The sequence below is a fragment of the Staurois parvus genome, unplaced genomic scaffold (assembly GCF_062004578.1).
Source record: "Staurois parvus isolate SC_StPar_1 unplaced genomic scaffold, SC_StPar_1.0 ptg001200l, whole genome shotgun sequence".
In the NCBI taxonomy this organism is placed as follows: Eukaryota; Metazoa; Chordata; class Amphibia; order Anura; family Ranidae; genus Staurois; species Staurois parvus.
In genome coordinates, this window is record NW_028318996.1 from 1 (window position 1) to 144179 (window position 144179).

Consider the following 144179-nt stretch of genomic DNA (forward strand, 5'->3'; position numbering starts at 1 on the left):
AAGGAGGGGGGGAGGGGAGAGGGGGGGAAGGAGAGAGGAAAATAAGGAAGAGAGGGGAGAAGAATGAGAGGGGAGTGAGAAAGAGAAAAGGGGAAGGTGATCCCCTCACCCCACTACTCAGCACCCCTAGTGGTGGAGGAGGGTGGAACCCGACACTCAAGTCCAGTCTCTCCAGCCTTGCTAACCAGAGATAGCCTATCAGGAGGCTGCAAAGTAGAATCCCCGCCCATGGTCTCTCCCAGGTGCAGCAATTCTCCCTACAGCGCCCCATCCTGCTTCTCTCAATGTAGCACACAAACCCCGCCCACCACTTCTAGAACTAGAGCACCGCCCCAAAGGAGTTTTAACTAATCAGAAATCGGCAAGGGGTATCCACCCAGATATATATATACAGAGCCGTCTACTGTGGATCGCTCATCAGAGGGTCAGCACTGGTGTAAATGAGCCCTACTTCCAAACTTGCAGAAAACAAGTTGACCCATATGATCCTACAAAATGCTCAGCTAGCCAGTGCATGCTGTGACTTGTAGTTCCACAGCACCAGATGGCGATACAACAGCCACAGTTCGGAGTCCTATGTGCACTAATGCTTCCTCTACAGCACTGGTCATGTGATAACCACGTGATAGACTCCACACGTCCTCTCAAGAGAAGCCATTTTTCATACTGGCGTATTGAATATTATTTCACCAACCAGCCAGGGTTTTGTTATGAAAGCCATAGTCTGAGGAGCTCTGCTGCTGATATTTAGACATAGAACGCTGAAGCCAATAGAAAGCAACAGTGATAATAAGCGGAGGGTACATGGAAACTTTTCCCCCAAACAAAGATGGCCGCCGTGGTTTCAGTGCTGTTTTGTAACCTGTCTGCACGCGTGTGGAGTACAAGGTGTAGAAGGTTCGGATCATGGAGAAGAGCCCCCAAGAACACGTTACTACAGGTGAACTATGGATGTCTGTTATCTGTAATACACAGAGCAGAGTGCACAACGTGCTTTATTGGCTGGACTGCAGTAAAGTGAGGTCTGGTTTCTAGGGGCAACTGCATGTCACGCCTTAGAGCCCAGTAACAGGTCCCAGTCCGCTGTGTTGCATGTACCGCACACTGGCTAACATGCATGGTGTTACGGCAGCTCATCCATGTGAATGGGGCACATACACAAAGTGCGTTGGTGTGTCGTCACAAGTCAGTGCACCGCATCACACCAACGCAGTAAAGCACCGTGCGCAGTGAAGCGTGTCTTAGGCCTCATACACACTGCCACCCCTACATTCAGGACAGCTAGACCTAGGAGTGCCAGGCCTTTGAAAGTATTGGCAACATCGCTGCTCCCCACATTTCTTGTCCTGAATTTAGATGTTCATGTTTAGTGTTCCTAAACCCCGGACCCTGCATTCACTATTTCTGATCTCCCACAGTACACACAACATGGAAATGCAATTATTGCAGTAAATATAAACTGCTAAATACTTTTTCTCATCAGCAATTAGAGCAGTCTTGTGACTTCAGCAGAGCACTGGTTAAAGCTTGTAGGAGGAGTTTTCTTTCTGCTCTAGGAGGCTGCAGAACCCCTGACCTCTCTCTGGACAGTGCTGATTGGCCCTGTGCTGATCACATGCACTCTCCCAAGAAAATAAAAAACCTCTAGCAATTCATACTAAACTGAGCATGTGCATGTGGCTATGGGTTTAGTCTGTCTTATCAGGTGGACATTTGAACAAGAGGAGGGGCAGAGAAAACAGGATCAAATGGCCTTTTTACACAATGCAGAGATTTAACCTTTTAGTTTCCACAGTGAGTATAACAAGCATGCTTTACTGCATATACAGACTGATTTTACTGTTGTGGGTTTAGTAACACTTTAAAGTGGTTGTAAACCTCAGACATGAAATATTAACAAAGCATATCCCTCTATAGTGTGTGCTTGTCTCAATCCAGAGCACTGGCCCCATGTACACGGGACACTTCTGAACGATGGAAACTAACTGCTGGAAAACGTAGGTTAAAAAAAGTCTGTTTAGCCACATTTATGTGCGTTTGCATTTAGAAGCGTTTTTTTAAAGTTGAGCACAGGAGTACCTCCCAAATGCACTGAAAAGTGGTAACTTATTAACTATTTCAGACTGTTTCAGAGAAATACAGAGAGTAGAAGCAGAGACAGCAGTATGTGTTGAGATAATTAGGTGGGAGTTTTTCATTAACATTTCCTTTGTTTCCATGGGTGGGAAAGGTGTCTGGTGGAGAGAGTCATTAAGTTCACCTGGCAGGGGGTCTGCATGAGAAATTTGAGGTGTGAATGGTCATTAACATATTTTTGTTTCCAAGGGTGGGAGAGGTCTGAGGTGTGAATTGGTCATTACAATGTGTGACAAGCTTGGTAGGAACATCCTGTGTTCAGTGTTTTGTCCAGCTGAGTACCTTGAAAATGCTTTGTATGCATTTTTCATGATGAAAAAAGGCTCTGAACAGCATTGGGAACTGGAAGAGTTAAAAAAAAAAAAATTTCAGATGCAAACAGTTATAAATACGATTTGCCGCGTTTAGCATTTGAAATGCTGATAGAAGTTTGCTGCTCAAAAAAATGACTGTAAACTCAATGCCTGTAAACAAAGATGTGTACATGAACACATAGGAAAACATTAGGGGGAGTTCAGGGGCTGCTGAAAAAAAACCGCTGAACAGCTCCTAAACGTGCGTTTATCAGCTGCAGTGTACGTGAACCCTTATTAGTGTCATTTCTGTCTGATGCTTTGTTCCTCTGCTATCAGCATGAATCACTTCTGACAAGTTTTCCTGACACCAAGAAAAAAGTGGTGACAGGGGAGGGAGCTCCAGCTGATTGACAGCCTCAGCTCTGTTCCTGAGATCTGTGTGGAGAGAGGTGTGTCCCTTCCCTCCAATCAGCTCTCAGAGGTCTCCTAACTGAGCCCTGCAGAGTGTAGCTTCAGCTCTCCACCCCCTTTTTTTGACAGCTCTCCAAGCTTTAGGCTCCATGCACTCTGATCGATTTAATAACGCTGGCAGCGTTCGCTGTGTAAGGCCACATTAAAAACATGCATTTTTCAGCTTTTTTGCATTAGCGTTTAGCCGTGTTTTCATTTGTTAGCGTTTTGTTTAGCAAAAAAATTTTTTTTTGCTAAAAATAAATTCCAAAAACACTGGTTTGCCACGTTTTACCATGTTTTTCAGCATTAGAGTGTTTTTACAGTTAAAAAACTCTGGAAACCCACTAGTTTAGGGTTTTTTTCTGGCCAAAAAACGCTGATTACAGCCTATGTGTGCATGGACACATAGGATAACATTCTGGGGAGTTTACTGGCTGTAGAAAAAAAAAAAGCAAAAGCCAAAAACAGCCGCTGTAAAAACATCCAGTGTGTATGAGGACTTATAAATTCAGCACTTTCAATGGATGTAGAAAATACAGATAAACAGGTACAACTTATGTAGGAGGATTTGTTTAAACTCTGTGTATCACCTGAAATCAGTCACTTCACTAGGTATATGTAAAGGTTTACAACCACTTTAACGATAGGTCACACTTGGGCGTGTGCATTTGCACATGCACACCACAGATACAGCAGGGGAAAGAAGTCACTGCCCATTTTTTAAAAACATACCGCTTGCAAAAATGCAGATGCTTTGCCAATGCATGGGGGTGTCATTAACCACTTTCCACCTGCCCACAGTACTTTTACTGGTACGTCACACCTGGCACATGCGTACTAGCGCGCCCCCTGGGCTGCGAAGCAGCATGATCTTGTTTCTGGTGGGCACAGAAAGAAAGAACACTATTTGTGTGAAAAAATTATATATATATATATATATATATATATATATATATATATATATATTAGGTACAGTGTTGCATGACCAAGTAATTGCCAGTTAAAGTAGCACATTGCTGAATAGCAATAAATGCCCTAGTTATGAAGGGGGTAAAACCTTCTGGAAGGCAAGTGGCTAAATGATTATAAAGAATCACTTTTTAGGGGGGCAGAGAAGAGCAGAGAGCGATGACTGACAATCACTGCTCTCTGCTCAGAGCGGCTGTGAGAACTTAGAGGTCAACGGTCATGTGATCGCTGAGTTCTCACACTTAGAGCCGGCTGGACATATGCAGCAGTGGACCCATATTAAGTATAATTGGGGGGGGGGGGCTCTTTTACCTGCTCTGTGTAATGGTTTTGCACGAAGAAGCATCAATCCTCCTCTTCTGAGGTCCCCTGCTACTGGCTCCACTACTGGTTACTTCCCCCCTTAGCGAGCTGCTTGCTATGGGAGGCATTGTGCTCACTCCCAAGCCAGCTCTGTGTGTCCATAAACACAAAGAGCGTGGCTCAGCCCCACTCCCTCCTCACTAGCTGTGATTGACGACAGCAGGAGCCAATGGCTCCTGCTGCTGCTTTTGAGCCAATGGGGAAGGAGAGAGCTGATGCTCTTGTGCAGATCACTGAACCGAGATCAGGCTCAGGTAAATATGATGGGGGCTGCAAGCAGAAGGTTTTGTTTTTTTTTTAACCTTAAAGTGGTAATAAATTCCAGCAAAAAAAAAAAAACTGGGCCCCCGGGTGGTTTAAAGTTATTTATATATATATAATTTTTTTTTTTTTAACTAACATGTTATACTTACCTTGATCCTCCTGTTCTCGGGTCCCTTGCTGGTGCTCCTCGCCCCTCCTTCTGAGTGCCCCCAGAGCATGTAACTTTCTCTGGGGGCACCCAAGCAGGAATGCTCCTGAGCCACGGCTCTGCAGCCGTGACTTGGCCCCCTCCCGCTCCTGATTGGCTAACTGACTGTGATTGAGCCAATGGCACTCGCAGCTGCCTCAGCCAATCGGGAGTGAGAGTCCCCGTAGAGCTAAGGCTCTTGTGGACATCTCTGGTGGAATGAACCCATATAGGTCCTCTGCTTTTAAGGCCCCCTGCACGTGGAGATATCTAGCTACTGTGTGCGCATTTTGATGATTTAGTGTGCTTGGGAGGCACAGATGCAGCGTCCAGCCCAAGATGGCGGTGCCAATTGAGGGGCTCTTTAGCCGCTAGGATTGCTTTCACAAAGGAGAACATCGCCGGCTGAAAAACAATACCGGGATGATGCCTGCAGCTGCATGCATGATCCTGGTGTAGCCACTGAAAATATGGGTATGTCATGGGGCATCAGGTGGTTAAGGCCACACATGTGCATTGTGCCTGCTTGAGTTCTGGGTCTAAAATGGGCCATACGCAGTCCGCTAATTTCATTCTAAAGCCCTTAAAATTTTGTCCACACCTGCCACATGAATGGAATCTTAAATAGGTTTCATTACAATATGTACATCTTTTTCTGAATGAAAACCACATATTCCATTATGCTCCTAAGATTTTCATCATTATGGTCAAAAACGAACCAATTTGTTCCCACTAACCATTAAAAAAAAAAAAATCAATGATTCTTCTGAAAACATTTTTGAACAAAATTCCACTGGTGTATGGCTAGAATTAGGACCGCACATGCGCAATGTGGCTGGGTTGGCAAGGAATCATGGGATATTTAATTCTAAAGCCATATACCATAACAACTACAGTTGTGACATCATCCATCTGCGACAGCCAATCAGAGAAAGTAATGGGACAGCAAGTTCCAGTCCCACTGCCTGAACACAGCGCTATATCCTGTGTGTATCTGAGACTACGTACAGGATATCGTATGTACTCTCCAGCGCCTCAGGATATGCACAGCCAAAAGGGAAGCCAAGGGTACCAGGACAGCGACAACCAAAGGAAATGCTTCAGGGGTGCAGCCCTCCTCAGACGGGGAAATCAGCCACTGGATAGAGAGAAAACAGGTGGCGCACACACCTAGTGCATTATCCAAGGTTTATTTTAGGAATTAAATCATAAAAACATACTCACAGACGAAGCATGTATCTAAAAAGCATAGAAAAATGACAATGGCCACAACGGCGGGCAAGGTGTTCTCACTGTCAGTGCGGTCAAATGGCTGACGCGTTTCGGGGACGAATCCCTTTCATCAGAGCTGATGACCAACCTCTGATGTATGATGAATGGAAAGTAAGAGCCTTGCAGTTGAGGCATCAACAGCAAGGCTCTTACTTTCCATTCATCATACATCAGCATCAGAGGTTGGTCATCAGCTCTGAGGAAAGGGATTCGTCCCCGAAACGCGTCAGCCATTTGACCGCACTGACGGTGAGAACACCTTGCCTGCCGTTGTGGCCATTGTCATTTTTCTATGCTTTTTAGATACATGCTTCGTCTGTGAGTATGTTTTTATGATTCTTTCATTCCTACAATAAACCTTGGATAATGCACTAGGTGTGTGCGCCACCTGTTTTCTCTCTATCCTGAGACTACGTACAGTTAATAGAGCGTGTTCAGCAAGTGCATCTGTTAATGTTTTTGGGCCAGCTTGGCTGAAAGGAACTATTTGAAGGGACATGAAACATGGAGTTAGGCTTTAAAGTGAAACTAGAATTCCTATACTTTCTTCCCCTTTATCAGTGTTCACTCCCCCACTTGCCGTTCCATCTTTGCCCTAGTTTGAAATCTTCGGGCATGTTTATTGGCCAGCCTTGGATGACATAACTCTTGTTCATGCACAAGGGAGCCGATTCATCCTAGTACCATGGCATGCCAAGAATTAGCTATGCATGCTGTAATTGGTTCCCTTTAACGTGTACTAATTTTGTTTAACTTATTACTGTAAATGTATGTGATCTTTTATGTTTCAGTGACCTTGGTAGAAAGCAGTTCGAACCCTTCAGGGCTCCAGCTGGTCAGCACCTATCATACCAATCGTGTAGGAGACCCTTCCAACCTTGTGGAATTGGCCCAGCAGGTGCAGAAGGTCAGAACGCACCTTGGTTTTTTTAATGCTAGTATTAGAATAGGTTCCAGGATGTCGGTGTGTAAATGGGAGTAATCAAATCCTAAATAGCGACTGTAGATGGTACTACAACCACTAGAGGATAAAGTACAAGTCACAAGGATTGAGCTCTGCTAAGAACTTAGGGGCCTATTTAGAAAGTCAATTGTTTATTTTGCCTTAATCCTCCATATTTTATGGTTTCTCTTAGTGATTTTCTTTCCTTCCACTTGTGGTTGAAGCAAAGAAAAACCATTTCCCTATCAACTCAGTCAGTGTTGATGGGGGGGGGGGGAATCCCTCTCTCAGCGTTATTGTGTACTGCTGGCAGTGAGGCTTCCCGGCCAGCAGAACACAATGATTACTGCTTGCTTCTATAGCCAACGGCAGCAATCTCATGTAAAAAATCCGACAGGCTGGTTATACCCAAGTCAGTCAATGGATCTACTTGGCTACAATTAGCCTACCAATAGATAGATCAAGATTTGGCTGATTCCTGCTGAACCGGTCGAGATTTGATCCATCTATGGCCATCTTAAAAAGCAACTTGAAATGCCTTGTAAAAAAAGATGAAAAGGAAGATTTTCAAGTTGAGGTTTTTGTACAATACAACTTGAACATAACATTGTAAAACCCTTTGGAATGTGTGTGACTGGCTTTAAGGCCTCAGATTAACCATTTGACAACTGGGCTATAGCTGAATGACGGCTACAGCGCAGTTGTCCAGTTCTGGGAGGGCGTCACATGACGTCCTCCCAGAACGCGCCCTCCCGCGCACCCCCAGCGGCGTGCACCTGGCGATCTCCGTGATCGCTGGGTCCTATGGACGGAGCTGATCTCATGATGTGGTAAAAGGCCAATCACAGCGGTCTTTTACCACATGATCAGCTGTGTCCAATGACACAGCAGATCATCAGGTAAATGCAGTTGCTGGTTGTAGGCTGCACTTTCCTCACGCTGTCACAGTACTGTCGATTTTATTTATTTATTTCAGGTACTTACATAGCGCAGTCAATTTACGCAGCACTTTACAAACACATCAGTCCCTAACCCGCAAGGGGGGCGTACAATCTAAAGTCCCTAACTTACATTCATACATACACATACTAGGGCCAATTTAGACAGGATCCAATTAACCTACCAGCATGTCTTTGGAGTGTGGAAGGAAACCCACGCAGTCACAGGGAGAACATGCAAACTCCAGGCAGGTGGTGCCGGGGTTTGGATTTGAACCAACGTCCCTAGTACTGCCAGGCAGAAGTGCCAACCATTTAGCCACTGTGCAACCGGCAATTGTCAGAAAAGAAATCGGCTCTGATGATCAGTGCCCAGCAGTGCCACCCACCTGTACCCTTCAGTACCACCCAGCAGTGCAGCATCATCAGCACCGCCTATCAGTGCTGCCTATTCATGCCACCTCATCAGTGCTGCTTATCAGTGCAGCCTCATCAATGCACATCAGTGAAAGAGAAAAATTACCTGTTTGCAAAATTTTATAATAGAAACAAAGAAAAAAATAAAACACCCAATGGTGATTAAATACCACCAAAAGAAAGCTCTATTTGTGTGAAAAAAAGATAGAAGTTTCATATTGGTATAGTGTTGCATTTGTCATTGTCATTCAAAGTGTGACAGCGCTGAAAGCTGAAAATTGGCCTGGGCAGGAAGGAGCTATAAGTCCCCGGTAGGCAAGTGGTTACAAAAGGCATATCCTTTCTGCAGTCTTTTTTTTCTTCTTTTCTTTCTTTTTTTAAGAAAGCAGTCATATCCTGAGTAGAAAAGTCTGTCCCCTGTCAGCATGCTCTCTGAGGAAGCCGTGTTCTCTCTGCAAAGGTCTTACATATCTGCAGCCAGAGCTCTCCAACAGCAGAGAACATGAGCTTTGCTGATTGCAGAGCTGTAGGTGTGACTCGGTAGGGGGGTGTATCAGTCCTCTGCAGAGAGACCACTATTTCCACACAAATTGCTGGCAGGGGACAGGCCTTTCTAATTAGGCTGTAGCTGTTTTGTAGGGGATACATACCATAAGACTTTGCATACTTTGTTTGGATGCACCTGAAATATGTTTAGCTACTTTAAACTGAAAACTGCACACTGATAAATAAAGTGCCTATTTCTGCTCTTCATATTTGAAGCCTCTACCACTCTCATACACACATAAGGCCACATTTTGGAAGTAAGACTAGTAATCTAAAGCATGTTTATACCATAGGCTGGTACTGCTAGAGTAAGAGTTTAGATTACATTCAGATGAGCTTCTAATACAGTGCTCTGTGCAGACATTGTTCCATCTATGGCGGAACCCTTCTGGAGAGGCCATAGCAAGAGTAGGCAGCCGTCACTCAAAGACTAGGTCCTTAATCCCCAAACGTGAAATGTGAACTGAGTCACACACACTATTAGACCAGTCGGGTTATGAGCGCTTGGCAGGAATAACAACTACCTGAAGATGATCATTATCCAATGGGAGAAAAGTACAAACCATCTGACATTTTCAGCAAAGGCCTTTAGCAGCTACTGATATCATCATTGCACATAATGTATTGTGATAGAAATGTATTCATGATAAAGTCATTATTTATCACCTCCAGGCTGATGATTTCATAAGAGCAAATGCCTGCAACAAGCTGACGGTGATAGCGGAGCAGATCCGGGTGTTACAGGAGCAGGCGAGGAGGGTAAGTACAGAGGTGTGATGTAGACAGTTTGTAGAAATGTGTGTCTTCCCTGAATTTAAGAGGCAACTCTAGATTAAGGTGGTACAAATAATCCACAGCTAGAGTGGGGGGTGTAAGTGATGCAGCTCGTCTACAAAGCTCGAATGCCTATAGCAGGGGTCCTCAAACTACGGCCCGCGGGCCACATGCGGCCCGCCGAGGCCATTTATCCGGGCCGCCGGCAGGGGCGTATTTTTCACAAGGCTCCGGTCCCAGTCCCACGATGATCCAGTCCAGGAAGCGCTGCTCCTTCATTCACTCCGGCCACTCCCTCACTCCTGCCGCTCAGCTCCGCCTCCTCACCGGTGTTTGGGCGCCAGAACTGTAGCTCAGGAAAGGCATACAGGCGGCCAATCACCTGCGAGGAGGCGGAGCCGAGAGGCCCAGCGAACATCGAGTGAGGGAGAGGCCAGAGTGAAGAAGGACAGCTAACAGGTAAGTGTGCCGTGCTGATGGTGCTCCTGACACCATCACTGACACCAACGATGGGGCACTATTCCCCCACCCCCCCCCGCTGACACCAACGATGGGGCACTATTCCTCCCCCCCCCGCTGACACCAACGATGGGGCACTATTCCTCCCCCCCCCCGCTGACACCAACGATGGGGCAGTATTCCTCCCCCTACTGACACCAACGATGGGGCAGTATTCCTCCCCCTACTGACACCAACGATGGGGCAGTATTCCTCCCCCTACTGACACCAACGATGGGGCAGTATTCCTCCCCCTACTGACACCAACGATGGGGCAGTATTCCTCCCCCTACTGACACCAACGATGGGGCAGTATTCCTCCCCCTACTGACACCAACGATGGGGCAGTATTCCTCCCCCTACTGACACCAACGATGCGGCAGTATTCCTCCCCCTACTGACACCAACGATGGGGCAGTATTCCTCCCCCTACTGACACCAACGATGGGGCAGTATTCCTCCCCCTACTGACACCAACGATGGGGCAGTATTCCTCCCCCTACTGACACCAACGATGGGGCAGTATTCCTCCCCCTACTGACACCAACGATGGGGCAGTATTCCTCCCCCTACTGACACCAACGATGGGGCAGTATTCCTCCCCCTACTGACACCAACGATGGGGCAGTATTCCTCCCCCTACTGACACCAACGATGGGGCAGTATTCCTCCCCCTACTGACACCAACGATGGGGCAGTATTCCTCCCCCTACTGACACCAACGATGGGGCAGTATTCCTCCCCCTACTGACACCAACGATGGGGCACTATTCCTCCCCCTACTGACACCAACGATGGGGCACTATTCCTCCCCCTACTGACACCAACGATGGGGCACTATTCCTCCCCCTACTGACACCAACGATGGGGCACTATTCCTCCCCCTACTGACACCAACGATGGGGCACTATTCCTCCCCCTACTGACACCAACGATGGGGCACTATTCCTCCCCCTACTGACACCAACGATGGGGCACTATTCCTCCCCCTACTGACACCAACGATGGGGCACTATTCCTCCCCCTACTGACACCAACGATGGGGCACTATTTCGCTCCATAAGACACACTTGGGGGGGAAATGTCTGTGCGTCTTATGGAGCGGCCGGCCCAGTATTCCTGCCGCCGTTGTATGTCCGCAGTCTCTGGTCATCTCCTGTACTGTGTCCGCATTTGTTCATAGGTTTTTTTTTTAAACTATAGTCCAGCCCCACAACGGTCTGAAGGACAGTGAACTGGCCCAGTTTAAAAAGTTTGAGGACCCCTTGCCTATAGTCTACACAGTCTTCTGATGCACCCATGGAAGTAAACTTCAGAGATTTGTAATAGATTTTAGATTTCTCCAATAAGTTGGATCTGACAACCAGGGCACTTACGTAGGCCATAGATTATGACATTTTCTTTCCTTCCACTATGGGTTGTGGCAGAATTGGTTTATAACAGATTTTAGATTTCTCCAATAAGTTGGATCTGACAACCAGGGCACTTAAGCAGGCCATAGATTATGAGTTTCTTTCCTTCCACCATGGGTCGTTGTGGCTGAATTGGTTTTCCTTTTTTGATACTTTTTTTTCCTTCTATTTTCACCTGGTAATCCTGCCATTAACTCACTTCCTGTCCTAGGGTGACAACTGTAGTGAGCAGAACTGTCACCTTAGGACAGGTAGGGTGATAGCACCACATAGCACCTCCTACCCTTCCCTATAACAGGGGGAGGTGTTTTGCTGTCCATGGAGAGAATGGAACAATGCTAACTGATAACAGTCCAGAGGCAGAGAGCACATGAAGTTATCTGCTCACAAAATTTCTGTCTGGATGAATAGCTAATATTTTTTGCACTTGTTGAACAGATGCAAGAAAATGCTTCCAATGCATATGTAACGGACCAAAAAAAGAGGAATTTATTTGTAGAGTTTACCATCTTTGGTAAGGTTATACTAGGTTCTCGAGGCAGGTACATCCAGGTGCCCATTAGATTGCTCAGTTTATCCTAGGAACACCCAGGGGCCCAAGTGCTCTACTAGGCAAATTTCAAACACACAGTTGATTCCTTCCTATTGGTCAGTGAGAGACCTACCATTGTTTTAGGCAGCGCCACAGGATGACATGCAGAGAGTATGAGGTATTTAGCTGTGAGAATAACACTTTCCTTAAAACCTTGTGGGGGGGCCGGCACAAAACTAGCTGGCAAGGGGATTGTGTAGTTGGAGCCTCTGGTAGCCTAAACTGAGAAGCAAGTTTTGCAGGGAGATGGTCTCCAGTGGACCACTTCACAGTTAAGCTGGCCATAGATGGATCAAATCTTGGCCAGTTCAGCAGGGCCTGGATCCATCTGTTGGTAGGCTGACTGTGCTAAAGTTGATTTTGGTTAGTGTTGATGGGGGGGTCGGTCAAATGATTTGCTGGAAGAAAAGAAAATCAAGTCATCCAAGGCTCGCCTTATACTGTGCTTTTTCACTGGTCAGTTAGAATTTGTGGGTCTTATTAGGAATTAAAAAAAATGATTATATATAAAAAAATCTCCTGACAGGTTTTTTTGCCATGTCCCATTGTAGAGATTTCCCTTTACTTCCTTTCCCAGTCGCAACAGGAAGTTGTCTCCAAAGTGAGGGACATCCCCTTTTATGCAGTTGTCGCCAGAACTAGTGTTCTAATTGGAAGATCTCTCCTGTTCTGGTGACAACTGAAACTAAGTTTTCCTTTCACTTTTATTCTCAGTGATAAGGGTCACAGAATTATTAGAGAGGGTGAATCTTTACACACACACACACACGTTATACTTACCTGCTCTGTGCAGGGGTTTTGCACAGAGCAGCCCCCTCTTCTCGGATGTCCTGTCAGCATTCCTGGCCTCCTCCCCCTTGCCAAGTGCCTCCAAAACAGGCTCGCTCCAGAACCACAGCTCTGCTTGTTTATTCACACTCAGAGCCGTGGCTCAGCCCTGCCACCTTCTCTCTCCTCATTGTCTCATTTCTTCTTCTTGACAGCAGTGGGAGCCAATGGCTTTTGCTGCTGTCGCAGCCAATGAGGAGGGAGAGTTCCCAAAGAGCCGAGGCTCTTGTGCACAAGGCTGGAGCGCGATGGAACTCAGGCAAGTATTAGGGGGGCTGCTGCACACAGAAGGTTTTTCACCTTCATGCACAGTATGCATGAAGAAAAAAAATTTTTTTGCGCCTTTACAAGCACTTTAATTCCAAAGTCAGGATCAGAAAGGCAACACAAAATAGTATTTTCTGTATATCAAAGGTAAGTAGGCATTATCTGGTGCTTCTCACATGCAGAAATACACTGTATTGCCAAAAGTATTGCGCCAGCACTCCAACATCATTGGATTCAGGTGTTCCAATCACCTCCATGGCCACAGGTGGTATTATAACAAAGTGGAAGCAACTGGGAACAACAGCAACTCAGCCACAAAGTGGTAGGCCATGTAAAACGATAGAGCGGGGTCAGTGCATGCTGAAGCGCACAGTGTGCAGAAGTCGGCAATTGTCTGCAGATTCAACAGCTAAAGACCTCCAAACTTCATGTGAACATCAGATTAGCACAACAGTGCGTAGAGATCTTCATGGAATGGGTTCCCATGGCCGAGCAGCTGCATCCAAGCTTTATATCACCAAGTGCAATGCAAACGTCGGATGCCGTGGTATAACGCATGCTGCCACTGGACTGTAGAGCAGTGGAGACGTGTTCTCTGGAGTGATGAATTACGCTTCTCTGTCTGGCAATCCGATGGACGTGTCTGGGTTTGGCGGTTACCAGAACAGTACTTGCCTGACTGCATTGTGCCAAGTGTAAAGTTTGGTGGAGGGGGGATTATAGTGTTGGGTTGTTTTTCAGGGGTTGGGCTTGGCCCCTTAGTTCTAGGGAAGGGAACTCTTATGAAGTCAGCATATCAAGATATTTTGGACAATTTCAGGCTCCCACTTTGTGGGAATAGTTTTGGGATGGCCCCTTCCTGTTCCAACATGACTGCGCACCAGTACACAAAGCAAGGTCCATAAAGACATGGATGAGCGATTTTGTGGTGGTGGAACTTGACTGGCCTGCACAGAGTCCTGACCTCAACCTGATAGAACACCTTTGGGACAAATTAGAGTGAAGACTGTGAGCCCGGCCATCTCCGGCATCAGTGCCTGACCTCACAAATGTGCTTCTGGAAGAATGGTCAAACATTCCCATAGACACCCTCCTAAAGCTTTTGAACAGCCTTCCCAGAAGAGTTGCAGCTGTTATAGCTGCAAAGGGTGGGCCAACTCAATATTGAACCCTACGGACTAAAACTGGGATGCCATTAAAGTTAATTTGCGTAAAAAGGCAGGCATCCCAATACTTGGCAATATAGTGTATATATTAGGGAGGACAGATCATGTTCTAGGGTCGAATCCCAATCACGGCACTACCTGCATAGAGTCTGAATGCTCTCCCTGTGCCTGCGTGGGTTTCCTCTCACACTCCAAAGACATGCTGGTAGGTGAATTGGCTCCTGTCTAAATTGGCCCTAGTATGTGTATGTATGAATATGTTAGGGACCTTAGATTGTACGTTCCTTGAAGGTTAGGGACTGATGTGAATGTACAATATATGTAAAGCGCTGCCTAAATTGATGGCGCTATACAAGTACCTGTAATAAATATGTAGTGTGTTAAGATGTGCATTACAACTTGGTTTCACTGGTTCACATTTATATATAGATTCCAGAATATTTTGCCTTGTATGCTCTATGAACTGACCACAGGAAGTATATTAAAATCGATCTTACCCAATTAATTGTCTCCATTGTACACAGGTATTGGAAGATGCCAAGAGAGATGCTGATTTACACCATGCAGCTTGTAATGTGGTAAAGAAACCTGGAAATATCTATTACTTGTATAAACGAGAAAGTGGGCAGAGGTACTTTTCCATTCTCTCACCAAAGGTAAGACCAATGGGCTTTCACCGTTTATTCAAAATCCACTCCTAGACCATGAGGAGTGGTCAGATCATTCTCTGGCAATGGGTTCACAAACACTGGGCTTGGCTGAGTGTCATGTATACTTCTATTTGCAGGGGATGAATGAGGCTGACAGGTGTTTGTCCTGTTGCTTGTCTGCTTCTCAGTGGGATTAAGGCTTCCTGAAAAGAGGAGATTGTGGCCTAATTTGTCCAGATCGGGAGATTGTCACCTAGTGGTGCTCAAAAACTAAATTCACATAGCATAATCTACTCTCATCCACACACACTGACAAAAAAAAGAAACAAGGTAAAAAAGAGCATTCATAGATAGTCACTGACCTGACGCAAACATAGATGGCAGATCAGACATGACCTGCTGGATTCCTTTTCCAAGTCAATCATTCACTAGGTAGTGAAACCAACATCAGGATGAGAGCATCGTACCTGCACCTTTTAAAAACAATTTAGCCAAGGTACCTCCCATTTTTCTACCTTCACGTTTCCCTTTAGTCTGATATTAAAGCAATCTATATCATTCCTTCTGCTATCCCATTTAACAGTACTTGTTCTTAAAGTGTTACTAGACCCACAACAGCAAAATCAGTCTGTATATGTAGTAAAGCATGCTTGTTATACTCACTGTGGAAACTGTTTAAAAATTCTGTTTCATCCTGACTTCTTTGATCCTCCCCTTCCAGTGTCTCCCTCTTATCTCCTGATAAGACATCACTCTGCCCATGCTCAGTTTAGTGTGTATTGCTAGAGAGGTTTCTTTTTTTTTTTTTCTTGGAAGAGTGCATGTCAACAGCACAGGGCCAATCAGCACTATCCAGAGGTCAGGGGTTTTGCATCTTCCTAGAGTAGAAAGAAAACTCCTCCTACAAGCTTTAAACTATGCTCTGCTGGACAGTAATAGAAGTTACGAGACTGATCTAACTGCTGATGAGAAAAGGTATTTAGCAGTTTTTATTTACTAAAATAATTGCACTTCCATGTTGTGTGTACTGTGGGGGACCAGATATAGTGAATGCAGGGTCCGGGGTTTAGTAACACTTTAAAAGATGTTGTAATCTCTGTATTGCTTCCACTCTTTTGTCACATCTCTCTAGCAGTCCCTATGTAGCAGCTGTGAAAATTGAGGCTAGTAGGGTAAACTCAGACCTTTATGGGTTAAGTTGGTTCTTACACAGTCTGCCTTGATACAATAATATTACCCTACCTTTGTCAGTTGACTGGAACTATACATTTTTTTTTCTATTGGCCAAGATTGGCTAGTAGAAAAAATAATTTGAGACTATAAGGAAAAGAATTATAGATGCTAAAAGTAAATAATGATAAAGTGGATTTTTACATTACATTTTCAAGCTGCTCTCTAGGTATTGCTAGAGAGTCATGACATGAGAAAGGGAGTAAAAAGCAGCTTTATGCACAGGTACTCTTAGATGGAATAACAAAAGAAATAGTATGTCACTTGAGGACAGGTCCAAAAATTAGTGCTGCTTGTATGCCAAGCCTCTTTATTTTAGAATAGACTGGTGGGGTGCTAGAACCCTTGTTTACTGCTGCAGAGATGTGTGTCCTAGTGACCATTGTGTATGGTAAAGAAAGATAGCAAATCCAAAGTTGTCATAGGAATAGAGGGTGAGGAGGAAGCCCCCAGAGCAGACCAAGGCAGTAAAATATAGATGGGTTTTTAACCATTCCATACTCTTGTTAAAATTATACAATTTTTGACTGAATATACAACTAAATAATTTTTTAGTACCTGCTTAGAATAAAAGCTGAATTCCATGAGTCTGTGAGAGAGGAGAGAAGCACAGAAAGCAGCTATGCCATTCCCTCCCCTGTGCTGCCCATTCACAGAAGCCTTTGTATTTTGTGAATGAGTTCACACAATAGAAAGGCTTCTGTGACTGGACGGGCATAGTAGCTGCATGGACTCTTTAAGGGGCTGTGACCAGCAGAGTCCAGCATGGGAGCTCTGGAAGCTATGCTTCTGGAGCACAAATAACCTGTCAGAAATAATAGACAAGCCCAGGAGGTAGCAGGCACCTGGTTGAACTTAAAGCAGAGGTCCAGTCAAAATAAAAAAATAAATAGAAGTCAGCAGCTACAAAGACTGTAGTTGCTGACTTTTAAAAACCAGACACTCTCCTGTGCCACGATGCCTTAGTGTGCACACCTGTCCTGTGTCCCTGGTGCTGGCATCTTCATTGTGGGCACCTGGCTGTGACAGCTCGCAGCTTCACAGGCAGGTGCCCACTACGCATGCGTGAGTGGCGCTGCATTTTGTGAATGGTCCCGTAGTCTTCTGGGACCTGTCACCTGTCCCAGAAGACTGCGGGGAGGACAACTTCCACTTCTGTTCACCTATGTGATCACAGTGGAAGTGGGAGCGGAACAGGTACCTGTCAAATTTGGGTAACCCCCTTTCCCCAGCTCCCCAAAGGTGCCATTCCTTAACGGGGAGCAAGCCTTAAAGTGGAACTTCCCCTTTTGGGTGGAGCTCCGCTTTAACTCATGAGTGCCTTCACTTTTGAAAACGTTGCTGAAATCCTGGAATTGAGCTTCAATGCTGATAAATTCTAAAACCTGATACAAGTTGCAGCTTAGCAACCTAGTTAAGCACAACTCCAGCTGAAACTTTTTATTTATGTTTGGCCAGAGTAGGAAGTCTTTTTGTTGCTTCCAATTTTCCCTCACGGTCTGTGTTTTAAAAAAAAACAAAAAACAGAATTTTGCTTAAAGCAGAGCTCCACCCAAATGGGAAGTTCCACTTCAAGTACAGGTCCCCGTGAGGAATTGGCACCTTTGGGGAGCTAGTACCTGATTTTGATAGATTTCCACTTCCACTGCGACCACCTGAGCAATCAAAAGCAGAAGTTGTCTCTCTTCCCCTCACTCTTCTGGGACATGAGACAGGATCACAAAGTGCAGCGCTACTCCAGTTTGGTAGCTGCTGACGTATTTTTTCAGCTTTGACTGGAGATCCACTTTAAAGTAGAATTTTAGGCAAAACTTTTTTTTTTTTTCCATTTTGGATAAAGCAAGGGAGGGTTATAATCCCTGTCAGATTTTTTTTTTTTTTCATTGCAGAGATTTCCCTTCATGGTCTGTCCCATAGCCAGACAGAACGTGAGGGGAAATCCATGCAAATTAAGGGATTTCCTTGGGAAAGATTTCCCTTCTAAAAGAAAATCACAAATTTTGGGTTGTCTTCAGAAAAGTAATACTTTCACCACCAGTGATAATGGTTAGGCTTAGAATGGGGTGGGAGTAGGTTTAGCCTTAGTTAGATTTTGACTGAATTTCCACTTTAAGCTTTTCTTTTTTTTAAACGCAATAACATTTTTCCTTCTTCACACAGGAATGGGGAAAGAGCTGTCCACATGAATTCATTGCTGCATACAAGCTTCAGCATGACATGTCCTGGACGCCCTTTGAGGAAATCGGAAAGCGGGATGTAGAAATTAATATAATTGATAAACTATTAAATGATCAGATTGCACTTCCATCATCAGCAGAACCCAACTTTAGAGGACTCACTAATTAATGTTTGGCAAATGCTTTGCGTCCCAGTGTGCTCAGTGGACATTCTGTCATCCTGCTGTATGAACAGTTCTAATCAGCAAGGAAATTGCATTCTCTTAATTTACAATAATTGGCTGTATGTAATTAAATTTGGTGTCAGTTGCTCATGCACTTGTATCATTTAAGCAGTTGTGCCTTTTATCCTTCCAATTATAAATAATGTTCTGTGATTATTTTTACTCTTCACAAAGTAGCTTGACTGTTGCAGTTTGTTTTATAATATTCAAAAGAAAATACAGTGGGGGAATTTACTATGACTGAAATGGACAGAATTTGGAGCTGCTGTTCATGGTAACCAATTAATGTCTGTCTTCAGCTTGTTCGGTAAAACTTTGAAAATGAAAGATATAAGCTGATTGGCTGTCATACACAGCTGCTCCACTCTTAGGCTGGCCATACACTATACAATTTTCTTTAGATTTACCAAATACCATATAATAGGAGGTCAAGTCCAAACAACACTTTCAGTTGTATCCAATTAGGCAGGCCCTTGCACTACACAGTTGAAGGTAAATCTAAAGGAAATTGGACAGAAAATTGTATAGTGTATGGCCAGCCTTAGTAAATTCTTCTCAATGCATTCTTAGAAGGAAGGTACACATTTTGATCTGATTACCTGACATCCTACATCTTCCACATGTCAAAGTTTAAATAAAGGCTAATATAATATAAGCCGGCCATAGATGGATCAAATCTTAGCCAGTTCAGCAGGGACCAGCAGAGATTCTATCTATCTATGGGCAGGCTGGTTGCACTGAAGTTGATCCATTGATCGACTTGGTTACAACCAGGTTTAAAACAGTGCTTTCCCTCTCCTCATACCCATGCTGCATACTCTTTTTAAAATAGAGCTGCATACCTGTATGTGATTGCATACAACATTTTAACCACTGCCCGCCCTATAGTAATATGAGGGATGCAAGGTGGGTCTCTCGTTCTGGAAAGACGTCATATGACGTCCTCCCATTCTAACCATGCATGCGTGGCTCCTGGAGCGTGCAAGTGCTGCGATCGGCGGTGTGCTGTGTCCCTCGGACGCAGCGGATCACTGATCCACGGAAAGAGCCAAAGATGCCGGCTCGGTCATGTGATCAGCTTTGTCCAATCACAGCTGATCACATGTAAACAGGGAAATGCCGGTTAGCAGCATTTCTCTCCTCTCGAGCTGTCTGCTGACAGCTCGAGAGGAGAGCCGGTAATCGGCATTTGGCGGAGGGGACATGTACACTGACCATCAGAGCACTGATGATCAGTGTGCCCTGATGATCAGTGTAGTCCCAGCAGTGCCACCTGTCAGTGTCCATCAGTGCATATCAATGCCACATAGTACCCATCTGAGCTGCCTTTCAGTGTCACCCATTAGTGCCACCTATCAGTGTCATATCAGTGCAGCCTTTCAGTGCCCATCACTGCATCCTCAGCGCACATCACTGAAGGAGAAAAAGCACTTATTTACAAAATTTTATAACAAAAACTAAGAAAAAAATTGTTTTTCAAAATTTTCAGTGGTTTTTGGTTTAAGAAAAAAAACTCATAGTTGATTAAATACCACCAAAATAAAGCTCTGTCACAAAAAAATGATAAAAATGTCATATGGTTACGGTGTTGCATGACCGCGCAATTGTCATTCAAAGTGCAACAGCGCTGGAAATTGGCCTGGGCAGGAAGGGGGTATAAGTTCCCTGTAGGCTTCAGGTTAAACATAAATTCTATTAGCTTTCACTTCCACTTTAACTTCTTGTTCCATGCTTTGCTTATCTTATATACAGAATTAAAAATGATCTCCGTAGTTGCCATTGATATGTTGATAAATGCGGTTAACATCCTTGACTAAGGTTTTGCAAGCACCTCTCATGCCAGCAAAAAGAATCTGCTGATCTTTGCTGCTGGAATCCAGTGCATGCAGGTAAACGCCTGTGTGAACGAAGCCTAATACATGCACATTTTTTATGTTTAGTTTTTTCTCAATTGCTGAAACTATGACCATAATAACTGATGATCATGACAAAAATCCAGTGAGCACCAAATTTCCTGTTTGAACGACACAGTGCCTCTGCTGTAATGAAATTCTAAAGTGACGTCTGATTTTTCCACTGCTGGATTACAGAGCACCTCACCTTATCCTCATAATATACAGAAAAGGTGCATGCATTGCAGAGGTGGTTTTTTTTTTTTCACCTAGACATACACTTTTAGGACTGCCGAAATAAGCTCAATTAATCTTCTAGAGGATCTGCTGTATTCACATATATAGACCAGACCTGACAGTTGCACTAAGCAATAGAAACAGCTAAGACCTCATTCACACTGGCACATTGAAGTGATCTGGGAACTATAAACAACTTTCATGCCTCCCAGATAGTTTTTTTTCCCGTGTTTAAATGTTCTTGCTTTTTTTTTACTTCACTAACAGATGCAGCGGCTGTTAGCATTGTATAAACTGTATGTAGCCTCAGCTATATACGGTGCTGTATTCTGACAGCAGGACAAGAACTGCCTATCCTGCTCCCGGAGCAAAATCAAGTGTTGCTCAGCCATTCACAGGAAGCTCTGTATTCTATGAAAGAGTCTGTCTCCAATGGACACACAGAGCTGGACCTGGGAGCGAGCATACACTAGTGCCCCCATAGCAAGCGGCTTGCTATGGGGACACAGGGGGGGGGGGAGCCAGCAGGGGCATCAAGAGGAGCCTCAGGGTTGCTCTTTCCAAAACCATTGCAGAGCAGGTAAGTAGAACATGTTTATTTAAAAAAAAAAAAAAAAAAACCTTTACTATCGCTTTAACTGCTGATGTATACCAATCAGCCATACTTTACTACCTACCTGATATTTAGTAGGTACCACTTTTGCCACAACAGCCCTGACCCATCAAGGCATAAACACCAGTAGACCTCTGAAGGGTAAGCTCTGGTATCTGCCCCCAAGCTGTCAGTAGCAGATTCTTTAATTCTTGTAGGTTGTGATATGGGACCTCCATACAGCAGACTTGCTTTTCTAGCACATCCCACAGAAGCTCAATGGATTGAGATCTGAAGAATTTGGAGGCCAAGCGAACACCTCAAACTTGTTATTATGCTCCTCAAATTATTTTTGCATTGTGGCATAGCACATTAGCCTGCTAAAAAAAGCAACTGCCATCAGGAAATACATTTTCCAAAAAGGAGTGTACTTTACCCGCAACAATGTTTAGGTAGCACATATCAAGTAACATCCACATGAATGGCAGGACCAAGGTCTCCCAGCAGGACCAAGGTCTCCCAGCAGAACACTGCCCAAAGCATCACATTGCCTCCGCTGGCTTGTCTTCTTCCCATATTGCATCCTGACGCCATCTCTTCCCCAGTTAAGTGAGGCACACACACAGAATCATCCACATGATGTTAAAGAGAACACGACAGTCACCACACTCTGCTCAGAGGGGAGAATTAGGTGATTAGTGGTGTTTAATTGCTCCCTAGGTGATTGTAAATTATTTTTTTTTTAAACCATTCTTTTTTAAAGTGATTCTAACAAAAATAATGGTTTTTGGGTCCCCTGCTGAGTGCCCCCAATAGCAAGCTGCTTGTTATGGCAGCACTTGAGGCTCGCTCCCGAGTCGTGCTCTATGGCCATTCACATGCAGAATGCTACTTGGCCCCCCCCAACTCTCTCATTGGCCCTTCTGGCTGTGATATACAGCAGCAGGAGGCAATGCGTATAGGTAGACCCAGGAGAACCGTTGCTCTCATGCACCTCACTGGATTGAGATGGTGCTCAGGTAAGTATAAAGGGGGGTGGGGAGGGAGCTGCCCCAAAAAGGTTTTTTACCATTACGGTAAAAAAAAAAAAACTTTGTGCCTCTAGAACCACTTTAAAGCACTGCTAAATCCCAAACATGACATCCATACTAGCATTCATGCAGTACCTCTTTTATAGTTCTCAGAACTACTGACTTTACCTTCTTCTGAACAGGATGCTTGCCATCGCTTTGACACATTGTGGAATCCAGGTTTCTCAGTGGAGGATCTGATTCCCCGCTAAGCAAAGTGGTCAGATGACAGGTTTATGTCTGCTCCATTTACACCCAACTGCCCTTCGTCCGATCCTCCTAGATGGAGGGGAAAGGATCCCCTTCTGGGTTTTTTTTTTAGCGATAGGATTGGAGGTTGGTGGGTGTAAACGGAGTTGTGGGTGCTAGACCACAGGAAAACATGGACCATCTGATCAGGTCTGCCTGAAACACTAACGGGTAGACATGATTGCTTGTGTGAAGGGGCCTTAAACAATTGTTCCGTAATTATTTCTGCTTTTGTAAAAATGTATCAAAACAGTTCCCACGAAGTTCAAACAAAGGCCCTTATTTTCTTCTATTAAGCGGACCACTAAAACAGCTCAGCTCTATCTCCCACCGTCAAAATCTCACACTCCAGTTATCCCCATGTGAGAGAACTAGTAATTGAGAGATAGTTGAACTGAAATGCCCAACAAGTCTTCTCAGATGTAATAAGAAGAAACGACCGTAATTTTAGGGATCCAAGTGTACTCACAATCTTATGTCCGGCTTATAACAATGACCAGGGTATTGTAAAGTCCATGATACACTGTACCAGTGTCTGGGACTATCACACTCTCCAGCTCCTTCACCTTCCAAGCCTCACAATGGGAACCCTCCGACTGGCCTGCATAGTCCGTACCATGGGAGGTTCTCCAGCGCTGCTCACTCCTCTAGGCCAATCATGCAGTTGTAGTACTCCAATTCTAATACGGTATTCTACAACTCACCTGACCATAGTTTTGGTGGCTGCAATTATATTCTTTTATCAGGCATTTTCCCCTTTATTTCCACCTGGTATTTATGCAAACACCATACTTCTTGTATCCCCACTCACTTTCACTGTAACTATAAAGGTAGTCACGATTGCCAGCCTGGTTGGACTAAATGGGGTTTATTTACTAAAGCTGGAGAGTCCAAAATCAGACTCCCTTCTGCATAGAAACCAATCAGCTTCCAGGTTTCATTGCCAAAGCTTCATTGACAAGCTGAGGTTAGAAGCTGATTGGTTTCTATGCAGAAGGGAGTCTGATTTTGGACTCTCCAGCTTTAGTAAATAAACCCCAATATGTCTGCTATTCTTCATCTCCATTATATAGGGGTAATGGAACTAGCAGTCTACACAAGAAAGAAAACTTTATAATTAAAGTGGGGTTTACACTAATGGTGAAGATCCTTTTTTAGGGATATCAGCCCATCTACCACAGCCTGACAGATTAAAGTCACCACCAACATAGGATATAGATCAGAACCAGCCAGTTCAAAGTCACACTAAACAATATTCTTATTAAAAAAAAAATAAAATCCATACACATCCATGACTTAATGGCCCTGTAATCTTGTTCATGAAAATGTTTTATTGTATTTTTTTCTGGCTCCTTGTAACATCCTCTGTGAGCTCCCAAAGCTCTCCTTTCCCACTCACTGCTGTTTGTTTGAAACTCACAGTGCACATAAGATGTGGTCATGTGCACTGCTCTATGCACACTACATAGCCCATAGTCTCTAGTCTATCTCAGGAATGAGAGCGTGGGGGCCACACTGCTACTTACAGTGGGCCCATGGATACGAACATAGCCAAGGAAGTCAGATCACAGCAGCAGAAAAAAATGGAGATTTGGTGGATGCTAAAGAAGATACTTTTTTTGAGTTAAGAATACATACTGAATAGAAGATATTTTTAAAACAGAATTTAGTTTGAGGAATTCTACTTGTCACTGATCCTCCAAATGCAGGGTAGTATCCAATGCATCAATAAGGTATGCAATGGCCCCTTGTAATTCTAAGGTGCTGGCCGGAAACTGCGATACCTCAAGGACACCATCTTCAGACTCCGAATCAGGAGCGACTTGGCCTCTTCGAAGGCCTCGGGAGGGTCAGAGATAGACTCAGCAGGAATGGTACTGAAGCTTGCTTTGGGAACGTGTGGTTAGTGTCCAAGGAATTCAGAGAATGTGGCCACAAAGTCCTGAAGTCCATGAAGATAAACGGGACTAGGCCTCACCTGATGGGGCTGAACTGGACTCCCATTATGAAAACGAACTATAGCGTTACCAGATTCTGGATTGAAGGCATTAGTTCTCTGAGACAATGCCAAATAGAAACCCCCAGAACAACTAGGGGAATATAGACTGAGGTCACCCGACTAGGCCCAAAGTATGAAGCAAGGCCCGAGGTGACCAGGTGGGCAGTGGTAACAGACTGGGGAGTGGAGTTCCAAGTGGTGCTGTAAAGCAGGAGCAGTAAATGGGATGGTGCTTCCTCTACCCTGAACGTCAGGAAAAAAAAGTGCAGAGCGACTTCAACACTCCACCCAGCTGGCATCATCATCAACAGCCATTCCGTCAACCTTAACCCCTGCTTAAAAAAAAACAAACAAAACAACAATGGTAGTGGGAAATTCAAGAAGTGCCCAGCTGTGCAATACAAAAGGTAGTTCCCAGTCCTACAGCCTTACTTACAAAGTGACGCTCTAAAGACAGGGCAAAGTTTTGTCAGTGCTGTGATAGTTTGACAATTGCTCCGTCATGCTGCACTGTACCCAAATTAGTTTTATAGAAGTTTTTTTTTTAACAGACAGGGTTTAATGGCATTTAAAAAGCACTGGGTTTTTGCTTCAAGCAAGAAAGTCTCCAAAATTGTTTCATTTAGGACCTAGTCTATACTGTGCAGCAGAGTGCAGGTGTCAGGACCATTTAATGCACAGAACTGGCAGATTTTTGTGGCCAGGAGTTGGCACCCTCCCTTCCTATGGTGGTCGTTGGTGGTGAGTGTCCCATAACATTGGTGGTCTGTGGTGTTTTCCCCTGGAACACTGGTGGTCAGTGTGCCACTAAGGTCCATATACCCCTTGTAACCCCTTGCTGTGCTTAGCGGTGATTACAGTGCCCCTTTGCTGATCAGTGTGAGCAGTGCTCACAGGACCATGCAGGAGAAGCACTGGCTGTGGAAGAATGAAGAGGATTGGCGGGTTCAGTGGCAGAAGAGGAAAGCGCAGGCTCTCAGGTGTACAGAAACAGACGACCACCTCTCTGATTTATTTATTTTTTTACAATAGGTCAGGGGAGTGGTTATAGAAGACGTGTTGAAGAAAATACAGGGGCTGTCATTGCTTATCTTTGAATTTGAAGTGATTCTAAAAGGTTGTAAATGTTTATAAAAAAACAACAAGCATGTATACCTGCTCTGTGCAATGGTTTTGCACAGAGCAGCCCGCTCTTCTTTTTGGGTCCCCTGCTGGTGGTCCTGGCTCCTCCCTCCACCAAGTGCCCCAATAGCAAGCCTCTTCCTATGGGGGTACTCGAGCAGGCTCACTCTCAGGCCATGCTCTTGTGAATGGACATTGTCCATTCACATAGAATGCATCTTGTCCCCCACCCCCTGCGCTCCTGATTGGCTCACTGGCTGTGATTGACAACAAGGAGAGGGAAAGCTGCTGCTCTCCTGCACATTGCTGGATGGAGTTGGTGCTCAGGTGGGCTGAGGAGGGAGCTACACGCAGAAGTAAACTTAGTGGGAAAGTCTGCCTGCTGTAATTAAAATGTACATCTAGAGATCCTGCACCTTGACAATCCTTCAGATATACTGATATACTCTTAGTAAGTGTTGAATCAAAACTCAAACACTCACTACAATAAACCTACAGCTAGTCTAATGCTACCTCAATCTGTGCAAAATCTTAAGTGGTGTGTAAACTAGACAGGAAAAGGTTTTTTGGGGTTTTTTTGCCACGCAGCTCAGAATAAAAATGGTGATTAACCTGTAAGTTAAAACATCTTCTGTTTTGTGCCACACATACATAACAAATGGACTTCTAAAAAAAGTAAAAATCTATATATTATACTTGATACAGTTTCTATGGTCTTGATTAAAACATTTTTTACAAAATATAGATTTTTTTTCCCTTAGAATCTGAATGCAAGATTAAAACACTTAAATGTAGAAACTAACATCTGTATTTTAACACTGGAGCTGATAAGGCAGTCCTGGCTCATCAGTAAATAAACACATTAAACAATTAACAGGCAAACATCCCTTTTTGGCTCATGAATGCTGCAATGAGCACTGCGTTGCTTCCTGTGGTGGACTTGCGGTTTGCTTTTTTTTTCACATTTCAGGGGAACAAACTGCAACATATCCATACATGTAAAAGGAGGTCTTTGTTGCCTGTACTGATTGCCTATTCTGTAGATGTGGACATTCAACAAAATCAAGATAACATTGCAATGCTGCCCAGATGGGGAAAAAATAGTGCAAACAACATCTGTGCTCCATTGTGATTGTACCCTATGTTACTGTCAGATGACGATTGAGCTCAGAATATACATTACACTCTGACTGTACAGTCTTTGTAAAATCTCCTTTTAAAACAAACCAAAACTATGTAATAGGATGCCCTACCTAAATTATTTAATCAATTTGCATCCAATCAGACAAGCCTTTGGCCTATATAATTGTTGGTAGATGTAAGGGAGATTGTACAGTCAGACTGTAATATGTAGGGTAATCCCTAAACTGCAACATAATGCAAAACCTTTTTTTTTTCATTTTGGATAGAGTAAGATGGTTATAACCCGTCAGATGTTTTTTGGCCATTTGTGCCCCATTGCAGAGATTTCCCTTCACTTCCTGTCCCATAGCCAAAACATAAAGTGAGTGAAATCCCTGCAAATTATGGGAACTCCTTGGGGACCCCCAGGTCACCAAAACTAGTGTCTCCATTGGAAGATTACCCATTTATTAATTTTCTAGAGACAACCCAAAATTATGGACTTTTACTTTCAATGAGAACGGTAACAGGACAAATAAAGATGGGGTGCAGACAACAATAAAACATGACAGGCACTCTGCACTCTATCCAAAAAAAAAAGATTTGCCTTTAGTTGTACTTCAACTTAAAGTATAGATATAGGTCATATACCTATAAGCAGGCAGTATTTAAGATTATCTAAAACGAAAACGATTTTTAGATTGGATAGAGTGGCAAAGTGCTGGAATCCCTTGCCAGGTTGTTAATGCTGTCTGTGTTTCCATTAGAGGGATTTACCCTCTCCTAGAGAGCACCGTCTCTGGGTCTGAAAAGGAGAGAAAATCCAAAATATGTCATATGGGGAAAATATATTTCAAATGGGACATGATTTCGAGCGACGGTCTTTGAGGGCATTTTATCCACTCTGAAGAGATCTCCTGCCATCCCTTAATTCCTGTTCTGTCAAAAGAAATAAAGGAAAATCAACTAAGGGAGCAAAACATAGATTAAAAAAAAAAATTAATAAAAAGTGTTTTAAACGTTTCATACTCTATCCAAAATGAAAAGAAAATCATCAGCTTTAGAAATACATTAAAGGGATAGAAATATGAGCTGCAATTGCTAGTTTTTTCTGGCTCCAGAACAGCAACTTGATCCTTCTTCAATTTGAAGATTTACTGACTGGAAACCAATATATGTCCCGTCACCTAACTGGCTGCATACCTACTCCGAGTCTTGGTTGGACTCTCTAAATAGGGAAGTAGGTCGGTCCTGGAGTTTGTACATTCCAAGAAAGTCAGCGCTGCATTTAGCCATATTTCTATCCTGATGAACTCCCTTTATCACATATAAGTTCTGTACTCGGTACAGAAGTAGATTTTTTTTTAGGTTAAACCATTATTCACAGGCATGACACTTATTTAATCACATGCTACAGCCCTGAGGGATAAGACCAAGTGGACCTTGCCCCGCTGTACTCACTGGTAACTTCTAAACTGTCAAACTGAAACAGATTCAGCACTCAAAATGATGGATTACTTTTGTGACACCACGGGAACATTCATAAACATTTTTCACGTGTTCTTTGACAGATCACGTAGATGGGAATTCAAGTATGGCAGTATTTTCCAATTATTAGTTCTAATGTCAAAACAAGCCATGTCCCCTTGAAAGCGAGCATGAATTAAGATGTGGAATCTGGGTGGTAGCAGTATGGCAATTTTGTATTCGTGATCATGATAAGACACCACAAATTTGGAGAAATGGGACTGCACAAAGACTCGTAGAGACTCCTTTGACATCTTGTGGCAGAATATACTTTCTTCACACCAGTTTTGATCATCAGGCTGCATAGTTTGCCAGAGACTGACAAACAGGTGGTACCGGGCATCTAATGAACAAGACTCTGGCACAGGAAGATTAGCAAAGAGTTCTGGGAATGCAATATGCAGAGGTTCGAGTCTTGAAAAATAAGTGTATCCATCCTCAGTATTAAATGTGGCATTTACATTCAATATGGATGGATACGGATCTTTAGGAACCAAATAAATAGTGACCACCGGAGGTTTTCTGTCAGCATAGAGGCACATTACACTGACATCACTAATTTCTTCAAAATTAGCATTTGTAAGTTCAAAGTGAAGCACAATACAAGAGAGTTTATGAAATTTTTTCTCAACATCTCCTTTGAAAGTCAAATGGTACTTCAAAGCAAGCAATGAGGAAACATTATCCTCAAGGTATTGGTAGTAATCTTTAAGACCATATTCAGCTGATGGACTTTCTTCCATAGATTCTTTAGCAAAAGGCAACAAAGAACTTTTTTCATCATGAACTGGACACAAACAGAGAATTGCCTTTTCTGTGTTGTGAATTGTTAGCAAGGTGGAGAAGTTCTCACTTTCAGTCATTATCGAGGACAAGGACCTAGTTTTTGTTGGACCACCCATCGGAGACATGTTGAGAATTTTACCAAGCTTGTCACTAGAAACATTGGTCAGGAGAATGTAATAGAGGCGTGAACGGTCTTGGATGTCAATGTCTTCAAAATGGTGCATCAGATGCTGCAAAAGATCTGCCAAGTGCATGAAGACCACGTCTAAATGCTCATGTTGGAGAATGTGTTTGCAGACAGACAACAAAGCGTTGCCCAAACCCCAGTCCCCTTTTTGGCACAGGCCAGACTGAAAAACCAAACGTCTTAAGAAGAGGACTGTACTTGTTTGTGGAATGGTATTTTCTTGGGCTACTCTAGAAAGTACTTTGAGATGCCACCGAAGAAACTTTATGGTTGAACTTTCTATAGGAAGGTTGACTATGTGCCTTTGTAAACCTTTGGACAATGATCCTGGCCAAGGCTGAAATTCCAGTAAAATCTGCGTCTGATTAATCAAGTTGATAAAATAAAGCGCCAAATAACTTTGGCTTCTGTACAGCTCCAATAGACTTCTGGTCAAATTTTCCATGTGCTTTTCACAAAAATTAAAGTAGCGAACAAAAATATACACAGAACGGAAAAAGGTTGCTGTAATCTCTCTGCCTGCATTTCTGTCAACCATGCTATACAATGCCATGAGATGTTCAAACAAGTATTCTATACCCTTCTCAGAACGATAACCTTCATTTTCCAGATATACCATGCTCAGCAAATTCTGCCTGCAGAGCATTGTGATGCAGTCATTGAAAATGTTGGGGAATAAGGATGATGTCATTTGGACAGTTAGCAGGACTGGTAGATTCTCCCCGGGGTTTGAGTTTAGTGGTCTGTTCTCCGGAAAGTGCAACAGACAATCTAAGTAGAACAGCTTCACTGGCGTAGAGAGAAGTGGATGCTGCGTCATCCCCACCAGCCTCTGTAGGAGAAAGTGCTCATCTTCAGCTGTAAACAAACTATCTGTGAAGACTGCTTTCATTTGAAGAATGCTGTGAAAACACGAAATGTCTTTTGTTCCAAACAGTCGCACGAGCTGAGACTTGAAAATGACGGGCGATATGGTACGAACCATGGCCACGATCTGTGTTATCTGCCAAAACAGAGTGTTTTGGCATGCAGCAGTAAAGAGATAGGAGTCCTCTAATAACAGAGCTAGGATAGATTTTAATTCTTTGGTCTCATTGTTTGATGGTAGCAGAAAAAGTTGCTCTCCTGAGGATGGCTGAAGTTCCTTCATGTCTTTTGTGGCACTCCAAAGAAAACTGTCATTGCTTGTCAGCATTTGCTTGAGGGTTCCATTAGATGGTCCTTCTTTCTGCGCTAGGATCTGTATTGCATTCTTGAGGGTCACACTGTATAGAAGTGTGTACGACTGATGAGCGCTAGTAATTTCTTGTTGCTGCATTGTGTATAAATGTTCTAGCCTTTGTGACAGGAGCCCCGGGTAGCAGTACTCCAGTTCTCTCAGGCACTCGCAAGCCATGATGCGTACAGGCCTGTTGGATGACCCCTGCTTCTTGTCATTGATGTCTGATATAAGGTGCATTAGAAAAGAGGCGAAGTCCTGGGCTACTTTGCAATTGCAGTTGAAGTTATCAGTGGTGATCAGCACAGTCTCGATTGCTAACAGGAGGTGGCACCTTAAACTTATACTTTTCACTGAAGTTGACATTTGTTGTAAAATATTTATCAGGATCTCAGCGGTAAGTTCACCTGCAGCTTTCTCTGGACACAGAGTTGTAGGAAACTCTAATAAAAGATTCAGCATTAAAACCTAGAACAGAAAATGATTATCTGTGTCAGTTACAGAACACTGCAAGGACAAACACTGTCATAGGCTCTGTGGACAGAATAACAAGCCGTGTGCACCGAAAAGGAAAATGGGTTTGTTGCTCTTAACTATAAAACTATTAAGTAGCGATTAGATGAGAACTATAAGATGCTATTGCTTTGTGCTGGAGCATCTTCTTGTGAGATTTGTGGTACTTAATGCTCAGGAATGCTAAATTTTTTTTGTTTTGGCCAGGAAGGGGCATGAAAAAAAAAACAAAAAAAAAAACAAAAACTTGCTCTACAGTAAAAAGTCTCTGTTAGAACTTTGTTACTGCTAAAAAAAAATGCCAACATGTAAAATAAGAATACAAACCTACCCAACGCCCATGTCTTCGGAGGCACAGGGTAGGCAAGTATTATTCTTTTACAGTGCAGCTTTTTTAACTTTTAGTTGCTTTAAAGGATAACTACACTTTTAAAATAAAGTAAAGTGGAAACGTAGTCAAAGTCTGGTGTAACCTACTGCATACAGAGTCCCCAGCCTCCATCCCCTCTTCTTATGTCACCAGGGGGCTGGCCGTCTCTTTTGGGCTCTTGCAGTCGGCCCTTGAATGACATGCAACTGCGCATGTACAGGATTGACCTAAAGCCTCCTGGGATGCATGTTGCGAGTATTCCAGAAGGCTTTAGGCCAGGGGAAAGGAAATCAGAATTAAATCAGGAAATCAAGAATTGCTTAGGTAAGAAAGTAAAAAAAAAATTACAGGAATTCTAACCATTCCTTACTATATCTATGTATCTAAAAAATGTTTTAGCTATAGACACATTAACCCTGGAGGCACCGCTTAAAGCTATATTAAAAGGCAATTAAAAAAATAAAAAATAAATAACAAACATGTTATACTTACCTGCTCTGTGCAGGGGTTTTGCACAGAGCAGCCCCCTCTTCTCATGTGTTCGGCCGGCATTCCTGGCCCCTTCCCTCTTGCCAATGCCCCCAGAGCAAGCAGCCTGCTATGGGGGAAGCCAAAGAGGCTCACTCCAGAGCCACAGCTCTACGTGTCTATGCACACACAGAGCTGTGGCTCAGCCCCACCCCCCTCTCTCTCCTCACTGTCTCACTGGTTGTGCTTGACAGCAGCGGGAGATAATGGCTTCCGCTGCTGTCTCAGCCAATGAGGAGGGAGAGTTCCCAGAGAGCTGAGGCTCTTGTGCACATGGCTGGATCGTGATGGGGCTCAGGTAAGTATTAGGGGGGCTGCTGCACACAGAAGGTTTTTTACCTTCATGCATAGAATACATGAAGGTAAAACAAAATCTTGAGCTTTTACAAGCACTTTAATCCCAAAGTCGGGAAGGGCAACACAAAATAGTCTTTCCTGTATAACAAAGGTAAGTAGGCATTATCTGGTGCTTCTCACATGCAGACATACACTATATTGCCAAAAGTATTGGGACACCCCTTCAAATCATTGGATTCTGGTGTTGCAATCACCTCCATGGCCACAGGTGTAAAAAATCAAGCACCTAGGCATGCAGACTGCTTCTACAGACATTTGTGAAAGAATGGGTCGCTCTCATGGGCTCAGTGAATTCAAGCATGGTACCAGGATAGGTTGTCACCTGTGCAATATGTCCATCCATGAAATTTCCTTGTTACTAAATATTCCACAGTCAACTGTTAGTGGTATTGTAACAAAGTAGAAGCAACTGGGAACAACAGCAACTCAGCCACAAAGTGGTAGGCCATATAAAATGACAGAGCGGGGTCAGCACATGCTGAAGAACAAAGTGAGCAGAGGTCGCCAACTGTCTGCAGAGTCAATAGCTAAAGACCTCCAAACTTTGTGTGGCCTTCAGATTAGCAAAACAGTGTGTAGAGAGCTTCATGGAATGGGTTTCCATAGCCGAGTAGCTGCATCCTTGCCTTACATCACCAAGTGCAATGCAAAGCATCAGATGCAGTGGTGTAAAGCACGCCACCACTGGACTCTAAAGCATTGGAAACGTGTTCTCTGGAGTGATGAATCACGATTCTCTGTTTGGCAATCCGATAGATGTGTCTGGGTTTGGCAGTTGCCAGAAGAATGGTATTTGCCTGACTGCATTGTGCCAAGTATAAAGTTTGGTCGAGGGGGGATTATGGTGTGGGGTTGTTTTACAGGGGTTGGGCTTGGCCCCTTAGTTCCAGTGAAAGGAACTCTTAAGGCATTAGCATACCAAGACATTTTGGCCAATTTCATGCTTCCAACTTTGTGGGAACAGTTTGGGGATGGCCCCTTCCTGTTCCAACATGACTGTGCACCAGTGCACAAAGCAAGGTTCATGAAGACATGGATGAGTGAGTTTGGGGTGGAGGAACTTGACTGGCCTGCACAGAGTCCTGACCTCAACCTGAAAGAACACCTTTGGGACAAATTAGAGCAGAGACTGTGAGCCAGGCCTTTTCATCCAACATCAGTGCCTGACCTCACAAATGCTCTTCTGGAAGAATGGTCAAACCTTCCCATAGACACCCTCCTAAACCTTGTGGACAGCCTTCCCAGAAGAGTTGAAGCTGTTATAGCTGCAAAGGGTGGGCCAACTCAATATTGAACCCTACGGACTAAGACTGGGATGCCATTAAAGTTCATGTGCGTGTAAAGGCAGGTGTCCCAATACTTTTGACAATATAGTGTAGCTCTAGCATGTGGCCAGCTTTAGTCGTGTACATGAGCAATAAAATTAAATAAAATAAAACAAAAAATAGATTTAACAGGCTAAAGACCCCAAGACTTAATTTCCTCAAATACCTTTGTTTGTTCGTTCAAACTTTCACTCTTCAGATCTTTTAACAGATCATCCAAAAAACTCTCCGCGGTTATGCTGGATAAGAAGGACCTTGGATTGGTACAAAAGGCTACCACCTTCTTGGACCAGCTAGTACTGTTCCTCTCTGCCATGATGCTGAACAGGTGACTAAATTAGAAAGTCAGTACTGGACCCTGTATGTAACATACAAATAAACGTCAATTAGAAATGTAACTACACAAATTAGGAATAGCGGATGGCGCACAAAACTATGCGATAAAGAATATAATGATAGAGTCACTTAAAGAGGACCTTGTGCCTAAAAATCAAGGCCCACTGTTTACCTTTGCCCCTCCTCATTATTGATAAAACATAAGGAATGGTTTAAAAATCACCTGAAAGTTATGCGGGCCATAGATGGGATGAAAAACGGACGAAAATCAGCCAAAAAAAAAAAAAAAACGGCCGATTTTCGGATCGTTAGTGTGGTAATCGGTCGGCCGTTTTTAGTGATTTTTGCACTTTTCGATTATCAGTCCTGCTGGAAAAAAAATCGGCCAAATTTGTCGTTCTGACGATTTTCGCGGCAATGATGGACAAATCTACCGATCTTTTTCCGATTTTAAAAAATGCGCATGAGCAGTGACATGAAAGAAGGAAAAGCAGAAAAGGAAAAAAATAGAATATGAATGAGAAGAAGAAATAGAATATGAATAAAAAGAAGAAATAGAATAAAAAAGAGAAGAAGAAATAGAATATAAAGAAGAAGAAAAAGAAGAAATAGAATATGAAGAAGCAAAAAAAAAAAAGAATTTCAGTCCGATATTATATTTTGATATTTAAAAGTATAGCAACATTGTATCTATTTGTATCCGAATAGAAACATCTGTATCCTAAATGGATACAAATAGATACAATGTTGCAACTTTTTCTACTTCTTCTGCATATTCTATTTCTTCTTCTTCTGCATATTCTATATAATTGCCGGCCGTAGACGGGACAAAAATCAGCCGACTTTTTTTTTTTTTACCAATGGTGGTAACGTCGGCTGATTGAACGACCGATTTTTCCTTTTTCTAAAAAAAAAAAACAGCGGGTTTTCTCCCTGTCTATGGCCTGCATTAGATGGTATTCTCACCTTTCCCTGATTTCTGGTTGTAGTGCAAGGGTGACATCATCCTTTGAGTGGGAGATGGAGATCAGAGTACTCCACATTTCTCGGAGAAAATTTTGAAACATCTTCTTGTGAGACTGGGAGTACTTAGCATACATATAATATAAAACCTATTTTTTGCCTTGTGTTATCTTTTCTTTAAGTATATTTAGAGCATTTCAGGGAGGAGGAGGGACAGAAATGGTAAACAGGGGACCTTGCATGTAAAGGAAATGTAGAGTCTTATTTTTACTTCAGACATTTAATTGAAGATATCAGCTTGATGCAAGTATTAATGCACGTTAATGTTTCAACAACGTTGCTATAGTTGTAGTATGCGTACATGGGGACAGTTATACTTATTCTAACTACTCAAAATACAGTCTGATGTAGGCCAAGGTGCCACATCCTCAATACATCAGATAAAGTAAAAAAAATCCAAAAAGTGGGATTTTTAAAGTGGTTGAAAAGCCTAAAGGGTTATTGCCTTAATGCATTCTCTGCATTATTAATGTTTCTCACTTCTGTGACTTATTGTGAGACTTGCGACACAAAGTCGCATGACAAGTCAAAAACGCATTAATTTCAATGGGTGGCGTCTTAATCGATGCAACTCAAGTTGCCGCAAAATAATAAAAAGAGGTTCCGACGCTATTTTTCTGAGACTTGGGTGTGACTTGAGTGCCATAGACTGCAATGGTAAATCACAAAATTCACAAGCAAATTGCAAGACTTTGGGGTTGCAACATTGTGAACTGAGCCTTAAAGTGGAGCTCCACCCAAAAGGGGAAGTTCCGCTTTAAGGACTGCTCCCCATTAAAGATTGGCACCTTTGGGGGTCGGGGGGGGAGCGGGTATTTGAAAGGTACCCGCTCCCACTTCCGGTCCGATTGCCTAGGTCGGGTGTCGGCAACCCGCGGCTCTTTTTCACCTTTCCTGCGGCTCCGGAGCACACTGCCCACCAGGTGACAGGCAATAGGGTCGGCAAGCCGCGGCTCTTTTAATGCAGATCTTCTGTGTGCCGGGCGCCCGCTGGCAAACATTGGCTGTCAGGATGTAGGCGGGGCAGCCCGGATGTAGGCGGGGCAGCGTGACGAACTCCTCTCCTCTCACAGTCCGCCCTAAAGACCAGAACGGTGCGGGAACCCAGCGAGAGGAACGCGCGGAGCAAAGGTAAGTGAATTCACACAATATGGGGAATGAATTACTATGGGGGATGAATTACTATAGGGGGGATGAATTACTATAGGGGGGATGAATTACTATAGGGGGGATGAATTACTATAGGGGGGATGAATTACTATGGGGGATGAATTACTATATGGGGGATGAATTACTATATGGGGGATGAATTACTATATGGGGGATGAATTACTATATGGGGGATGAATTACTATATGGGGGATGTATTTTCAGTTTTAAAAATGTTTCTCTCAAAATAAATTTCAATCGTGGTTTTGGCGAGATTTGGCTCAGTCGAAAAAAAAGGTTGCACACCACTGACCTAAGGCTATGATTGTGATTATGACGATACACTGTGGCCCTGATTAACCCTTTGCTTACTGGGCCCTTAAACCCCCTTCATGACCAGAGCGTTTTTTGCAATATATGCAGTGTCGGATTTGTTTTAAATGTTGCAATGGTTTTGCGGCTCCCAGTCTTTTTTTCCCTCTCGGAAACGGGTCCAAGTGGCTCTTTATGTCTTAAAGGTTGCAGACCCCTGGCCTAGGTGATCGGAAACGGAAGGTGTCCTCCCTCCCTTCCTGTAGTCTTTTGGGACACGTGACATGTTCCAGAAGACTACAGGACCATTCATGAAGCGCAGTGCTACTCGTGCATGCGCAGTGCGTACCCGGCTGAGAAGCCAAAAGCTATCACAGCCGAGTGCCCACAATGAAGATGCTAGCCTACTGGAATACAGGACGGCTAGTGAAACAGATGACACACCACGGGACCGAGGGCCAGGTACGTGGCTGTTTTTTAAAAGTCAGCAGCTACAGTTTTTGTAGCTGCTGACTTTTATTTTTTAACAGGGTGAGTGGAACTCAGCTTTAAAGGTAAAAAAAAAAAAAAAAGGATTCCCCCCGAGCATCCCTAATACTTTCCTGAGCCCCATTGCGATCCAGCGCTGTGCATGAGAGCAGCGTCTCTCTCCATCCTCACATGGCAGATTGAAAGCAGTGGGAGCCATTGGTACCTACTGCTCTCAATCAAACTCTGTCAAGAGGGAGTGAGACTGTGCCCAGCTGTCTGTGTTTATGAACGCAAACAGCGAGGCTCTGAAGCATGCCCGCACAAGTGTCCCCACAGGAAGCGGGGGCACTGGCTGAGTAGGAGAAGCCAGGAGTACCTGTGGAGGACCTGAGAAGAGGAGGATCCGGGCTGCTCTGTGCAAAACCATTACATATAGCAGGTATGACATGTTTGTTATTTGAGAAAAAAAAAAAAAATTAAGCTTTACAATCACTTTAGGGCTCCAAGAAAACACAAACATAAAACAGATGTATTTGTTTTATATTTGTGTTTTCTTGGTGCCTTAAAGATCCCACAATTCTTTTAGTATGTCTGATTCATTCTAACTACTCATGCTCAACCTCTGGCTTTGCAGTGCTACGCAATAGTTGTGTTTTACGGCTCCTTCTCAGAGCAATTGGCTGAATTGTCTAACTCATGGAAAACAAGGTGCTATCTGTGTGGATAGCACATTGTTGTTAAAGAGACCTTGTTGTTGTTAAAAATAAAAAATAGGGTAAAATCAGGCATTAAAGTGGATTTTTAGTCAGAGAATTAAGTCCTGCTAGATCACTTCAGGATGGCTCCTTTAGCAGGCATAGCTATGTAACACACTGAAATAAGTGCCTATATTGTATAAAATCCAGTAATACATTGTCTCACTCTGCTCTGCACATACACATCTGCTCTCTATATTTTGGCACTGTGCTGAATTTGTAGAGGCCGATCTGCTGACATCCTAAAGATTTACTGCTGCTCAGGGGCTCTGGGCTTCAGCAAAATGGCAGCCTCCAGCAAGAAGAAACAGGAACGATACTGGAGGCAATTTACAGCTCACACAGTCATTGGTAAAATAATTATTAATGTGGAATATATTTTTCTTGCTAAAGAATATTATTTATTATCAAGCGTTATGGGTAACCAAAAGTCTATTTTTGTATCCTCTGACCCTTTTGTAACCATAACTTCCTAAACTACCCTCCCCCCTCCCATAGAGGTTCTGGGCTCCCTCAGCTCCATTCCTGGAATTACTTTTAGCTGCAGCAGTGGTAATCCTGGTTGTGTCTGCCGGAGCAGCTAATAAATAGTACTTCCTGCCATTCTGCACTGGAACAGGGGCGGACTGACCATTTGGAAACTCGGGCACTGCCCGAGGGCCCGGGGTCAGTAGGGGGCCCCATGAGATGCCCCTGGTACCTTTTTCATAGGCTTTTTTGAGTTTGGGCAAGGACACAGGGGTCCCATGATCCCCTAATGCCCGGGGGCCCCATGAGTTCTCAGTCCACCCCTGCACTGGAATAGAGTGTTGGGACCAGAGTGAGCTCAGTACCTCCATCAGATAAATGCACTGATGTTTTAGAGCAGATTATTTCAGGAGAAAGAGGTAGAAATGAGACTAAAAAAAAGACACAAAAAGACATGAAGTGTGCTCTAATTATAACAGAGTTACAGAATATTTTGCAGATGAAACCGTCCACATATATGCGTTTCAACTGTACATTCAGCTATCCCACTATGCTTTAACACAGGGGTTTTCAAACTACGACCTGTGGGCCACAACCGGACCCCCCCCATGTACCCGGGGTCCATGATGTGATGGGCATACCGCTGTAAGGCTGAGACTCTAATGAGGACCCTGATGGGGATCCTGATGTAATGTGGATTTTTTTCGGCCCATGTACGATAGTAAAACATATGATGTGGCCTTCCTATTGAAAGGTTCGGAGACCCCCTGCTTTAACATCTCAGATACAATTGATGATTATTACTATGGCAGCACACTTGCCCTGAAATTCCACCAGATGTACTATCTTCTCCCTGGCTGCATAGCTTTACTATAACAATCTGAACCCATACCGACATGCTAATTGCACACCACTAACTTATTAACGGATATGCTATATATTAGTATGGATATCACGCACCTTTCCGAGATTCAGTCTTTCAAAATGCATAATGTTTCCTCCCCCCATGAACCTTCCCCTAACTTTTCCATTAAATTGATACTAAAGCCTCATTTTGTTTTTGTAAATAACAGACATGTCATACTTACTTGCTCTTTGCAATGGTTTTGCAGAGAGTGGCCCCGATCCTTCTCTTCTTGGGTCCCCTGCTGGTGATTCTGGTCCCTCCCCCTTGAGCAGTGCCTCCATAGCAAGCCGCTTGCTATGGGGACACTGGTACATGCTCGCCCCCGAGCCCTGCTCTCCGCAAGACACAGTAGAGCAGTGACTTGGCCTCGCCCCTCCACTTCCTCCTCACAGGCTGTAATTGACAGAAGTGGGAGCCTATGGCTGTGACTCCTACTGCTATATCCAAGCCAATGAGTGAGGAGAGACCTGAGAAAGTCACATCTCCTGTGCACATTGCTGGACTGAGATGGGGCTCAGGTGAGTATTGGGAGGGGCTGGGGGAGCCACTGCAAACTGAAGGTTTTTTAATCTTCATGCATACAGTACATGAAAGTAAAAAACCTCAAGCCTTTAGAACCACTTTAAGGTCAATGGCACAACTATCTGTTTCACCCATACCAGGGTGCTAGGTATAATCCTGGATTCCAAACACTCCTTTGTGCCCTGCATCCAATGGCTGATCAAATCTTGCTGCCTCAACCTCAGCAACATCTCCAAAATTCACTCCTTCCTAACCATTGACATCACAAATCTAATAAATCACACTCTTGTTATCCCTCATCTCATCTACTACAACTTCCTCCTCATCGGCCTTCCTCTACACAGCTTCCCCCCACCATCTTGAGTCTACCACAAACACTGCAGGACTCATGCATCTTACCAGTTGTTCAATGTCCACCACCCCTCCCTGCCAATCCCTCCAACTGGCTTCAGCTCTCCAATAAATAAAATCCAAAATACTAGCAGCAGCATACAAAGCCATCCACACCTCTACCCCCAGCTACATCACCAACCGAGTCTCATGAATTGTTTATGCCGCTCCTCCCAAGACCTCCTTCCTCTCTAGCTCCCTCGTCACCTTCTTCAATGTTTTCCTCCAGGACTTCTCCCATGCTCTGGAATTCCCTACCACAAGCTGTTCTTGACTCTGCCTGCCTGTAGCCAACCCTTAAAATGTATCTCCTTAGGGAGGCCTATCCCACCTCTAATTGAAATCTAAACTATTACTTTCTCCATTAGCTCGAAAGAGCAGGGCCCTCTAACCCCTCGTGTATTGTTTTGTTACTGTACTGTCTCATGTTCTGTCCCCACTATAATGTACAGCGCTGAGCAAACCTTTTGGCGCTATATAAATACTGTATAATAATAATAATAATTAGCTCTAATGCACCCCACACCCGCTCTTGCATCACTTACCGCACCTTCCTCCCCCTTTAGATTGTAAGCCCTTGTGAGTAGGGCCCTCCTAATCCTTTTGTATTCGGTCCTGTCTCCATTTTTGTAAAGAGCTGCGCAAACTGTTGGTGTGCAATAAATCCTGCATACATTGTCTTTTACCCCATATTTCTCCCACAGTGTATTATTGCAGCAAAGTCATTAGATGTTGACATCCTTGACAGGCACTGATGTGAATGGTTCACTTTTCTCTATAAAAAAATGAGTAAAATATCTATAACGTATTTAAAAAGTAAAACAAAGTAATAAAATGAATAACTAAAATATATCAGAATTACATACTCCCAGATTTTGGCTATTGCTCTGTGTGTGACCCGGTGTCCTATACCTTGAGGAGCCAGACATGGTCCCTTCCACACCCAGTAGTAAAGTAAACCTGTCATGACACAAACACATTCGTCTGTTGATGTGTGCTTTTCTTTCTTGAGAAATGATTGCAGTAAATATTAAAGACCGAATAATCTTGCCAGTTACTAGGACTAGAACTTCTGCTTGGACTGCCTTGGCGATCCTGCGGAAGTACCTATCAAAACCAGGTACACCCCCCCCCCCAAAAAAAAAAAAAATGTGGCAGAGGAGCTGGGGAGGAGGGGGATAAATGGAACTTCCCTTTTTGGGTGAAGTTCTGCTTTAACTGCACAAGCTGAGGATAGAATCTGTATGATTACTCTGCACAGTGGCTCCACTTTTAGTAAATTCCCCTTTCTGTGCCCAAGCCCTGCCTGCAGATTGGACTGTGCAATGAGACTGGTGAGAAGGATCCAGCAGGGCACATGACACCTAAGACTTAACAGGGCAATGAGCTTGGTGGGGAGAATCCTGCCCAGTGATTGACAGCCTGGGCCAGAAGACAGTAGCCCCGTCCAGAGATTGGACTGTGCAGTGATCAAAGAGATAGATCATGTGACCTGACAAAGAAAAATAGAGGAAATGTCTAAAAATTGGATTGTTGCAATATACAAATGAATTGTTTAGTGTGATACTGATTCCCAACCAGCATGAATGGAGGAGGGGCGTAGATGGGTTTACATACAATTTACCTACAGACTAGCTTTGGTTAAAGCAGCATTAAACCCAAAAGCAAACATTTATTATATTGCTCAGGGGTGTGGAAAGTTTTAATAAAACTACTTGTCCAACAGACTAAATTGGGGTCCAAATCTATTTGTCCCTCATAAAGGCAATTTGACAATTTTAACACCTTTCTGCTTATCTCCAGGACCTCACCTGGGAACTAGCAGGGAGGCGCGAGACCTTGCAGGGTGAAGAGCACCGATTGGGTGTTTGGCAGGAAAGAGGAGTGTCCGGCTCTTTTAACGCTTAGCAGCAGCGCATCTGGTGAGCAAGTAAATGAGGCGTTGGCCCAGCGAGAGAGAAAAAAAACCAAACTTTATTCTGTCAGGTTACCCTTGAACACAATCACTTGGGTGCTCAGTACTAGCGTATGCTGAGCAGCCAAATCAAGCTCCGGTGTATCATGAAGATGTGTACCCCGTGAAGACTGTATCCCCTGCAGCAACTGTGCTGTGCTGGAATCAGGGAAAACAGGCTGAGCTAAAGCCGGAGACGTACCTGAAGTCACATAACTCCTAACATGCCAAACTACAGCACAGGTATGGGGTGCTACAGCCGCTGTCAAATCCTGTATCTTCCCTGTGTATCCCTGGGGATCAGCACTGGTAATAATGATGACCAGAGCCTGTGTCCCCGCCTGGATATCAGGGTGCCGGAGCTTCTGAATCCTGACCAGGTACACGCTTGGTTGTAGTCCGACATGTAAGGAGTTACGTGACCTAGCATGGCTTGTTTTCCCCAATTCTGGCACATGCGCAGTTGCCACAGAGAATACAGATCTTCATGCTACACCAGTGTCTGCTATATACTTCAGTGCCAATGTCATAGACCAATCAGAAGCCAAGAAAAAACAGGCATGACACCCCCCAAGAAGACAGACATAATTCCCTCTCCTGCAAGAGGACTTGCATGACTCAGTGTCTCATTGTTGATCTCAGAAGAACAGTGCCCATAGGATGGATTGTTGCTCCAGCATTGGTGTAATAGTGCCCCAAGGGCTAGATAAAGGCAAGCAAAGGGCCACACCCCAGGCCACAGGTTGGAGACTGTTGCTCTAGAACGCTCTACCCCAATCTGTCTGCCTATCCCCTACTCTGTCCACGTTTAGACGATCCCTGAAAACTTTTCAGAAAAGCCTATCCTGCCTCCACCTAAAAGCTGTACATGTATATTCTCCATCAGCACATCCCTCACAGTTATATTACATTTTGTATCACTTGACCCTCCCCCTTTTAGATTGTAAGCTCTAACAAGCAGGGCCCTCCGATTCCTGCTGTATTCAACTGCATTGTAGCTGTACTGTCTGCCCTCCCGTTGTAAAAATCTGCGCAAACTGTCGGCACTATATAAATCCTCTATTATAATAATAATAATCATGAAAGGAAAAAAAAAACTGTTTGCTGTAACTGATTATAAAGAGTGAGCTGGAGCTTGGCTTCAATGTGTTAGTGTATTTAAATCTGCTAACACTCTCCTCCCTCCAGATTGACAATGCTGCTGTCCAAAGGTGCCCCCTGTGCTGTTTCATCCAGAGTGGGGGGCACTCTAATACAGGAGGTGTGTTACAGTGAGAGCTGTGAAAATGTGGAATACACTCCCTCAAGAGTTGGTTCTGGCCAGCTCAGTGGATTGCTTTTTAAAAAGTCCTGGATTCTTTCTTAGTTACACAGAATATAACTGGATACTAACATTTATAGGTAAAGTTTATCCCGGGAATATCCGATTGCCTCTCGGGGGATCAGGAAGGATTATTTTTTCCCTGCAGGAGCAAATTGGATCATGCTTTGCTGTTTTTTTTGCCTTCCTCTGGATCAATTGTCGGTATAGGATTATAACTTTTTTTTTTACCACCCCCTGCCCGGCCGTTGTATATAAATGGCCGGACGGTGGCAGTGCAGGGGCGGGTGGTGGTTTATAAATGGCCTCCCCATCCCCTGCTTGTGCGCACTCCCTGGGAGCGCGCAGCACCGCAATCCGGTGCCCGCTGTGTTCTATGGACAGTGGAACACCGATCTTTGTACAGGACCTCTGTGTGAGGTCCCGATCATGTGATCACTGATTGGCCAATCAGTGATCAAATACAGAGTAGTAACCAAGATGTCACTTCTGACATCATTGCTTACTACGTGTGAAATCTGTGAATGATCAAAGGTCACATGGTACAAGGCTATTCACAACGGCCTTGTACCATGTGATAAGCTGTGACCAATCACAGCTCTCACAGTATTTCTCAATGGCTGCAAAAATGCAGCCAGAGAGAAGGAGAAATTATTGCTTTTACAGTCTTTATGGGTGTAAAAGAAATCAGTGTAAAAAAAATAAAAAATCATCATCACCCCACAAGTAGTACAGTGTCACCATGGTGACACTGTACTGCTAGGGTGACAATATGTAGAAAAAAAACATAATATAAAAAAATTAAATAAAAATTATAATTTTTTGTTATAAACTAATTTGTTTTGTTTTTTTACTAAAAAAAAATTGAATAAATTTTGGCTAAGATTTATGATGAAATATTATTTATTTGCAAACTTTTACAAGAAAATTTGTTTTTTTTTTCAAAATTTTTGGACTTTTTTATTTATATAGCAAAAAAAAAAAAAATCTCAGTGGCAAATAAATACCACCAAAATAAAGCTTTATCTGTCTCAAACAAATGCTAAAAAATTCATATGGGTACAGTGTTGCATGACCGCGCAATTGTCATTCAAAGTGTGATAGCACTGAAAGCTGAAAATTGCCCTGGACAGGAAGGGGGTGAAAGTGTCCGGACTTGAAGAGGTTAATGGTTGAACTGGATGGACGTTTGTCTTTTTGCAGCCAGACTAACTATAACTATCTACTGGCCAGATCACCAGGTGAAAAAGCCTAAAAAAAGAAAACGAATGCAGCCACCACATCTAATGGTTGGGAAGCTGCAATATGTGACATTTTTGTTTTTTTTGGAACTGAATTTAGATGGTCAATATAAGAGCCAGGCAGGTGGCATTTTCAGAAGAGGGGGTGGTAATGGCTGCTTCCCTGGTTTAGGTCTGTCAGTTGTTCCTCTAATATCTAGACTCCGCCAGCAATGAGCCCATGCTATTCCAACAAAACCATTTACTTTGAATAGAGGGTCACATACCCTGTCAGGCTTTTGTTGTCATTTATGCCCCCATTGGGACACTTTTGCAATGGCAACACGTGCAAATATCTGTGTAAAAGCAGGGGAGACAGAACTCCTGACAATGGTCTTCTGACACCTCCCTCGTACTGGTGTCACAAATACAGGAAGTGAGCGATTTCCTCAATGGGGGGAGGGGGGCACAGGCAGGAGTAAAAATCTGTAAAGTCCCCCCCCCCCCTCTGCAACACTATAGAAACCACGCAAACTTAGACCTGGAACGGAAAGTAAATCCATTGCCTTTGGAACAGATTCTAGAGAATACAAACCTTCTCTGGTGGAGACATGCAGGTGTGTCCGGGCCCCGGGGCCCCTCAGGACGCTGTCACAGCTCTGACACACATCACTCACCAAAACAGCTTCGCTAAACACCAGCCGTCAGCCTGAAACTAACCCAACCGGAAGCGGCATACAGCTGACCGGATGTGGCGCACGACGGTCAGCCATATTCACCGAGGGCAAGTTTTGCCAATTCGTTTCACAAAGAAGTTTACAGCTAATATACAATTACTGTATACATCATTTCATGCTTTACATGTCTAACGTGTTCAGATATTCCACAGAATGGCGATATGTCTGCCTCTTAGCCGGAAATATACAGGGTACCCTTAAGAAATATGGCCGCCATGGCGTCTCTTCATTGACTTTAATGCGGCGCTTTAGTCCACTGGAGCGGGGTGACGTAATGACGCCGTGCTCTGCCCCTGCCTGCCAGCTGAGGAAACCCTGTGCAGAGCTGCCAACGCCCGGTGAGGAGACGGGGAGAGAGTGAGGTGAGCGGCCGCCGGGGTGCTCGGGCAACCGGAGAGTGGGCGGGTGAGAAGCAGGAGAGCGGCGTGTGGCTAACGGTGTGTGTGAAGGTAGAGGCGGCTCCGGACATGACTGGGGCCCTGAGGAAGGTCCGGGCTAGCGAGGTCCCCCGCCCTTCCCACTCCGACCACACACGGCTCCGGGGACGGGGCACCGGAATCTGTGATCGGCCTGGGGGGCTGAGGAGGGAGAGAGGGGCGCTGGTCACCCCGCAGTGGGTGTGTCACTGATCACCGACACCCCATATCCGGGGGGGAGGGGAGAGGCCTGGGGGCATCCACACAGCCAGCATCACAGAGATCATCGTGTAGATACAGGAAGGATAGGGATCATGGCCTGTATACAGGAAGGATAGGGATCATGGTGTGTTTACAGGAAGGATAGGGATCATGGTGTGTTTACAGGAAGGATAGGGATCATGGTGTGTTTACAGGAAGGATAGGGATCATGGTGTATATACAGGAAGGATAGGGATCATGGTGTATATACAGGAAGGATAGGGATCATGGTGTGTATACAGGAAGGAAAAGGATCATGGCGTGTATACAGGAAGGATAGGGATCATGGTGTGTATACAGGAAGGATAGGGATCATGGCGTGTGTATACAGGAAAGATAGGGATCATGGCGTGTGTATACAGGAAAGATAGGGATCATGGCGTGTGTATACAGGAAGGATAGGGATCATGGCGTGTGTATACAGGAAGGATAGGGATCATGGCGTGTGTATACAGGAAGGATAGGGATCATGGCGTGTGTATACAGGAAGGATAGGGATCATGGCGTGTGTATACAGGAAGGATAGGGATCATGGCGTGTGTATACAGGAAGGATAGGGATCATGGCGTGTGTATACAGGAAGGATAGGGATCATGGCGTGTGTATACAGGAAGGATAGGGATCATGGCGTGTGTATACAGGAAGGATAGGGATCATGGCGTGTGTATACAGGAAGGATAGGGATCATGGCGTGTGTATACAGGAAGGATAGGGATCATGGCGTGTGTATACAGGAAGGATAGGGATCATGGCGTGTGTATACAGGAAGGATAGGGATCATGGCGTGTGTATACAGGAAGGATAGGAATCATGGGGTGTTTACAGGAAGGATAGGGATCATGGCGTGTATTTACAGGAAGGATAGGGATCATGGCGTGTGTATACAGGAAGGATAGGGATCATGGCGTGTGTATACAGGAAGGATAGGGATCATGGCGTGTGTATACAGGAAGGATAGGGATCATGGCGTGTGTATACAGGAAAGATAGGGATCATGGCGTGTGTATACAGGAAAGATAGGGATCATGGCGTGTGTATACAGGAAAGATAGGGATCATGGCGTGTGTATACAGGAAAGATAGGGATCATGGCGTGTGTATACAGGAAAGATAGGGATCATGGCGTGTGTATACAGGAAAGATAGGGATCATGGCGTGTGTATACAGGAAAGATAGGGATCATGGCGTGTGTATACAGGAAGGATAGGGATCATGGCGTGTGTATACAGGAAGGATAGGGATCATGGCGTGTGTATACAGGAAGGATAGGGATCATGGCGTGTGTATACAGGAAGGATAGGGATCATGGCGTGTGTATACAGGAAAGATAGGGATCATGGCGTGTGTATACAGGAAAGATAGGGATCATGGCGTGTGTATACAGGAAAGATAGGGATCATGGCGTGTGTATACAGGAAAGATAGGGATCATGGCGTGTGTATACAGGAAAGATAGGGATCATGGCGTGTGTATACAGGAAAGATAGGGATCATGGCGTGTGTATACAGGAAGGATAGGGATCATGGCGTGTGTATACAGGAAAGATAGGGATCATGGCGTGTGTATACAGGAAAGATAGGGATCATGGCGTGTGTATACAGGAAAGATAGGGATCATGGCGTGTGTATACAGGAAAGATAGGGATCATGGCGTGTGTATACAGGAAAGATAGGGATCATGGCGTGTGTATACAGGAAGGATAGGGATCATGGCGTGTGTATACAGGAAGGATAGGGATCATGGCGTGTGTATACAGGAAGGATAGGGATCATGGCCTGTGTATACAGGAAGGATAGAGATCATGGCGTGTGTATACAGGAAGGATAGGGATCATGGCGTGTGTATACAGGAAGGATAGGGATCATGGCGTGTGTATACAGGAAGGATAGGGATCATGGCGTGTGTATACAGGAAGGATAGGGATCATGGCGTGTGTATACAGGAAGGATAGGGATCATGGCGTGTGTATACAGGAAGGATAGGGATCATGGCGTGTGTATACAGGAAGGATAGGGATCATGGCGTGTGTATACAGGAAGGATAGGGATCATGGCGTGTGTATACAGGAAGGATAGGGATCATGGCGTGTGTATACAGGAAAGATAGGGATCATGGCGTGTGTATACAGGAAAGATAGGGATCATGGCGTGTGTATACAGGAAGGATAGGGATCATGGCGTGTGTATACAGGAAGGATAGGGATCATGGCGTGTGTATACAGGAAGGATAGGGATCATGGCGTGTGTATACAGGAAGGATAGGGATCATGGCGTGTGTATACAGGAAGGATAGGGATCATGGCGTGTGTATACAGGAAGGATAGGGATCATGGCGTGTGTATACAGGAAGGATAGGGATCATGGCGTGTGTATACAGGAAGGATAGGGATCATGGCGTGTGTATACAGGAAGGATAGGGATCATGGCGTGTGTATACAGGAAGGATAGGGATCATGGCGTGTGTATACAGGAAGGATAGGGATCATGGCGTGTGTATACAGGAAGGATAGGGATCATGGCGTGTGTATACAGGAAAGATAGGGATCATGGCGTGTGTATACAGGAAGGATAGGGATCATGGAAGGATAGGGATCATGGTGTGTATACAGGAAGGATAGGGATCATGGTGTGTATACAGGAAGTTGGCGGCGTGCGCGTGGCAGGGATGGGGGATGATGGCGGCGTGTGGGAGGGATGGGGGATGATGGCGGCATGCGCGTAGGAGGGATGGGGGAAGATGGGAAGATGGCGGCGTGCACGCGGGAGGGATGGGGGATGATGGCGGCGTGCGCGCGGGAGGGATGGCGGAAGATGGGAAGATGGCGGCGTGCACGCGGGAGGGATGGGGGATGATGGCGGCGTGCGCGCGGGAGGGATGGCGGAAGATGGGAAGATGGCGGCGTGCACGCGGGAGGGATGGGGGATGATGGCGGTGTGCGCGCGGGAGGGATGGCGGAAGATGGGAAGATGGCGGCGTGCACGCGGGAGGGATGGGGGATGATGGCGGCGTGCGCGCGGGAGGGATGGCGGAAGATGGGAAGATGGCGGCGTGCACGCGGGAGGGATGGGGGATGATGGCGGCGTGCGCGCGGGAGGGATGGCGGAAGATGGGAAGATGGCGGCATGCACGCGGGAGGGATGGGGGATGATGGCGGTGTGCGCGCGGGAGAGATGGCGGAAGATGGGAAGATGGCGGCATGCACGCGGGAGGGATGGGGGATGATGGCGGTGTGTATACGGGAAGGGGATCTTGGGGCTTAGTGAGTATATGGGATGGTGATTGGGGGGGGGGCAGTGTTCCCCTGTGGTGCAAAGTTGATCAGTTGGTTTAGTCTGGTATTTGGGGTGCAGTGATTATAGGGGGCACTGTGTTTTAGGGGTGCAATTTGTCTTTAAGAGAAGGTATAAGGGGGACTAGGGTGTGCATTGACATTTGGGGTGTAGGGAGGTTGCAGTGTCCAGAATGGTAATATTTTGGGGTGTGTTGGACTCCGTATGGTGGGCTGAGTTCAGTGTCGGTGATCGGGGGGCTCGGTGTGTGTTAGTGATGGGGATGTTTTGTGTCCAGGGCACCAATTGCAGTGTAGGATTTGTGATATGAGAGGAGGGTGTGTCTCCTGATTGGAGATATTTGAGACATAAGTTGTATTTGTACAAAGATGTGATGCTGCTTTTCCCCCACCTGTAGATGGGACAGATTTGTACTTCGTATTCTGGGGTGCACTGTACATCCACAGGGAAATCTGGAGTTCTTCATGGCAGCTGACGATCGTATTAATGCATACGGGCCCATAGATTACAGGGACGGTGCTTCCTTCCATTGGTGATCCCAGGGCACTGTGAGTTGTTGGGGGTCTGGCACCCTGTGGTACTCTAGTTCATGTGGGACCACAAATCCCAGCATATAAGAGAAGGCCCCAGGGGTGTGTAATGCCTCATCAGTGGGGGGGATTGCTTCTCTGTGTGGTGATGGGTGCAGTCTGTGGATAGGCTGGTGGTATGGGGTGACAAGTTGTGGCTGCAGTGATTCTGTCCCATTGTGCTCGTCCTTTCACTTGCACAGAGTCTGTACTGTTAATATTGACATGATTGAATACATTGAGAGCTGTGATGATCAAATAGACTATGAAAGGATGTTGGCTTTAGGGGGATGGGGAGCAGGGCGGAAATGCAGCAGGGAGGAGGCTGGGGAGGAAGGAGGAGGGGCCAGGTCCTATAGTAAGCTGTCACCCAGCATCCACAGATGCACGAAATCAGGACATTTCACTGAAACTACATCTTCTGATTCCTCCAATTCCGGGAGCAGCCAGTGCTGTACAGAATGTGCCGTGTTCTCAGCTAGGCAGCAGTCATGCAGCACGTAGCTCCAGTATATACTCAGAGAAGATTGCCTTGTTCTAAGCATCTGCGCCTTACATCCAGAATGTAGACTTGACAGATCTGTGGTTCTGTAGAAATAAACTGTAGCACATTTGTGTATTTGATCTTTAGATGCTCTCCCTTAGAGGATGTTTCCCATGAATCCTAGCAGCATAGGGGTTCACATTTGAGAAAAGATTGCATATGGGGGAGATGTATTCTGTTGGAATTTGGCTGCTGAAGTTTTTTTCAAAGTCTTTTTTTCAGTTCAACTTCCTTTCAGCCACTCCTCATTTCTTGTTCATAGTTTCAAGTGACTTCAACATCCTTTGAGGCTTGTGGGTAGGGCGAAATGTAAGGTTTGTACTGTTACCTAAGAGTGCAATTTGTCTTGTATGTCAAGAAATCTAAAAGCTAGGTTTGTTAAAGAAATCTGTAAACCCCACATTTCCTATTTCTGATGTACCGTGTACTTCTATGGAATAGTGTTCTGTTCTCTTTTTTTTTTGTATTCTTTTGTGTGAAACCTCTGTTGTTCCTGCCCATCCCTCTGCTTTCCTATCACAAACTGACCACACTAGGCATGAGAGCACAGCATGGTCCGTTCTCTAGCTGTGCTGGAAACTCACTGCTTTCCTTCAGTCCCAGTTCATGATGAAGCAAACACTTTGTGGATTAGATAAGATCCGAAAGGCGTAGATTCGCATGTCGTCTGAAAAAAACATTGTTTGCTATGAAAGCCATTCACATCAATTCTGATCTGGCTAAAAAAAAAAAGGATCCTGTGCGAGTTTAGTGCGGGTTTGGATCGAATTTTATTTCCGGTTTTGCCAAACCTCAGAAATTGCATTTAATTTGCTTTACATTTGCATTGTGAAATTGCACCAGATTCATACTGCATCAGTGTAAGCCTCAATGATCAGACTTGAAACATCGACCACCCCTCCCCATTCCTGTACAGCCATTCACTGGGAAGACCAGTGTTCTGTTTCTTCTGCCTCATCTCTAAGCAGCTGAGAATGGAGGTTTCGTGATCACTTATAAGAAGGGGGGACGTGTGTGTGTTTTTTTTTTTTTTTTTTTGTTTTGTTTTTTTGTTTTTTTTTGTATACACATGTTTTGCCTTTTTTTACTTTTTTTTTTTTTTTTTTGAACTGTATGGGTTGTTTTGTAAGGTGAGGGTTTACATCTACGTTAGGCATTTACAACTGAAAGTATAGGGTCTCCCGCATGATTTTTGGCGTCATGACTTGGAGAAAAGGGTAGACCCCAGTCAGATGGGCTGCTTTGTGTAGGTGCGGGTAAGCACTTCCTCTGCATGTGTCAGCACTCTGTATTTTAGCCTCATAAACACTGGACAGTTAGCTTCAGCTTGTTTGTATACTCTTCAGAGATGCCGTCCCTTGATGTCTGTCTGCATAGCTGGGCAGAGGTCCTGATCACATATAAATCGCTGGGGTGAGTGGTTACATGAGAAGAGCGGCCATTGATTTAAAGGCTTTCTCCACTTTTAGCCCCATATTACACCCATGATGGCAGGCGGGGATTCCCCCTTGTAGTTCTCGGTGGACTATGAGTGTGCTGATCAGTGCAGTCCTAGATTAATGACTCCTCTGCAGCTCTAACAGAAACCAGTGTCTGTAGGAGTCGGACATTGCACCCCAATCCACTGATCTCATTTATCTCCAAAAGACTTGCATTTTTTTATCCTTGAAGATGAACTTAGCCTTTGCAAAGGGTACAAACGTGGCCGCAGCTGTCTGCACACACACTGTATGCCTGAAGCTAATTTTCCCTCTGATGAGAACAGCTGATTCTTGCTGGCTGCTGCCATTGTGAATTCTAATGATCAGAATACAGGATTTATGCAGCCCCGACCGTGCGCAGTGTTTTATAAAATGAAGGGAGACCATACAATGACATTTCAAGACGAGGATTAGGAGGGCCCTAATGTAGCATTTCACCTTGATATGTGAAAGTCTTCTCAGAAACACTGAAGTAGATTGTGGCCCTGTTCACATCTGGGCGTTCTCTGGCAGAAATGACATGATTCTGCCCACGATCCCAAGGTGCTCTGATGAAAAATGATGAATTGCACCTCAGGATTTTGAATGCCATTCATTTTCAGTGGTACTTAAACACAGTACAGGTCTCCTGCGATTTTCACCCAAGAGAAGCTCCTGCTTCACGTGGTGCAGTTTGCCAGGATTGTAGTGCGATTTATCGCAGCAGAACTGCATCACGTGTAGGTGTCATTGAAAATGATTGGCACCCGATTCTATCCCAGATCACAAACACTCAGATGTGAACGAGGCCTCAATCTTGGTAAGATCATGCTTTATTCTAAGGTGTCATTCACACGGGTTCAAGGCTGTACACAGCCCAGACCATCATATTTCTTTGGCAGGTATGACTAGGTGTTTGCAGTTGGCTATGGACAGGAAGCCTGTTCAAATTGACAGGCTGACATTGTTCGCAGCTGTTTGCATGTAATTGCACAAGGAGCAATCAATTATATGTGATTAGACATAGATGAGCGGCTCTGTATGCCGATCGTTCACGTTCAGCACCGCTTATCTGTTTCTAAGAGTAGGCAATCCATTCTTTGTGATTTACATGCAGACAGATGCTGAGCCTCTCAGCCTGTCATTGAATTGTACTGGCTGTGTAATCGATGGAAAACTGGCTGTACGCATCACAGAAATACGCTGATCTGGGTGGTATATGGCCTTGAACCACCCTGTCAATCCAGGCCTTGAGCGGAAACTAGCCACTCAAGTTATATTGATTAGGCAGATCAATATTTGTTTTAAGTTGCTTGTGTTGGCCGGAATTCTGCTTAACCACTTTCCCTCCAGAGGATTTACCCCCCTCCTCAGCAGGCCATTTTTTGCGATATGGTGCTGTGTTACTTTAACTGGTAATTGCTCGGTCATGCAGCACTGCACCCAAGTGAAATTTATGTTACACACACAGTGCTTTCTTTCGGTGGTATTTGATCGCCTGTGCATTTTTGCTTTTTTTTTATTATTTTGCGTTATAAAAAAAAAAAACAATTTTGTGGAAAAAAAACTTTGCTATTAAGCATGTCCAGTGGCAGTATATATACTGGAATTTTAGTGTTTGTGGTTTTTTTTCTTTTTTTTTTTAACTAGTAATGGTGGCGATCAGTGACTTATAGCAGGACTGCTGCTGGCATTCTAAAACTGGGGGGGAACTGTCTTGGTGTCACTGACATCCTTAGTGACACAAATACAGTGATCAGTGCTAATAAAAAGCATTGACACTGTACTAATGGCACTGAGCAAAAAAGGGTTAACATGTTTTACTATGGGGGCTGTGTGTGTGTTTCACTGTAAGCATACTAGTTTGTTTGGCTCTGCTATTCAGACCCATACAAAGTGTGCAGGAGCTGACAAGGGAGAGATCTATATTGTTTACATACAGGTCTCTCCCCTGTCCAAAATCCTTGGAGATCACCGGTTGCCGGCGGGGACCTGGTGATTGACAGCCAAGGCCGCAAATCTGTGCGCATCCCCTATCTGGAACTGCAGAATCGTGTGTGTGAGATTTTATGCACCCGTGCTGCCCTGTAGCGGTATTTCTGCTATAGGGCGGCGTGCAATATATGAATGGATTCATTTTTGATTCCATTTTTTTGCTCTGACAGTACAAAATCTGTGTGTGTGATTTCATTTTGATTTATTTTTTCTAGATCTGCTTTTTTGATGTAGTCCATTTGTTCATCACGTTTTTTTTTTTTTTTTTTCCTTTAATCCAGGGTGTCTTTGAAGTTATTGTTTTGTGGAATTTTAGTTTTCCTCTATTCTGGCACTTCCTTTGTTAAGGGTGATATATTCACGAATTGCCTTTCAATGGTACAGTGGTGTTGTCACCCTCACTGAGCGCACGGTGTCTTGGGCCACTATGCCTACTAACAGTATGCCTGCAAGCCTATGCTGGTAATAGGAGGAGGAGGAGAGTGAGTGGAATTTTGTGAGTGAGCAACTAGCATTACCTGTAATGGTGCATTTACTGCCATTGACTGTTCTAACCATCCTGCACAGAGCAACTCGGGAAGGAGTCACATGACTGCTAAAAACATAAGCAAATCAATTTGTCTTTGGAAATTGCCTTGTCTCCATTGTATTATGGATTTCCATCTTCTTAACTAATTGTGCTGGTATACTTCTATTTGAGGACACCAACCTATCTGGTCATTGTAACTTTTTTTCTTTAACAGCTCTGTTAATGGGCGCATGTTCCCATTGGGTGTAGGGGCACTCAGCTGACCATTGCAATAGTAGAACTATATTAGGGGACACTTGTGATCAGCCTGTAGGGTCATTTTCTTTCCCCAATTAACCTAAAACCTGTGTGCCAGGGTGGGCATGCAACATTTTCAGTGACATGCAGAAGATCGTGGTAAAGGACCATGAGGTTACAAAATTATTGGAAAGTGTGGTTTGTAAAGGATTTTTTGGAGAAAATAAGGCTGAATTTGTGTTCAGGATACAACCAGATCTACCAAAAAGCCAAAGCACGGAACCCTAAATGAGAGTAATTAAAACATTATTTTTCTGATCTGTAATCGGAGCAATAGCCCAGGAGCAGCTTAAAGTGTAACTAAACCCAGGACCCTGCATTCACTATATCTGGGTGCCCACAGTATTCAGAACATGGAAATGCAATTTTAGTAAAAAAAACTAAATATCTTTTCTCATCAGCAGTATATAGCAGACTTGTGACTTCTATCAGTGTCCAGCTGAGCACAGGTTAAAGCTTGTAGGAGGAGTTTTCAGTCTGCACTGACTGTCCATTGAGGCTGCATAACTCCTGACCCTCTGTTTGGAAAGTGCTGATTTGTTTTGTCTTGTGCTGATCACATGCCCCCTTCTAAATTAAAACTCTAGCAGTATACACTAAACTGAGCATGTGCCGAGTGACTCCTAGAGCTCTGTACTATCAGCAGATGGGGACAGTAGAAGCAGAGGATCAGAGAAGACAGGATCAACCTTTTTACACAATGCATAGGATTAACCCCTTAGGTTCCACAGTGAGTATAACAAGCATGCATTACTGCATATACAGACTGATTTTACTGTTGTGGGTTTAGTAGTAATTTAAACAGGCTCACTAAAGGAAGGGAAATGTCCCCAATGGGAGCCGAGACTGCAAACAAAATGTTTACATTTATGAATGTTTAGAACAGCAATGGGCAAACTACGGCCCGCGGAGCTAGGCTCCCGCTAGGCTCCTCTCACAGTCCGCCCTGAAGACCGGGTGTAGCATGAAAATCTGTCTCCTATGAGGATCTGTCCCCCTCGACGTATCTGCGCATGTGCCGGAGATCGCCGATCAGCTGCTAATGCCTGAAACTGGCACATGCGCAGATACGTCGAGGGGGACAGATCCTCATAGGAGACAGATTTTCATGCTACACCGGAACGGCGCGGGAAAACGGCGAGAGGAACGTGCGGAGCAAAGGTAAGTGAATTGACACAGGGGGGACTTGGGGACTTACTATAGGGGGGATGAATTACTATATGGGGGATGAATTACTATAGGGGGGATGAATTACTATATGGGGGATGAATTACTATATGGGGGATGAATTACTATAGGGGGGATGAATTACTATAGGGGGGATGAATTACTATAGGGGGGATGAATTACTATAGGGGGGATGAATTACTATATGGGGGATGAATTACTATATGGGGGATGAATTACTATGCTTACTATGGGGGAATATTACTATACTTACTATGGATGACACATACACATCATTCATCTACTCTTGGTCCAGCCCCGGGGTCCAATATATGAGCCCATTGCGGCCCTCAAGTCAAAAAGTTTGCCCACCCCTGGTTTAGAACCACTTTCTGTATTAGTCTCCATAAGTGGTCTACAATGCTGTCTCCGCAATTTATTTTGGGTGAGATGCAGACTGTAATGTCTGACATACAGATGGTCTCTACAGCAGCCTTTGTAAATGTGGGATCTATGGCTTCCTCCAGAGGTTGATAAGGGTTCCCTGAGCAATTTGTGCTTTCAGAGAAGGAACTACTGACAACAATGTTCATTTTGGCTAACTGGTAAGACCGGCCATAGACTGTTTGCATCTCACCTGGTTCAGCAGGAGATTCAACTTGGGTACGACCAGCCTGCTTGATTCACCTGTGATTATTTCTAGCGACTGTTATAGCTGCTAGCAATAAAAACCCAGCGGGGATGGCTTCCCATGGTTGCGGGAGAGAAATCTGCACCTTCTATTGCCTGCATAGGTGTGGGGTTCTTCTCAGTGACAACAAGAGTAAGGAGCATTCTTCTCAGTGGCCATCACAGTAATGTAGACATTAGAAGAGGTTCCTGGGGAAGTTATTTCAAGGGTTCCCCCATGTTAAAAAGGTTGGGTTCTCCAGAGTATGCAGATCTATGTGAAACACAATTTTGGCAATATGAACTAGAATGTAAGAATGTTGAAGGCACTTATAAAGTTAATTCCATTTAAATACTGGCCAAAAAAAAACCCCATTTGTGTAAGAGGAAGAAACTCAGTAGTTTATTATCCTCCGTTTTGATGACAACAGGGAAGACCTTGTGTCTTGTGGAAGACGTCAGATTGGAGTATCTCTCTTTTACTGAAATAAGTTGCTGTACCACCCTCTTCCTCCCTGGTGGTCTGATTATGTCAATATTTTTGAATGTCAAAGCGGTACATTGTTTTGCATGGAAATTTGTTTTTATATTGTAGGCCTGTAATTCTTAGGAATAACTCACTTAAATCAATCCAAACAAGAGTCTAGTAAACATCCCGGGTATGATAAAGTTTGAAACACAAAATTATAATAAATAATTATAAAAAATAATACATTTAATTCAATAATGTAATCAAATCAAAAACGCTGAAATTTGAAATGGAGCACAAAGTTCACACATCACTGAGCTCAGTCGCAGAATTGTCACCGTCGTCACTTTCAGTGTCTGATGACGAATTTCCCCACGAATCACTATCGCTCAATTCTGCAAGTGATTTTAATTCACTATTGCTGTTTTCTAGCTGGTCTAAAACTGCTTTTGTCCCAACGGGACGCTTTTTGGATGCCATGGACGTTCTCCCAGGCAGAAAAAAAGTGCAGGCAGGGCACAGGACAAAGCACTAGGGACAAAATTTAGGTGAAATGGTTTGATTCAGTAATGTAATCCTAACAAATTACGATGTATTGTGTGTGTGTCATCTGTCATACTTTTTTTTGAATCTCCCACCGGTTCCGCCTCCCTGCGCCGCAGCGCTTGCAGAGAAGGGAACCCGGAAGACGGTTGCCGACATCGGCCGGAGGACATGGGGGGGGATTGCATATATGTACTGCAGTCATCCTTAGAGATGTGAAGATGTTTCTTTTGCACATGGGTGCATTATTCAGTACAACATAACTGGTGCTTTGTACAGCCGGCCATATAAATGGATGGCTGCAGGTGGATGTACTCAGCTATGTACTGCTATATGTATAAAGCAGCGAATGTGCACAGATCTTGAACCCAGACTACCTGCTTTTGGACGCTCTGTGAGCATTAGTGGTGCACCGAAATAAAAATTCTGGTGCCGAACCGAAAATTCAGAATGCGCTTGGTCAAAAACTGAAATGGATGGTTTTTAAAAATGTGTATTTTTTTTATAGCGTATAATTGTAATGTATGTGACTTTTTTATTATGAATTTAAATTAATATGAATTTAAAAAATGCAGTCTAGTAACATGATATAACTTTTATTGAAAGTAACACAAAAAATGTCCAGAGAATAAAATGAAAATATAAAATTAAAAAAATTAAATCTGCTGCACAGTAATAAAAATCCCAAAAAGGGCAAAAAATAGAATGGTAAGAGCCTCTATGTTTATGTAGACTTTTCTCTTTTATTAATTAATTATTGTGCAATACAATAAATGGAACTACCCAACAGAATGGCAAAAGGCCTCTAATCTGTCTCATATAAATGAAAATAGTAACTATTTTCCTTTTAAACTGCAAAGTTACTGTGCAAAACGGGAACTAAAACAGAATGGCAGAAGGCCGTTCTTTTGTTTCATGTAAACATATTCATTTAAATAAATTATTGTGCAACATAACAGAATTAACCAACGACCATGACTATACCCAAGGGTCTGGGGCGGCTAGCAAGTTAAACGCCTTGCGGGGACGCATGAGTGGGCAGCCATTTTTTTTGTGTGTGTGTGTGTCAGAGCGGCTATTAGAGGATGGCTGTGGGAGGTCCTTAGCAGCCATTTTTCCCATAGCCAGTGGCCCGATTGGGATAGTTTTCGGCCACCGAAATTTTGGTGCATCCCTAGTGGGCATGCACCACATAGCTGTGTACAGCTACCTGCCACCAGTCATGTCTATAGTCAACTGTACGCTTTACAAGGAGCTCCTAGGCAAAAAAAGACGCTAGTTCGTTTACGCTGTTCAGAATAATGCGCCCATGTGCATGAGCCTTGTTTCAATGAGAAGGCGGCTATTAATATATTAGCAGTGGAAGACTACAACTTTCTCTCTTAACAAAGTTTATTTTCTTTAAGTAAAGTAATGGTTGTCAGATCTGTTTAGAAATCTCTATAGACAACACTTTCTGAAACAGATTAGGACGTGTATTTGTCTGAAACCTGGAGCCTGGTTACTTTGAGAATAACTCTTATGATCTGCTTTTTACAAATCCACCTCAAAGCCTTCAAATGGTGCATGCATGGTGGCATTGTCCAAAGAAAATGTAGCTTTTTTTTCTTTTGTCCAGATTTCTGAGCCAATGATGAGGGACTGAACAGCTGATAATTTCACTGATATACTGTCGATATTGATTGCCCTGTTTTGTAGACTGTGGGTGTATGATTGCCAGTGTTTTGCATTTCCTTATAAACCATATTTGGCATTGAAGTCCTCATGTCCATAACCTTTTGTACCAGAACAGAGTACCTATAAAACGGAACCAGCTTGTTCACACTTTTTCCTTGGCGTCACTATTGTGAAATTGGGCCATGTGATTCACAGCTAGATAAGGAGTCATCCCTTTTACCTTGTTCTGTTGAGCGCCTTCCAGAGTCTCTTGTTGCAACTCGTAGCAGATGTGTAATGAGCAGAACTGACACACTTTCCTAATCTAAACCAGGGTGCCTTGAGGCTTCTTCAGGGGTGCCTTGGTAAAATGTCTAAAAGTTGCCCAAAACTTGTATACAAGTCAGCGGATGGAACAAGCCTGCCTTTTAGTTACACAAAGAGACAGGTTATCATTGTGCACCATTACGACCTTCTAGCTATCAGCGTCCTGACAACCAATGACCAGTTCATAAGGAGGATATTGGTTGCCTGCACAGCATCCTTGTTTGACCCTCCCCACCCCTCTCCATCAGTGTTGGGGTCACATTAGCTCAGTGATGGAGAAAAACTGAGGGAGAAGAGAAACATTGGAATACTAGTCAGTACCAGTGTGCAAATATGTATTTGATTGGAAGAATCAATCACCTCTAGCGTTGGGTGTCCTACATGTAAGGATGTTGCTGCATTATATAAAACTATTAGAATAGTTTTTTACATTTAAGAATGGGGTGCCCCAAGACTGTCCATAATTTTAGAGCGTGCCTTGACGTTGTCCATAATTTGAAAGGGTGCCTTGATGGGAAAAAAGGTTGAGAAACACTGTCCTAAACAATGGGGAATTTGGCCTGCACTAGGTAGCCTGCTTGTATAGCTAAGCTTGCTGAACTGGCCGTGTGTATTGTTTAGAGTGGGGAAGTCCATCTCCTCTGAGTCTTCTAATATTGTGTATTTAATTTATGTGTGTGTGTATATGTGTATGTATGTATGTATGTGTATGTATATGTATATATATGTATATATATATTTGATACTCATCCCCTTCTGTGTGCTTCACATAATTCCTGAAAAGTGTACCTGGACCTTTATATCCCAGCGGAAATACTTGATATAACCGGATAATAAAGGATTGGCTGGGTCGCTAGGTGTAATGCTAGCCATACACTTATAGACTTCTTTGGTGCTGCCTGAACATAAGAGATCTAACAGTATTCGCCATCCTCACTAGCAGCGCGGATGGTCGAATTTCCCTGCCCTGCCAGGTTATTGTATTCTGACAGCTGGCTATCAGAATACCTGAACAGTGTCTGTACCTGTCAGCCACCTATTTTCTCACTGGCTCCTTTGACAAAAGACGATTGAATAATCAACTTTTGTTGAACAGTGGTGTCAGCAGGGCAATACGCTGCTTGAGTTTTGGCTGAGCAAGCGGGAATTGGTAAAAATTCGAGGAGCATGTGGCCAGCTTTTTCCTGCAAAAAAATGTGCATTTATTATTTTTGTCCAAAGGATCCTGGAAAAACACCTGACCCTGAAGCGACATATAGGACATCACTTCCGGGTCCCATTGACAGTTTCTCTGCAGAGCATGGTAGGGAAAGAATGTAATACAGTGTGATATGTACTGCATTACATTAAGTGGAGCCCAGAGGAGACATGCCCTGCATGGCATCAGCAATCAGTAGATCGCTGATGCCATGCAGGGCTCCTGCAGACCTGTCAGAATATCTGCTTTCCATATGGGATGTACGGTCAAGCAGATATTCTGACAGGAACCTTCAATGAACTACCACAGCACCATGGTAGTTCATTGAAAACTACAAGCCCACAGCCGCTAAGGCTGTCTGGACCTTCAGTTCATTCATTCATGGCAGTCCTTGAATGAATGACTCGGCCGAGTGGGTGGAGTCCTGCAAGGCCACGCTGTTTTCAAATTGACAGTATGGGGAAACTTCTCCCCGAATTATCTGTCAGAGGGAGGGGGTTGGTTGGTGTGGCTACGGGAACAGGTTACATGTTCCACCCTAAAAACAGGTGGAACATGTAACATGTTCCAAAGGTGAACTTCTTTTAAAGTAGAACCAAAGACAAAACTTTAATTTTTATTTTGGCTAGGGTAAGGGAGGGTTATATCCCCTGTCACTGTTAGGTGTTCGAATTCCTTTCCACACTGTCTAAAATTATCCCTTGATAGAGTATAATATTGGGGGTACAGTGATGGCCCGCACTACAGAGGAAAAGGATAGGGGGTACTTATTGCAGATTACAAAACGAGAAAACAGTATGGCCAGGCAGCGGGAAATAGAATAGAATTTTAGGATGCGTTGCTAAAGGGGTCACCAGCGGTAGGAAGGAAGGGCCTGATTCTCCTATATAGATCTTTAGTTAAACTTTAAACTGTGTCCAGTTTTGGAGACCTAATTCACAAAAAGATATTGATAAGATGGAACCAGTCCAGACAAGGGCAACAAAAATGGTGAACGGTCTGAAGTATAAACCTTATCAGGAGAGACTTCAGGAACTTAATATGTACAGTTTAAAGGAAAGAATGGAAAGGTGAGACATGATTGAAACCTTTTTAAATTCATGAAGGGAGAGGGAATAAGGTTGAGGAGGACAGTATTTTCAATATGAAGCCAAGATCCAGAACACAGAGACCTGATCCCAAACTAGCATGAGGAAAGTTCAAAAGTAATCTTGGAAAGTATTAATTTACTGAAAGATTAGCTGATGCTTGGAATAAACTTTCAGCAGTGTCAGTGAGTCGGTCAGTAATAAGTGGATTAAAGCATGCTTGGGACAAATATAAATCTATACTCGGACAAGAAAAAAAAAAAGTATATAAATTTAAAAAAACAAATCAAAAGTGTGTGTGTGTTCGCATAAAGTGATTTTTTGGTGACAGGTTCTCTTTAATGAGACATGCAGGGTCTATAAGACTCTGCATGTCTCCTCTGGGCTCCACCTAATGTAATGCAGTACATATCACACTGTATTACATTCTTTCCCTACCATGCTCTGCAGGGAAACTGTCAGTGGGACCCGGAAGTGATGTCCTATATGTCGCTTCATGGTCAGGAACAAGATGGGGAGGACAGCCTACATGACTGGGTCCCCCAACCCCTAAGGGGGGGAAAGAGGTGGTGGGGGAGAAGGGGCTGAGAAAGGCTCACCCCTTTGAGGCGAGGGGGTGATGAGAGGGGGGTCAGTACGTCTGCTACTCACAATTATGGCCTCAAGCAGCCAGGATCTAGAGCTTCTGCTGTGTGCTGTATATTTACTTCTGCCGCCTTCATAGCTTGTTTCACAGGAGTGTGTGAGGATCATCCTTCATCACACACAGGATCATCTCCAGATCTTCCCAGCCAAGGACACAGCACAATGAACGGGAGATCACAGCTGCAGTGCCAGGGCAGTGAGGCCGTTGAGTCGCTGTCTGCTGGGCTGCAGAGAAGGGGCGGGACTTGTCATTCTTAGCTGTCCTGGAGGGGGTGTTCCCTGTTCTGTGGCCAGACACCAGGCTTTTTTCTGTCTCTGTCCTCTCCTCATACCCTGTATGTGTGGAATCAATCGGGTGGCAGCGGAGATGCCTGAATTCTTCCACCTGACAAGTGAGTCCTGCTGCTTGCCCACAATAGGGCTAGCTGTAAAAATAAAATTACCTGCCTGGCACCCGAAACTGCATGTCCTGGGGTTTCGGACTGTACAAATTGAGCATTCCTGCAGTAAATTGGCTGACAAAAGCCCAGGTGCCATGATGCAATTTCTAGTTGCCATGGCGACCTGGCGTCTGGGATTTGTCGAGCCCCGGTGGATATATTTTTATCTTTTTTTTTTTTTTTTTTCCTTTTTTTAAACCTATGCCCTAGAGAATAGAATGGTGATCATTGCAATTTGTGTCATGTATGTATTTGCATAGCAGTTTTTCAAACGCAGTTTTTTTTTTTTGGAAAAAAATACACTTTAATTTTAATACAAGTAAACCACAGTATATATAACCCAATTTTTGGTAAAATTTAAAAGGTGTTACGCCGAGTAAATAGATGCCTAACCTGTCATAATTTTTAAATTGTGCACGCTTGTGGAATGGTGACAAACTATGATACTTAAAAATCTCCATAGACTATGCTTCAAAATTTTTTACTGGCTACCAGTTTAGTGTTATAAAAGAAATCTAGGACTATAATTATTGCTTTCGCTATAATGTTTGCGGCAATACCTCACATGTCGTAGAACACTGCTGAAATATGCATGCACGACCTATGCTACATGCTTGTTGCTTCCGGTCTCCTAGACCATAGATATTATCGGAGATGTTCCGGTCATTGTTCATCTCTATGGCCAGCTGCATCTACCGCCGGATTGGATCCTGGGCTCCTCGGTGGGATCGGTAAGCTCGGGAAACCAGAAAATCACACCAGGGTTATGACAGCTGTCACCATGGCTCTGGTATAACCACTTGAACACAATGAGGTACATGTACATGATTGTGCATTAAGTGTGAAAATGTGAAAAACACCATACGCCCTCCCCAATCCCCAAAGTACTTACCTCTGTGGGTGATTAGCTTTCACTGCCTATGCAGCCAGTGCAGAAATCTGTGTAGTTGAAAACCGCAGTCTTCTTGGACTGATTAGAGTGATTCTGATTACACATGGCCCCTTTGACCAATCAGAATTGCTCCTGATCCATCCTGGCATCCCTAAAAGAATGTCAAAGCATGAAGAAAGTACTTCCTGTAACTTTCAACTGTCAAAGCAGACCTCTGCACTGATAATCAGTGCCGCCCCAGCAGTGCCACCAGTCGGTGCCCAGCAATGCTGTATATCAGTGCAGCATCTCAGTTCTGTCCATCAGTGCTACCTTTCGGTGCAGCTTCATCAACGTACATCGGTGAAAGAGAAAAATGACCTGTTTGCAAAATTTTATAATAAAAATAAAACTTTTTTTTCCCCTCGTTTATAGTGCAAAAAATAAAACGCCCAGTGGTGATTAAATACCACCAAAAGAAAGCTCTGTTTGTGTGAAAAATATAACAATTTCATGTGGGTACAGTGCTGCATGACTGCGCAATTGTCATTCAAAATGCTACAACACTGAAAGCTGAAAATTGGCCAGGGCAGGAAGGGGATAAATGTACCCAGTAGGCAAGTAGTTAATGCTAGCCATACATCTTAAAGCGGAGTTCCAGCTGAAGAAGGAAAAAAAAGTTAGCAGCTACAAAAACTGCCACTTACCTGTCCCCTCGGTCCAGCGGTGTCCTCACCACGGCTGGTTTCACCGGCCATCTTCTCTCCCTGGTGCCGGCATCTTTCGTGTGGGCACCCGGCTGTGACAGCTTGTGCTTCACAGCCGGTGCCCACTGCGTATGAGCGAGAAGCGCTGCGCTTTGTGAATGGCCCCATAGTCTTCTGGGACCTGTCATGTGTCCCAGAAGACTACGGGGAGGGAGGACAACTTCCGCTTCTGATTTCCTAGGAAATTGCAGTGGGAGCGGGTATCTGTCAAATTTGGGTTACCGCTCAACCCCCCCCTCCCCAAAGGTGTCAATCCTAACATTTTAAAATAACTTCCCCTTTTTGGTGGAACTCCGCTTTAAGACTTCTCTAGTTTACCGCATGGGCTGAATGAGAGAAGAGACGTCAGTAAATTGCTCCATCCACACTGCTGGCTATGCTTTTCAGAAAGCTGTAGCACTTGCAGCTGACAGAATACCCAAATAATGAAGACTCTGCATTTGAACCTTGATCTGTACATGTCAGCATAGGGGTATCTACTGCTTCCTAAATATTCCTTGAATTCTGCATATTCTATCCCAACCATATTCTATACTCGGTCTCCAAAGATTTGCTCCAGCTGCTGTTGATCAAACTTTGTTCCTGGCCTTTTGTATAATTGGATGTTTGCTGAAGGTGTTCTGCTAGTACTTTCATTTATAAATGTGTCAGAGTTGGTTGCTGATCTCTCTAAACTGTGATCTAATTGTTTACTCTTTGTGATATATTTCTATATATAGCTTTTTTTTTTTTTCTTTGTTAAAGGTTAGGGAAACTTTCAAACAGAGTTGTTGTGTTTTTATTTTTTTTTTTAACCCCTTTGCCCCCACACCTGCTAAGCAGACCTAGCCCACTCTTCCCCTTCAAAGCTGCAGTGGGTGCATAAAGATGGGCATATATTGATCGAAATGTGTCCAGTTCAGCAGGGACTGGCTGAATTTCGATCAGTGTGTGGCAGTCCTTGCTCAGCAGGATTTTGAATGTCAGATATGAAAGGACATGTTCGAAAATGTTATTGGTCAGTGGCTGCAGCATTCTGACAGTGGCGGGTGCTATTGTCAGAGTTCAGTGTCCCGGTGGGAGGATTCCTCCAGCCACCATACCACTTACAGTGTATGGCCAGCTTAAAGCGAAACTAAAATTTCTCAATCCTGATTAACAATATTCCTTATGCTGTTAGCCTTCCTGAATAGATAGAAAGTTATATTACATATTTACTCATTTTACATTTTTCTTTAGTTGCCTCCTGCTTTCTGGTCTAGGCCAAAATGATGTCATACATCCCAGGAGTCTTCATGGGCATGTATGACATCATTTTCTTTCATCTGGAGGAGGGAAGGGGGAGGGGCTCTCAGCTATACACACCTTCATGCATGCCTGAGCTAAAGGCAGATGGGATTCAAAGTGGTAAATGTTACATGAATCATCTACCCCTACTCAAGATGGCCATAGCTAGAAATGCTGGGGAGGATTCTCAACTAAATAAAGCATGGCGACATGGATGGATGAGTTTGCTTTGAATATTAAAAAGAATGAGCATTTTCAGCTTTGAGGAAAGTTTCCTTAAGCTGGTCATGCATGTATAGATTTTTTTTTTGTTCAGCCTATGGGCTGGAGGGAAGACATTTACGTTTCCTCCATGCATGCTGAATGGCACAGGTGGATGACCGCGCATGCTGAATGGCACAGGTGGATGACCGCGCATGCTGAATGGCACAGGTGGATGACCGCGCATGCTGAATGGCACAGGTGGATGACCGCGCATGCTGAATGGCACAGGTGGATGACCGCGCATGCTGAATGGCACAGGTGGATGACCGCGCATGCTGAATGGCACAGGTGGATGACCGCGCATGCTGAATGGCACAGGTGGATGACCGCGCATGCTGAATGGCACAGGTGGATGACCGCGCATGCTGAATGGCACAGGTGGATGACCGCGCATGCTGAATGGCACAGGTGGATGACCGCGCATGCTGAATGGCACAGGTGGATGACCGCGCATGCTGAATGGCACAGGTGGATGACCGCGCATGCTGAATGGCACAGGTGGATGACCGCGCATGCTGAATGGCACAGGTGGATGACCGCGCATGCTGAATGGCACAGGTGGATGACCGCGCATGCTGAATGGCACAGGCGGATGAATCTTCCACCACATCTATTCTGTTCTGACACCTGGCACTGCCGGCTGTCCAGATTACCTGAACAATGTGTACATCCAGTTGGGTGCAGGCACTGTTCAGCCGACAACTTTTGGCATGGCTCCTTTTTGGTTTTTCAATGGAAGGATGTTGGACGAAGGGATGTCGGCAGGATCACCCACTGATGGAATTAATAGTTCTTTCAATGTATGCCCAGCTTTACCCTTTTAAGGAGCATTTTGTGAGAAAAATGTGGCGTTCATCCTAGTTGATTTACATTTTTGTCACTTGGATGTATTTTAGATTATTTAAAATATTGCATAGTAAAGCTGGCCATACACTGCTTGAAATTGTGTGGATTCAGCGGGACATTCTCCCTTAACGTGCTGCAGTTTGTTGAGCCATGTGGTGCTGATAGGGCCACCAATGCCTTGAATTTTGTCCAATTCAGCAATAAGAAGTGGAAATTTGAAGTGTTTATAACCAGCATAACAGGGCAGACTGGGTGAAGATCATCATGAGGCTTACAGCGACAGTGTGTCTACTCCGCTGATGGAAAGCGCCCCATCCCTCATCCCTCTCTGTCCCCGTCCACGTGTTTTATATGTCATTGATTTTTTTTGCCTCAGCAAAAACAATGTTGCTGCCTTGGTTTCCAAGAACATGCACACATATTGTGTGTAGGCAAAAAAAGAGCTGTTAGGAGATTCTTAGGGGTGTTTGTTATTGGGCATTGCGCTGCAAGCAGCTGCCCTGGCAGTAATAAATCCTTTCCCTGCCCCGGAGGGAGGTTTGGGGGTCGATTTGGATATTGCCTTGATATTCACTTTAAAGAGACACAGAGCTTAATTTTTTTTATGTATTTTATTTTTTCCTCTAGTACATTGTCAGTGATCTGTAGCAAGCTCACTGATAAGGGGTCATGCACATGGACATTTTTTGGCAACTTAAACTGTGGGCATATTTTTCCTGCCTGGTATACATCGATGATTATACAGTGTTTCGTGTCTATGGTTGCATAAACCCATGCATTCGTATAGACGTACAACCCTTAATGCAGATAGTCTGCCTGCAGGTGTATGCAGGTGTATGCAAGTAGCGATGTGTGTAAGGCAGGGCTTGGCAAACTTGCTTTGAATCTAGGAGCCAGCTAAAAAGTCAGGAGGTAGGTTTTTTTTAACGTAGTGTGGGCTATCTGCGCCCGGGCCAGGGCAATTTTTGGGCAACAAACTTCATGCGATTCTGCTGCAAACAATCACGGTAAAACTGCACCATGTTTTTATGTGCCTTTGAAAATAATGGCACCCAAACCTGCATTTTGCAATCGCTGCGATTCTGTTGCAATCCCAGTTGTAAGTAGAGCTGCCCTGGTTCACACATATGCAATTCTGGGTGCGTTTTCAAATGCAGATTCACATGACAGGCTAGATATTGTGTTCCTATTGAGGTGGCTCACACAGATGCAATCCACATGCAGTGCATTTTAAGTGCCATTATGAAAAGGGTCCTGTGTGAGTTTGTGGCGGTGCATTCCAGACTCGCAAGTGATAGAGTAGAGCGGCATACAGCGATAAGTGTTCAAATAGGATTGCTATTGACAGGAGTTTTTGCATTGAAATCAATGGGAGGCGTTTTTGCATTGACATCAGTGGGAGGTGGTTGTGGGGAGGGAGAGAAAGAGACACAAAAGTGCACCTATATTGAAATTTCACAGAAACTAAAATGACACTGATTTCAGTACACGTGTGAACCCAGGCATCAGGACGTAATTTCTAGTTATCATGGCAACCTGGTGCCTGGGATTTGAGCCCTGGTGTAATAGGTGGAAATAAACATTATTCGTCTGCTTCTCTAACTTGGCCAATCAAAGGAGGACTTGTGTTCACTGAGAACAATACAAGGCTTTTCCTGAATGGCAGAGAACTACCCAGACCAACTCTTTAGTTCCAAGAACAGATGGGAAGCCACTTGGCTCAACTTACCTATTTAAAGTTAAACTGAACCTGGAATTCCACTTTAAAGAAGTTATTTAAAGTGGTTGTAAACCTCAGGCATGAAATATGAACAAAGGGTATCCCTCTATAGTGTGTAATTGTCTCAATCCAGAGCATGAAGTGTCATTTCTGTCTGCTGCCTCATTCCTCTATTTGCATGAATCGCTTCTGAAAGGTTTTCCTGACACAGAGAGAACAAATGTGACCAGTGATGGAGCTTGCAGCCTGTGATTGACAGCCTCAGCTCTGTTCCTGTGTGCTGTGTGAAGGGGGTGGTGTCCCTTCCCTCCATTCAGCGGTCACTGAGCTCTGCATAGTGTAACGTCAGCTCTCCTCCCCCTGCTTTCTGGAAGCTCAGGCATGCTTTATAAATTCTGCACTTTTGGTTGTAGATGAGAGAGGGCTCAAATAAACAGGTACAACTTACAATGGAGGGCTTGTTTCATCTTGTATCACCTGAGGCCAGTCACTTCACTGGGTATATGGAAAAGTTTACAACTACTTTAAGCCCTGGTTCACACTGATGTGGTCTGGAATTTGCAGCGTTTTCTGTGCGAATTCCGCACCACATCAGAATCGCACCCCATTCATGCGAACTGCTGCGGGTGTGTATGTTAACACCCCAAAATCAGTCCACAAAACGCAGTGTGATGTGCAGAATCAGATCGCATAGCTGGGAATTCCCATGCGATCCGATTCTAGTGCTGACCCAAAAAAGGGTCCTGCACCTTTTTGGTGCAGATGCAGTGCGATTTGAGCCATACAATTGGCATGTGATTTGCACAGGAGTTGGGTGCGGTTCCTGTATGAATCACATGAGATATACCGCACTGCATGACTGTGAATCCAGCCTTAAGAACAACTATATCTAATAGAAATAATTTGCATTGAATGCATTATTTGAAATGGCTGCAAACAAGATTTATTGATTTTGTATATCAAAAAGCCTGTTTGTGCAATTAAAATCACGTTAAGAATAGGGTTTGTAAGAGTGAAGATTTTTTTTTTTTTTTTTTTAAAGGTAAACTTCAAGCTAAGCAGGTAGTCTAAAATTCAAGCGTACACGGCTCTCATATGTAGTGTGCTTTGTGTATTTCTTCTAGACCTATGCTGTAATGTAGAGTGCCCCATGCAGGAACTTCCTGTAACAAAGACCGGTCACTGCTGCTTTCTCCTTGTGCAGGGTGACTGGTCTTGTCTCCGCCTCCTGTAGTGGGTGAGGCCTGCTGGGTCCCTCCCCGCACCTCTTCTCTTTACACAGGATGTGTACAGCACAGTGATAGTACCATTACTTTTACAAGGCATTATCTGGCCTTGTGAAGGAATTTGAAGTGAAGTGGATTTAGATCATTTGTGGCTGTTGAGTAATATACGTTTTTGTGTGCTTGGAGCTCAGCTTTAAAAAACTGAGCAGTGTAAAGCCTGGTGCCGTTGAAAGTCCAGTTTAGCAAAGGCCATGAAAGAGGGGGAGCATGTGCAGCCCAGAAAGTACCACTTTAATTTTATTTTATTTCAGGTACTTGTATAGCACCGTAAATTTACGCAGCGCTTTACATATATATTGTACATTCACATCAGTCCCTAACCCTCGAGGAGCGTACAATCAATGTGCCCAGTTTGTGATGACGGAGGGTTCATTTGCATTGCGTGTTAGAAATGGTGAGATGCGTTCTATTTAGAGATTTCACAGGTTTCATTTATAACCTTGAAGTGTAGGGTGGTTGTGACTGGGTGTAAAAGAGGAAGTCGTGACGCAGAAATGTAGACACAAAATGGAAGCAGGAAACATGTGTGATGCTTTATCTCCACATACATAGTACAGATAAGTACAGTACAATCTCCAATCTAACGAAGACCTTACACAAACGAAATTACATTCTAAGGGCTCATGTACACTGCAGCTGATAAACTCACATTTAGGAGCTGCTCAGCAGTTTTTTTCAGCAACCCCTGAACTCTCCCTAATGTTTTCCTATGTGTCCATGTACACATCGTCGTTTACAGGCATTTGACTTTACAGCCATTTTTTTGAATGCAGAAAACTTTCATTCAGCAGTCTATTTGATCAGCGGTTCAAACGCAAAACGTGGCAAATTGCGTTTTATAAGCGTTTGAATTTGAAATTCTTTCGGTGGTATTTGATCGCCTGTGCGGTTTTATTTTTTGCGTTGTAAGCCGACAATTTTGAGAAAATATTTTTGACTTTTTGCTATTAAACATGTCCAGTAAAAAAAATTTCAAACAAATTTCGTCATAGATTTTGGCCAAAATGTATTCTGCTTCATGTCTTTGTTGAAAAAAATCCCAATACGTGTAAATTAATTGGTTTCCGTGAAAGTTATAGCGTTTACAAATGGCGGTATAGATACTGGGATTTTTTTTCCCCTACTAGTAATGGCAGCAATCGGTGACTTTTAATAGGACTGCAACGGGCATTCTGACACTGGGGGAACTAACTTGGTGTCACTGACATCCCTAGTGACACCAGTACAGTGATCAATGCTAAACAATAGCACTGACAGTGTACTAATGACACTTGGCAGGAAGAGGTTAATGTGAGAGGCGATCAAAGGGTTACCTGTGTGTAGGGAGTGTTTTACTGGGGGGCGTGGGGTGTGTGCTTCACTGTAATCACACTGTGCACAGCCATCCTGAGCAGTGTACCCGAGCTGACAGAGAGGAAGACTGTAAACAAAACAGTCTTCCTCCCTGTCTGTGATTGTCGGTAATCACCGGCTGGGACACGGTGATTGACAGCCATGGCGGCGCTGGTAGGGCACGTGCACCCCCCAACCTGGAAATGCAAAATCACATATATACGTGATGTTGCGCACCCGTGCTGCCATGTAGCAGTATATCTACAATACGGCGACGGGTAAGCAGTTAATGGACAACAAAACCCTAGAACATAAATATAATATATTGCAGCTCTCCAGTCCTTGGATGTGGTGTTTGGATTTGTTTCTGGCTAAGGACATTTTAAACAAGTACAGAAATCTGAATGAGATTAAAGAAAAAAATGAGATCAGCTGGAGTGAAGTTCCGCTTTCCAAAGACTGTTTACAGTGAGACATACTTGCAGGAAAACACATTTAAGAATAGATTTTAGTCTTTAAAGAAACTTTAAAGTGATCCTCTGGTCAGTCTATGGACCTTCTCAAGTGTTTCCATATTCCTAACAAGCAGTAAATGAACTTTACAAACAAGCCCTCGCTCACCTCTGGGGGTAATTCAGGAAATGATCTAAAACACTGGATAAAAGAGTAGCTGTCATGGTAGCGGGCCGGGTGTTGATATGCTGCCGTTATTTATGATATTATTTACAATTTAAAGAAATTATATAAAATGAAATGGTTTGACAAGCCCTGAAATTGTTGTTCAGAAATGATCCTGCAATGAGCCCGGAGGTCATACAGCAGAGGAAACACTAGTAAGATGAGGATGGAGATAATGTGAGTGGCTATGGCAGGGGAAGGGAGTCTCTTTCCTGAATCAGACTCTGCGTCACAGTGGAAATTCTTCATGGAGTCTTGCAACATAAAATGTGCTGGACATGGGACAATGTGTACAGTGCACACCTTGCTTATAAGGATATATGTTTCACCAATCCTTTAGGCATAATGTATAAAAGGACTCCAGTATGCGTCTTTTGCCAACATGCTGTTGCCTGTTTCCAATGGTTGGCCTGTAGCTTGGCTTGGATCAGTCTTCAGTGGCCCTGCTTCATTCCTAATGTTCCTCAACCCTTCCCACAAAGCCATCTCCTCTCTGAAAATCTGCCCTAAATTTAGAAATTTGACTTCATGTCCACCTCTTCTCATAGTGTAGGTTACGCCCCAATGTAAGAGGTAAATTGGCTTTATGTGTGAACAGTCAAAGCCTCTACTACTCACAGGTTTGGTTTCTTGGCCTGCGGTTGGGCTTAGGACCGTTGCACATGGGTGGTTCGGTCGGGTCCGCCTGTCTGTGTGTGTCTTTTTTTTTTTTTCTTCCTTCACTTGACCCTCCATTCTCCTCTATTGGGCCGTCAAATATGTCTGTTTACACACGGCTACCCCTGATCCGACAAAAACAAGTGAAAGCGAATCGTCTTTGCCCCGTTCCCCTCCGTCTGGCCTGGTTGGATCGGGCAGTCGGATGTAAACAGCCGGTCTGTCGGTCCATTATATATCACAGTGGGGATAGTGTGTTCAGGGTGATGCGCAGTGTTAATTTTCCGCCACACATAGTGTTTTGCGTTTAGGCCAAAAAGTTACATTTTGGTCTCATCTGACCAGAGCACCTTCTTCCACATGTTCACTGTGTTCCCCACATGGCTTCTCACAAACTGAAAACGGAACAACTTATGACTTTCTTTCAACAATGGCTTTCTTCTTGCCATTCTTCCATAAAGGCCAGATTCGTGGAGTGCATGACTAATAGTAGTCCTGTGGACAGATTCTCCCACCTGAGCTGTGGATCTCTGCAGCTCCTCCAGAGTTACCATGGGCCTCTTGGCTGCTTCTCTGATTAATGCTCTCCTAGCCCAGCCTGTCAGTTTAGGTGGATGGTCATGTCTTGGTAGGTTTGCAGGTGTCATATTCTTTCCAATTTCAGATGATGGATTAAACAGTGCTCTGTGAGATGTTCAAAGCTTGGGATATTTTTTTTCTTTTTTTTCTTTTTTATAACCTAAGCTTGCTTTAAACGTCTCCACAATTTTATCCCTGACCTGTCTGGTGTGTTTCTTGGCCTTTTGTGATGCTGTTTGTTCATTAATGTTCTCTAACAAACCTCTGAGGGCTTCATAGAACAGCTGTATTTATACTGAGATTAAATTACACAAATTGGACTTTATTTACTAATTAGGTGATTTCTGAAGGCAATTGGTTCCACTAGATTTTAGTTAGGGGTATCACAGTAAAGGGGGCGGAATACAAATGCACATCACACTTTTCAGATATTTATTTGTAAAAAATTTTGAAAACCATTTATCATTTTCCTTCCACTTCACAATTATGTGTCACTTGTGTTGGTCTATCACATAAATCCCAATAAAATACTTTTACGTTTTTGGTTGTAGCATGACAAAACGTGGAAAATTTCAAGGCGTATGAATACTTTTTCAAGGCACTGGAAGTATTTAAAATACTTGTCTGTGCTTTTAAAGTGATACCAAACACACTGTTTGATTTCCATTGGTCTTTCTTTTTCTGTTTATGGATGATGGCATGATATTTTAATTACAAAAAAAAATTCAAGTACCTTTTTTCCTAATCGATATATAGCTGTCACATGACCCAGCTCTTTCCCAGCCTGTCTGCAGGGCAACATAAGTTGGAGAAGCTTCTAGTCTGCTGCCAGTGACAGCCTGTGTCACGTCCTTCCAGCCTGTGTCTTAGAGTAAATGGGAGCCTCCATCAATCTACATGTAATATCCCACCCCATAGTGTTTAGCTGGTTAGTGGGCATGGAGGAGGAGGGAGGAAGTGGACTGTCATTTACCACTGTGTATACACTCACATGTGTGACTCTGTAGTCACATGGGCTGCTCAGATATGATAGGGAGGAAATGCAGAGCATAGAAACTCACTGAAAGCTGAGCATGTGCAGAGCTGCCAACACTGCTCTGCAAAATCCCCAACTACATTGGGGACTTGGACAGAAGGGTGAGATAAAGAGCAGCCAGAATAACCAGGTTTTTTAGCAGAATACAGAAAACAAATCTCATAGTGACTTAAGTATAGGTTCACACCTAATACAGGTTGCGTTTTGAGCCTTTTCTGCATTGCATTTTTGATACGTTTTTTTTTTCTTGTTGCTAGGCAGATTTAAACCGCAAAACGTGGCAGAAACGCAATACATTCTAGAAAAGAAGTCTATAGAACCAAAAACACAACCTTTTGCTTTTTAAAGTCCCTGATCCTTTCCAAAAAATGCATTGGGTGAAATGCGCAGGTGTGAACATGTCCCATAGGAAATCATGTTAAAAGGACTGTACTGCGTTTCTCCAAAACACTGCAGAAAACACTTAAGTATGAACAGCAGGTAATACATCATTTATTGATAGATTTTTATGATGTTGGTTTAGTGACACTTTTTTTTTTTTTTTTTTTTGTGACAGGGTCTTTTTAAGCTAGGAAAAGCAATAGGAAAGTGTGATGGCATCACAGGAAAGAACTTCAGCAAAAAGAGTTAAATTCTGAATTTACTTTGCAGTTTTCTATGCCTGATTTGTGGGAATTTCTACAAGGCAGTCTGAGATATAACACAGCACAGACATATCACAAAATGCTGATTAATCAATAGACAGGCATGTAGGGGGCTCCACCCTGATGGGATTGTCCGTGGAATGAATAGATGGAGTTGGACTCCCCAGATTTACCGTGTCAGGTCTATAATGACTACCACATGTTTATTCTTTGCACTCTTCAATTTGGGTCTGCAGGCTCTTGCCGCCACAGGGTGTGTGCCTATAATTATAGCTATTCCAGTGAATGTTGGGTGAAAATGGGTAACTGGGTTTAGCACTTGTAGAGCTGCATATTTTTATCTCTGGACCGTTCCTGCCTCATCTTTCCATAACATTTTGTGCTTTTATTTTGATTAACTAGTTCCTTTCGTCACTCTGCTGCATTCTTTGGGTTCCTCAGGGGATTGCTATACTTGTCAAAGGATTTGTAATATAGCCAGTTTTTAAATCTAGGCCTCCCTGTTGGCCTGCACAGTCAGGTCAGTCATCTTTCTTTTCTCCGCTGTAGTTAACCCCTTCACGCCGTTGCCTTCTGGCCCTTTAAGAGTTTCAGGAGGTGGGGCGGGGTTTAGGGTCATGTGACTGCCATGACATGCCGTCACGGCAGTCGCATGATCGGGAAAGGTCCCAATCAAAAGAGGAGATTGGGACCTTTGCGTAAGTACAGGACATGTGTGCTGTGAGCGCGCAGGGCGCACGCTCTCAGCACATATGTTCTTTTTTAATAGACCGCAGATGTGCGGCTGCTCGGCGTCTAGGCCCAGACTTGGGAGGCCGCACATTTGCATTCGGCCGGCGTGAAGAGGTTAAAGAACCAAGTAACAGGTTTGTCGCATAGCAGAAGTCCCTCCTTGCTCCTTTGCATGCAAGATCCCTGAGAAGAACCCGGTAATTGGGGAGTGGAGAACGTGACTTCATGTGTTGCTCTGAATCTGAGCGGCCAGTCACCGGACCTGAGGGCTATTGTGTTAGGGAAGGTCCCTTAGCCTTTTGTAAGCACTGGCTCAGCTGAGAACAGACACACTGATTTTGGGAGTGGGGTTTACAAATACCGGAAAAAATTGGGGCTTACTATGCAGTGGGCCTGTTATTTGCCCAGAGCAAAAAACAGATTTGCTTTCTGCAATGCAGCCTATTCACTGACCCATCCAAGCCTGCTTGCTGGACAGTAAAGGAGCAGCGGCCTAATGATGAGGTGACTCCTGTGCTCTCCTGCCCTACAAGCATGTCGAGAGTGTAAAGCTGCCCATAAACTCGTAAAATGTTGCTCCAAAGTGGTCATTTTCAACACGTTTGTTAGATTTTCTAATGATAGTATGGTCAAATTGCCAATCAATATCTACTGCAGTTATGTGGAAGGTTAGACATGTTTCCGTGTGCATGGGTTTTTTTTTTTCTTTTTTATCTGATTGAACTAAACTAAATCAAAGAACATGATTCTTGTTTGGATTCACATTTACTTCTGTTCACCCCCAAATCTAATGTTAAAATTCCCAATATTGTCATGGCACTCAATCCAACGTTTTCAGGGCTTTCATAGGAAATTTTGTATAGTCTCTGGTATCATATAAAGTTCTGAGGAACAATCCTTGTGGGAATTCTTGCATCAAAACCTAATGTTGGGTACACAAGTAGTTGTGGTGTTTTTTTTCTTATTTGCTTGGGCAAACCACCAATAGAGAAATGCTTTTTCTGTCAATCACAGATCTTTATGCAAAACCCTCAATACACCAAAATAACAGCCTCACCCCTCCCGAAAAGGTACCTATGATTGAGAATGAAACTTTACAGGGTTACATTAGGCTGGCCCGGTACTTGGAGGTAGATATGAATAAACTCTAATGAACTCATGTCTGTGACTTGTACACTTACAGCTTGCAGTGTGATAAGTAGCTTGTTGTCATCAAACATCTCTGGTTGGGTGTAAAGGCGGGCCCCATACTGCCACCGAGAAAGACCATCTAGTTTCTACTTGTTGATGTCTGAAGTGTAACCTCACCGTGTGCCGCCACTCTTTCATTTATGGCTGCTAACCTCTAAAAAGGGAAGACACACCTCAACATAGCAAAGCTTGTGTGTTTATATATATATATATATATATATATATATATATATATATATATATATATAATATTTTTATTTATTTATTTTTATGAATCTTTTGTGTAATTTTCTTTTGATGTCCAGTGTGATTTTTGCAATGTGCATTTGAGAGTTTAAAAAAGTAAAGGTGGTTTTTTTTTTTGGTGTGTTGGTTTAAAGTGGAACCACTCCTCTGCATAGACACCATCTCCTATCCTTTGGCTCTCCCCTTTATAGTGCTGTGAAATGCGTCTCCAGCTTTCTGTGACACTTCTCTGTATAATAATATTCCTTTCAGTTAGCTCATACTGAGGGGGCTTGTTTTCTTGTTGTTGGACAGTGAAAGTGCGTGTGGATTCTTGAAATGTCAGGGAGGAAAGCATTGTTCTGAAACTATTTCATAGATGAGTTCAAAATGTGACAATGTGCCCATGGGGGGCAAGGACTGGTGGGAAGGGTGTAGGGGTCTCCAGACTTTTCAAACAAAGGGCCATTTTACTGTGCTCCAGACTTCGGGGGGGGGGGGGGGGGGCGGATTGTGGCCAGTCGGGGTAGAAAATATCCCAGGCCCAGCATCAGTGAGAATAAACATGGCCTCAGGGCTGGCGGTCAGTAATGGTAGTAGGAGTAGTGCCTATCATTGGTATAAGTGGGAGAAATCATGCCCCATTTTTGCTGTCAGGAGGAATATTGCTTCATATCATTGGAAGGAATAGTGCCCTCAGGGCCAGATGAAGGCTGGTTTGGAGATCCATGGTCAATTGCAATGTGCTTTTTGGCATATTTGTTACAGCTTATGGCTACCATAGCAGGGGCATTTATAGATGCCTTCATACATGTCCAGATGCTGCTTTGAGCTCCCATCTTTGTACTTATTTAACTTCTTTGGATCATTTGCCTTTGTATGGACATTTCCATCACAGATTTGAACTTTTAAACCCCAGTTGTTCATTACTGGAGGCATATGCACATATCTTTAATCTGAGAGTGTTGGGTTCGTAGATGTATATTCATTGAAGTACAGGCGTGCCTCGGTTGATCTAATTTTCGGTTTACGAATGAAAATCCATTGAAATAATGCCTCGGTTTACAATTTTTTTTTGCAATACGAACGGATTAATTGGTTTTCAATGCATTTACACTTTTTTTTCAATCATGTCCCTGTACAGTACTATGCCTTTTAAAGTGCACTTTATAAAATAGAGTTTTGAACAGAAGACTTTTTTACTTTCTGACCTCCGGAGTAGATTAATTGGTTTTAAATGCATTTACAAATTTATTTTTAATCATGTCCCTTTATGCCTTTTTAAAGTGCACTTGATAAAGAGATTTTTGAACGGATAAAACTTTTTTGACTTTTATTTGACCTCCAGAACGGAACAATTGGTTTTCAGTGCATTCCTATGGGAAACAGCTAGGATATCAGCGAGCGCTACCACAAAGATTAGCCGCTGGAACACCAAAAGGCAACCAAAACAATCCTTCCAATGTAAATAATAGAAAAATAGGTGCAGCGCTAAAATAAAGCAATATGCATTTTAAAGTGCAAAGTGATCATCAGTAGCATAATCATGGAAATGCAAACATAAATATCAATCTTAAATATATAAAGTGCGAAGAATAGATGAAGTGACTAAATGAGACAGGAATAATCTAATGCGTGTTTTAAACGCACTTCTGGTGAGTGCGCATTTTGTTAATTTAGTCACTTCATCTGTCACCCCTGGATCAGTGGCCCATGCAAGCTGTTTGTGATCTGGAAAGGATCCTTTCCTTTATCTTGGGACATTTCGGCACTACCATTGTCACCTTGGAGTGATATTCTTCGCACTTTATATATTTAAGATTGATATATTTATGTTTGCATTTAGATGCTTATGCTGATGATCACTTTGCACTTTAATATGTATATTTTATTTTAGCGCTGCACCTATTTTTCTATTATTTACTATGGGAAACAGCGTTTCGGTTTATTAATTTTTTGCAATATGAAAAGTCCCGCAGAACACATTAAATTTGTAAACCGAGGTATGTCTGTATTTTTGGAGATAGACGAAATACAAAATTGGAAAAATGCTGGAAATACTTTTTATATTTAACAAGAAGGCCTTTAGGTGGTGGTCTAGCAAACACTATCCTTGAGATGAGCATAAAAAAAATCTTGTGTTTTAGATTTTTATTTTATTTTTTTTTTATGTTTAAGTTTGTGTCCCTCCTAGAGAGTCTCAATAAATCACAGTGTTGTATTGTGCCGTGGTCAGTTTTATTGAAGGTAGGAAGTGCAAATATTTGTGTTAGCTGGTGACACAGAAGTCATTCCAACAGACTCGCATTGTGAGTGATACGTTCTTATTGTGCTCTGCCTTTGTACTTGTAAACCTAGACCTGGAAAGTCCTCACAGAACTGAAGCTTAGTGTGGTCTCTCAGGCTGGACTTACACAGGAAGTTTTTTGATTTGATCAGTTTAACCAATAGTTTACCACAACAATGCAATTTGAGGATCATTCTGTTGGCTAAGGGTATTTTGTAACCTCCCCATACAAGTGCAGATATGTGTTGATTGTTTATATACGGTTTTGTGAGTTGGGGTCTCCATCAATGGGATTTCGGCTTGTGTTGATGGTATTAGTTTGAGACACTTCTGTGATTATTCAGAATTCATTAACCACTGTGAGGATTTACCCCCCTTCCTGACCAGGACATTTTTTGCATTACGGTGCTGTGTTATCTTAACTGATAATTGCGCGGTCATGCAACGCTGCACCCAGATAACATTTTGTCCTTTTTTTAATTTCCACATATCGAGCTTTCTTTCGGTGGTATTTGATCACCTGTGCATTAAATTTTTTGCGCTATAAAAAAAGACCAACAATTTTGAGAAAAAAAAACAATATTTTTGACATTTTGCTATTAAACCTGTCCAGTTAAAAAATTGAAAATGGCAAATTTTCGGCATAAATGTAGGCCATAATTTATTCTGCTACATGTCTTTGCTAGAAAAAAAATCCCAATACATGTAAATTAATTGGTTTATGTGAAAGTTATAGCGTTTACAAATGGCGGTATAGATACTGGAATTTTTTTTTTTAATTTTACTAATAATGGCGGCGATCAGCGACTTACAGCGGGACTGTGGAGGGCATTCTGACACTGGGGGGAACTGACTTGGTGTCGTTGACATCCCCAGTGACACCAATACAGTGATCAGTGCTGAGAAAAAAATAAGCACTGACACTGTACTAATGGCTCTGGGAAGGAAGGGGTAACCATGAGGGGCGATCAAAGGGTTAGCTGTGTGCTTGGGAGTGTTTTACTGGGGGGCTGTGTGTTGGTGCTTCACTGTAAGGACACTGCTCTGGATGACCGTGCTGTGCACAGCCATCCAGAGCAGAATGCCCCAGCTGACAGGGAAGAGGACTGTTTAGTAAACAAAGCAACCCTCCTCCCCGTCGGAGATCCTCAATAATAACTGGCCAGAACCCAGTGACTGACAGCCATGGCTGCAAGTGGCTGCGCGGGTAGGGCGCGTGACCCCTTACCAGTAAATGTGAATTCACGTGTCTATGTGTATTTATATATGTGTGTGTGTCTGTGTGAGATTTTGCGCAGCCCTGCAGCTGTGTATCTGCTTTAGAGTGGCGGGGATGTGGTTATTAAGTACATTTGAGCTGCAGTTGACCTCCATCCTGCCTGCTTTTGATCTGCTTTCCCTGAGTCTTATGGGTAGACGAAGCCTAATTTGAAGTGAGTAATTGGCCATCAGTACAAGCCAATACACAGATAACAAGCTCGTATTGCTTGCTTTTATGTGGGCTGTTTTGATAAGTGTTTATAGGACTCTAAGGACCATTTGTTATGCTGCTAATTTATTCTCAGTTTTCTTTGCAATAATAAGCAATTTGCTTCTTGTTTTACAGGTCTGCATTGATCAAGCATTGCTGACACTGACAACACAAGGTAGCAGCCATGCAGACTATTAAGTGTGTGGTCGTTGGTGATGGTGCTGTGGGTAAAACCTGTCTCTTAATTTCATATACCACAAACAAGTTCCCATCAGAGTATGTACCAACGGTAAGTACTGTTCACCCTTTCAGGTGCATGCTGCAGCTTTGTAGCCTGCATTTGTCTGACCTTCATCACCATCTGTGTCTCCTGTTTTGCTGTTGATGTACACTGTGAAAGCTGTTTCTTCCGCCTGTTCTTTCATCCTGATTCCCCTATCTTGCTGTGTTCATGCACAGATGGCTGTCTCCTTCCTACAGACCTTTTCCAGAGCTCACCAGAATCAACTAAGCCAGGCAACGCTCATTATGCATGCCCATTGTGGCCTATGTCACATTGGTTTTGTAGCAGTTACAAAAATTGCATTCCTAAATGCGTTGTGATCCTGTTGCTTGTGACATCTTGGTCTTGACGCAAGTACCAGAACAATGAAAACACGCTTTTTGAAAAATTGCTCCATCGCTAACCATATGAGCAGTACGTCACTTATTTGCTGATGGAAATGTTGTGAAATGTCACTCATTTGCCGGCGAGCAATATTTTGATCATCCAGCCAGGGGAGTGTCTTGTGCAAACATATTGGCGTTTATCTGCCCAGCCCCAACCTGCAGTTTTTGTCAGTCACTTGGTTACAAGTGTGACATGGGTCTTAGCAGTGGTGTTCCCAGAAAAAGATACAGGTGTTGCCCCGCTTAACGTAATTTTCGGTTTACGAATGAAAATCCATTGAAAATAATGCCTCGGTTTATAAATTTGTTTCGCAATTCGAAGTATATGTTGGTGCCGATTTTTAAATGCAATTGCCGGATTTTTTTTTCTTCACTATAGCTCAAAGAATTAGCTGTCACTTTCCCTGGAGCTAAAGGATACTTTGTTTCTTTTATCTCAGGAAACAAACTAAAAGGAAACATTGTTTTAACTCCGAAAATAAACTAAAAGGAAACTGTTTCTTTTAGCTGGGGGGAAAGTAACAGCTGATTCTCTGAGCTATTGTGAAGGGAAAAAAAAGCCGGTAATTACATTTAAAAACTGGTACTGACCTGCTTTCCTATGGGAAACCGCATTTCGGTTTACAAATTTTTCGCAATACGAAACGTCCCGGAGAACGCATTAAATTCGTAAACCGAGGTACACTTGTATATTCCAGCAAGCGGTTGTAAAGGCTAAAGCTTATTTACCTTCATGAATTCGCTGTATTAGGGTAAAAACCTTACAGTAGCAGTGCCCCCCAGCCCCCCTCCCTAACACTTACCTGATTTCAGTCCTGTCTCGATCAGTGTTTTGATTGGCTTCAGTTCTCTTTTTCTTTCCCCCTCTACATTCTCTCACAAGCTCAGCTGAGAGCAGTGAGAGCCATTGGCTGCTGCTGCTGTTAGGCAGATAATGAGGAGGGGCGGGGCTGAGCTGCGCTGTGTGTGTCTATAGATGCATACAGCCTAGCTTTGGGATCGAACCTGCACGAGTGCTTACATAGGGAGCTGCTTCCTATGGGGGTGCTTGCCAAAGAGGAGCAGCGTTGGTGGGAGACCCCAGAGGATTAGGTTCAGGACCACTCTGTAAATCATTGCGCAAAGCAACTACGTATAACATGTTTTGTTTTATTATTTTTTTTAAAATGAGTCTTTACAGTCACTTCAAGCCCTTTATAGCTATATGTTTGTTGGCTTTTTGCAGCATTTAGAGCTAGCTACAGAATTGTCTGCTTTAATGACTAATCATCATTTCCAAGCAGCTGCTGCTGATCATGGCATACTAGCAATATTTAGCTGTAGGTAAGCATTTCATTGCCAGCTACAGCAGCAAGTCTGTATCCAGCCAATCGCCTGAGAAAAAGAAAAGCACAAATATTTGTAGTAGCTGCAAATCTCCTACTACAGAGTCTCTAGTGTGACATGGCCCTGAGTCAGATATCCGATGCTCATTCACTGAAATAGTGTATGACACTTATCACAAAGCCTCTGTTGACATAGAATGGACCTGGATTTGGATATTTGAGAGAATATTGTGCTGATACCTTGTGCTGCTTGTATAGCTGAACTAAAATGTGTGGGCTGTCATTACTGATCACTTGCTGTAGTGGGATAGAGTAGGATATGGTAACACCCTTGTCATTTTTTTCACTTTTGTGTCCCTGGTCTGTATAAACCACAGGAAGTGAAAGGAAATCTTTCCGCAGTGAACAAAGTACCCCTGTAGACAGTTGTCACTGAAACGTGTGTTCTCTATTTCTTTTCTGATGAGAATTCAACATTTTTCTAGCAATGATCACTTGGACAAATAGAGTTGGTTTTCCTAACAGGGACAGAAATATCATTAAAAAAGCAAAACAAAAATCTGTCAGTTTTGTTCTTTTCGCAATCTGTCCAAACAAAAACAGATTCACTTTGGATACAGCTTAAAGGGGTTCTGTAGCAATTTTTGGAAAAAATGTCCACATTTACATATGACATCATTAGCTTAAAGTGTTACTAAACCCCGGACCCTGCATTCACTATATCTGGTCTCCCACAGCACGCACAACATGGAAATGCAATTATTTTAGTAAATATAAACTGCTAAATACCTTTTCTCATCAGCAGTTAGAGCAGTCTTGTGACTTCTGTCAGTGTCTGGCCAAGCACATGTTAAAGCTTGTAGGAGTTTTCATTTTGCCGTAGGAGGATGCAGAATTCCTGACCTTTGTTTGGACAGTGCTGATTGGCCCTGTGCTGATCACATACACTCTCACAAGCAAAAAAAAAACGCTCTAGCAATACACACCAAACTGAACATGTGCAGAGTGTCTCCTTACAGTGTGTCTTATCAGAGAGATAAGAGGGACACTGGAAGAAGGATCAAACAGCGTTTTTACACAATGCAGAGGATTAACTCATTAGGTTCCACAGTGAGTATAACACACATGCTTTACTGCATATACAGATAGAGTTTAATGTTGTGGGTTTAGTAACACTTTAAGTAATTGAATTGATTTGTTTAGAGGATTTTAAAAGCAGCCATGAGGCAGCCATGTGTTCTCGTACTCCTCATATGTGCAAGCTGTGCTTCATGCATAGTGGTGATGTGCAGTGACACTGCTACTGCATGGCTTCTTTCCGGCTAAGTGGTTTTATTTCAGCATTTGAAAAACATTGACATTCGTTCTCTTTATAAGTTACCCACGTGTAGATCAATGTACAGCGCGGGTCAGCAACCTGTCGTTCATGATCGACTGGTAGATCGGGAATACTTCTCTGCTTTGCTGACCCCCGCTACTTCGGTGGCCGTCCTCCTTCTTTGCCATGCTCATCCTTCCTCACAGCAGAGTGGAAAGCAGGAGGCTACACAGCTCTGGACAGAGGGTGGGATTTGATTGGTTGCTAGGACATGAGGCTATCATAGTATTGAAAGTTAACTTCAGCAACTCCCGCTCTCATCCTCCATCTAGAGCTGTGCAGCCTCCTGATCTGCACTCTGTGTACACCTATGTTGGTAACTGATTAAGCGATGACACTGCTGTGAGGTCAGAGGAGCAGAGGATGTGGCTATGGTGATGGGGGCAGAGGACACTGTTGTGGGGGTGAGGTGAAAGGTGCATAGGACCCTGCTTTGGGGGCAAGGGGGTTTAGAGGACCAGAGGACACTACTGTGTGTGTGGGAGGGGGTGTGAATGGGGCACAAAGGACACTGCTTGGGGGGGCTAGTGGGGCAGAGGTCATCACTGTTTGAGGGGGTGAAGGGGGACACTACTGTGCACAGGACCAGCACCAGCTTAGGTACCTTACAGCACCAGGATTGGTGGGGGAAGGGGGTTGGTAAAATCTGAATCCCCAGTCTTGCAACTGAGGCTGCAGAGAAAGGGATTGGGGAATCTGTCTCAAAAGTTAGACATCAAGGGGTTTATTTACTAAAGCTGGAGAGTCCAAAATCAGACTCCCTTCTGCATAGAAACCAATCAGCTTCTAACCTCAGCTTGTCAATGAAGCTTTGGCAATGAAACCTGGAAGCTGATTGGTTTCTATGCAGAAGGGAGTCTGATTTTGGACTCTCCAGCTTTAGTAAATAAACCCCCAAGGGTCTGTTTAGACCCCTGATATTTCACTAAAGCCCCACCCCCCACAGGACTCCTAAAAATGTAAGTAAATTATAAAAAAAAAAAAAAAAAAAAATGTAAATTTTATTTTAAAAAACTTCTAAAAAAAATCAAAACTGACACCATCTCCTGGCCTTCTGACACTGTCCACTTTTAAGATAGACTGTGGTTTGTGTGTTTTTTTTAAATTATATTTTTACAGTAATTTGTTTATATTTTTAAGCTTTCCTTGCTATTTAGTTAGGCCTTACTAGTTGTGTGTGTGTTCTTCTTTTTTTTTTTTTTTTTAAAAAAAGTCTGCTGAACCCCAATGATCTTTGATTTTTTTTTTTTCCTTGTTGTTCAGCTCTATCTCCACCTCTGAAAGGTTTCCTACCCCTGATGTACAGCATTGCATATATGTTAAACTATCTAACTTCTTCCTTATGAAAGTATCATACACAGACAAATTTTAATGTAGATGTATTTTTTGTCTTGAGAATTTCAAAGGGAATTTCCTTGCAGTGATGATTTATATTGCTCGCCTTGTGGGAAAATGCCAAACCAAACTTCCCTGAAAGGGGCTGACTGTTGTGTGCCTTCTTATTGTACTAAGAAACAATATCCTTCAGTTGCTGCGTTTGGTTGAACACAAGTCATTCCAGAAATACAGAGGCCATACAATGACATCATTCACAATACACTGTTCATATACACTTCATTCCTCCTTTTGTTGTGTCTGCTGCTTATACTATACAATGAATGGTTGTAACCACTTGTTTTTCCTGTATTGTCTAATTATAACTCTCCTTCACAGGTATTTGACAACTATGCTGTCACAGTTATGATTGGTGGCGAGCCGTACACCCTAGGGCTATTTGATACAGCAGGTAAGTGACGTTTACTTTTTTTTTATTTTCTCTTGAAATTTTTGAAGCAGTTTAATGCATAAAATTGAGCAGCCTGGTGGTGGGCAGCACAGTGGCTAAATGGTTAGCACTTCCGCCTGGCAGTACTAGGGTCGTTGGTTCTTATCCCAGCTACAGCACCACCTGCCTGTAGTTTGCATGTTCTCACTGTGTGGGTTTCCTCTGGGTACTCTGGTTTCCTTCCACACTGCAAATACATGCTGGTAGGTTAATTGGATCCTGTCTAAATTGTCCCTAGTATGTGTATGCATGTTTGAATGTAAGTTAGGGACCTTAGATTGTACGCCCCCTGAGGGTTAGGGACTGATGTGAATGTACAGTATATATGTAAAGCGCTGCGTAAACTGACATTGCTATGGAAGTACCTGAAATAAATATATGTAGCTGGTCACACACATTACTATTTGTGCAAAATCCCTTCAACAAAGTTTTTGTAGTGAAGGGTCCTACCTGGTAGGATTAAAATTGAATTAGTTGGGCCCTCATGCTATGTAGTTGGTAATCTGAGACTATACAATCAGATTGTAATGTATATGGCTATTGTAAACACCTGGCTAAGACCATTTTTATAAAGAATTTGCTCTGTCACATGGACTTTTAACGTGTACAAGACAATAGAACTAAATGACCTGTTCTGAAATGTGGACATCTCATCGTACATTGGGAACAAATATGGGATCTGGCAGGGATGGTCACCTGGTTAGTATTTTTGAGTTAGGATTTATTTCATGCAAAGATGTTAATGTAGTTTTAAGTGAGATTTCTGAGTTCCTTACAAAAATGCAATGGTTTAAGGGTCTGCTACCCAACCCAGCCTTGGTAGTTATGTGTCTGTATAGCATTTGTGGAGGTTATCATTGTATAAATCTTTTTTTTTTTTTTTTGAGGGGGGTGATTTAATTCTCACATTAAGGGAGAGTAGAATGCTGGCAAAGCACAGTGGAGTGACAGGTATGCTGTGTATCCTAGTACCTGATAAGTGGAAGCTTTCACCTATAGTTAGTCTGTGTGTTTTTAAATCTAGTGGCGAATGCAGGGTCTTTCCATATTTAGAAGCCTTTAAGTGGGCAAACTTACAAAATCTGCAGGGGTATAGAATAATTCTTTTCTCCACAGTATAATTGGATAGATTTAGAAAAGGATCCTACGGTTTACATAGACAGGTGGTGGAGAGATCTGTAGCACAGAGGAAAGAATGGATAGAATGGATGCATCATTGCATCCAAATTTGAAAAGCCCCCACTATAATGTTTTCCCATTGACACAGTATACTGTAAAAATATAATATTTCTTAATCTTTCTAGTTTATAAAGAACTTTTAATGGAAGCTTATTTTCAAAATTGCTTGCATTGTGCAATTAAGGAACAGATTTACGGACTGTTTTTAAGTGCATTAACACACAATGTGCAACCTAGACCTTGAGATCTTCAAAACGTTTTTAGGACACAGTATGCACATATAGTTTACAACTGGTAATGAAGATAGGCCAGCACAGTACAAGCAGTTAATTATGGTAAACATCAACTCCCTCCTTAATGTTACATAAAAGGGGAAGCTCAGCGAAATTTTTTAGCAAGTAAATAGGGAAAGTAGCAGTTTCTAAATATTATTTAAAACGCATGTGAATGGAAACATGTAACAAATATAAAGTAGGCGGCATACCAGTTTGACTGCAAAAGTGGGAATACGTTTGAAATAACATTGTGTATACAGACCCTGTTTGGCGTGAAGTATGCAGAATTATACTAAACCATTTAAACATTCCCTACAGGACAGGAAGACTATGATAGATTACGACCCCTTAGCTATCCTCAGACAGACGTGTTCCTTGTCTGTTTCTCAGTGGTCTCTCCATCTTCATTTGAAAATGTGAAAGAAAAGGTAAGATTATTCATGCAGGTGTTAGAGCTCTTATTCAATGTGCATGTTTGATTGTAGAAGGAAAACAAATTGGCTTAATAGATCCATGAGGTTTACTGAACTTGTATTGCACCAAGACCGTCTACGCTCACTGGCCATTTTAACCCCCGGTTCACATCTATGCAGCTTTGCGGGCTGTGTTTTGCACGGGCACGAGAGCCCATTCATTTGAATGGACTCCCGTGCCCGTGACAGGCAGGGAAAAAGTCCCTGCACTTCTTTGGAAAATGCAGCGCGCACGGGAACTTCAGTTCCCAGTATGGTTGCGTTTTCCAGAGCGGGCGGCGTGCCATTAAAACTAATGGCACCTGCCCGCAGGTCTCCATTTCTCTGTGCGGGTGGTGCGGCTGCACGGATTTTCATGCGGATCCGCAGCGGCACCACCCGCACAGATGTGAACCTAGGGATTGGTACACCTGTTCAATTGTTTGGTAACACAAATTGGTAATCAGCCAGTCACTTGGCAGCAACTCATTTAGGCATCTAGACGTGGTGAAAATGACTTGCTGAAGTTCGAACCGTGCATCAAAATGAAGAAAAGGAATTTAAGTGACTTTGAACGTGGCATGGTTGTTGGAGCCAGACGGCCTTTTCTGAGCATTTCAAAAACTGCTGATCTACTGGGATTTTCACACACAACCATCTCTAGGGTTTACAGAGAATGCCTTGTTGATGGCAAAGGAGAATTGGCATTCGATTTCAGCTGTAACATTCAGATGGTAGGGTCAGAATTTGGTGTAAACAACATGAAAGCATGGATCCACCCTGCCTTGTATCAATGATTCAGGCTGCTGGTGGTGGTGTAATGGTATGGAGGACATTTTCTTGGCAGTAGCAAGGTGTAACTAATAAAGTGGCCGGTGAGTGTATATTCACTTGACTATGATGACCGCACACTAAAATTCATGAAATTGGACAGAGCCCCACAACTCACAACTGTTGTAGTTTTTTGGTTTAAAGGATAAGTTCACCTTTCGTAATATGTTACATGTTACAGCCATTTTTAGGGTGTAATGTTACGAATGGACAGACCCTCGCATCCCCTGATCCCCATTGTGACAGCTAGTGGGGTATCAACTCCTCTCCGCTAGCTGTCCCAATTAAGATAAATAACGCGTCCGTGCTGGGCATCGCCTGGCTGTGTCACTCATTGACAGTGTTTTGTGCACTGAAAAACCAAAAGTTCCGACAGTCTTTGACAGGTCAGGGGGAGACCTGCATGGCACCAGCGATTTGCTGATTGCTGGTGCAAAGCTTTAGAGGCTCCAGAAGCAAAAAATTATGGGTTTTTTTTTTTACCTGCCAAAAAAATTAGTATTTTATTATTTTTTGTTAAAAGGTGAACTTATCCTTTTTAAAATGTTATCTCTTAATGGTTGTACCATGCACTCATTCAGAGCCATTGTTTTTGTAGTGGGTACCTGAAATCACTCATCACTGTCCCAAGACTCCGTTTCTGCTTGTCGGGACACAGATCGACTTAAGAGATGACCCCTCCACAATCGAGAAGCTGGCAAAAAATAAACAGAAACCAATCACTCCAGAGACAGCTGAAAAGCTGGCCCGAGACTTGAAGGCAGTTAAATATGTGGAGTGTTCCGCACTGACGCAGGTAAGAAACCTTAGTAGGTAGTACTTTTTGTCTTGTCCTTGCTGTAAAGTTCATTGTTTTGTCATTGTTTGGGCACAGGTCTGCATATAGAGTCGGTAAGGTGGTGCGAACATCTTTGGTTCATTTAATGCAGGATTTATATGATGGGCTTATTCAGCAAGGTGCAGTAACCCATAGCAACTTGTCAGGTAAACTTGTATTAATTGGACTTCATTAAACTGAAGTTTGATTACTATGAGTTGATGAATTTTGCGCTACTTGACTGAGTAAGATAAATGTATTTAAAAAAAAAAATGATCTAGTACATAATGGCATGTAACACCTAGCAGTCAATACAAACCAAACATACAAAAATAGGTGCGCTACCGTAAACCAAATTTATAAACATGTTGTGAAATGAATGTTCCAAATATAATAATAAAAAAAAACACAATATATAAAGTCCAAAACAACCAAACTATTCCACTATAAAATTATACGACCCCTTCAGTACACCATTGCAACCAAAGTAAAAGTGCACATTCCAGTGCTTTATTGCCGCTTATCAGTATGGAGGATCTCACTGCTATGAAATCAGCATATGGTTGGCTGTCAAACAGCTATGATGTTTTACTGGTTCAGCACTGTCCAACCACTATCGGCATGAGAGGGACCACTAGCCAGTGTGCGTACCACTTCTCAGGCTCCTCCAGCAATCTTCAAAGTAGTAAAGCAAATAGCAGGGCAGAGCTCATAGTGTAGTATTAACGGGTTCCCACATTTACTTAAATTAAAAGCTACTCCCAATAAGTGCAGGGATTGGCATATAACACGGTTCCAAAACCGAAAGGAAACCAGCGTGCCCGAGGATATCATGGATCAAAGGCTCCGCCCAGCATGTACATGCATGGATCCATTTAACTAGTGTGCAGCTTTACGTTTTACACCAAGCATGTGGTTTATTTTATTGCACAGTTAATACACACTAAATGTCATGGACTGGGCTAATAGCTGATAATTATAAATATATATTTTTTACATACGTGATTTAATGGTGATTGCATACACTACACTTATCTTCTGTCCTCAGTTTCCCTTTTTATCACCCCTGGAGCATTTGCACTATAAAATAATAGGAATCAGCACATTGCTATATGCTTGAAAGCATAATCCACCTTTTGGCACCATGTTTAATATTACATCCCTATATTGAGGGTGTGAAATGAAACATGATTGCATTCTCCCCCCTCAACTCCATTAATCTGAATCACGAGGTGCTTTTCCCAGAAAGTATAACTGAGGGCAAAACATTTTTTTTTTTTGGACAGAGTGGAGCTGGATTAGAACCCCTGTCATGTCTTTATTGCTGTCTGTGTCCCTGTTAGGGAGATTCACCTCCTCTTTTTCCTGTTTACCATTTATCATTGAAAGTAAAAGAAAATCCAAAATTTTGGGTTGTCCCCAAAGGAGTAATAGAGGGGATATCTTCCAGTGGGGGCCCCAAAGAATTCCTTTAATCTGTACAGGTTTCCTCTCGCTTACTGTTTCAGCCGTGGGAAATCTCTGCAATGGGACACAGATGGCAAAACAATTTTGGTAAGGGTTATAATATTTCCTTACTGCATCCAAAAAAAGAAAAAACGTTTTGCCTATAGTTCTACTTGAAGTGTCCTGTTTGCGTGTAGCTTGTCCCCTCCCACACCGCTCTTCATAGATCACACTTGTAGTCCACTGACTTTTCTCCAGTGCTATAACAGAAGGTCCGTACCTCTGCTGACCCGGGGCTGGGGTGTAAGGATGTAGGAGACTGCATTACACCTGAAACACTGACAAATATAATGAATGCACTTTTTGTGTTGTGCATGTTCTTTAGTGTGCAGTAGATAGCAGCCCCCCCGGACCCTGTATGCTAGCATAGGGCCTTGCACCTCTAAAGTCCTGGAGGCAAGTACCAACAGATATCCTGATCTTTCTGGTTATTACCCTATGCACCTTATTCTTTGCAAATCAGATTTCCAGGCACTGGCAGCCCTGTAACATCATTTTTTCCCACAGAGCTTTAAAGTAAATGTAAACCCAGAATTTGTTCTCTTAATCATACAATACAGGACACAGGAGCTGATTCTTGGACCTTGAGTTATGTGCCACTACCTTCAGGTGATTGGGCACTGGCAAAAGCTTTCCTGGGAACAGACTCCTGAATCAAATGTATGAATCATATGCTCATTGCTTACAATGATTCCATCCGATACAGTAATTCTAGCACCAGACCTCCTCTGTAAACCTAAAGTAACCTGTAAAGGCTTTTAAAGCGCATTGCCTATGGATAGGAAAATTTAACATCGGTTGTCGCCGCTGCATGGGCAGTTTTAAAGCGTGACATGTTTGGTATCTATTTACTCAACGTAATGTCATCTTTTATATTTAAAAAAAAAATGGGTTTTAAAATCAAATTAAAAAAAAGTGTATTTTTTCAAAATTGTGAAACCTGCCAATTTATTCTCTAGGGCCTCTGCATTAAAAATGATTGTTACATGTAAACAAAGTTCCAGGGAAAAAAAAAAAAATAATAATAAAAAAAAAATATATAATATATATATAATACGCACGCACGCACGCACGCACGCACACACACACACACACACACTTAGTGAATGGGTCATCAGGCTGCGTAAGTGGTACATTGTGCTAACCTGGCTATTGACACACATACACCTAGGCTCGTTGTGACTGTGTACTAAGCAAAAACCTGTATTTAGGGAATATGAAGAATACTATTGGTGGCCTACTCCTGAAAATGCTATTTGTCTGCCTGTCTCAGACTTAATACTTACAACATCACTTATATGGAACAATTAGTTATCGTTGTGCATATTTGTCTTCAAACAGTTTAAAGGATAAGTTCACCTTTTGGACAAAAATAATAAATGCACATTTTTTTTTTTTTTTTTTTTTGCAGGTAAAAAATGTGCATTTTATTATTTTTGTCCAAAGGAGCCTGGAAAGCATTGCAGCAGTGATCAGTAGATTGCTGATGCCATGCACGTCTCCTCAGCCCTGTCAGAATATCTGCTTGCCGTAAGGGATGCACGGTCAAGCAGATATTCTGATAGGAAGCTTCAATGAACTACCACAGCCCTCCAGAGCACCATGGTAGTTCATTGAAAACTATAAGCCAACAGCTGCTAAGGCTGATGGGACTTGTTGGCACTCGTTCACAGGATACTGTCAATGAGTGACATGGCCGTGTGGGTGGAGCCTTGCACGGCCGTGCTGTTTTCAAATCTGACAGTACGGGGAAGTTTCTCCGTACTATCTGTCAGAAGGAGGGGGTGGAGGGCACAGCTGCAGCTATGGGAACATGATACATGTTCCACCTTATAAAAAACGGGTGGAACATGTAACATGTTCCGAAGGTGAACTTTGCCTTTAATCTAGTAGTGCTTTCACACAGGATACTCCTTTTACTAGCTTCTCTACATGGAAGGAAAGAGACTGCCGGTGCCAATTATTATGTAACTTCCTCTTTGGCTAGTGATCTCATAATATGGTTAGTCACAGAATTAGCTGCATTTCTGACTCTGCACTCTGTTTCCTAACTTCCCATTGACATACTTTGTACCCCAAGATGCTGTACCAGCATCCGTCAAAGCAGAAGTTGTTTAAACCTCGTTATGTCCCAACTGTTTAACACTGTCTGACTCTGGAACAACCAATGAGTGTTCAGAACGAATTGCCAGTATAGTAACAAGGACTATTTCTGAAATCTGTGTAAACACTTTGTATGCTGAAAATTTCAGAGTTCTGTGTGCCATTTGTCATCAGTGTATTGGGGATGTTATTAAATCTGATACATTTAGCTAAAAAGGCTTTCAAGGCAAGAGTTGGGCTCTCTTTACTTACAGAGAAGGCTGTTCACAAAACATTGGCTCCATCTGGACTCTTATTATTATTATTATTATTATTATTATTATACAGTATTTATAAAGCGCCAATAGTTCGCTCAGCGCTGTACATTACAAAGGGGGACAGAACATGTGACAGAACAATACCAATACAATGCAAAACATGAGGGGATCGAGGGCCCTGCTCTTTCGAGCTTACAATCTGGTAATTGCTTGCTAGAGAATGTGTTGCCATAGATGTGGTAAAACCTCCCTTAGCAACCTGACCTCCTTAGCTAGGCTGGTTCCAGATCTGGGCTTCAGAAATCATGCAGCCCTGATAGCAACTCAGTATCATGTATGACATTCCTATAAGCCAAAGGCAACCTCTTGAAAATGGATTTAGGAGAGTCCAGTTAGTACCTTTTTTTATGAGTGTTCATATTTTTTTTTATTTTTTATTTTTTTTAAATTCTGTTCTCTAATTTTTGCTTTTCTATTCTTTTGTTCAGCAATTGAATTGAACTGCATGCTCTAAACACCAGACCATCTTCTCTTTCTGCTTCACACAGTGCCTAAAAGTCTTCCAGTACTATCAGTTCACCTTTGTTAGTCTTTTGTTCGCTCACTGAAACCTATTTTTCCTTTGAGGTTTTCTTTATTTGTTTGCATTGTAGTCCATGTTAGCCATCCTATCATCTTCAGTGCTTCCAGGCTTAAAACACTCCATTACCAGCATTGTCTATAGCAGCACACTTGAATATCAGTTGTCCTCTATTTATCAAGCCTTCTGAAATGGCTTGGCACAATGCGTGATGTCCCTGATCCAAAAATAAAGTAATCTTAAAGTGTATATAAACCCTAGCAATTGTATTTGCCCCTTACTGGTGTGCTAAATATACAGTTGAAAGTGTTTTTATATCTGTTCAATAAGTGCAAAAAAACCTGCTGATCCTACCAGATATAGTGAGCTTTCTAATTTGCTGAATTAAAAGTGAACCCAGCTGCATTGAAATCTCCCAACAGTCTGACCAACCTTGCCCTTGTTACCTCTGCAGGCTACAGAACACCCTCTTCCCTGTTTTATGAGGTTAAGAATAGAAGGTATACTGTATTCAAGATCAGGAGTGGGCAACCCAAAATGCTGCTTCTCCATAAAGTATAGTGAAGTGAGCAGTCACCCCAGGGCAGGAAATGTTACTGGCAGTATAGCCCCCCCCCGAAAAAAAAAACTGATGCAGCCAACACATCTAAGAAATGGTATGCTGAAGAGTAGAATATTTTTGTTCTTGGGGTTATGCTGGCCATACATGGGTCGAAATTCAAATGATTTTTCGTCCGGACCTGATCCTAATGGATCAATGGCAGCGGCCGATTTTCGTGGTTCCTCCCCTTTTCGGTGATCAGGCATGTTGGAAAATTTGTGAAAAACAACCGATTTCGACTCAATGATGGTCAAATCGTACGATTGTTTTTCCTGAAAAGAATATGCACATGAGCCGTGACCTGGTAGGAACAGAAGTCTCACTTGTTATATGGGGTGAACTTTATGACTTGGCCGGCCAATTTTCGAAATCATTGATGGCACCATCGGATTACCAAGCGAACAACGTTTTCGGACGAAAAATCGTTCGGAATTCAACCCATGTTTGGCCTGCATAAGATACTTTAACTTTGTAAAAAGAATGCTGTGATCACTACATATGCAGCTGTTGGAGAACCTGACATGGGCTTAACAGGCACTACCTGTATAATCCATTTGTCTAAAACAGGATCTGTAACATTGCAAATGTCTTCTGTCACTTTTGTGCAGGTTTTTGAAATGTTCCAGCATACTTTTATTTGCAAAAGTAGCATTTATACTTTTTTTTTTTTTTTTTACATTTCCTTTTTCAACAAACAGCCTGGCCTTTATCTATTCATTGGTCTAATTACAAATATAGGTCAGACTGCTGTATTACTGAAAGGTAGATACTGTAGGCCAGACTCCACTTAAAATCTGCTGTTTTCATGTAGAGGGCCAGCTCTAAATTAGCCATTTTTTGTAAATAAAGCATACCATTATTTCAACAAAAAAAAATATATTTCTGAAGTTACAGATTCTTTAAAGCAAAGTCTATGTCGAACTATTTTCGATTCGGGTGGACTCTGACATGTAATATAGGCCAGTTGCTTCTGTCACTCCCTGACCCTGCTTTTGAAATCCGTCTGCTGGAATCGTCTCACTATGGCTGTTGTAGCCATTATGGTCTTGTTGCTTTCTTGACTAGATGAGGAGATTCTGCTTGTTGTGTTGTATTCACACAAGGAATGAATTGTGACTTTAGTGAATGTTTCTGAACGCTTAAATCTGCCAACCGCATTGTAATGGCTACATTGGAGAGTGATGGACTCTGGTGCAGAGTCCGCACTGTTAACACCCCGAAGATAGAAGCATCTGTTGTATATTATATTGTGTCCACGCACCCAAAACTGAAATCTTTGGATATGGCTTTAACTATGTGAATGTGGAGCTTCCAATGAGCACATTTGTCCTAATGTCAGCTGATAAGATGGGATTTCCCCTCGCTTTGAGATCTCTTGTTTACTGCTTTCCCTATAAGAGTCAAGTGAGGTAAAATATCCCCAACAGTGACAACAATAAAAACGTAATAAAGGTTCTTCCCAACCCTTTCCAACTTTTTGCAAGATTAGAAACCCCCCCCCCCCCCTTTTGTTTTCCCTTATGTCTGTCCTGCACTTTAATGAAAGAAGTCTTCTGTAAAGGGATATTTCTAAAAGAACAGCATACTTCTCTTTCCCACTGCCCATGCCGCCAGAATGCTGCTTTTTATCCTGAGAAATGGCCCCCTGAAGTCCACAGGTATGTCACAATCTTTTGGGTCTCTTTTAGCTCTCATTGGTTTTTCCTGCTCACCTTCACATTATTACAGAGGACAGTGGTGATGTGGAGGGTAGCAGGAGGACTCGGTGATACCCAACGTACCCAAATGATCAACACTCCTGAGTGTGGCTGTTTCCTTGCAGACTTTGGTGGACCGTATTTCAAGATCAGAGAGGCATTTGGTGGGAAACGCAACTATGTAATGTTATTTTAAAGGAATCCCTTTAACAAGAAAATTTTGAAACTAGGTTGCTTAAATATTCAGCGCTAAATAAAGTTCTTTTCATGGTGGCTCCTCATCTGGTTTCTGTCTGGTAGCCGTTGGTTGGAAAAGAAATAGTGTTGCATGACTGCTGTTATGCATGCTGACATTTACAGCTCCATAAGTTTGCTATTTTCATGTCCTATTTTTTTTTTTTTTTTTTGTGGGTCCAACATAACATAGATTTTAGTTTTTGGTTCCTATCTCAAATGAATGTCTTCCACCAATGAACCATGATCAAGCACCTGACAGACCATGTTCCATCTTGCTGATAATGGAGAAGTGATATTCTGCAAAAACAGGCTTTTTTTTGCTGTAACTGTTACTTCTAACCATACTAACAATAGCATGTCTTCTCTGCCACAAGTTTCCTGTGATTAGGAATTGCTACTGGTTCCTAAGTGCTTTCTTTTTAATTTTTCAATACTTTATGTCTGCTGTTCCATTTCTTTCTAATCCTCTAACCTCGCTGCTGTTTTCTTTCCTTCCCTCTGTCTTGTAGAGAGGTCTGAAGAATGTGTTTGATGAGGCTATCCTAGCTGCCCTCGAGCCTCCGGAAACTCAGCCAAAAAGGAAGTGCTGTATATTCTAAACTGTTTAACTGTTTCCTCCTCCCCTTTCTCTCAATGCTGCTTACTATGTCCACCTACTGTAGCAATTAAAATAATAACGACGAGCAGAAACTCTAATAAAACCGAGATGTTGGCAAAACCTGTGCGTCTTTCCTTAACAATCCCAACCTGGCATTAGTTGCTTGCCGTGCTATTACAAGGCAAAAATTGGACTCTCTTAACTGTTTCTTGGGTTGCCTAAGCATTTTATTAGCAAAGAAATGGTTAGCTTACATGTACTAGTCTTATAAAAGGTCCAAGGTATTCTTCATCTGCAACAAGTTATTTCCTAATCCTTTTCTGACCAGTATGATTGACAGCTTCACAGTGGGGTAGCCATTTTGTGGGCTTTCAAAAGTTACTCTAAAGGTTTCCAAAAGTTCACCCTAGAATAATTGTATGAACATGAAGCAGCCTTACAACACATGTAGCTTGATAAATGCACAGCACCATATTTGACCGGGTTCCATTTTCTAGCAATTTAGCATTGGAAGCTCCTGGCCACTTATCGGTGACTTCATGCAACTCATGCGTGACCTGTGATTGTCAAACCTGACTGTGAAATGCTTCCTCTGTGCCCTAATGCTGTCAAAGATTTAGTTGGCACAAGGTGCGCTGAACCATGGGTCACATAGTAATGCTGGTAAATGGCTGGTAGTGTCCAATGCTGATTGCTGGACAACCAGAGCGTGGAGTGATGTCAAAGATGGCGCAATCCATTTCTCAAGTTACATGTGTCTATATGGCAGTTTAGTGTTCATTGAGTAATTCAAGGTTGAACTGCCACTTTGAAGTCTTTAAGAGTTGGAAGTTCTCTTCAGCGGAGGTCCTTGCTCTGCCCCCCGTTGTAAAAGAGGATTTCTCTTTCTCCTTCTTTGTTTGCCGCTGTGTAAAATAATGTGGATTAAAGCCGTGAAAGAGACTCTATAAAGTGTGGGTGTGGTAGAAGGGCAGGATCGGAGTCTCATGACCTAAGTTGCCTAGAGTTAAAAGAAGTCAATGGTTCATTTTACACCCATATAATGACCACAGGTGGATTTGCCCTTTAATCCACATTGAGTCAACTTCGTTTTGTAACTTCACTACGACATTGTATTGTTGAATTATGATTGTTTTTGTTTTGCCCTCAGTTACCAATGCCAGTTTCTAGTGCCCTGAGCAAAATGGCCATCTTCACTGTGTTAATAGCTGGTGCACCTTAACGCTGAACATGTTCTGGGTTGGATATCCTGACAGACATCCCTAGTCAAGAGAGTGCTTTGGGGGTACAGGGGGGGTTGAGGTTTAGTTAGATCACTTTTCAAATTAGTCTTTAATGCTTTACTTCATAGACATTTACCATTTTGGAAAGGGCAGGGCTGCCTGATCCCTTTTCAAACCCACAAGTCATTTGGCTGTGCATTGTAGTGATTAGTGCCAATCCGCGTTTGTGGTAGGTTTGAGAAAACATATTTTAACCTTCCCTTTTGAATACTGTAACTTTAAAAATCGTTTTTATTTGACAAAGCATTGTGTATTTTACCCTTCGGAAATGCAGTAAGATTTGCTGAGACTGCTGGTTTTGTGGTATGCTTAATGAAGAGTTACTTTCAACTTCTTTCTTTGTTGTACATTTTGACGTAGTCAGCAGGGAAGTCTGTACTTCTGTTTTTTCTTTGTACTTTTTTTTTTTTTTTGTTTTATTACTTGCATTAATGGCTGATAAATGTGATGGTGTGCTTTCCATGTATTTTCTGCAAATTTGCCATCTGTGCCATACTCTTAGCCATTATTTACACTGAAAACTGTTAAGGACCTGGTCGAAGAGAAGCTAAAAAATGAACTGATTGGAGCCAAGGACTTTTGTTAATGCAAAGAAGAGACTTTTGTGCCATTATTTCCTTCACTTGACTCGGTCCCCAGTCTTGAGGAGCTCTTTTCTGACAGGGTCTTTATTCTTCTTGGTGTTCCTTTTAATTGTTGACATCAAATACACTGTTAATGACTTCTTATCTATTCCAAAAATACATATTTAAGTTGAAATCTCTTGTGGCCTCTGACTCTACCAAAGGTAATATTAGAGCTGTGCAAAAATGAAACCTGGGTTCCTAAGGGTAATCCATGGGTGTTAAGGAAGGTTTGACATTTTATGTTGACATTGTTTGGGAAGCTTTTTGTTTTTATTTTTACATTATCTGTTCTGAAATCATAAAATGAGACTGCCCATTTCTTTTCTGTTTGACCCTTTCCAGAAAGGCCTAAAGAATGTATTTGACGAGGCGATATTGGCCGCACTGGAACCTCCGGAGCCCAAGAAGAAACGCAAGTGTGTGCTGCTATGAAAACCCTTCAGTGGTCTCCCCCCTTCTCCAGAGCTGGTGTCGGCATCAAACTAAAACAAAACAAAACAAAAAAAAAAACATAAAATGTTTAAATCAAAACTAAAGATTAAATATAAACTTTTTAATTTTTTTTTTTTTCACGTTCATGACAAAGGCCCTGAACTCCTCACCAGCCAAAAGCCAGTGGTGATATCTGAAAGTACAAGCCCAGCTACATTAAGTTTTGTAGAAAAGATTAGTTTGAGCAATTGTGTATCCACCAAAAAACAAACACTGATTATTGCTAGTTTTTTTTTTTTTTGTTTGTTTTTTTTTTTTTTCCTGTCTTTTTTTAATTTTATTATGTATTTACAGTTGCTAATGTCTTATATTAAAGAACAAGGCATGCTTCATCTATAACAGACTAATTTTAAACCTGTTTTATCTGTTCATCTCTTACATTAAGCTGATAGAAGACTCCATACACACATAGAAGCAGGCAGGCTGATAAGGTGGTCTACACTTCCTTACTGTGTCACAGTATGGGGGGATCAGATCAAAGGCAATCACACAGACTCATTATTCCCTCAAATGGGCATCCCAAGCAAAATTACTCCTGATACTGAACAATAGAGAGACCCCATTAACCAACTTACAAAAATTACTGGGAAAAGCACAGAAAAAAATCAAGTATTTTTAATGCTTGTTTGCAGTGTTTTTTTCCCCTAAAATATTTTTTTTTTCCTTTTAATTGACTTGCAATGTGCCTCTGAAGTTGATAGGGAACTGACTCTCCAGAAAAAGTCAATTCCTTAGCACAGCCTCTCCCTCCTTGCAAGTCCTAGCCTTCTTTTTGTTGCAGTGTGTCTGATTACTGTCTGTTCTGGTCAGCTGCTCTGCCTCTCCCTTCACCTTCCTACATAACCTTCTATGTAGCTGCCAGAGAAGGAGCGAAGGGAAATACTATAGAGAGTCAGTGGAGTGACAGCCCTGAGCCTGCTGACATCACCTCCAAGATGGCAGCACCAAGTAGCAGTCTTGGGGCTACTGGATGTCTACACAAGGGAGGCTTTTACAGGTAAAAACATGCCTAAATTTTTGTTAAATTCATATATAAACATATGGGAAAATTGTTAATATGGTCTGGCAACAGGGTCTCTTTAAGGTCCTTTAGAAGAAGCTTGTTAATTTATGCAGAGCCTAGGGCACAAAGTTGAGGTTTTAGAAGACCCCTTTGCTCAGGGAAACGCTAAGAAAAGCTTTCACACTCTTTGCAGGTCAGTGACATTCTGTACTCTTAGCTTCTTTAATCGTCAAGAGACAACAAAGCTTTGCTGACCCTTTCCAACGGGACTTCCTGCTTTTCCCGCTTGGAACACCCAGCCCTAATCAATGTTTGAAGAAACAGAGAATTTATAAACTGACTTTTAGTCTGGACAGAGATATGATTGCTGCCGGTGCCAAATTGTTTTAATGTGCGTTCCTTGGGGCTAACCTGAGACAAGCGGGTATGTTGGGTAAAAGGGCACCTGATAAGCTCATGTTTGTTTCAGGTTGGTGGCTTGCTAATTGACACAAGGATAAGGACACAATGGTCATGGAGCATGCAGCTCCAGAAATATGGCGCTAATGGCAGCTGCACTTTCTGACCTGTCAAGTTCCCTGTAAAGGCTCGTTCCCAGCAGATGCCATTGAGAACGCATGCAACAAATGCCTTAAAGTGCGTCTTTCTTCGCATTTTAGATTTGTACTTTCAAGAGACCTCTTTCAGTTGACTTGAACAGAAAAATGAAGGTCATTGCACCAAAAAATGCAGCATGCAAATTTGTTTTTGTATATTGCTATTATGCATCTTGGTGCACAGCATTGTTTTGAATTAGAAACCACGTCTTTCCTAACAGCCATGCGTTTTGTTTGTGTTGAAACAAATGTAGCAAAATGCTTGAATATTCTTCTAGCAGGAAGGAGCCCGAAATGTTTTGAAGTAAGGGACTTTGCAAAAATGGCAAGTGAAATCTGCTAAATCCATAACAATGGTCTAGCGTGCCATTAAATCCTTTTTTTTAAATGGTAGATAATTCCTGTTTGGCCATGGTTTGGCAGGGTACTGTAGAAGAATATTTACATCTGCGTTCTCCTGTCTTTCTCTTGAATTCGTGGGTTTGATTTTTCTGCATTGCTAATATATGGTCAACTTTTAGTTCTGCCCCGTGTTGTACTGAGGGAGTGGTATTCTATCCTTTTTTCCCCAGTTAGTTTGATATTTTAAGGGACCAGTAAATATAATACCCCAGTGTACAGTTTTGCATGCATATAAACCAAGAAACCCTAAGGAAGGATTTCAGTCTCTAAATATACTGTAAAAAATAGACACCAGTGTTAAGGATTTTACCAAACCCACTTTTTCCAGAGGTATTTTTTAATATGTAGGGAAAGTATTCCATCTTCCCGAATGAATAACTTGTAGGCTCATTAGTATTGAACCAATGCTTTGTTCCATGTTTCAGTTCTTTGTATATGCATACTTTTCAGATGTATTAAACATAAAATATCTTCCGACTTGTGATTACCTGTTTTCTACCTAGTGTGTGTTTGTATTTTTTGGTTTTTTTTTTGGGGCTTTTACAGTGAAACTTAAGGCAAATCTTTTTCAGGAACTTATATGTATCATGCATTGCTTTTCTGTTACAGCTACGAACAGCTTCTAAGGAATGATGGGCAACTGTTGACCCCTTGCATGCTGATTGAGGGCAGGTCCAGCTAAAACATGGAGATGATCTTTTTTTATTTTATTCATTTTTAACCAGAACTTTTTGGAAATGATGAAACATGCCAGCATTGAGGTGGCTAAAACACAGAGCTTGATAATGGTGCACTAGATATGTGAAATGTGCAAGTTATACACAGAGGGAGGTGTTGATGAAGAGGTTTATGCACAAGTCACATACAGTGGGAGGATTGAGATGAAGGGGGTATGGTGCAGGGTTAATATACTAGTCAGATCAGAGGCAAGGTGGAGCTGACATATACTGTAGAGGGGTGAATGATGTGGTGTCCTGGTAATTGCTTGTAATCACTGGTAATCACAAAGCTTTCTTTCCTCTTTCACACCAATTGGTGGTACAGAGCCACTCTCATTGACTCCGTACTTTTTTTTTTTTTTGGTGTATGCAACCTGCACCGTTCAATAGGCACGTGCAATAACTGTACAGGTGAAACTCGAAAAATTAGAATATCATGCAAAAGTTCATTTATTTCAGTAATGCAACTTAAAAGGTGAAACTAATATATGAGATAGACTCATTACATGCAAAGCAAGATAGTTCAAGCCGTGATTTGTCATAATTGTGATGATTATGGCTTACAGCTCATGAAAACCCCAAATCCACAATCTCAGAAAATTAGAATATTGTGAAAAGGTGCAATATTCTTGGCTCAAAGTGTCCCACTCTAATCAGCTAATTAAGCCATAACACCTGCAAAGGGTTCCTGAGCCTTTACATGGTATCTCAGTCTGGTTCAGTAGAAATCACAATCATGGGAAAGACTGCTGACCTGACAGTTGTGCAGAAAACCATCATTGACACCCTCCATAAGGAGGGAAAGCCTCAAAAGGTAATTGCAAAAGAAGTTGGATCATCTCAAAGTGCTGTATCAAAGCACATTAATAGAAAGTTATGTGGAAGGGAAAAGTGTGGAAGAAAAAGGTGCACAAGCAGCAGAGATGACCGCAGCCTGGAGAGGATTGTCAGGAAAAGGCCATTCAAAAGTGTTGGGGACTTTTACAAGGAGTGGACTGAGGCTGGAGTCAGTGCATCAAGAGCCACCACACACAGACGGATCCTGGAAATGGGCTTCAAATGTCGTATTCCTCTTGTCAAGCCGCTCCTGAACAACAAACAATGTCAGAAGCGTCTTACCTGTCATACCTGGGCTAAAGAAAACCAGACCTGGTCTGTTGCTCAGTGGTCCAAAGTCCTCTTTTCTGATGAGAGCAACTTTTGCATCTCATTTGGAAACCAAGGACCCAGAAAATGGAGGAAGAATGGAGAGGCACACACTGCAGGATGCTTGAACTATCTTGCTTTGCATGTAATGAGTCTATCTCATATATTAGTTTCACCTTTTAAGTTGTATTACTGAAATAAATGAACTTTTGCACGATATTCTAATTTTTCGAGTTTCACCTGTACGTCGCTTGTATGCGCAAGAGCAGAAGAAAAAAAAAATTGGTCTCCCACCATGTAATTTCCCTCCCCGCTCTATCAATTTATATACAGCAGATGGAACGTGGTTAACCACTTTCCCCCCAGAGGCTTTACTCCCCCTTCCTGACCAGGCCATTTTTTTGCGATACGGCGCTGCATTACTTTAAATGACAATTGCGTGGTCATGCAACATTGTATTTAAGTGAAATTTGTACCCCCCAAATAGAGCTTTCTTTCGGTGGTATTTGATCACCTGTGCTATACTACTTCTGCTATAGGTCAGTTAGGAAGCGGTTAATGATTCTTGTTTCCCCTGTTGCTCCATTGCTGTAGCTTCCAAGGATTCATCTTCTTTTATGGTGTGAACAATAGTTTGGCACAAAATGGGACCTTGATCAAAATGCCACCTGCCTAATTACGGTTCCTGCTGTGAAAGTGGTTAGTTTAGTTCAGCAAATTTATTTAGACAAAAGTGTTTAAGTGCTTGTATGTATAGGCAAAACGTCTTCCTGCCTCTGACCTTCCTGGACTGCAGTGATTAATAGTTGTGTCTTTAGGGAGTGCAGAACAGGGTGAGACAGTGTATTTACTGGATTTTAAACAATACATTGTAGGCACTTATTTTTAAAGTGGCCCTAAAGGCTAAAGGGTTTTTTTTGTACCTTCATTCATTCTATGCATGAAGGTAAAAAAAAAAATCTTCAGCGTGCAGCTCCCCCTTAGCCCACCTTAATACTTACATGAGTCTGATCTCAAGCCAGTGATGTGCACGAGGGTAGCGGCTCTCCCTGGTGTCTCTCTATCCTCCGCCATTGCCTAGTGAGGGAGTGGGGCCCAACCACACTCTAGTGTCTTATGGAGAGAGATGGCTCAGGAGCAAGCATGCACTAGTACCCCCAGAGCAAGTAGCTCACACTGGGGACATGCAGAAAGGGGGAGGAGTCAGGAGCACCAGTGGGGGACTTGAGAAATGGAGGATTGCGGCTGCTTTGTGCAAAACCATTCTACAGATCATGGAGGAAAGACATGTTTGTTGTTTGTTATTTTTTTAATTCTGAACCTTTAGTATCACTGTAATGTTTTTCATAGCTATCCCTATAAAGAAACCAGCCTTAAGTGATCTAGCAGGACTTAATTTTCTGACTAAAGTTCCACTTTAAAGAGGAAATGCAATTCATCTGAGCACTACACAATAAAACACCATCGAATTCATTTTTAATATGCAAATTAAACTCACTCGTGTGTCTCCATGCTTTATTTTGCTGAGAAATCACTTTGAAAAACACCCTCCTGCAGCTTTTTTGGCCTGTGCCCATCATGAGCAAGGGCAGATGTTTCATGTAGCATTTACTTTATGGAATCCATCTGCCCTTAGCTTAGACATGTAGGTAGGATGGTTTGCTTGGCTAAGAGCCCCTCCTGAAGACTCATGGGATGTATGACATCCTTTAGGCATAGAAACTAGGAAGTAACTGAAGAAATGTGTAAAATAAATACCGTATTTTTTGGCGTATAAGATGACTTTTTACCCCTTGAAAATCTTCTCAAAAGTCGGGGGTCGTCTTATACTCCGGTAACGGCATGCTGACACTTTTTAGGGGGGCGGTGCCGCCCCCCCCTTCTAACAGAAGGGAAACTAAGTACAGGGGTGGGCAGGGGCTGCTGTCTCTTACCTGGCTCCGGTCCCACGACGATCCGGTCCAGGAAGCGCGGCTGCTCCTTCCTTCGGTTCATCCACTGGATGTTCGCGCGGCTGCTCGGCTCCGCCTCCTCAACGGTGATTGGCCGCCAGAACTGTAGCTCAGGAAAGGCACACAGGTGGCCAATCACTGACGAGGAGGCGGAGCTGAGCGGCCCCGCAAAAATCAAATGGAGATGCAGGTAAGTGTGCCGTGCTTCGGTGCTGCTGCAACCACATATGCTGGCTGCAGCAGCACCGTACTGGAACAGGGGTCAGCAAGTGTCAGTGGTAGGAATAGTGCCCCATCATTGCTGTCACTGATACCAATGATGGGGCATTATTCCTCCCACTGACACCAACGATGGGGCACTTCCCCCCCCCCCCCCCCCACTGGCACCAGTGATGGGGCACTATTCCACCCCCCCACTGACACCAATGATGGGGCACTATTCCACCCCCTACTGACACCAATGATGGGATACTATTCCTCCCCCTACTGACACCAATGATGGGATACTATTCCTCCCCCCCACTGACACCAACGATGGGGCACTATTCCTCCCACTGACACCAACGATGGGGCACTATTCCTCCCACTGACACCAACGATGGGGCACTATTCCTCCCACTGACACCAACGATGGGGCACTATTCCTCCCACTGACACCAACGATGGGGCACTATTCCTCCCACTGACACCAACGATGGGGCACTATTCCTCCCACTGACACCAACGATGGGGCACTATTCCTCCCACTGACACCAACGATGGGGCACTATTCCTCCCACTGACACCAATGATGGGGCACGATTCTTCCCACTGGTGTGCACTGGAAGAGGGGGTAGTCTTATACGGCGAGTATAGCCCAAACACTACATTTTAAACAGGAAAAGTAGGGGGTCGTCTTATATACGCCCAGTCGTCTTATACGCCGGAAAATACAGTTCATAATTAAAACATAGTTTCCTATTTTGAAGTTCTGCTTTAAATTCCTCTTCTCGAGCCACAATGAGAGGAGAGGAAATCCCTACAAAATAAGGGAAATTAACTTTTCAGATGCCCATCATAAAAGCAGCTTTCCTTTATTTATTACAGGTACTTTTATAGCGTTGCCAATATAATCCTGCCAGAAGGTTCTACTCGTTCCCTGCTCAACCAAAGTGCCTTAAGATATGTTTTGGGAAGAGTTCATTCTGGCAATCATGGTATTTGAGAACTCTTGTAAGCACAGATGTACCTTTTTATAACATTTTTTACCTTTCCCTTGGGTGGCAAGTGCAACATGTACATATTTGTGACCATGGTGTGTATAACAAAGTGGTGGTCACAATTCCCCTGATATTAAAGTGCTATGTGTGCAAAATCCTGCCTGAGAGGTAAATTGGTGCAGCTTATTTAGTTGTTTACTACAGATGTGATATATGAACAAAGCATATTCCTCTAGCATGTGTACTTGGTACTCTGTTATCACTATAGGGTACTTTGGATAAAGGGGGTCTGTTCCCTCCAATCAGCTCTCTGCTCACTAAGAACTGCAGAATGTAATTTCAGCTTCCTGCCCCCTGCTTTATGAAAACTCAGATATTCTGCCCTTTGAACGGATGTAGAGAAGAGACAGCTGGCAGATAAACAGGTACAACATATGTAGGAGGATTTGTTTAATCTCTGTGTATCACCTCAGGCCAGTCACTTCACTAGGTTTAAGGAAGGGTTTACAGCACCTTTAAGCGTACAGGACACAGTCTAAGTCTTCATCAAACCTTCATGTGAGGACATGTCCTCTGGATGCCGCCCCTATAACCGTACCCCACTCCGTAAGTCCTCCAGCTCCAGGACAGCGAACACAGACATGCAGTTGCTTAGAAAACTGTCTTCTGTAACGCAGTGATCTACCCAATGTGCAGTATCTCACAGGAGTCTCCCCTCACATTTTTAAATATTTGATTCTATCTTTTCATGTGACAACACTGAAGAAATGACACTTTGCTACAATGTGACTGTGATGGGAGTGACTTTTGGGGGTGGGGGGACCCCTGTATCATCTCCCCAAATCATTATGTTTAACCCACCCTGTGCCTGTTTAAGGGTACAGGGTGTACATGTGAATGTCCCAGTCTTGTGCATTTGTGTGTTGTCCTTTGTCTAGACCACATGGCTGTCCATTGTTTGTTTGCTATGTGCTACCCCCCATTGTGCTGTGTCTTCCTGTCCAGCCAACTATTATGGGATGTACTGTTTGTGTATTGGTGTGGGGGTTGGTCAATATCCTTTGCCATGTGTTTCATCCCATTGTTCTGTGTCTTGGGTTGGTTGGGGTGGTTCCCTGTAGCCCTTCCCACTGATAGGGCGGGCTGATGATGTATTTCCTGTCCCTGGTTGTGTTTCCCCGCCCTCTATATATTCTGTGTTTTGTGTTAAAATAAAAAGAGTTGACTTTGTCTTAAGAGCTGGGTGCTGTCTTTTTCCTGAGGGATTTCAAGGGCGTGGTCCGTGGATGGTGTTTGGACAGGGGAAGTTGTGCTATAACGGAAAAACTCAGTGCGGTCTGGGTTCCGGTTCCGTTACAGTGACGTAGTGAGTGTATAGCTTGTATAACAGTGTAAATTTGCTGTCCCCTCAAAATAACTCAACACACCGCCATTAATGTCTAAACTGCTGGCAACAAAAGTAAGTACACCCCTAAGTGACAATGTTCAAATTGGGCCCAATTAGCCATTTTCCCTCCCCGGTGTCATGTGACTGGTTAGTGTTACAAGGTCTCAGGTGTGAATGGGGAGTACGTGTGTTAAATTTGGTGTTATTGCTTTCACTCTCATACTGGTCCCTAGAAGTTCAACATGGCACCTCAATGGCAAAGAACTCTGAGGATCTGAAAAAAAAGAATTGTTGCTCTGCATAAAGATGGCCTAGGCTACAAGAGGTTTGTCAAGACCCCGAAACTGAGCTGCAGCACAGTGGCTAAGACCATACAGTGGTTTAACAGGGCAGGTTTCATTCAGAACAGGCCTCGCCATGGTCGACCAAAGCAGTTGAGTGCATGTGCTCAGTGTCATATCCAGAGGTTGGCTTTGGGAAATAGACATATGAGTGCTGCCAGCATTGCTGCAGAGGTTGAAGGGGTGGGGGCTCAGACCATAAGCCGCACACTGCATCAAATTGATCTGCGTGGCTGTCATCCCAGAAGGAAGCCTCTTCTAAAGATTATGCACAAGAAAGCCTGCAAACAGTTTGCTGAAGAAAAGCAGAATAAGGACATGGATACGGGAAACATGTCCTGTGGTCTGATGAGACCAAGATAAACTTGTTAAGTTCAGATGGTGTCAAGCGTGTGTGTGGCGGCAACCAGGTGAGGAGTACAAAGAGAAGTGTGCTGCCTACAGTCAAGCATGGTGGTGGGAGTGTCATGGTCTGGGGCTGCATGAGTGCTGCCGGCACTGGGGAGATACAGTTCATTGAGGGAACCATGAAAGCCAACATGTACTGTGACATACTGAAGCAGAGCAGGATCCCCTCCCTTCAGAGACTGGGCCGCAGGGCAGTATTCTAAGTTGATAACGACTCCAAACACACCTCCAAGACGATCACTGCCTTGCTAAAGAAGCTGAGGGTAAAGGTGATGGACTGGCCAAGCATGTCACTAGACCTAAACCCCATCTGTGGGGCATCCTCAAGTGGAAGGTGGAGGAGCGTAAGGTCTCACATCCACCAGCTCTGTGATGTCATCATGGAGGAGTGGAAGAGGACTCCAGTGGCAACCTGCGAAGCTCTGGTGAACTCCATTGCCCAAGAGGGTTAAGGCAGTGCTGGAAAATAATGGTGGCCACACACACTATTGACACTTTGGGCCCAATTTGGACCTTGTCACTTAGGGGTGTACTCACTTTTGTTGCCAGCGGTTTAGACATTAATGGCTGTGTGTTGAGTTATTGTGGGGGGACAGAAAAAGTACACTGTTATACAAGCTGTACACTCACTACGTCACATTGTAGCAAAGTGTCATTTCTTCAGTGTTGTCACATGAAAAGATAGAACAAAATATTTACAAAAATGTGAGGGGTAGACTCACTTCTGTGTGATACTGTACTTCTAAATAACTGAAAACTGCCCTTAATTGCATACTTGTGAAAATTGATTGATTCAAGATCCAAAATAATTCTATCAATAACAAAGCTAAAGCTCAGCAAAAGTTGAAAAGAAAGTGGTCATACTTGGACGATGTCGATAAGTTCAGCAAAAGAGACCTGGGGCTTGCAGTAGAAGACTATGACGTGCTTGTTATGGTCTAGCACTACAAAAAAGACCTGTTGGGGTTACTTGAGAAATAAAGCTGAGAAACAATGCCATTACCCACCAACCTGCTGCTCCCTGAATCCAAAAATGCCTTGAAAAAAATGTTGGTATGCACATTTTTTTTCAAAACTACTAATCTGATGCAGACCTTCCTTGAACTTTAAAATGATATTTAAGGCAATTAAAAAATTTCATACTTACCTGCTCTGTGTAATGGTTTTGCAGAGAAGCCCCGATCCTCCTCTTCAGTCCCGTGCTGGCCCCTCCCTCCTATGTTCCCCCAGTGCAAGTAGCTTGCTATGGGGGCACACCAGCAGGATTGTTCCTGGGCTACTGCTCTTGAGTGTCTATTCACACACACAGCCATGGCTTAGCCCCTCCCTCTTATGTTCCCCCAGAGCAAGCAGCTTGGTATGGGGGCACACAAGCAGGCTCGCTCCTGTGCTACTGCTCTGAATGTCCATTCACACACAGAGCCATGGCTTGGTCCCACCCCTTCTCTCATTTGCTCACTGGCTGTGATTGACAGCAGCAGGTCCCAATAGTTTCTGCTGCTGTCTCAGGCAATGAATAGAAAGTCAAATGGTGCAGCGCTATATCATAATCTTACACAACAAAGGGATAATGACCTTCTAAAACATATGTCAATGTATAAAGATCAGCATGCACAAATTTATATGGCAATTTACACAGTAGTACAGTACCTATGAATGTGTTGGATCTATCAGGTGGTAAGTAGTGCAAAAACAAATGGTCCGATATAGCACCTAAATGCGTGATAATACCTGTCCCCCAATGGGACCAATCCAAAGTGTAATATACAAAAAAAGTGGGTCCCTGTGTAGGGATATATAATAGAATCAACAAGTGCTCAGTGTATTAACCCACATCTGCTGATAAAACAAGTGTAAACTTCAATGTCCATATTCAACCATCATACATGCTACTGGCAAGAATATAGCAATAACTTGTATGGGTGCTCCAGTGCTGGTGCAAGCGGTGAGTACAAATCCTAAATGGCAGGCATGCCCGCTTACCTTCCTGCTGCGACCCACAAGGGTCAACACGCTTTTCGGATCTCCCCGAATCCTGTACACAATCTCCAGGTAGGTCGGGTTCCATAGCCCCTTAATGATCTCTCCTTCACTTCCAATTACTCCTCCATACACAGGTGACCAAAGGTATACTCATACGTATAGATCATGTTGGAATCATAAAATGATAAAGCAAAGATCCTCCATAGTGCAATACTGTATTTATTAGCAAATCAGGTAAACAAAAAAAGCCAAGGTGTCAACTCACATTTGGGTAGAAACAGTCAGGCTTCTTACACCACTAACCATGGGTGTACGCCCTCAGGATCCTGAGGAAGTCACGAGGGCGTGATGTAACGCGTGCCATTTAGGATTTGTACTCACCGCTTGCACCAGCACTGGAGCACCCGTACAGGGAAAAGTTATTGCTATATTCTTGCCATTAGCATGTATGATGGTTGAATATGGACATTGAAGTTTACACTTGTTTTATCAGCAGATGTGGGTTAATACACTGAGCACTTGTTGATTCTATTATATATCCCTACACAGGGACCCACTTTTTTTGTATATTACACTTTGGATTGGTCCCATTGGGGGACAGGTATTATCACGCATTTAGGTGCTATATCGGACCATTTATTTTTGCACTACTTACCACCTGATAGATCCAACACATTCATAGGTACTGTACTACTGTGTATATTTCTATTTTTGCTGTGTGTGCACATGTATAACCAGTTTTAGCCATTTGGGGGCAGACTGGTCTTATATGAATTTTTTATATAATTTTAGCACATATATTATTTAAGTATTAGTCACTTTTACATTTGTGTATAAAATTTTGTTTTTTTTAGCATTATTATAGCAGAGCGCTTCATCCAATATCTTGATATTTATTTTATGTGTCCCATGGTATAGGGTGTAGATGATAGCAGCTAGCTATATTTAAGGAGTCTGTGGAGCGCAGGTGGATATATATTTTTTATTTAGTCTACTGTGTATATTGCCATATATATTTGTGCATGCTGATCTTTATACATTGACATATGTTTTAGAAGGTCATTATCCCTTTGTTGTGTAAGATTATGATATAGCGCTGCACCATTTGTTTGATCATATTGCATTGTCCATATATTATTATTATTATTATACAGTATTTATAAAGCGCCAATAGTTCGCTCAGCGCTGTACATTACAAAGGGGGACAGAACATGTGACAGAACAATACCAATACAATGCAAAACATGAGGGGATCGAGGGCCCTGCTCTTTCAAGCTTACAATCTAGGAGGGAGGGGATGGTGGCACAGGAGGAGATAGCTGTGGGGGATGGAGTGGTAGGAAGAGTGCAGGAGGTCGGCAAGTTAAAAGGGGGCGGGGTAGGCTTCCCTGAAGAGATGGGTTTTCAGGGTGCGCCTAAAGGAGAGGAGAGTAGGTGATAATCTGATGGGTTGGGGCAAGGAGTTCCAGAGGATGGGTGACACCCTGGAGAAGTCCTGGAGGCGGGCATGGGAGGAGGAGACCAGGGAACTAGAGAGAAGGAGGTCTTGTGAGGAGTGGAGTGTGCGTGCTGGGCGGTACTTGGATATTAGGTCAGTGATGTAGTTCGGGGCAGTATGGTGGACAGCTTTGTACAGAGCGAAATAAAAAGCACTGGTGGTCGGTGTTTGTCCAGTTCTGGTTCCATCTATGTGCCACCCGCCTGGGTCCTTGAGCGCAGAAGAATTCGTGTTTGGACAGCTTTGTACGTCAGCGTTAGGATTTTGAATTTGATCCGTTGCGCAATCGGAAGCCAGTGGAGGGATTGGCAGAGGGGGGTGGCGGAAACGGAGCGGTTGGAAAGGTGAATGAGTCTGGCAGCCGTATTCAGGATGGACTGAAGCGGGGATAGCCAGCGGCGAGGCAGGCCAGTGAGGAGGGAGTTGCAGTAGTCGAGTCGCGATATGATGAGGGAGTGGATGAGCTGTTTAGTGGTTTCTGGGGTTAGGAACGTGCGGATTTTGGCGATGTTGCGGAGGTGGAGTCTGCACAAGTTTGTTAAAGAGTGGACTTGGGGCTGGAAGGATAGGTTGGAGTCCAAAATGACACCAAGTACTCTGGCCTGCGGGGCGGGTTTGATGGTGGCGTTGTTGGACATGATGGAGAAGTCAATGGGAGGTGGGGTCCGGGCTGGAGGGAAGACAAGAAACTCGGTTTTGGAGAGGTTCAGTTTAAGGAAGTGGAGCGACATCCAGTCTGATATGTCGCTCAACAGGTGTGTGATTCGGGCGGAGACCGAGGGGGTGAGGTGGGGGTATAGGTATAGGGGGTATATATATATAGGTATAGGATTAGGTGGTAGCTGCTGTACTATAGATTCATTTATTCCTAGCAGCGCAGGAGGATTTTCACGATATAATGAATAGAAAGAGTACCCAGAGAGCTGAGGCTCTTATGCACATTGTTGGATTGTAATGGGGCTCAGGTAAGTATTGGGGGGGGGGGGCTGCTGCACACGTTTCCTACCTTTTGTGCATAGAATGCATGAAGGTAAAATAGCTTGGACCTTTACTACCACTTTAAGTGTGTTTGCCGACAAAGAAAGAGTGAGTGCAGCATTTACTGGCTTCAGGAAGTACAGTCCTACAAAACCTGTTAAGTAGCCAATTTTTATGGGGGTTACAGCTGATTTACATTTGTAGCTCAATGATTGGTTTCTCTTATCTGGAATCACACTTAAGATGTGGTAAGAGAACTACCCTCCACTGCTGATCATCAGGGTCCAAACTCAGAAGATGATGAACGGGTTGCCCTTTGATGTGTGCTACGCAAGGAGGTATCCTGGACGTGATAACTGAAAGGCATTATGAACCATCCTACCAGCCATTTTTCACCTGCATACGATGAGCATTGGTCATGTAGTTTCATGGTGTAATGTGTTCCCTTGTACACACAGCCTTTCTCAACCAGGGTGCCTTGAGGTTTCTTCAGGGGTGCCTTGGCAAAATGTCTAAAAATTGCCCAAACATACATACAAGGCAGCAGGTGGAACAAGCCTGCCTTTTAGTTACACAAAGTCACAGGTTTTCATTGTGCACCATTACGACTTTCTAACCGCCTGCATCCTGACAACCAATGACATCATCAGTTGATAAGGAGGATGTCAGTTGCCTGCACAGCATCTTAGTTTGACCCTTCCTCAGCTCAGTGAGGGAGAGGAGAAACACTGGATTTACTAGTCAGTACCAATGTGTATTTGCTTTGGAAGAATAAATCACCTCTAATGTTGGGTGTCCTACATGTGTGGATGTTGCGGTGTTATATAAAACTAATAGAATAGTTTTTCACATTTTAGAATGGGGTGCCTCAAGACTGTCCATAAATTTTAAAGGGTGTCTTGACTGAAAAAAGGTTGAGAAACACTGCTCTAGTAGAGTAAATCTTCACATTCCTGTGTCGGCAGTTTCTGTTTGTGGTAAAACATGAGGCATGCTGCATGGCACTGCACAGGTTAATGCATAACCTCTGTCTCTAGTCTAAGAACTGACACTTCCTGTGAAGAAACTACATATCCTACAATCCCGGGGTCTATCAGTCTAGCACAGGGGTGTCAAACTGGCAGCCCTCCAGCTGTTGCAAAACTCTAAGTACCATCATGCCTCTACCTTTGGGAGTCATGCTTGTAACTCAGTTTTGCAATGCCTCATGGGACTTGTAGTTCTAGCACCTGGAGCTAAATAGTAATTAAATCTGAAACAGATATACTGTAAGCAAGCACAGCAAATAACAGATTAGCATGCAGTCTTTCATCACATTAGCACTCCCAAAATTGTGATGCAATGCAGAGGAAATGGAAAGGCTTGGATGGGTTGCTGCATGACTCAAGAAGTTGTCTTGTCCCTTTAGTGCAGTGTTTCTCAACTCCAGTCCTCATGGACCCCCAACAGGTCATGTTTACTGCTTTAGTGAAAAGAGACAAGCTAACTGAATGAATACATGGACATAGGGAAATTCATCAGCCATGACACTGCAGTCACTTCAAATGAGCCCTTTAAAAGAGGAGGCAAACAACTCAGGGAATTGAATTGATTTGTGTCGTGTGTAGCTTGTTGCCCCAAAGAAACTCCTGTTCCTTTTTGGGCAATACGCTTTGTGCAATGCAGTTTGCCACATGATTCTGTTGTGTGACAATCGTGGCAAAACCACACCATGTTTGTGGTCCCATAAAAAATGAATGGCTTCCAAACGTGGTGTGTTTTGCCACTATTACAGTGCAATTTGGAATTGCGGGGATTCTGCCCGTGTTCCCAAATCTGCATTAATATTAGGTATCCATAGTAAACACAAAATTATAACAATGAATAAATGGAAACAAATTGTCCCACCAAACATTCCACAATAGAGTACAGCTGAAATGTTCGCATGCCCTGGCAGAAATGGTGAACTCTTGGCATTGATTGAAAATATGACTGATCATGCCAAATAACTGTCTTTTATTTTTATTTGAGGATAGTGATCATAAGAAGCCATTTATTATCACATAGTTGTTTGGCTCCTTTTTAAGTCACAATGATAACAGAAATCACCCAAGTGGCTATGATCAAATGTTTCCATATCCTGGAATGTTTGGTCTTGATACAGAGACAAGGTGACATATGCACAGGTTCAAATGGCAATTAAAGGTTAATTTCCCACAGCTGTAGCTTTTTAAATTGCAATTAGTGTTTGTTAGGTCTCACGTGGATGCGCTGAGCAGGCTAGATACTGAGCCATGGGGAGTAGAAAAGAACTGCCAAAAGACATGCAGAGCAAGCTAATGGAACTTTATAAAGATGGAAAAGGATATAGAAAGATATCCAAATCCTTGAATATGTCAGCCAGTACTGTGCAATCACTTATTAAAAAGTGGAGAATTTGGGGATCTCTTGATACCAAGCCAAGGCCAGGTAGACCAAGAAAAATTGTAGCAACAACTGCCAGAAGAATTGTTTGAGATACAAAGAAAAACTCACAGGTAACTTCAGGAGAAATACAGGCTGTTCTGGAAAAAGTGGTTGTCAAAGAAGTGCAATATGATGATACTTGAACAAAAATGAGCTGCATGGTCAAGTTGGCAGAAAGGAACCTTTACTACCACAAACAATCCCAGTTACAATATGCCCAACACCTTGACACACCTCACATCTTCTGGCACACTGTAGTCTAGACTGATGAGACCAAAATAGAACTTTATGGTCACAACCATAAGCAGTATGTTTTAAAAAGGGTCAACAAAGCCTATAGCAACAAGAATACCATACCCACTGTGAAGCATGATGGTGGCTCGCTGTTGTATTGGGGGGGTGTGATCTCTAAAGACATGGGGAATCTTGTGAAAATTGATGGCAAGATGAATGCAGCATGTTATCAGAAAATATTGGCAATTTGCCTTCTGCATGAAAGCTGCACATATGGTACGCTCTTGGACTTTCCAGCACAGCAAAGACCCTAAGCAAAGGCCAATATGACCCTCCAGTGGTTACAGCAGAAAAAGGTTCTGGAGTGGTCACAGTTTCCTGACCTTACATCTGCACTACACTTCATCTAAACACCACACACCAAAAGTGCTGTTTAATTAATTTTTTAATATGTAAAGTAAACACTCATCCATCCATTTCTCCATGCTTTTTTTTGCTGAGAAATCATTTAAAACATCCTCTAGCATTTCTGGCTGTGGCCATCTTGAGTAAGGGCAGATGATTTATGTAGCATTTACATCCTGGTATCCATCTGCCCTTAGCTCAGACATGCAGATGGGAAGGTATGCTTAGCTGAGACACCCCTTCTGAAGACTCCTGGGGTGACATCATTTGCCTAGTCATGGAAACTAGGAAGTAACTACAGAATTTAAAAAAAGCAGTTTTAAACAAGTAAATATGATATACCTTTTATTTCCTAATGCTATCAGCATAAGGATTCACAATAGCCAATGTCGATTGGGAGAGAGTGAAGTTCTACTTTAATATCATCAAGCCACTGGGGAGATTTCAAGTGCATGGCTCATGCAAGATGACTAAAGACTGCATGACCTGGAGGCATTTTGCCAATTGACTGGCCTGTACAGAGTCCTGACCTCAACCCAATAGAACACCTTTGGGATGAATTGGAGCGGAGAGTGCGATCCAGGCCTTCTCATTAGACATCAGTGCCTGACCTCACAAATGCGCTTCTGGAAGAATGGTCAAACCTTCCCATAGACACACTCCTAAACCTTGTGGACAGCCTTCCCAGAAGAGTTGAAGCTGTTATAGCTGCAAAGGGCGGGCCAACTCAATATTGAACCCTATGGACTAAGACTGGGGGGCCATTAAAGTTCATGTGTGTGTAAAGGCAGGCCGACCAATACTTTTGGCAATATAGTGTACATCATATATTCTCATCCATATTCTTCCCACCAAAGATCTCACTCAGTGTTGAAATGCCCAAAAAACTAAATAATTCTATAATCGTGTAATATTGTCTTCATATATCAATAATATTCTATAATATTTGTGCTCATATTAAAAAACATTATCCCGGCATGTGATAAGTGTACAGCATTTGTGCAAAATATTTAAATAAACATCCACCAATTAGAAACAAGCAAGAAACAAGTACCACCCACCCCTGAATAGGTATGACGCCAAACAGCTAGTAAACAAAAGCAGAGATCATACGGCTGTTCATTAATATATCAAAAGATATCATATGCTGGCGTGTTCACTTATATATGTGCCCCCAAACTGGCATCACTAACAATGAAGTTCAAGCAACACCAGACCTCCCAATATTGAAAACCTGATTGGGCGCGTCTGCCAGATGCGCCCAATCAGAAGTACACAGACAGTGGGACCGACATCATCATGATGTGATCATACTTCAATAAAGCCGTTTGGACTCAACTTGAAGATCTTTGATGTGCTGGCAAATATCTATATGGTGATGTTACTTTCTGATGCATTTTGTCGACTTTTTCAGAGGATTTTTTGTTTTGTTTTGCCAGGAGTTGGGCTTTAATAAAGCAGCTCAATGTGCTTCGAGCAGTAGCCTGATTTACTGGAGTCGTTATTTCAAATGTTGAGCAATAACAAAAGCTAAACATGGATATATCACTCTCAAAAAAGATCATGAAAGGATCCTGAAATGTTTTGTAAAATGATGTTGCCAGGTAAATCATATTGTAGAACAGGAAGTTTTCAGCATGTTGGTTTTCCTTCTCAAAACGATTGCACACAATGCACAAATATATACAGTAATACATTCCCTGGAAGCATCACCTTATAAAATCTTCCAACATTGTACATGCAATTTTGAAATTATCCCTTTTATAGAGGGTTTTTGTGCTAGGTCTGGCGAGCACTGTGTTTTATGTCTATGGTTAGATAGTTCCAGTTCACATATACAGTATACGTGGATTGTATGAGATTTGAAATGCATCCAATTTGCATGGCACATGAAATAACATTGCCTCCTATGGTGCCTGTTCATATATGTCCAGTGCACTTACAGTATGGATTTAAAAAGAGCATCTAAACTGGTCCTGAACCTGTGAACAGTACAATCCGCAGCAGTGTCACAAAAACCGGCCCTGAACTGCTTAACAAGTACATTGCAATCCACACTCAAACCGGACCTTGAAACCTGGCACCAGGGGTGGACTGACAACTCATGGGGCCCCCGGGCAATAGGGGAACATGGGGCCCCTGTGTCCTTGCCCAAACTCAAAAAAGCCTATGAAAAAGGTACCAGGGGCATCTCATGGGGCCCCCTACTGACCCTGGGCCCTCGGGCGGTGCCCGAGTTTCCAAATGGTCAGTCCGCCCCTGCCTGGCACACACATGTGTGAATCGGCACAACGAATATATTAGATCAATGCCAACACAACTGCAATCTTTTTGGCTTAGCATGCTTGTTTTTGTTCTGGACAGATGCCCTTGGTAAAGGCTTCATCTTACAGGAACAGTAACACATGTTTGGGAAAATGAATTTCAGACCTAAACACTAAAGATCTCTCACCTAAAAGTGCCAGAAGAACGATAGGCATTTCCAATTTGGTCGTTGTCAGCCAGATCACATCACAATCATTTACAGCTATCCACGTTACAATCGCTTGAATGGATTGGTTGGGTAGGTTTTTATCTTACATAGTTGTTGGGTAATCTATAGCAGTCCTCGTGCTTCTCTCATGACAGGTGCACCATAAAGGCAGTCTTATTGCCAGTGACAGCAGAGCTTAGGGACGCCTGCAGCAGTGACTCCAACAGCTTAGGCCAGTGGTCTCCAAACTGCTGCCCAAGGGCCAGATGCAGCCCTTTGCTTGCCTTTATCCAGCCCTTGAGGCACTTTTCCTCCCACTGATACAAGACACTATTCCTCCCACAGACATCAGCAATGGGGCCCATTGACACCAACAATGGGGCCCTATTTCTCCCACTGACACCAACAACAGGGCACTATTCCTCCCGCTGACACCAATGATGAGACACTCCAACTGACATAGAGCACTATTCCTCCCACTGACACCAGCAATGGGGCACTATTCCTCCGCCTAATACTAAAGATGTATTGTTTACTCCCACTGACTCCAGGACAATTTCAACTCCCAATGGCCACAGACCACCCCCCCCCCCAATGTCTGAAGGACAGTAAACTGGCCCTTTGTTTAGAAAGTTTGGAGACCCCTGGCTTAGGCTAAGGTAGCTCCCTTAGAATTGATTCTTAACCCCTTGACTTAATGCTTGGACCCTTTTCAATGTCAGTCGGGGTCCACTCTTCTGGGAGAGTCTGAAAATCATAGGGTCTCCTTGATACGGTTAGCATCTCTGTCTCAGACCCCTGGATGATATTTCATGCTGAAGTGAAAAGCAGGTAGGGCAGCCAGCCACCAATGTCCTGTGGCATCTAGCTTGGCTTTGGTGAGTATATACAGTAGGTAAGTGGATTATCTGTCTTGACTTTGAAGTCTGAGCCACACAGATAACCTTTCAACTTGCCTACCACTGCCCACTTCAAAGCAAGGAACTCTACCTTGTGTGTGGGATAGTTCTCAGAAGGGGTAAGGCTCTGACTCACATAGGCAACAAGTCGTAGCTGTCTGTCATGTTCTTGATACAACCCCCTACCTAGACCATCTTGGCTGGCATCAACATGTAGCTCACAAGGACGAGCTGGTTCAGTGTAGGCCAGAACAGGGGTGTTGGTCCAACTCCTCTTGGTGAAAGGCCTGTTCACACTGCAGGTGACACATGGACCATCATTGCTCTGCACTGATTTTTGCTTATAGCGGAACTATACTCAACCTTCACTCCAGTGTTGATACGTCCTGGAGCTACTCACTCAATAGCTGCTGACATCTTTGGCCAGTCTGTTTCCAGATACTGATCTTTGGCCATTTTCATTGGTTTGGTTGGGAAGATGTCACTCCTGTGCATGCACAAGAGTTCATTTATCCTGACATTTTCAAAACTGTAAACTGAGCTGCATGTGTACAGCTCAGTTCACAGGGTGGACATGGAGGTAAGAAACTTTAATGCATGTTTCTTCTGCATTAAACATCCTACCTGTTTTCTATTTTTTTTTTTTTTTACATTCCACTTTAAGCAAAATAATGATTGTTTGTGCCACAAGAGGGCAGCATGCCTTTACTTTTGATAGGTTGCAGGGCTAAATAACTGTAGGCATTGTTCTATAGCAGAGGTACTGAATTAAAATTCACGGAGGTCCGGTTGGTAACATTTTCTTTCTGCAGAGGTCCGAAACTCATTTTTCTTCTATTACTCAGTCCTTTCACATTACAGCCCCCTTTACATTAATGTCCTCAGCTCCCCCTTTCCCATCACAGCCCCCCATACATCACAACTCCCTTTCACATCAGAGCCCCCCAACATTATAGCCCTGCTTACATCACAGCCCCCTTTACATCACAGTCTTTCCTTGACATCACAGTCCCCCTTGCAATCACAACCCCCCACATCACAGCTCCCCCTCTCCTAACATCACAGACCCTTCATATCACAGCTCCCTCCTCTCACATCACAGCCCCCAATATTACAGCTCCCCCTCTAACATCACAGTTCCCCCATATAAAAGCTCTCCTCACATCACAGACCTCCATATCACAGCTCTCCTTCACACATCACAGCCCCCCAGTATTATAGCTCCCCCTCTCAAATCACAACTCCCTCCTATCATAGCCCCCCATTTCACAGCTCCTCCCCCTCATGTCACAGCCCCCCATATCACAGCTCCCCCCTCTCACTTCATAGCCCCCCATATCACAGCTCCCCCCTCTCACTTCACAGCCCTCCATATCACAGCTCCCCCCTGTAACAGCACCCCCATATCATAGCTTCCCCCTCTCACAGCCCCCCATTTCACAGTTCTCCAATCTCACAGCCCCCCCTATCACAGATCCCCCTCTGATATCACAGCCCCCTCTACCGCATAATCTTCCTCATATTTTAACGCATTGTGGAGGGAGGGAGGAATGGCGGGGTGGACTCCTGTTCTGTATGTACTCACCTGCCGCTGCTGTCGTCGCCATTGAAATCACAGCAGGGAAGAGGGTGGAAGGAATAGAAAGAAGGACTCCTTTTCTGAATGTACTGGCTTCCCATCGCCACCGTTGAACTCAGAGCAGGGAGGAGGGAGGGAGGCATAGAAGGTTTCCATTGAGGGTAGGAGTTGCCCAACTCTTCCTGGTAAAATGTGAGTGACCCGCATGAAAGGTTGGCTCCCCTTCCCCGCTCCCCTGTAGACCTGCAGTGTTTCCCTCCCTCCTCCCTGGTCTGAGTTCAGCGGCAGCAAGCCGGTACATTCAGATGAGGAGCCCTTCCTTCCGTTCCTCCTGCCCTCTTCCCTGCTGAAGTTCAACAGCAGCAGCTACAATGGCCACGGCAGAAGAGTACTTACAGAACAGGAGTCCACACTGCCATTCCTCCCGATTACGAACAGCTGTAGCAGCGGGAGGAGAGAAGTCCACTCAGGCTGCTAGGTGGTGTGGCCGCGGTCCGGACAGGACTGTCGCTCGGTCCGTATTCAGACCGTGGTTCACCATTTAGTGATATATATATAAATAAAGAACCAGCGCCACGGAAATGATATAAAACAGTAAGCTGCAAAACCTAGCCTATAAACTTATAGGATATACAAAACTTCAAAAAAATAGGTTGCGCTTAAATACATACAAAAGTGTAACAAGAAAATAAATAACAAAACAATAAGAAACAATATTTTAAATCAAAATAAAATCCAGCAAAAACGAAAAAGTCTAAAAGTTCAAATAATCAATAATGTCCAAAATAATTCATCACCAAGTAAATCCACCACCAAAAATGGTACACCAAAAAGTACATTACAGAATGCTTTCTAATCCACATGTGTCAGACATACAGTTGTGGCCAAAATTATTCAACCCCCAATGCTGTAAAGGGGTTTAGGGACTATAGTGTACATTTGGAATTGTATTCAGAATCAAATCCTACAAGGACGTTGTAACTACCCAAATGCAACTAAAATGACATCAATTGTTTATGTAATACAGTAGTAAATGGTTCTTATGTGGTTTCTTCATTGCCACAATTATTCAACCCCTTAAAGACTACCACTCTGAAGAACAGAGGTTCATACAGGTGCTTTCCATCAGGTATTGAAAACACCTGTGGATGTCACCGAGCAGCAATCAAGCATAATAAGCACCAATTAGGCAGCTTTAAAATGACTGTGATACTCAGCTCCTTCTAGACATTTACTGGTGTGGTTACAAACATGGTGAAGGCAAGAGAATGGTCCAGGAAGACAAGAGAAGAGGTGATTTCTCTTCACAGGAAGGGCAATGGCTATAAGAAGATTGCAAAGATGTTAAACATACCAAGAGACACCTTAGGAAGCATCATTCGCAAATTCAAGGCAAAGGGCACTGTTGAAACGCTACCTGGTCGTGGCAGAAAGAAGATGCTGACTTCGACTGCTGTGCGCTACCTGAAGCGTAGAGTGGAGAGAAGTCCCCGTGTGACTGCTGAGGAACTGAGAAAAGATTTGTCAGATGTGGGTACAGAAGTTTCAGCCCAGACAATAAGACGCACACTGCGTAATGAAGGCCTCCGTGCCAGAACTCCCAGGCGTACCCCCTTGCTGTCTCCAAAGAATAAGAAGAGTCGACTGCAGTATGCCAAAAGCCATGTGGACAAACCACAAAAGTTGTGGGATAGTGTTCTGTGGACTGATGAAACAAAATTAGAACTGTTTGGGCCCATGGATCAACGCTATGTTTGGAGGAGGAAGAACAAGGCCTATGATGAAAAGAACACCTTGCCTACTGTGAAGCATGGTGGAGGGTCAATCATGCTTTGGGGCTGTTTTGCTTCTGCAGGTACAGGGAAGCTTCAGCGTGTGCAAGGTACCATGAATTCTCTTCAGTACCAGGAGATATTGGATGGAAACGTGATGCAGTCCGTCACACACCTGAGGCTTGGGAGACGTTGGACCTTTCAACAGGACAATGATCCCAAGCATACCTCCAAGTCCACTAGAGCATGGTTGCAGAGGAAAGGCTGGAACATTTTGGAGTGGCCATCGCAGTCACCAGACTTAAATCCGATTGAGAACCTCTGGTGGGACTTAAAGAAAGCAGTTGCAGTGCGCAAGCCTAAGAATGTGACTGAACTGGAGGCCTTTGCCCATGAAGAATGGGCGAAGATACCCGTAGATCGCTGCAAGACACTTGTGTCAAGCTATGCTTCACGTTTAAAAGCTGTTATAACTGTAAAAGGATGCTGTACTAAGTACTAAGATTGAATGTCACTTGGGGGTTGAATAAAACTGATAATGCTGTGAGCACAGAAAATACATTTGTGGTTATTTCATTATAACTGTTATGTTATATTTGTCTGACCTACAAGTGCCTCTTTAATGTAAATGTAAGCAAGATGACTGAATGATCAAAAGCAATGTCAAACTGGCCAAAACACTCAATTTCAGTGGGGGTTGAATAATTTTGGCCACAACTGTAAGGCCAGTGGCTGCATCCAGGCATACCAGGTCACTTCATATGGCCCTCGCTCCCCTCCTTCAGCTGCAGCACTCCCCTCATCTCTGCCCTGCCTTGTCTCAGCAGTTGGCAGCATACAGGAGGACAGAACTCCTCTGCCAGATCCTGCACTTATCTGTACAACTGCAGAGAGGCTCGTCTCTGCCCCTCCCCATCTAAACAGTCAGCAGCAGAGAGGTGGCCAGATCCTGTGCTTCTCTGTGCAGCCACGGCACCCCCTCATCTCTGCCTCCCCTGGTCTCAGTGTTCAGCGGACTCCAGCCCTCCTCCAGACCCTGCACTTTTTGCTTCCAAGAAAATTAAAACAAAATTTTAAATAAATACTTTATTTAGAATTAAAAAAAAACCCTTAAAATTTTTTTTAAACCACTTGCCGACCGTCTGCCCGGTATGTGCGGGTCAGTGGTGGCTCTGGGCAAAGCGGCATACCCTTACGTTACTTTCTATTTCGGAATGCGAACGCACCTGCCCCCCCCGCTGCCCCCCCCCGTCAGTCCAGGGAGAGAAGAGAAAACACCACACTGTGAGGAAAAGCACTACATTTTACACAAACACATTAGATTAGCATATTTAACCCTTTGGTCACCCAGCCAATGCCATTAGTACAGTGTTCAGTATATAGAATTTTTCCCTGATCACTGTATTACCGCCAGTAGCGACATCAGATAGCGTCAAGAGTCAGTTAGCACCTGCCGCCTTCCACGGTTTTCTTGGGCTTTCCCATCCCACGGTTTTCTTGGGCTTTCCCATCCCACAGGGGAATCCGACTTCACTTCTCTCATATACTAACTTTCCCTTTACTCGCTCTATTCACGGGTCACCCTGTCTGTGATAAATCTCACACCATATAGTCCTGGCTGGGATTCCCATCATCAGCAATATGGATAATAAAAGGGATGCCGTTCCCAGTGCTCATTCATTTAGGGCAGGGTTTCTCAACCAAAGTTTCTCCAGAGGGTGCTAGGAGTTCCTTGAGCATGGAGGAGTTTCTATCACTGAAATCAATGATCTTTTTAGCTTTGTGTAAAGGGCAGTTTTCCAACTGATCAACAATGTAAAAGTCTCTTACTTCCACTGACCATTAATATAAAGGGTCCTTCCTCCATTGGCCACCAATCTATAGGACCACCATAAATGTAAGAGGTACCAACATTTCCACCATTGGGGTTTCTTTTCTTATCCTTATTGCATTTCATGATTATTACTGAAACATTTTTTCTAGAGCAGAGAGCGTTAAAAAAAAACCTGTCTGCTTGGGGTGTCATATTTGCTAGCTATATTAAATTCTTTATTATTTTATGTATTATTATGTTTAGAACTGACCATGCAAATGTGCGGTAAACTAGGGCAGCACACTGGCTAGATGGTTAGCACTTCTGCCTGGCAATACTAGGGTTGTTGGTTCGAATCCCAACCATGGCACCACCTGCCTGGAGAGGAAGATGAAAGAAAGAGCGCACAAACCTTGCGCATTACCTCAATAGATAGTGACTAATTTTATTAATAAGGATAATACTCACAAAGTGATGGTATAACAGGCATAAGTAATCATAATCCAAACAGGGTTACAGGTAAATCGAAAAGGGGGGGGGGGTGAAGGCTAACGCGTTTCGAAGGGTGCTCCCTTCTTCATCAGAGCTGGGTTGAGCAGATAGAGACCACCTGCCTGGAGTTTGCATGTTCTCCCTGTGCCCGCGTGAGTTTCCTCCCACGCTCCAAAGACATGCTGGTAGGTTAATTGGATCCTGTCCAAATTGGCCCTAGTATGTGTATGTATGAATGTGAGTTAGGGACCTTAGATTGTGCACCCCTTGAGGGTTGGGGATTGATGTGAATGTACAATATATATACATATGTACAGCACTCTGTAAATTGACAGTGCTATATAAGTACCTTAAATAAATAACTAGAGATGCAATAATTTCCCAGGGATTCCCTGAGGAATTAAAAATTATTTCAAGGGTTCCTCTGTTATTAAAAGGTTGAGAAAGGCTGATCTAGGGTGTTAGAGTCAGGTTTTCCCTTAGAGGGCGCTGCCTGCCACACAATGTTCATTTCAATGACCATCCAACCCCACTTAGTCGGTGAATGTGACCCTTAAGAAGTGCGCAGTCACTGGCAATGTAGTGCGTCTCCTTCTGGCCCCGATAATTCCCGACTTAAAGATGAAGCAGTCGGCTCTCTTTGATACACATGCTGAAAAACCACGGAAGGTCTTTGTAATCTAAAGATAACAGAAAAAGATGTTCTGTTCACTGACGGAAACTGGAAAGGACACGAAAGTTGAAGGCATATTGAAACCGTTAGCTGTTTAATGAAGGAAATGCCATAAAAAAGTTCAAAGGACAGCTAGATCTATTTCGGGAGACAAAGGAGATTTAAGGATACAAAAAGAGACACAAAATTGATGGCACTGACCGCTTAACCAGCTCACATCCAAAGCTCTTTGTATAGAACATTAACAAACAGCTAAGATTTACCTGAGAGTCACCTGGCTGCCATGCTCATCCAATTGCTTCAAGCAATACTTGCCCACTGACCTAGAAAAAGCCTGCAGATCAGGAGTTCTGACCTCACTTGCCACATGCTTGCTCCATGACAGTGGCCCAATAATAGTGCAAGTACAGACAGCCAGGCAGCTAGCATTTCTTCAGAAAAAAAATGTTTTGTTTTTAATTTTCTAACCAGTGGTAGACAAATGACAGCCAAACACATACACTTTTGGTGATGGAAAAGGCTCAGGTTTGCCTAATTGCTGTTTTATTCTAGCTGCGGGTTTTTAGAAAAACTGCCCTTTAATTTAAAGAGCTCATGTTTTATGCAGCAGGCCCTACAGCGCTGCAGGGTACTGGTTATACAAGGCTTTCTCTGACATTTTTCCACTGAAATCTTTCATTTTGCGAGGATTCGAAGGCTTTAACAAATAATACAGGAAACGCAAAGCTGACTTCTCTATGCTGACCTCTTTCAAGCAACAGAAAAACTTTGCAATTGTCAGTTCATGCCCCTACATGACCCCGCTGTCACATGAGAACATACATTACAACCGGTACTGTGCTAGTTCCAAACATCTTCTTATCCCGTAAGGTTCTGTGAATTTTAGTGTTGAGATATATATATATATATATATATATATATATAGATGTAATCAGAGAAATATTGTATTAACAATAGGCTGGCCATACATTATACAATTTTCTGACGCAATTTTCCTTTCCAGTTTTTGCGATTTACCAAAAAACATATAATATGAGGTCAAACCAAAACACTTTGTATGCAATCAGACAGGCCCTTGCACTACATAGTGGAAGGTAAATCTAAAGAAAATTGAATAAGAAAATTGTATAATGTATGGCCAGCTTTAGACCTAGCGCCCTCAGTAATCAGACATCAACCCTGGTCATACACTGCCCCTCTCTTCCTCTGCAAGGTTGTCTTAGCACCCTTGTAATGAGTGGTGTGGCTGTTGCTCAGCTATGCCAACACAAAGCACTGCAGTATAACAGATGAATGCTTCAGAACTCCTAAGAAAAGGAAGCCTGATTTATTTTAATGTATGGGAAAAAAGTGCCAAGAGAAGAGTCTGGTCACATGACCTGTCAAAATCTTGTGAATGCGCTCCACTTCTATCATGGATAGCAGAGAACATTTTGAGGGATAACACAGGTGACACATACCTATATGAAGAGCTTGAGATCATGAGGGTGGCCTCTTGCACAATTTCCGTCCAGGGGCGGACTGACCATTTGGAAACTCGGGCACTGCCCGAGGGCCCGGGGTCAGTGGGGGGCCCCATGAGATGCCCCTGGTACCTTTTTCTTAGGCTTTTTTGAGTTTGGGCAAGGACACAGGGGCCCCATGATCCCCTATTGCCCGGGGGCCCCATGAGTTGTCAGTCCGCCCCTGTTTCCGTCTGAGCACCCCTGGAGTTCAAGGCAGGAACTGCTAAGATAATGGAAAGGCGTAGGTACTAGGAAGCTGGAACCACGGGAAGGGTCAGGAAAGCAGTGATGAGGGCCCACTGACTTCACCCTGACCGGAAGAGAACGAGTTCAGTAACAGGCAGGAAGGGACCAAATCACAAGATGGATCAGGATCAGAGGCAATCAGAAGTTGGCAAAGACAACAAGCTACAGAATCGATAGGTAAAGTAGTGGTCAAGAGTCCAGGCCAAGGTCGGTAACACAGGTAGGTAGCAGACATGAACAGGCAGGGGTAATCTAGAGGCAGGTCAGATGAAAACCAGGTCAATAACAGAATCAAGCAGGATTCAGAATCAAGGATAACAAAGAGACCACCCAGAAATGTTCCCATGTAGGGCCCAGTGCCATGTGGTGGACGTGCCGAAGCATCCACATGCACATTCTTGCATGATTAGTTATACTCCCATGCCCGAAAATGTGTGAATGTTTTCACTTAGGCTCTCATGTGTGAAAACGTATATAAGCCATAAGACTGGCACAGTCTATGGATGACATGATGTTCCTGACAACAGCATCAACACTGCATTCTGCATTTTATTAAAGAGATGAAATAGGTGTGGCTTGGACTGTGGAGAACAGTATCTATTAGAAATACCCAACCTAGTCACCAAAGGGTCCCTGGGTGGAAACATTTTGGCACCCATTCAACTACTATCCAAGCTTAACTCTGTATTCATTGTGAAATGCTAAACATATAGATAGATGCAGGCTACATCTAATACCTCTGATTTGGATTAATACTTCAAACAAATTTCAAGTTGGTAGCCTTGCATCAAAGCCCAAATGTCATCATGTTGGTTCCATATGGTAATCCCGTGTTTAATAGACTCCACATGTCTGGAGGGATTGTTCCCACTACTGACTTGCACAGAGGATCTACTGACATTCCATGACAATTCAAGTGGCAGATAGATCCAAAGGTATAGTACAATGTATGGCAGTGGAGAATGTAGCATCTGTTTAGAATTATGTAGGTTGGAAGAAGAAATATCAGTCAAGTTATTAAAAAACCTTAGACAAACCAGAGGAAGGCAAAAACCCTATAAAGTCATGTCCAATTTGCTTTAAAAGAAAAAAACCCTTTGTGACCTCTACTGGTATAAAATAAATCCTTAGATGACCATTTTATTATGTATTTTCAAGAATTTGGAAAATCCCTTATTACTTTTCAATTTTTTGTTCTATTGAGAAAGCATCCAGCCATTTTCTGAAATTGTCCACTGTATCTGTTAGAACTAATTTGAATGAAAGACTGTTCTACATATTTTTCCTTCCTGTCACATTCTTGATGCTTGTTCAAAGATGCATATGGGGGTGGGAAGCCAGGTGGTCTCAATAGATAAATTCCAAGAACATGTATTATGTATATAGCAGGCATATAGCATATCTTTTCAATACAAGAGGGCGATATGGAGACTCCTTGGTATGCAATTAGTGCACCATATAAGGCAAAGGAATGAAGTCCCCTCCCAGTTCTGACGAAGTCTGCGGTGATTGGCGGACAAAACGCGTCAACGTAATGACGTCACTACGCTCGGCGTCTTCATAGGGTGCGGCGCCCACGAGGTGGGAAGGAACTGCGGTGTCACAGCTCCTTGCTAGGAAGGCACGAGGCCCTCGGAAAACTACCATAAGGCTACTATTACAGCGGTTCGCAAACGGCAATCCTCTATGGGAATATACAGTATCTTCCACCGGTGGCAAGTTACTATAGCCTACTGCTGTTTAGATTTATAGAGCATATATGGAGTTAAGAGGGAATGTTATATGTGCCTGATTTACCCTGCGTCTTTTTGGGGAATTTTTTGGAAATCCTCTCTAGAGGAGAATATATATATATATATATACGCTATCCCATATAGGCATTGCATGCTGTGACAAAGCCATATCCTATAAGAACCGCTACATTTTTCTCAGATTGAGTAATTTTTGGAAACCCTTCACTGGGTATATATACTCAGGTATCCACTGCCTGCTATATACATAATACATGTTCTTGGAATTTATCTATTGAGACCACCTGGCTTCCCACCCCCATATGCATCTTTGAACAAGCATCAAGGACCTGATCCTATTTCAAGTCGACAGGAGTCTTCTTGATCATAATTGATGGTATTATACCCATATTTTGCGTTTGTTTTTTAGGGTTTTACTTGATGCTCGTGATCTATACAATAATTTTTATATATATCCTCAGAATCATTTGGTACTGTGGACTTTGTTTCACTTGGGGTGGTTACCCAGGAAGTCTCCACACTTAAGAAGCTGGTATGACAGTCTAACTACTGAGAAGGTAATAAAAGTGTTCATTGACTACTGTATAGGGTGGCTTAGTATGGCTTAGGTGCGATTTAGCTCCTTTATTATCACATATATTTATTTATCTCATCTTTATGTTCCAGTTTCCACATACCAGGAGATTACTCTACATACCCTGGCCTATACCAAGAACACACCTGTTGAATACATGGTTTACTCTAATACAAGTTGGAAATTCATGGAAACCTAGGATCAGAACCACACCATTACTCCACATTGCCTTATATGGTACTCTATTTGCCAATATGACCCAGAAATGAGGACGCCAAGTGCTTTTAAAATTATTTTATTTGTTTGATATGTTCACCGTGCTTATGTTTAACCTCCTTATGATCTATGTGATCAAATAAAATATTGTCTGTAATTTTTGAACCCATATTACTCTGCTTGGATCCTTTAGTAACCTCCTTTTCTCAGGTAGGGCTGCTCTGGTCACACTACCATATTGTTCAATATGTATTTCTTGGGTTTATGGATCCACACTTACAAGTTAAGTGAGTCGGAGATATGATTATGACACTAATATTCGTGTCAGTATAGGTGGCCCCTTTTTTCGTTCTATTTTTGTGCTATACTCACAGTGTTCCTGTATATGTGGATGCCTCCTTCCAATATCAGTCAGACACTTCTCTTGTGTATTCCCAAATCAGAACCTTGGTGAAATCCCTTTGTTTGGCTCCAGCTATATTCAGCTGAGCTGGGACCTCAATAGGCAGACTTCAGCTGCACTGTCAAGAAGGGCAGCAAGTCCTTCAGGCTGGGGACTTCTCCACCTGGACAAGAACCTTGTTTCTCCAGTCCCCAGACAATTTATGCTTTCCTCAGCCACCTATTCAGCTTCCTCCCACAGGGATTGGCTGAGGCCACTAAACATTCAGGCCGAGGGTCTGCCTCTTTCAACCCACTACATTCTAGAATCTACCAGAAGGAGGAGGGAGACAGTTGAGCTTGCAGCCAATGTAACCTAGAACATCCCAAAATAATTACACACTGCTCCACTCATTACAGAGGAGCTAAAGAACTAAATTTACCTGAACCTCTCTAGCAACCTATCTAGGAGGGTGCTACAATAACATGGATTTTGACCAAGCTGTTAAAAAGCAAAGTCAATCAGCAGCTGGTATGAGCTGCTTGAACCAGCTGTTGACAGACGTATCATCTACTTCCTGGACTGAGATGCTGGCTCAGAGAAAACACAGTTGTGTAAATCCTGGTGCCTGTACAGTTCATGGCTGTGTTCTGTTGCAGGCTCTCGGCTTGTGACTTTCTATAAATTTGCAATGTAAAATCTGATCACTGGGGGAGAGGAGACTGAGAAAATGCTTCCACTTTCCTGCAGCAGATTGATGACATCTTCTCAACCTAGACAAAGTCATCTTTCTGGAGATCAAAGCTGGAATTAATTAACAATTAAATATTTTTGAGAAATATATAGTGTTGCTGTTTATTGTGATGTAAGGAATTTATTCATGGGAGACTTGTAAAGTTTCTAAGAGGCCTATTTTAAATCTCATGACTTAAACCAACTTGCAGAAGTTTGCTATTCAAAATGTTTTTGTGTTTTTGCCTCCCGCTATACTGTCAAGGTTATTACAGACCATCCTGTCCTAATGGAACTTCTAGCCATGACTCTGCTTTGATAGGAATTTTCAAATGCTGTTGTCGATGGTAAGAATTAATCATCTTTTCATCCCTGAGCCCTTCTTTTGAAGACCCAATTTTGCACATTTGATCAAAGAATAAATATGAGTGGAAACAGGTTTATTTCTATACATGCTTAATGTTTTAAGTAGTGCCTTTTATGTTATAATCTGGAATTATTGACTTGATGATAGTACATTATTTTGTGCTTCTATGCCCTGTCCCCTCAATCCATCCATCATTTTTTCAGGTGGACTTCCTAGAATGGTGGTCCAAGGCTTGATCCTAGCCTGCAGTCCCCATTTGGTATTAATCTAACTCTTCTTGTCTTTGACATAGCTTAGGCATTATGTCAACTAGCCTAGAGAGCAAGTGTATGACAGAACAGATGAGTGTTATTGGGAGAAAGAGAATAAGAAACAGGGAAGAACTCAAAAGGAAAGTGTGAAGGGTGAGCTGTACTCTTTGTATTAGTTTTCATACACATCTATAGAAATAAATTGTAATTTACCTCTAATCTTTCCACATTTAGTGACAAAACGAAACTACAGACAGACAGAAATAATTTATTTATTATCAGTTGTATTTTAATTAAAAATTTTAAATGCAAATTTTAAATAAAGCAATTACCCCGCCCTGTCCATAATTCTCTACTGAGTTAGACTTGGGACAGGAAAAAGGAGGAATGACACTAAAGGGTTGAATACTAATGGCAAATAGGCTTTTTACTTTGCAAGAGAAGTTACAATTTTAAAGGGAATTTACCAAAGAGCTTAAAGAATGAGGCAAAGCTCTGCTGACTTCACTCATCCAATCATGTACAAACAAAAAAGTTGTTTTTTTTCCTTGCACATAATCAGGTATTCTTCGCAAAGTGATACTTTACACCAATAAGCTCTGGGGCAAATTCCAACATTCCTTGCAAAGTGATCAGCCTATTTGCCTTTAGTGAATCAACCTCTATGAAGCATGATGTTGGATGACAAGAGGAGAGAGCAGTGTGAGTGATGACCTCACCAGCATGGTACTATTAAAGGTGCCCAAGCTCTGTTGATTAACTTTAGTGGATAAAAGAGAAACCACCAGCAGTTACAGACAAATCCTTGTGGGATAAATCAGCCCCTGGCTTCTTATATGTCTTGCATACTCCAATAGTGAGATCTAACTAATTTCTGATTCTATTTCTGTCCATTTGGGAATTTATGTTTCTGACCACCTTTGTGTTCCAGGCCCCTCCTATTATCTACAATAAACATGTAGACAGGTTGAAATTAGATAGGTGCCGCACCTGTTGAGAGCGTTAGGGGTTAATTTAGTTCCCGGGTTTTTTGGTTGGTGGGTCTTTGGGTCTGACTCACTGCTCCTGTGGGCATAAAAAGGGATAGTGGTCTGGAGTCAAAGAGACCCCGGGGAAAAGGGAAAGCCATAGAGAGAGAGAATCCTGCAGAATCCTTGGAGTCCACAATGTCACCTAAGAGCCATGGAGTCCTACCGCAGATTTGTTGGCCCTAAGGATGTGAGAGTCACATACAAGGGGTCTCCCCCAAAGACTCCAGTTGCTGGCAAATGCCTCTGGTGGACCCTTATTCGCATGGACTATGCCTTTTTTAGGTATGGCGAGGCAGCACATAGCCTGAGTAGGAGTAGGGAAATAGGGACTTAGGGAAAATTATTGTTTCGTTTGATCTTTGGAACTGTTCTATAATGTGTACAGTAAAGTGTTGACACTTTGCCTTCTGCCTGGTCTGAAGTTCTTTAAAGGAGTGTAATACAAGTAACTAGCACCAGGGTTTGGGTGACTGACACATGGGATATGAAGGGCCAGCATGTGAAGAGTCATTCTAGTGCAACTTATACATGTGGTTGCCACCAGTAACAGAGATACTGTCAGCAAGCAGCCTGTCGGAGGCAAGGGCCTGTTATAGGTGGGTCAATCTCTAGTCGTGAAGGAGATGTTGTCGGCACTCTCAACGCCACATTCTGGCTCCCGTAGCAAACAGAGCATAACTTCATTGCAGAGATCCCCATCCTGTAAAGAGGTATAGTAGTTCAAGAGTTGAAGTCAAGTGCACATTGAAGCTTGTGCTATGTGCATGGCGGGGTTCCATGCTGCTACTGGAACCTGTAGTGGGAAAACGCTGGACACGTGACTGTGGTCTGTGTTCAGCACAGCCTGTCTAATTGCAAGCTACAATGGGAAGATGTACATTTACATGGGGACCTGAGAGTTACCGGAGAACAGTTGTGCAAATGTACATGGTGTAAGTTTATCTCTAAGGATAAAGGCCAGCCTTAAGGTCGAGTATTCCCAGACGTCAACTTCAGCCTTTTCCCAGGAAAATGCTCAAGAGTGAAAGGTACCCCATGTGTGTGAAGGAGAGCGATCCTGTTATAGGTGTCTAGAGTAGCCCAGAAGAACCCATCCCAGGGGTAGTCCTCACATGGGACCCTCACTTGGTGCACAATGAGTTATTGGGGAACATGGAGAAGGGTCCTTCAACAGCTATCCTCTTGCCCTCCTGACAAACAATAAAAAACACTCCAGTAGTAAAAGTTGGAGCCCTTCATATTGGGCACAACAGGTTTGCAGATCCATTACTCAAAGCACAGAGCAGCCCCAATCTTCCTCTTCTGGCGTCCGCCTTCCAGCACTCCCGACCCCTCCTCTTCAGAGGGTGCCCAAACAGAAAGTCACTTTCCATGGGGGAACCTGTGTGGGCTCGCTCCCGAGCCAATGGCTCCTGCTGCTATCAATCTGCCCAAAGAGGAGGGAGACAGCAGCTATAGCCGCTGCTCATGTGCACGTTGCTGGATTGGATTGGGCTCAGGTAAGAAAAAGGGGGGGGGGGGCTAGGGGTGAGCTGCAGCAAAGAAAGTTTTTCTCCTTAATGCATAGAATGCATAGAATGCATTAAGTTGAAAAACCTTAAGGCTTTAGAACCACTTTAATTCCCACAGCACCACAAGTTCAGCAGGTAAAAGGACAGAACGGCCCTGCAGTGAAGATTTCTACAGACTCCAGCAGCCCACACATCATGGGATATGCTTCATTATAGGCAAGTATTGTAACTAAAACTGTAGAAAAAAAACTTCAAATTTAACACTTTCTGAGTTACTGAACAAAAATTGAGCTAGTGAACTCTACAAACTGGTCTATAATTAGAGGACCAGCATGATATCAAGCCTACTAGCATATTGGGTAGGTGCAACATGGTGTCATGGGCAATAAGCACACAGAGTCTCAATTTGCAAAGAACAATGTATCGAAACAGTAGGTCAACAGCACAAGCAGGCCCTGGGGGGAGGCTTACCCTTCCAGAGCCACTTACAACTGTGCAATGGAGAGACAGTGGTCTGAAGGCTCAGGGAGGCCGACAATGTCTGCCACAAGGAGCAGAGTGTGACCTGGCTAGTTAAACCCAAAGGGGGAACTTCCTGAGAAGGTAAACCCACTGATAGTCCCTGATGTACCTGCGCTGACGGTGACACAAATGCTTCAAATGACAAACCAAAAAAAAAATTTAAAATCAATGTTGGTAGCTGCTGCCCATTAGTAGTGAACAGGGGCGGACTGACCATTTGGAAACTCGGGCACTACCCGAGGGCCCGGGGTCAGTAGGGGGCCCCTTGAGATGCCCCTGGTACCTTTTTCATAGGCTTTTTTTGAGTTTGGGCAAGGACACAGGGGCCCCATGATCCCCTATTGCCCGGGGGCCCCATGAGTTGTCAGTCCGCCCCTGGTAGTGAATCACTTAATTGACCATGAACCACATATCTCCTAGATAAGCGCTGTCATCCCTTGTATCTAGGGGACATATGGTTCATAGATGTAGTCCTTGCTCTCTCCCTACTCTACTACAACCTCTCTCTACCACTAGCACTGTTCCTGACAGATGGGGAACCTGTCCTTACACTAGCCATTCACATAAAACACTCCAAACCCAGGTGTCAGTCTTAACCTCCCTGGCTGTCTAACTAATCAATATTTTTGAATGTCAAAGCGGTACATTGCTTTGCATAGAAATTTGTTGTTTTATATTGTAGGCCTGTAATTCTTAGGAATAACTCACTTATATCTGTCCAAACAAGAGTCTAGTAAACATTCCGGGTACGATAAAGTTTGAAACAGGAAATCATAAGTTATAATACAATAAATAATTATAAAAAATAATATAATAATAAATTTAATTCAATAATGTAATCAAACCAAAAATGCTGAAATTTGAAATAGAGCAGCAAGTTCGGACATCACTGAGCTCAGTCGCAGAATCGTTTTCAGTGTCTGATAACGAATTTCCCCACGAATCATTATCACTCAATTCTGCAAGTGATTTTAATTCACTATCGCTGTTCTTTAGCCGGTCTAAAACCGCTTTTGACCTAAAGGGACGCTTTTTGGACGCCGTGAACATTTCTCAGTTTCCAGGTAGAAAGAACAGTAAAAGTGCAGGCAGGGCACAAGACTAAGCACTAGGGACAAAATTTAGGTGAAATGGTTTGATACAGTAATGCAATCCTAACAGTATTGTATTGTGTGTATGTAATATTTTTACTTTTTTGAATCTCCCGCCGGTTCCTCCCCCTGCGTACCGATGCTCGCTGGGAACAGAACCTGGAAGACGGATGCTGGCATCGGCCGAAGGACATGGCCGGAGGACACAGTGGGAGGACAGCGCGGGATTGCAGGACAATTTAAGGTTCGGGAATTGCAGGAGAAACATTACAGTGTAATCCCGAGTGTGGCTCGGGGTTACCGCTTTTGGTACTGTAAATTAACCCCGAGCCACACTCGGGATTACCGCCAGGGAGGTTAAATAGACTGTCTGACCCAGGGTCTCATGGGACATGAGCTTCCAACCGAATGACCTGGGAAATCATATGGAAACCCAGTTTCTCTCAACTTCCTCTCTCATCTGCATTGCCGCTACAGTCAAGCTCTACCTGCAGAGTAGAATACAGACTGCACCTGTTTACAAGCATTTCCAGGAGGAGGTCAGCTATAGCCGCATACATATCTCTTCTGTGACAGGTTCCCTTTAACCTAATTAGCTGAGATCTGCTTATCAGTTTAATGGTATGACTCTCCAAAGACACTGCTTTGCTAATTTATAAAGAATGACCAGTTCTAGAGATTATCTGGGGACTTCTTTTACATTTTTTTTTATTAAAAAGCAAATTTAGAAACATATTGATATTTGTATCAACTCACCTAATAAATTAAATTTGAAAAAAAAAAAAACATCAACACTTAATTTTGGATTTCTTGTAATTCGGCGAGGTAAACAAGGCTGTGAGCTGTGACATCTGGGTCTGTTGAGGGAATAAAAACAATGTCTTGTAATCTTATGATAAAGCTCTTTTTCTTATTTCAAGTCCTTTTTGGCAGGCCTCTATCTAGCCTAAGGCCAGTGCAGCCAAAACAATTGTCATCAGGCATCTGGATACCGTCTGTGTTGTGTTTTCTCCGCTGCTCTGCGGCTGTCTACAGGTAATGCATATTTGACAGTAAAAACTGCTCACGCACTTCCACGGATGAGTGTAAAGTGATGTCTTATAGTGCGCTGTCCATGAAACCCCCAACATGTCAGGTGAAGGTCTCAATTGTTATTTATTAGAATTATTAGGCTATATTTGCTCTATACACCAGGGGTTCTGCATGGGAATCTGGATGCTGGGAAAGAATGGTTTGCACGATGCCGCCCACTGTCCTAAAATGAGTAATTATATATTTGGGATATCTAATGGAATGGGACATGTGAATAACTTCTGTTCTAAGAAAGCCTTACTGTGCTGTACACTGATTCACTTGGCAGTTATACAGTTTTATGTATTCCGGGTAGTCCGGTTTCCTCCCACACTCCAAAAACATGCTGGTAGGTTAATTGGCTCCTGTCTAAATTGGCCCTAGTATGTGTATGTATGAATGTGAGTTAGGGACCTTAGATTGTATGCCCCTTGAGGGTTAGGGACTGATGTGAATGTACAATATATATGTAAAGCGCTGCGTAAATGGATGGTGCTATATAAGTACCTGAAATAAATAAATAAATACCTTAAAAGTCAAGTGTCTCTACATTGGTTCATTGATATTAGTATTCACAAATAGATGAAACTCACTTTCCAACTACAGTAGCTCCATGTCCATCTACCTTCCTGACCCTTAAAGTGGACTTCTACTTGGGCTGGATTTTTGTGTAGCCAATACTGGCCATGGCACATGGTGGCAAGGCTGCCTAGGATGGTGTGTAAAGTTTCCTATTAATGATGTTGTTAACTGCAGGGGCATAACCTCAAATCAGAGGACTCCAACCCCTTGTGTATTGTCACAAATGCAAATTGTGGATTTTATAGACAAATACACTTCAAGAAACATTTTAAAAATTGATTCAATCATTATTACAATATTTTTTTAAAAAAGAAGGACATCAATCTATAAAGAATTGTATCACATAGATCATACAGTAAAGGTTAGCACCCTAAGTAATTGGAATAGGCTACCCCCTACAGTCACATAGCCAAAATGGTACCTAAAAACCACAAGTAACTGTAGCGCTTGTTTTCTTCCAAAAGTGTTTGTTTTTTCTCAAAAATTCCAATTGTAGCTTGCTCTACATGTTTCGCAACAAATCGTCACTTCCTCAGGGGCTACATTGGTGCATTTATGTAGAAAAGTGAGAATACATTTTTTACCATGAATGCATAGATTGTAGGTAACAATTATCTATAAATATTAAAAAAGCAATCACTCACAATGTAAAATAACAGTTGAAGAATAGGGTACAGCAGAGAGGCCCAGAGACCAATAGAGGTGTTGGCTCCAATATCTGGAAATGGGGGCACATCAGGGAGCTGTGAACGGCATTATGAAGGGCCAAGTAAGTTTATAATAGAGTAACATACATACATACACTATATAACCAAAAGTATTGGTCGGCCTGCCTTTACACACACATGAACTTTAATGGCATCCCAGTCTTAGTCTGTAGGGTTCAATATTGAGTTGGCCCACCCTTTGCACCTATAACAGCTTCAACTCTTCTGGGAAGGCTGTCCACAAGGTTTAGGACTGTGTCTATGGGAAGGTTGGACCATTCTTCCAGAAGTGCATTTGTGAGGTCAGGCACTGATGTCGGACGAGAAGGCCTGGCTAGCAGTCTCCGCTCCAATTCACCCCAATGGTGTTCTATCAGGTTGAGGTCAGGATTCTGTTCAGGCCACTCAAGTTCCTCTACCCCAAACTCGCTCATCCATGTCTTTATGGACCTTGCTTTGTGCACTGGTGCGCAGTCATGTTGGAACAGGAAGGGGCCATCCCCAAACTGTTCCCACAAAGCTGGGAACATGAAATTGTTCAAAATGTCTTGGTATGCTGACACCTTAAGAGTTCCCTTCACTGGAACTAAGCGGACAAGCCCAACCCCTGAAAAACAACCCCACACCATAATCTCCCTCCACCAAACTTTACACTTGGCACAATGCAGTCAAGGAAGTACCGTTCTTCTGACAACTGCCAAACACAGACAAGTCCATCGGATTGCCAGACACAAAACACGTCTCCACTGTTCTAGAGTCCAGTGGTGGCGTGCTTTAGACCACTGCATCCGACACTTTGCATTGCACTTAGTGATGTAAGGCTTGGATGCAGCTGCTTGGCCATGGAAACCCATTCCATAAATCACTCTATGCACTCTTGTTGAGCTAATCTGAAGACCACACGAAGTTTGGAGGTCTTTAGCTATTGACTCTGCAAACAGTTGACTTCTGCGCAGGGGCGGACTGACCATTTCGAAACTCGGGCACTGCCCGAGGGCCCGGGGTCAGTAAGGGGCCCCATGAGATTCCCTTGGTACCTTTTTCATAGGCTTTTTTGAGTTTGGGCAAGGACACAGGGGCCCCATGATCCCTTATTGCCCGGGGGCCCCATGAATTGTCAGTCTGCCCCTGCTTCTGCGCACTGTGCGCTTCAGCAGGTACTGACCCTGCTCTCTTATTTTACGTGGCTTATCACATCGTGGCTGAGTTGCTGTTGTTCCGAGTTGCTTCCACTTTGTTATAATCCCACTAACAGTTGACTGTGGAACATTTAGTAGCAAGGAAATTTCATGGATGGACTTATTGCAAAGGTGGCAACCTAACACAACACCACGCTTGAATCCACTGAGCTCCTGAGACTGACCCATTCTTTCACAAGTGTTTGTAGAAGCAGTCTGCATGCCTATGTACTTGATTTTATATACCTGTGGTCATGGAGGTGATTGGAACACCTGAATCCAATGATTTAGAGGGGTGTCCCAATGCTTTTGGCAATATAGTGTATATATCAATGTGGGTATATATAAACCTCAACCAAGAAATTGTTAACTCTGCACTTACACATGATGGGTCAATTCCAGTGTTTCCCATGAGGCAAGCAGGCCTACTGGTACACAGTTGCCCCCTAGGCCTTAAACACAATGCTTTAGTTCACCACTATGCAGGGGCAGGCACAAACTGAGCATAGCAAACAAGCACTTGAGGTTAGCAGACCAGTGGAGCAGTTCAATGACAGTCCAGGTCAAAAGGCAGGCAGAGTTCAGAGAATAGTCAATATCCAATTTGAGGTTGTCAACAAAGGAATAAAGACTGCAGTGCAGGGCAGACAAACAGGGAGCTTGAGTACGTGTAACCAGCGCTATCAAAAGCAGACTGCAGGCTTGGCTGGCTTAAATCACATTTGGTCTCCACCCAAAGACTGGCCACATCAATCACCTTACAGTTGGACAGACAGAGAGAATGTATCACAGTTAAAACCAGGATGCTGGAATGAGACCAGCAGCTGTGATGGAGAAGGAGCGCTAGGCGCTTCTGATATTAAATAGTTCAATCCTGAAGGATATCCTCTATTCAATTAGAAGCCAGCATAAAGAGTGAAAATTGGCATGAAATGGCAGCGACTGGCTTGGTTGTTAAAAAACTTGGCTGCTGTTTTCTGTTCTTGCATCCTACACAGTAATGGTCAATAAAATTGCTCCTATTACATTGGTGTTCAGTGGAGGAAGGGTCCCCTTTTCAGACAGTAAAAATATCCTCTATGGTGTTCATTGATAAAAAGGCCTAGGTATGGTGGTATCTAGTGGAGGTTCCCCCTTTTCATTGGCATTCAGAGGTTAAAAGAGCTCTCCTGTTGTTTAGTAATGGAAGGTTATTCTTTTTTTAGCTGGTAAAAATGTCCTATTTTACATTGGTGTCAGTGTGACCACATCACAACAGCCCTGCTTGTATTGGCCACCGTGTCTTTGGCAGAGTTGCAGATTTTCAGGGTGGTGAGGTATGGTGCTGGCTTGTAATAAAAGAGGACCTCCTGCAGCCAGCTAGAACTTTGCTGGCACAGGCAGGTGAATAGATTCGCAGAAACAGTTTATTTTTTCAAGACCCTGCCGAAGATCTATGTACACCTTTTCATAGTGATACACAGGCACAAGAGGCAAGCAAGGGATTTTTTTGTTCTCCTCCCTGGGCCCCTCTTTTCCCTGGACCCCATAGCCACCACAAGGATGGCTGTCAGTAAGACATTCCTATATATAATGAAAGGTTTTAGATAGCCATAGTTGTTACTATGTCTTCCGCTGTGATAAATTAGTTACTTAGGTGAGATAATTTTACTTTTTAGATGTGAAAATGTTATGGCACAAAAAAAAGCACCCAACTGCAAACAATAACAATTTTATTGTGAGAATAGCCAACACACAAGCTGCTATATCCTTTACATATATTTGGACAACTTCAAAAAGAATTTATCGAATTCATTGGTAATGTCTCTGGACCTAAAATTTTTCAAAGGGTACTTTTTTAACACAAAAACAGAGGAAGCCTTATGGAGCCCAATTGGCCTACCGTTTCACTTCCAACTCACCTCTATTGATAATTCTGGAAGTTATACACACATCAATAGCTGCTGACAACTTGCTTCCCTTCCCAACCAGCACCCTAGAAAGACACAAAGACAACCCAATCAAGAAATAGTCACAAAATTTTAGGACAACACTAAATATGCCAGCAAAAATTATCTCATTAATTTCCACTCGAAACTATGGAATTCAACCAAACACAGAAGATGGAAAACCACACCTTGAAGGATATTATGTCTTGAGAAACTCTACAGTCCTCTCACAACATATCATCTGCTGAATTTTTCTGCTGCTCTTAACTAAAAAAAAACAACTATATTTTATCTGCTTTTTAGAAGCCTGAGTTCCCCAAATTCATGATCAGCCTTGAACATATATGCCATGAGGATCCGCAATCCAAAAGGTAATTTCCATGACACACAGTATGCTCCTACAATGAAAGCTCAAACCCTCATGCCCCTTTCGTATATAGTCCAAAGGTACAAAGAGATTGGCATATTCATAAGTACATCTATTGCTAAGGCTTCTAGCAAGTTATTAATGAGATAATATAATGAGATAATATAAGGGGGGGGGGGGGCTTCCCTGGCCTGCTTTAAGACTGTAAGGATAATGGAACCTTCCTACATATATGGAGGGATTGGCCAAAAATTAAAACATTTTGGAAGAAGTATATCAATTGATATACACTGTAAAGTCTGTGGGCATTCTTAAAAGCCCATTGGAAGGTCTGCTCCATCTAAAGCTTTCTGGGTGCTCCTTCCCCCAATTTTGGCTTTTTCATTCATCGTCACAGACTTAACCAGCTAAGCAGAAAATAACTTCAATGAAAGTTTATCAGCCGTAATACACAATTCAGTCAATATTTTCGGAAAGACACGACTGTCCTGAAATCAACATTACCTCCCTAATGACTTAAGATATCCCTGCTCACTGTTTAACCAAGACAAAGCTGTGCCCTGAGCAGAAAAAGAAGTCTTCATGCTCTGTCCCTTTCTCCCTTCATTCCTGTTTTCAACCTTAACTAAGCTCTTAATTTTCTAACCTCTATTCTTTCCTCTTTCTGCTCTGGTCATTAACCTCTAACTTGCCTTCTCTCTGGGGCTATTCCAAAATTTCCTGAATCCCTGGATAGCTAAATAGGGTAGCACATACACCCATGCAATGTTAAAAGCCAAATCACACTCATTCAACTCATCTCCATTCATTCTACTACTCCCAGTTGTGCAATTTAATTGAACAGAGCTGTACATCACATCATATAGAGTACTTCACTAAAACTACCTATAACATGTTTTGTAACATAATGAGGTCTTTTGATAATATTTATGCGTAATGTATTCTACTTACCTGTGACCATGCCCTGGAAGATGTTATAAGAGACGAAACTCATTGGGCGGAGCTACATGCCATGATGTCTCTACGTTCCTTGAAGTGTCCCTGAAAGTTCGTTCAGATCGGTCTGGATAGTATTATTGGCTGTACAGTTTTACTTGTTCTGCGTGTGAGTGTATACTGATTACATTTAAGAATACATTTATGCAGATTTACACTACGTGGGGTGCGTGGTGTCCTTTCTCTTTTTAACATGTAAAATCTGCATGTGAGTAAACATTGGAGATTACATTTTAAAGCAACATTTTCCCTATTTCTGCTAATCTGGTGGATGAGAGGGTGGAGCCTGGAGGAACATTGGCTATCATTGTAGCGAGCGCTGTATGACTTCTCTTTAATAGCAGAGTCATTTTTCCGGTAAGCCTTCAGGTGTGTCTATCTGGTGGCAGTGACCAGTCTGATCAGGGATTCAAAGCACTGTTCTCCCTTGGGTGTTTGGAGTACTAATTTACATGTTATATCACATATTATTACACATATTATTACACTTTATTATAAAGTTTGGACTTTTTGGGCTTTCACTTATATATTATTTTTTTTATGTGTTTGAGAATCAAATGTGAATTTATTTGTGTAGCCCAGTACATTGTGTTTACCAAACCTGACCAGTGTATACTGTAGTACTGAAAAATATTTGGATGTCAAAATATATAAACAACCAAAAAAATGGAATCCATGGATCTCTCATTATTTCTTGGGAGATTCCAATGACTTCCAATGGACAATTTCTCTCTAACTTGTACTGAGGGTTGATGTACAACCTTGTTTAGTGAGGTCCGTGTCGGTCCAACTCCAAAACTCTCTTCCCTTCCTCATCCTTCTCCAACAACATTTGGATAATAATGCAGGGGACAGATACATGTTGTTCACCTTAAATTTTTTAAATAAATTAAAACAAACATATTGCAACTAAAAACATTTAAACACAATGGAAATGGGGGAACCTGTCAAATGAAGGGTTTATCCCATATAACAACCTTTTGAAAACCAAAAATATCTATACATTTGTTGTAAGTAATAGTCTAATGTCATCTAGATAGAACTGAAGATAGTATCGAATGACTCAATTTAAAACACGATCTGCTTCTCATGCTGCAATAGATGAATTACAGACAGGAAAATGTTCCTTTATATCGGTGAATCATGTCCTAATCCTATTGTAATGGAATCCAGGTTAACCCAGCATGTTACACATTTAGTGAATGAACCCTTCCCCAGGGACAATGGTGGATGAAGAGGATGAGTGTATTTGATGAGAATGTGCGATCACTGAAATCCATTTCCATCTATCACAGGCCAGACAGACCATCAGAAAAGAAAAATTGTTTTCAGCCCATAAATCAATCTGTTTATTAGAGCTCAGTCGC

General features: G+C 43.1%; 3 protein-coding genes and 1 long non-coding RNA gene across 8 annotated transcripts; 3 read left to right on the forward strand and 1 right to left on the reverse strand.

Moving 5' to 3' along the window:
* Positions 1-629: 629 nt before the first annotated feature.
* Positions 630-18692, forward strand: CUNH1orf50 (chromosome unknown C1orf50 homolog). 2 transcript variants are annotated; one of them, XM_089660040.1, is made up of 5 exons: positions 643-940; positions 6732-6847; positions 9457-9543; positions 14846-14977; positions 18362-18692. In XM_089660040.1, exons 1-5 carry the CDS (start codon positions 907-909, stop codon positions 18545-18547), a joined length of 555 nt encoding a protein of 184 aa, XP_089516166.1. In that variant the 5' UTR covers positions 643-906; the 3' UTR covers positions 18548-18692. The 2 variants fall into 2 exon arrangements, with proteins under 2 accessions (XP_089516167.1, XP_089516166.1); XM_089660041.1 differs by lacking the exon at positions 9457-9543 and having other exon boundaries at positions 630-940.
* A 7742-nt stretch (positions 18693-26434) lies between these two features.
* On the reverse strand, positions 26435-45347 carry AP5B1 (adaptor related protein complex 5 subunit beta 1). Of its 2 annotated transcripts, XM_089660042.1 has the most exons (3): positions 45121-45347; positions 33864-34055; positions 26435-31072 (listed from the first exon to the last, which is right to left on the reverse strand). In XM_089660042.1, the coding sequence occupies exons 2-3, from the start codon at positions 34011-34013 to the stop codon at positions 28439-28441; spliced, it is 2784 nt and encodes a 927-aa protein (XP_089516168.1). In that variant the 5' UTR covers positions 34014-34055; positions 45121-45347; the 3' UTR covers positions 26435-28438. The 2 variants fall into 2 exon arrangements, with proteins under 2 accessions (XP_089516168.1, XP_089516169.1); XM_089660043.1 differs by lacking the exon at positions 33864-34055 and having other exon boundaries at positions 45121-45227.
* Positions 45348-45487: 140 nt separating this feature from the next.
* On the forward strand, positions 45488-101885 carry CDC42 (cell division cycle 42). 3 transcript variants are annotated; one of them, XM_089660046.1, is made up of 6 exons: positions 45488-45624; positions 80812-80965; positions 85762-85834; positions 87646-87755; positions 89209-89406; positions 99258-101885. In XM_089660046.1, the coding sequence occupies exons 2-6, from the start codon at positions 80861-80863 to the stop codon at positions 99345-99347; spliced, it is 576 nt and encodes a 191-aa protein (XP_089516172.1). In that variant the 5' UTR covers positions 45488-45624; positions 80812-80860; the 3' UTR covers positions 99348-101885. The 3 variants fall into 3 exon arrangements, with proteins under 3 accessions (XP_089516172.1, XP_089516170.1, XP_089516171.1); XM_089660044.1 differs by lacking the exon at positions 99258-101885 and adding an exon at positions 96918-99048; XM_089660045.1 differs by lacking the exon at positions 99258-101885 and adding an exon at positions 96918-99048 and having other exon boundaries at positions 45567-45667.
* A 27801-nt stretch (positions 101886-129686) lies between these two features.
* LOC149438248 (uncharacterized) lies at positions 129687-130261 on the forward strand. Its single transcript, XR_016307939.1, has 2 exons — positions 129687-129863; positions 129973-130261. It is a non-coding gene; the product is annotated as an uncharacterized LOC149438248 (long non-coding RNA).
* Positions 130262-144179: the final 13918 nt, after the last annotated feature.

Bases quoted from the DNA above. Each gene is read 5' to 3' on its own strand.
- CUNH1orf50 (XM_089660040.1), top strand. From the start codon at position 907: ATGGAGAAGAGCCCCCAAGAACACGTTACTACAG. The intron at 6,848-9,456 runs GTCAGAACGCAC...TATCACCTCCAG, and splicing joins TGGCCCAGCAGGTGCAGAAG to GCTGATGATTTCATAAGAGC. The intron at 14,978-18,361 runs GTAAGACCAATG...TTCTTCACACAG, and splicing joins TTTCCATTCTCTCACCAAAG to GAATGGGGAAAGAGCTGTCC.
- CDC42 (XM_089660046.1), top strand. From the start codon at position 80,861: ATGCAGACTATTAAGTGTGTGGTCGTTGGTGATGGTGCTGTGGGTAAA. The intron at 80,966-85,761 runs GTAAGTACTGTT...TCTCCTTCACAG, and splicing joins CATCAGAGTATGTACCAACG to GTATTTGACAACTATGCTGT. The intron at 87,756-89,208 runs GTAAGATTATTC...TTGTTTTTGTAG, and splicing joins TTGAAAATGTGAAAGAAAAG to TGGGTACCTGAAATCACTCA.
- AP5B1 (XM_089660042.1), bottom strand. From the start codon at position 34,013: ATGGCAGAGAGGAACAGTACTAGCTGGTCCAAGAAGGTGGTAGCCTTT. The intron at 31,073-33,863 runs GTATTTGAGGAA...TTTCTGTTCTAG, and splicing joins GTTTGAACGAACAAACAAAG to GTTTTAATGCTGAATCTTTT.